This window comes from Callithrix jacchus, chromosome 2 (assembly GCF_049354715.1).
Source record: "Callithrix jacchus isolate 240 chromosome 2, calJac240_pri, whole genome shotgun sequence".
NCBI classification, from domain to species: Eukaryota; Metazoa; Chordata; class Mammalia; order Primates; family Cebidae; genus Callithrix; species Callithrix jacchus.
In genome coordinates this window covers 144,927,098-145,071,276 of record NC_133503.1, presented here as the reverse complement: position 1 = coordinate 145,071,276, position 144,179 = coordinate 144,927,098, and the positions used below count along the sequence as shown (strand labels likewise).

The following is a 144,179-nucleotide window of genomic DNA, read 5'->3' as shown; positions in this document are numbered from 1 at the left end:
AAAAATCAGCTGGCCGCGGTGACTCAAGCCTGTAATCCCAGCACTTTGGGAGGCCGAGGTGGGTGGATCACGAGGTCAAGAGATTGAGACCATCCTGGTCAACATGGTGAAACCCCGTCTCTACTAAAAATACAAAAAATTAGCTGGGCATGGTGGCACGTGCCTGTAATCCCAGCTACTCAGGAGGCTGAAGCAGGAGAATTGCCTGATCCCAGGAGGCGGAGGTTGCAGTGAGCCGAGATCGTGCCATTGCACTCCAGCCTGGGTAACAAGAGCGAAATTCTGTCTCAAAAAAAAAAAATCAATAAATCCAGGAGCTGGTTTTTTGAAAAGATCAACAAACTAGATAGACTGCTAGCAAAACTAATAAAAAAGAAGAGAGAGAAGAATCAAATAGATCCAATAAAAAATGATAAAGGGGTTATCACCACCAATTCCACAGAAATACACAGCACCAACAGATTACTACAAACAACTCTATGAACATAAACTAGTAAATCAAGAAAAAATGGATAAATTACTGGACATTTACACCCTCCCAAGACTAAACTAGGAAGAAGTTGAATCCCTGAATAGACCAATAACAAGGTCTAAAATTGAGGCAGAAATTAACAGCCTACCAACCAAAAAAAGTCCAGAGCTAGATGGGTTCACAGCCAAATTCTACCAGAGGTACAAATTCCTTCTAAAATTATTTCAAACAATAGAAAAAAGAGGGAATCCTCCCTAACTCATCTTATGAGACCAACATCATCCTGATACCAAAACCTGGCAGAGACACAACTAAAAAAAAAATTTCAGACCAATATCCATGATGAACATTGATGTGAAAATCCTCAATAAAATACTGGCAAACCAAATCCAACAGCACATCAAAAAGCTTATTCATCATAATCAAGTTGGCTTCATCCCTGGGATACAAGGTTCAACATATGCAAATCTATAAACAGAACCAGACAAAAACCACATGATTATCTCAATAGATGCAGAGAAGGCCTTCAACAAAATTCAACAGCCTTTTATGCTAAAAACTCTCAATAAACTAGATATCGATGGAACATATCTCAAAATAATAAGAGCTATTTATGACAAACCCACAGGCAATATCATACTGAATGGGCAAAAACTGAAAGCATTCCCTTTGAAAACTGGCACAAGACAAGGATATTGTCTCTCACCGCTCCTATTCAAAATACTATTGGAAGTTCTGGCCAGGGAAATCAGGCAAGAAAAAGAAATAAAGGGCATTTAATTAGAAAAAGAGGAAGTCAAATTTGCAGAAGACATAATTTCATATTTAGAAGACCCCACCATCTCAGCCCAAAATTTCCTGAAGTTAATAAGCAACTTCAGCAAAGTCTCAGGATACAAAATCAATGTGCAAAAATCACAAGAATTCCCGTACACCAATAACAGACAAACAGGAAAATCATGAGTGAACTCCTATTAATAATTGCTACAGAAAGAATTAAATACCTAGGAATACAATTAACAAGGGATGTGAAGGACCTCTTCAAGGAGAACTACAAACCACTGTTCAAGGAAATAAGAGAGGACACAAACAGATGGAAACACATTCCATGCTCATGGTTAAGAAGAATCAATATCATGAAAATGGCCATACTGCCCAAAGTAATTTGTAGATTCAATGCTATCCCATCAAACTACCAATGACTTTGTTCACAGAATTGGATAAAACCACCTTATACTTCATATGGAACCAAATAAGAGCCCACATAGCCAAGACAATCCTAAGGAAAACAAAACAAAAAACAATGCAGGAGGCATCACACTACCTGACTTCAAACTATACTACAAGGCTACAGTAATCAAAACGGCATGCTACTGGTACCAAAAATGAGATATAGACCAATGGGATAGAACAGAGGCCTCAGAAATAACACCACACATCTATAACCATCTGATCTTTGACAAACCTCACAAAAACAAGAAATAGGGAAAGGATTCCCTGTTAATAAACGGTGTTGAAAAAACTGGCTAGCCATATGCAGAAACTGAAACTGTATCCCTTCCATGCACCTTATACAAAAATTAACTCCAGATGGATTAAAGATTTAGACATAAGACCTAACACCATAAAAACCCTAGGAGAACACCTGGGCAATTCCATTCAGGACATAGGCATAGGCAAGGACTTCATAACTAAAACAGCAATGGCAACAAAAGCCAAAATTGCCAAATGAGATCTAATTAAACTAAAGAGCTTCTGCACAGCAAAAGAAACTATCATTAGAGTGCACTGGCAAGCAACAGAATGGGAGAACATTTTTTACAATCTACCCATCTGACAAAGGGCTAATATTCAGAATCTGTGAATAACCTAAAAAATGTACAAGAAAAAAACAAACAACCACATCAAAAAGCGGGCCAAGGATATGAACAGACACTTCTCAAAAGGAGACATTTATGCAGCCAACAAGCTGCATAAAAACTCATCATCACTGGTCATTAAAGAAATACAAATCAAAACCACATCGAGATACCATCTCACGTCAGTTAGAATGGCAATCATTAAAAAATCAGGAGACCACAGATGCTGGAGAGGATGTGGAGAAAAAGGAACACTTTCACACTGTTGGTGGGAGTTAAATTAGTTCAACCATTGTGGAAGACAGTGTAGCTCACCAGCTACCCCAGAACCATTGGATGAATAAACAGTCTTTTCCTTCTTGTTTAATTTTGTTGACTCCATCAAAGATTATGTGGCTGTAGGTGTGTGGCTTTATTTTTGGATTCTCTATTCTGTTCAGTTGATCTACATGTCTGTTTTGGTAGCAGTGCCATGCTGTTTTGATTATTGTAGCCTTGTATTATAGTTTGAAGTTAGGTACTTTTTTCTTAGGATTGCTCTGGCTGTTTGGGTTCTTTGTGTGTGTGTGTGTTGTTCCATGTGAACGTTATAATAGTTTTTTCCAATTCTGTGAAAAATGACATTCGTTTTGATAGGAATAGCGTTGAATCAATCTATAGGTTGCTCTGGGCAGTATAGCCATTTTAACAATATTGATTCTTTCAATCCATGATCAGAGAATGTGTTCAATTTGTTTGTCCAAGGTTGACCTTGGACAGTCTGGTGACCATATGCCTTGGTAATGTTTGTTTTCTATAGTATCTTACAGATGTACAGGAAGAGTAGGGAAGTTTTTTTGAATTATTTCCTCAAGTACAACTTTCAGTTTCTTCTCCTTCTCTCTCATGAATGTCAATAATTCACACATTTGGTTGCTTTATATAATCATGTATTTATTGGAGACTTTAGACATTTTTCTAATTTTTTTTCTTCCCGGGTACAGTGGCTCATGCCTGTAACCCACTCTGGGAGGCCAAAGTAGGTGGATCACCTGAAGCCAGGCATTTGAGACCAGCCTGGACAATATGGTGAAACCCCATCTCTACTAAATATACGAAAATCTGCTGGGTGTGGTGGCACACACCTGTAATCTCAGCTACTCAGGAGCCTGAGGCAGCAGAATAACTTGAACCTGGGAGGAAGAGGTTGCAGTGAGCTGAGATTGTGCCATTGGACTCCCGCCTGGGTGACAATTGCAAAACTCCATCTCAAATAAATAAATACCTTTTTTCTTTAGCTTTGTGAGATTGGGTTAGTTCAAGAGAGTAGTCTTCAAGCTCTGAAACTCATTCTTCTACTTGGTCCAGTCCATTGACAAAGCTTTTAATTGTATTTTGAAATCCCCTAAGTGAGTGTTTCAATTTCAGCAGCTGCAGTTGATATTTTTAAAGATGTTTATCTCTTTCTTCATTTCCTGGATTGCTTTAGAAGTTTCTTTGTGTTGGTTTTCAAGCTTGTCTTGGATCTCAATGAGCTTCCTTGCAATCCGTGCTTTGAATGCTTTATCTGTCATTTCTGAATTTTCATTTTGGTTAGGGATCATTGCTGGAGAGCTAGTGAAATCCTTTGGTGGTGTCACTACATCCAGATATTTCATGGTGCCAGAATTCTTGCATTGATTCCTTCTCTTCTGAAGAAGTTGACACTTCTGATTTTTGTAATTATTTTTATGTGGGTAGGATTTTTTTCTTTTTCTTTTCTTTCCTGTTTTCAGTAGGGCACTGTCATGGGAGCTGTTTGCTAGTGTTCTCTTCTCCAGAGTTTTGGGTGTCCTTCATGCTTCAGTAGATTCTCATTTTCTTTTCCTTTTTTTTTAAATTAAAGTTCAGAGAGTTGGGCTTTCTGTACTAACTTACTGTTTCCAAGTGGCTGAGGCTACCAATGCTGAAAGCCTCCAATCCACCATCTTGGAAAAAAACTTTGTTTCTATATAAACATTTAAGGCTCTAAATCACCCTATAGTTATTACTTTAGATGCATCAAACAAATTTTGATATATATTTTTTATATCACTCAAATGGAAATATTTTTGAATTTCTATTATGAGTTATTTGAGACATTAGCTATTAGAAATGTATGTTTTTTAAATTTCTAAGCATATGGAATTTTCTAATTATCTCTTGTTTGTGATTTATAACCTAACTGCATTGTAGTCAAAGAATGAAGTCTATATGCTTTTTTTTGAAAATTGTTGAGAATTGCTTTGTGACTCAGCATAGGGCTGGTATTCCTAAATGTACACATTCTAAAGTTGCATATCCTGGGCATATGTCAATTTATTGTTCTATTCAGATTTTCCCTCTTACTGAAATTTTTAACAGTTTGATTTCTGAATTATTGAGAAAAATATATTTAAAATCTTTTATTATGATTATGGGTCCTTCTCCTTTAAATTGTCAGTTTTTTGCTTTACATATTTTGAGGTTTTGTTATTATATAGCTTCCTAGTAAATCAAAGCTTTTACCACTGTGGATTGACTCCATTATTGCACATTAATGCTTTTTATTTTAAGATCTATTTTGCCTGGTGTTAATATACCTATTAATTTTCTTTTGGTTATTATTTGCAGGCAATATATTTTCTCATTCTTTAATGTTCAACTTTTCTTTATCTTTATATTTAGATAGCAAATTCTTTCACTTTTTGTAAAAGAATTTTACAAAATTCTGTTGTACACATTCTCCTGGAGCATGATTTTGAAGTAATTATAGAGTCACAGCTAGTCAAAAACATCTTACAGAGAGATTCTGTGTACCTTCACACCATGTCCCCCAGTGCTTACATCTTATAAAACCATAGTTTAGCAAAACCAGGAACCTGACATTGGTATAATGTGTGGGTATAATTCTATATCATCCTATCACATGTGAAGTTTTGTGTAACTACCACTGCAATCAAGATACAAACATCTAAACAGCCAGTGAACAAGATGACAGCCAGTTGACATTAAGCAGCCTTTGTCAGTGCCCTTTCCTTCCCTCCTCTCTAGCCCTCTAATGTGGCTTGATGGCATATAAATAAATACTCATGTTGGCAAACATGCAGTAGAACTAAATTCAGAAATGTCTGGTTCTAGGAATTTAAATGATGGCATTGGGACCCTGTGTGGGCTTCATTGTGAGGCAGGCTTCCTTTATATTGTGGGAAAGAGGCTACAGAAAGTTTCTGGCTTCCACCCCCTGCATAATGAGTCTGGAGAAAAGAGTTAGGTCTCTTTGGACCAGTCACTATATCTAGGGAACAGGTGCTTTGATTATCAATACTGAACTGCAGGCCTTTTATGGTGTGGATAGTGGAATCCCATAACCTTAGCTCCCCCATCTCCCCACAGAATCATATGGAGAGGAAGAAAACGAAAATAATTGATTGTTATCAGAAGAGGGAAGGCAGGCAGAAGCAATAGCTGCTCACTGCACCAGTGATTATGATACACAGGCTGGGTTGGAATCGCTGTTGTACACATTCTCCTGGAGCATGATTTATCAAATTAAGGGTTTAAACTTTTACTTCTACCAGAAAAATTGTCAGACATGTATCTTTGCCCCTAATCTGTTCACTGAATTTTAGATGTGGCATGTATAATTAGCTGCAGGACTCTTTCCCTAAGAAACCTCATTATTACCCAAATTTAGCACAACTACATCCCACAAACCAGCTTCCCCTCTGACTTTTGGTGTTTCAGACAATGATTCTACCATTATTGAGTCTCCTAAATATAAAACCCTGGAGACATTCTTCATACCTCCCTTTCCCATCATTCCCAGTTCTATCCAGTCTTCCTTCGTAATGTCTTTCACAACTCCCCCTTTCCTTTCCCACTGCTGTTTTTAAATTCCAGGCTCCATTATTTTACAGCAATAATCTTTCTCATTCTAATCTCTATTCATTCTATACACTAATGCCACATTAATCTTCTCAAAACATTGCTAGACTTTCACTTTCAAAATAAAAAATGAAATCAATTTTCTCTGTAATTTATAGGATGAAGTCCAAAATACTTAGCCTAGTATTTCAAGATCTGTTATAATCTGGCTCCAATCCACTTTTCTAATCTTCTTGATTATTTGCTTACATATATCTGCTGATCCAGCCAAACTATTATACTTGTCATTCCCCATGCATAGTATGTATATTTGAACTCTCCTCTTGTGCATACTGATTCTCCTGCCTTGAATGCTTTCCCCATCCTTTTCTCCTTATCTAAAGTCCCATCTCTTTTCTTCCAGAGTGACATCAAATGTTATCTCTCCCTGAAACCTTTCTTTACAACTTCAGCAATATGTTGGCTCTCTCCACTAAACTTTTGCAGCACTCTGGCCCACTACTCATTTTAGTAACAAAATGTGAGTCCTTTCCTTCCCCAGCCATGGTCAAATACTGTGTATACCCAAGCCAATTCATCTCTCTCTACTCCCAGCTTCCCAGACACTCCTGTCTAATGCAGGTAGGGCACAAGAAAACCCCACACCAAAAACTAGTCTTGTTGCCAAAGGTAAGAAGCCTGGTGTGAATAAGTTTGTGTACCAATGAGGTCATTGAAATATTCTCTGCTCCCAGGAGTGTTGGCATTGTTCATATTACTGAACTTCTGCTTCAGATTTTTCTTCAGGTTCTTCAGTTTCTTCTAAAAAATTGAGCCCAGCTTGAAATCTCAGTCAACTTCTCTGTGACCTCAGAACCTTAGTAAGCTCTTGTTAGCTTGATTCCCTATTCCCTGTGTGCTGGGAGACTTACTCCCAACAAACTTCTCTCACAGATGTGTCTGACACACTATATATATTGCTTGCCATTTCTGCTTCTGTTACAGTTAGCTCCTCTTAGGCAAGAACCTATCTTGTTTGTCTTTGTGTCCCCAGAAACTAGCACATGGTAGGTATATAAGTCATGCTTTTCAAAATAAACTTTTAAGTTTTGAATAAGTATAGATTTATGAAAATGTTGAAAAAATAGCAGAGAGTTTCTGTAATCCCTTTTCCCAGCTTTCTTCAATGCTAACTTCTTATGTAACTATGAAACACACTTATCAAAACTAAAAAATTAATATTGGTACAGTACTTTTAACAAATGGTATGGACTCCAGATTTTACATATTATCCACAAATATCCCTTTTCTGATCTAAGATCCAATCAAGGATACCACATTGAATGTAATCATCTTGTCTGCTTGGTTTTCTCCAATCTTTGATAGTAAATCAAAATAATCTTTCCTTGTTTTCAATGACCATGACTTTTGTGAAGAGCATTAGTCATGATTTTAGGGAATTTTCCTTAACTTTAGTTTTCTCTGATGTTTCCTTTTGCTAATTTATTTGTTTTTCTTAAATGATAAATAAAAATTGCATATATTTATCGTGTAAAACAGGATGTTTTGAAATATGTATACATTGTAGAAAGCCTAAATCAAGCTAATTAGCAAATGTAATATCTTGCACACTTACCATTTTTGTGGTGAAAACACTTAAAATCTACTCTCAGTGATTTTCAAGGATATAATGCATTATTAACTATAGTCAACACATTGTATAATAGAACTCCTGAAATTCTTCTTCCTATCTAACTGTAATTTTGTACCCTTTGACCAACATCTTCCCAAAACCCCTTCCCCAACACACAGGCCCTGGTAACCATATGAGTCATATTTTTTGAACCAAAGAAATCTCTGCTAAGTTAGACCTCTTTAGATATTTGTACAGTAGACCTCTTTAGATATTTGTGCTAATATGAATCATGCCAATTTTGTCCAATCCCTTTGAACATGGCAAAATGGACAGTTAGTTCCCCATCAAGGGTAAGTTCTTCTTGTCCCAGTTCTGTCTAGACTCTGTTCCTCCTTTTCCTTGTAAAGTCTCACAGTCAGACATGAATTATGACATTTTTTCCCTTAGATTCATGTCAATTTGTGTGGCTCTAAAGGTGGAAATGTGTTATCTAATTTCTTAGGCTCCCTATTGTATAGCCTAATGCACTGAGTACATCAGACATTCAATAAAGTTTTGTTGATGTTGCTCTGAGTTAGTTGTATGTCTTAGGCTATTTTGCATTGCTATAAAAGAATGTCTGATACTGAATCATTTATAAAGAAAAGAGATTTATTTAGCTCATTTTTCTGTAGCCTGAGAAGTTGAAATGCATGGCCCTGGTTTCTGGTAAGGGGTTTTATGCTATATCACACATGGCAGAGAAGATAAAAATGGAATTGAACATGTGAAAAGAAGGGAAAACCTGAGGAACATTCTGACTTTGTAACAACCCACTCTTGTAGGAACTAGCTCATTCTCAAGATAACTGATTCAATATCCAGAGAGTGAGAACTCATTCACTACTGCTAGAACAGCACCAAGCCATTCAGGAGGGAGCCACCCTCAAAGCCCAAACACCTCCCACTGGGTCTCATCTCCCAGCATCACCACACTAGGGATCATTTTAACACAGGCTTTGGTGGGGGCAAACAAACCATATCTAAACCACCATAGCATTGTATAGCACAAAAATACATTTTAACATAGTAATGAATGCATTATAATCAATTGTCTTTTAGCCTTGTAATAAAGAATTATCTATCCATCAATCCTTCAATTCCTCATTTCTGATTCCTCAGTACATTCCTCAGTATCTAGACTGATAGATTCAGATACTTCCCCTAGATGTCTAGTATTTCCCAATCTACTTATCCAATAACTTTTCCATAATTTTTATTGCAGTTATAACTTTGGAGTAATAAGAAAGATTTGATTTATGAAAAGAAGTTATTAGCTCTTTTAAATGCACACCAAAAAAATTAAGTGATGATAAAGCTCTTTCCTTTTGAAATTTCTGTATTAATCAATTTTTATTTCTGTCTTATCTATTTATATCTCTTTTTAGGCCAGGTCTAAAAGCTTATTTTAGAAGGAGTCAAGATGATCAACTAGATGCAGCTAGGAGGAATATCTCCCAGTGAAAGAGTGGGACATTGGGAAGACTGGAACACTTTGAGGAGATCTTCAGAGAAAAGGCATTGAGAGTGGATGGAGGGAGAACACAGATGCTAAACCAAAAAGAGAGAAATCTGGGAACCCTGCATGGGGCTGCTGAGCACCAGGATCCACCCCTGGCCCCCAGAAACTCCTGGGGAAGGGGTAAGTGGAACAGTTAAGGAGTGGCCCACTGTCATTATGGACCTCCGGAATCCTAGCTGCAGAAGATCCCACAACCACCACTTGAGCTGGTAAGCAAAGCTGCTTAGAGTGGTGGCAGGCACAGAACTCCAGCTTGTGTGGAGCCCAGAGGGTGTGGCAAGGGAATGGCTGCAGTGGAACGCAGCCAGGGATGCCCCTTCCCCAAGGCTTGCCAAGATCTTGTAGGTGGCTTTAGCCTTTGGATTACTGTCAGACCTGGACAGAGCAGGGCAGCCTTGCCTATGAGACAGGGCCAGTCTGATCTGAGCAACTCCCTGTCTGCCAGCCTCTTCTAGGTTCCCAGCCTGGCCATGCCCACTTGCAGTGTAGCCTCAGATGCCCAATCACAGTGCTTCCTGGGGGCCTGCATCATAGCTCCTTTTTCAGGAGACCACACCTAACCATTAGAGACCTCCAGCAGATGGGCTCCTGCTGACAAACACAGCCTACCCTCAGCCTCACCCCACTGCAGCCTCCCCAGCCATGTTCTGGCCCATAGGGCATGCACTGTATTAGTCTGTTCTCATGCTGCTAATAAAGACATACCCAAGACTGAGTAATTTATAAAGGAAAGGGGTTTAATAGACTCACAGTTCCACATGGCTGGGGAGGCCTCACTATCATGGTGGAAGGCAAAGGAGGAGCAAAGTCTTATCTTACATGGGGACAGGCAAGAGAGCTTGTGCAGGGTAACTCCCATTTTCAAAACCATCAGATCTCATGAGACTTATTCACTACCATGAGAACAGCATGTGGGAAACCAGCCCCATGATTAAATTATCACCACCTGGACCTGCTCCTAACACATGGGGATTATTACAATTCAAGATGAGATTTGGGTAAGGATACCACTAAACCATATCACTACCACTTTGCCAGCATGTGCACAGGAGTACCTTGCCTCCACTCTCCAAAAAGTAAATGTGTGCACAAGCAACCCACCTCCCCACTGCCATCAGAGTAAGCACACCCCACCACCCTGGCCACCCTTCCAGTGCCCCACCCCCACTGAGGCATGGGCAGCCCTTCATGCCACTGCCACTGCTGATGGCACTAGTGCAAGCACAGATGCTTAAACCCTGTCCCTGCTGGCACCACACCACTGCCACAGGCACAAACGCACATAGGCACCACTGCCTTGCTTCTGCTGGCCCCCTACCCCAGCCAATGTGTGTGCACCCCACCACATGGCTGTAGGGGCTGGCATTCATGAGCAAGCATGGATTTTGCTGCCACTGACCCTACAAAATGCTTTGGCCAGCATCCCTCATTAGAGTGTTGTGGTCAGTGGAAGAGAACACCTCAGTCCTGCCAGAAAAACAGGTTCCTAACTTTAAGGTGCTAGAGATCAAAGCTGGGGGCCTGGTACCAGACCCCTAGGCTTAGAGCATGAAACCCAGTAATGCTGAACTTAGCTTTGGACCCCTGAAGTCTTTCAGGATCAAAGTCAGTTGACTGAACCCGCCTTACACCAATCAAACCCCTAAGGACGTTAAAGAAGATAGAAACAAAAACACCCATCCAAAAGACAAGAACTTCAAGACTAAAGGAATATCAGCCCACATGGATGAGAAAGAACCAGTGCAAGAACTCTAGCAACTCAAAGAGACAGACTGTGTTCTTACCTCCAAACAATCACAGCAATGATTCATAAGCAGGCTAAAATGGCTGAAATGACAGACACAAAATTTAGAATATGCATAGGAACAAATATCAAATATCAAGACTCAGGAAAAAATGGAAACCCAATCCAAGAAATCTACGGAATATAATCAATTGATACAGGAGCATAAAGATGAAATAGCCACTTTAAAAAAAGAGCCACACTTATCTGATAGAGCTGAAAAACACTACAAGAATTTCATAGTACAGTCAAAAGTATTAACAGGAGAAAAGACCATGCTGATGAAAGCATCTCAGAGCTTGAAGACTGGTCCTCCACGTTAACTTAATCAGACAAAAACTTTTAAGAAAAGAATAACAAAATCTTAATGAAATAGGGATTTGTAAAGAGATCAAATATACAACTCACTGGGGTCCTTGAAAGAGAGGGAGAGAAAGCAAGCAACTCGGAAATCATATTTGAGGATATCAGCCACAAAAATTTCCATAGACTCGCTAGAGAGACCAACATTCAAATTCAGGAGATGCAAAGAAACCCTTGAGATATCATACAAGATGACCAACCCCAAGACATATAGTCATCATATTCTTCAAGGTTAACATGAAAGAAAAAATACTAAAAGCAGCTATAGAGAAGGGGCAGGTCACCTACAAAGGCAACCCCATCAGGCTAACAGCAGACCTTTCAGCAGAAACCCTACAAGCCAGAAGAGGTTGGGGGGTCAGTATTCACATTCTTAAAGAAAAGAAACTTCAAGAGTTTCATATCCAGCCAAACTAAGTTTCATAAGTGAATGAGAGATAAGATCCTTTTCAGACAAGCAATTGCTAAGGGAATTTATTACCACAAGACCTACCTGACAAGAGAGATCCTCAAGGGAGTGCTAAATATGTAAACAAAAACTTTACCTGTCACCACAAAAAAACCACTTAAGTACATAGACCATTGACACTATAATGCAACTACACAACCAAGTCTGCTTAATAACCAGCTAACAACACAATGACAGAACCAAATTTGCACATATCAATATTAACCTTAGACAACCTACTGAATGGGAGAAAATATTTGCATATGGCAATGCAAATATTGTTCTGGATATTAGACCTTTGTCAAACTATGCATCTGACAAAGGTCTAATATCCAGAACCTATAAGGAACTTAAAAAGCAGAAAACCCAAACAATCCTAAATAAAAAGTGGGCAAAGGACATGAACACTACTCAAAAGAAGACATACATGCAGCCAACAAGCATATGAAGAAACATTCAATAACATTAATTATTAGGAAAATGCAAACCAAACCACAATAAGATACCATCTCCTACCAGGCAGAATGGTTATTATTATAAAGTCAAAAAATAGCAGATGTCAGCAAAGTTGTGAAGAAAAGGGAATGCTTATATGCTGTTGGTGGGAGTGTAAATTAGTTCAGCAACTATGGAAAACAGTTTGGTGATATCTCAAAGAACGTAAAACAGAACCAACATTCAACCTAGCAATCTCATCATTAGGTATATACCCAAAGGAGTACAAATTGTTCTGCCATAAAGACACATGCACACATATGTTTATTGTAGCACTATTCACATGTAGCAAAGACATGGAATCAACCTAAATGCCCATCAATGGTAGACTGAATAAAGAAAATGTGATACATATATGCCATAGAATACTCTGCAGCCATAGAAAGGAAAAAGATCATGTCCTTAGCAGCAACATGGATGAGGCTGGAGGCCATTATCTTAAGTGAACTAACGTGGGAACAGACCAAATACTGCATGTTCTCACTTAGAAATGGGAGCTTAACATTGAATATACATGGACACAAAGAAAAGAACAATGGACACTTGGCTTGACTTGAGGGTAAAGGTGGAGAGGAAAGTGAAGATTAAGAAAAAGAACTACCTACTTATTAGCTGGGTAATGAAATAATCTATGCCCCAAACCCCCATGACATGCAATTTACCTACATAACAGATGTGCATGTGTACCCCTGAAACTAAAATAAAAGTTAGGAAAAAATACATAACTGAATATGAAACATTTAAATTATACATTCTCTGAAGTCACATCCTATGTCTCTCATATAAGCCTGCCATAAATCTAAGCACATAGTAAAGGCACTATTTATTTTTATTTTTTTATTTTTACTTTTGGAGATGGAGTCTCACTCTGTAGCCCAGGCTGGCATGCAGTGGCATGATCTAGGCTCACTGCAACCACTGCCTCCTGGGTTCCAGCAATTCTCCTGCCTCAGTCTCCCAAGTAGCTGGGACTGCAGACGCCCACCACCACGCCCGGCTAATTTTTTGCATTTTTACAAAATACAACAGAAATTTCTTGGAGAACTTAAGACAGAACCGGAATTCAACCCAGCAATCTCAGTAGAGATGGGGTTTCACCATGTTAGCCAGGATGGCCTCAATCTCCTGACTTCATGATCCACCTGCCTTGGCCTTCCAAAGGGCTGAGATTACAGCTGTGAGCCACCACGCCCAGCCATGACTTTTTAAATGAGCAAAAACTTAATAAAAACCAACATCGAATAATATTATATGATTCCACTTATATGAGGTACCTATAGTGGGCAAATTCATAATAACACAAAGTAGAAGGGTTACCAGGGCTAGGGGAGGAAGGAATGAGGAGTTATTTAATGGGTACAGAGTGTCTACTTGGAACGATAGAAATGTTCTGGAAATGGATAGTGCTGATGGGTGCACAACATTTTGAATGTAGCTAATGCCACTGAATTGTACACCTTAAAATAGTTAAGATGGTAAATTTTGTCATGTATATTTTACTGCCATAAAAATTTAAATAAAAATAACAAATACTGAACTCTAGTTAATAATATGCATTCTGAAATATTTAAGGGGATATGTACTGACATATGTATGTAATTTAAAGTGTATAAAAAAACTCAAGATGGATTGATGGATGGTTAGATGGATAGGTATGTGATAAAGAAATTAAACTATTAAGGATAGAATCTGTACAAGTACTTACTATAAAATTTTTTCAACTTTTTTGTATACCCCAAACTTTTTATTATAACATTAGAAAGAAACTAAAAATCAGATCAGCAAACTTTAACTGAGAAATATTTTTAAAAGAATGAGTGGAAAGACAATTATATTTAGCTGAAGAGATTATATAGTGCCAGAATTTTAGTCCCACATTAATTCATACATTTTACACAGTTTGGAATTTTGATTTTAAAAGCGATTCTAAATTCCATTAGAGAAATCAAGCATTGCCCCCTCCCAACAGAAGTACATTATTATAATGTATTTGACATATGTAGTACTATAGTTAAAACATTATAGCATTATATAGCAATTAAAATATCATGGAATAGAAGAGACAATCTTAAGTTACATGCTAGAATACCTACGAGCTTAATAGAAGATAAAACAAATGCTAATTCTTTGGAAAGGGATGGATTTTTAAATGAATGTTGAAAAAAATCAAATAAGAACTTTACCTCACATCATATCCCAAATTATAAATGGGTTGAAGAGTTTATTTTTTAAAATATAGGCAGTTACTGCTTTAGGCAGTTATGATATATGCAAATTTTACTTAATACAGCATTGTGAAAAGTTTGAATGCCAGTATGAAAAACTCGAATAATGTATAATAAACAGTTAATTTATTTTCAGATGAAAACCATACTACTAAGATCAAAGAAACCTAAAAAATAAGAATAGTATATTTAGCTACTGGCTAATTTCTATGTTTTCAAAAATGTTATAAACAACAGAAAAGAAAAATGTCAAAACTGGAAAACTACTTACAATATATTTGGCAGAAGCGTTACTATCCTTAATAGAGGCTTGATATCCTTAATATTGATCTTGTAAATCAATACATAAAAAAGTAAACCAAAGCAAAAGGCCATAAGACTTACAAATATAAGTTATCGAAGCGTCAAAAGACCATACGTTCATAAAAAACTCTCTCTCATTACTATGGAAAACTTTAAAAATGAGATATGGCTGGGAATGGTGGTACATGTCTATAATTCCAGCACTTTAGGAAGCCAAGGAGAGCAGATCACTGGAGCCCAGGAGTTCGAGACCAGCCTGGGCAACATGGCAAAACCCCATCTCTAAAAAAAATACAAAAATAGCAGGATGTGGTGGCCTGTGCCTTTAGTCCCAGCTACTCAGAAGCCTGAGGTGGGAGAGTCACTTGAACACAGGAGATGAAGGCTGCAGTGAGCCATGATGGTGGCACTACACTCCAGCCTAGGCAATGGAATGAGATCCCATTTCAAAAGAAAAAGACTTTTACTTTTTTATACTCTTCTTGTTTACGTTCGTAAAGATTTTTTAAAATACCTTCTCTGAGATAGTTTTGTTAAATGTGTTTCTCTTGTTTTGCCATTGGGGTGATGCTGTTGTGTGCATCCTCATACATCTTGCATACCTCTGATTATTTTCTCAGGATAATTATTCACATTGATGCTGTTTTCTTCTATTGATGCCTTATTCCTTATGTTGATTGGTAAACATTTAACAGTTTGTTACATATATGTCTTTTAAGATGTCAAAAATAATATTGGATAAATTAAAAGGTTTCAGAATGCAAAAAACAGAAAATGCATTAAAATATACATAGTGACTATCAACTGCATGATATTTTAGATAATGTCTCTTTTCTTCCTTATAGTTTTTCTTCATTTTCTAAAACTTGAAGAATCATTTACAAAATGAAAGAGATACTCAGTTTACAGATTTGACCTGGATTTTATGTTAGCACCTGCTATAGTGCCTGGCTATATCAAGTATATGGTTGATACACACTTATTAAAACAGCTTTATTGAGATAGAATTTACATATCTTACAATTCGTCCATTTAAAATGTACAATTCAGTGGTTTTTAGTGTATTCACAGATATGTTCAGTTGTCTTCACAGTCAACTTCAGAACATATTCTTCACCTCAAAAGGAAATTCCCCTTTGGCTATCATTCCCTTATCCCCCATCTTCCCCAGCCCTAAGTAAACACTAATCTACTTTTTGTCTCTACAGATTTGCCTATTCTGGTCATTACATTTAAATAGAATTATATAATATGTGATATTTTGTGTCTGGCTTCTTTCACTTACCTTAATGTTTTCAACATCCATCCATGTTGTAGCAGATATCAATATTTAATTCTTTCTTGTGGCTAAATTTTATTCTGTTGTATGGTTATACCACATGTTATCTATTTAACATCAGATTATTTATATTTGGGTCTTTTCTACCTTTCGTATACTATGAACAATTCTGCCATAAACATTTGAGTAAAAGTTAAAAAATAAAAATATATAAAAATGAAAGCTCATTTTAAATCATTTCTTTTGCTGGTATTGTCATATAAAGAATTGTGTCTGTCATTTAGACCTCAAAGTTAATACAGATTATTAGCTTGGCTGTTTAACTTTAGAAGAAGTAGTTGGAGCCCCAATGTATTAATTAGACATAATATGATACATTAAAGTTACTTTTACTTCAATCAGGTTATTATTAGAGATCTTATTTTAGAGGCTGGTTTCAGTTACTTTGAAATAACTAAAATGATTGTGTACATCTTTCAAGAAGGGTGAAGGAATTAAATTACTTTTGCCTGGAAGGAAAAAACCTGAAAGGTGACCTGGATATGAATCTGAAGGATACAAGAGTTAATGTAAAGAGGATAGTGGCCTCATTTTACCTATGGTCATGTAACAAATCAGTAGAGGTTGTGGTGGACTCTGCATTTGCAGTTTTGAATTAGCCAGGGTACTGCAGCTGCATTTGCTGCCAAAGTGGAATTCAGACACACTCTACTTCTGCCAGACTACCAGAACAGAGACAATCAGATAAGTCCTTCCAACTTCCACAGAAATGGAGATAGGACAGAATGAGCCAAAGAGAAGGGACTGGTATCCATCATAATCTGATGCTAAAACTTCCATCTGTCTGCCCTCTTATTCTCCAATTCCCTTTGGGAGGAGAAACCCTAGATTCTCCACACCTTGGAGTTATTCTCTCTCCAACCTAGTTCTCTGTCCATTTCTATCAGGGGTAAAAACTTATCTACCCCATCATTTTGAAAACACAATTTTTATTTTTTAGTTATCTGTCTTACTTGAAGTCTGAAAACACATGCTATTTATTTCCCATATTCACTAAGAAAATGGAATTAAATTGCTCCAAGGAGAAACTTGAAATATATATAAATATGAATGTCCTGACTTGTTGGATGCTAGAACAGGTTATTGAGAGGAACTGTAGAATGTTCTTTTAGGACCAACCTCAGAAAAAACACAAACTCCTTAGCAGAAGATTGAATTTCCCTTATCACCCTCTAATGCATCGAAGTTTCAAAAATTAGAAAACTCAAGAGTTCTAACGCCTCAATCCGCAATGCCAGCTGATGCTGTTATTTTGTAGCCCTTGTTTGTTCAACTGATTATTTTATTATTAACGTATTCTAAGGACCTAGACACTTTAAACCTAGATTTTATTGTCGGTGTTAAACTGAGACCAACAGCACTGAATTCCTACTAGTGTCTCCTGGGAAGACTCGCCTCATTTGCAAAGAGAAAAAAAATCAGTAGATTTCCATTCATTTGTACATTAGACCATTTCTTTCTTTTCTCAGCTGACACTGTATTTACTATAACTATGCCTTATTAAAGCAATGTCTATCTTTGCTTATCTACTGGTTATTTCCTTCTTTTTCAAACACGTCCTTTTCAAAAATATACATGCACTGATCAGAACCTGCCATTTGTGGGTATCTGTTTGTCTCCTTCTTGCCTTTGTACTTGTGATCTTTGCCTGCTTCCACTTTGCATACTCATTGCTCACTTCTAATTTGGGTCTTGTTTTTTTTTATTATAAATACACAACTTTCCACAATGACCTCTTCTTTCCAAAAGACATTTTTCTCAATCCTCTTTTCCTTGATAGCTCTGGGGCAAATACAGCTCACTCCTTGAAAGTGACTCTGCCCTTTGCTTCTGGGTCACTGTATTCAGTGGATTCTTCCTGTCTTTCTGGCAGTCCCCTCACCAGGTCTCCGCAGACTCGTTATCTCATTCTACCGCTTATCTGTTGACATGCCTCAGGACTTTATCCTCACCTTTTTTCCTCTCTGTACTACTCCTTCCTGGAAACACATTCATGTTTAAGATGTACTTGATTTTTTTTTTTTTTAAAGACGGGTTTCACCATGTTGGTCAGGCTGGTCTTGAACTCCCGACCTCAGGTGATCTGCCTGCCTTGGCCTCCAAAGTGCTTGGATTACAGGCGTGAGCCACCACGCAAAAATAAGAATAAAAATAAAAAAGACGTACTTGAACACTTTTTGTTTCTGACTTCTCAATTTACATTGCCAGCCTCAACCTGTCACCTAATCTAATATTTTCAGTTGTCCAATTCTGTCAGGGAAAGCTCCATTTTTGTAATTTCTCAGATTAGGAAATTCAAATTCATCTTTTACTCTTTCAGCAGTGGGTTCCATCCACTCAAGGTTACTGATGTGAGCAGGAGTTTGAGAGCCATAGTGGGTGGGAGGGTAATGTATGAGTGTGGGGGTAGGTTGGAGGGAGGTGGATGGAAGCATTATCAAGTGTGATCCCGTAGAGATTCTCTGCTAAATCAAAATCAATGAAAGCCTGTGAAGAGGAATTAGAAGGTTGAGAGATAAGAATATGGCATTGAAATAGAAAAAGCAAGTTGGAACAAATTCAAAAGCTTAATGATGTTAAACTGGCCTTTCAACTGGCCAGTGTGTGGAAAAAAAGGTACTTTCATAAATAGCCAGCACACATGTAATCTGATACAACCATATTGGAAAGAAATTTCAGAGTGCTTCTTAAAAATGTAAATGCACATACTCTATGACCCAGCAATTTCACTTCTTTACATACACTTATGATATTCTCATATGAAGAAAAGAGCATGCTACAAACCAAGTGCTTCCATTATTCATGTTGTGAATAAAAAAAGAACAGAGTATGCTTAAGAATTTCATTGCAGTCTTGTTAATAATACTAAAACATTGAAAATCTCAATGTCCCAACTTGGGAATGATTTAGTAAGCTATGATATATCTATTATTCTAGAATATCATTCAGAAGTACAGGATTGAGGTAGATGTCTACTAATATAGAAGCGTCTCCAAAGACTTAGTGTTAAGTAGAAAGAAAAAATGTCTGGTGACTGTGGCTCACACCTGTAATCCCTGCACTTTGGGAGACTGAGGCAGACAGATCACTTGAGCTCAGGAGTTCAAGACCAGCTTGGGCAACATGGTGAAACCCAATCTCTACCAAAAATACAAAAAAATTAGCCAAGCATGGTGGCATGCACCATGGTCCCAGCTACTGAAAAGGTTGAGGTGGGAGAATCACTTGAGCCTGGGAGATAAAGTGTGTGGTGAACCATGATTACACCACTGCATTCCAGCCTGAATGAGAGAATGAGACCCTGTCTCAAAAGAAAAAAAAAAAAACGTATTGTAGAAAGACATACAATGTATGATTTCTTTAAAAACACACACATGCATAAACAATACCAAAAACACTACATGTTTTTTCAGGAAGTTATACATATACAATTACATAATGGAAAATCTACACAGAAAACCTATAAGAAAGATTATTTTAGGGGAGGCAGGAGAGTACTAGGGCTGGATTGGTGCTCAAGAAGGACTTCATCCTTATCTGCAATTCAGTTGTTTTAAAATAAGGAAAATACATACATGCATTAATTGTGTGGTTATGAGAGAGAGAGAGAGAGAGAAAGCGCAAAGAAGACACAGAGAATAAAGCAGACGTAGAAAGAACATGGAATGGCCAGAAATGAGCCAGGGCACAGATGCGTCAAAGGAAAGTTAAGGAACTGGTTCTGCAGACACATCTTGTCCACTGCAGTGTTCCTTCAACGTGTGTTTCAGCATACTTGGCAGGCCCAGAAGTGTCCTTAAAGGAACCAAGTTTTATTGGAAAAGTAGCCACTGCAGACAGAGTTGATGAGGCCAGCAGAAGGAAACAGGGTCAGAGAAGCAGGGGCTGACTAGCGTCTGGATATAGGTATAGTGCAGGTTAGGTTTAGGCCAGAGCTGTGGTTGGCTAGAAAGAGGTCTAGTCAAATGGGTTAGAGGTCTCAGTAGAACTCACAGACAAAGTAGGCTGGCGGATTTGACTGATGGGTATACATCCTGGGTACATATCAGGAAAGACTCTATGGAGCCAGGACTAAATGCAAATTTCAGGGACAATTGTCAATGAGTTTTGTTATTTCCATTGGAAATTAAAATACCTGTTGCTTTTTACCTTAGATAGTTTAGACTTTTTTCTAGTCGGTCCTGTGTTGAGATAATGCTCTGACCCTAAAACCATCTGAAATTTCTCCCTGATTCTGACTCTCCTCCCAGCACAGTCAGGTTCCTCTTCCACTTGGATTATTATAATAGTTCAGTAGATGGATTCACTCTCTTCATTCCAATGCATTGTACATATCACTGCCAAAGCAGTTTTCTTAAAACATCACTTGCTCATTAGTTCACTTAAGAAATGGCAATGGTCCTCTTCTGCCAATGTTCTATCCCAAACCAGCATCAGAATCAAACTGTTCTGTTTGGCTCTAAAAGCTCTAAGTAATGTTAACCATGCTCTTGTTAGCTACCATTAACTTCCACTCTACCCATAACTTGCATCAACATTTTCTCACTACACTGGAGTTTAGCCTCCAAGTTCACTTCTGCAAAGCTGCAGGAAGTCAATAGTAGACATCAGATAAGTCCTGTGGGTGCATGTACTCCCAATGCAGTCTCAAATCATGTACGTTATTGTCACCCAGAGAAAACTGTTAGGCTTTCTCTGCTGCTAATGTACTGTCTTTCTTTCTTTCCTAAGCCAAAGGAACGAGATCATTTTTTCTACGTCTGTGGCCTCACCCACAACACTTTCACAATGGCCTCTCCTCCTTGTGTTCAATTCAGGTCCAACTCTTGATGCTCTCCACACTTTTCTACTTTACTCCTGCTCTTAGTCAACCACTGAAAAGCTGTCCCACACTCTTACATCTATCCTGATCCTACATACATATACATTAATACCTATCTCAGGTTCCATCTCTATCATGTAGCCTTTTCTAATGACCTCAGCATACAGAGCTTCATCCCATCTCTAAATTCCTGCAGTATTTATATATAGCAGAAAGTAACACTATTGCATATTTTATTGCTCTTAGTGGTTTCTTGTCTGTATATTTTATCTCCCAAGTGTAAGTGCCTTAAAAAGAAGAATCATATCTTTACTCTTATTATATTTCTCTTGTCATTAATGTAGTACCTTGCTCATAGTAAACATTTAATAAGTATTAGATGTATTGATTTGATGTATCCTATACTTTTTCACAATTATTCTTTACACATTATTTTAATCAAGACTCTTTTGGTTGTAAGTGATAGTAATCCAAATAAAACTGATTTAATTTGAAAGGAAATTTTTTGGTCCACCTAACTGATATTGCCCATGTAGTTTGACTTAAGGCAGGAATGGATCTACAAACTCAAATAATATAATTAAGAATCAATATCTCTCCATCTCTCCATTCTGATCCTTGAGATTAGATCTCAGGCAGTGTGTTAACCAGGAATGGCAAAAGTAGCCACCAGAAACTCCAGCTTGCATCTTACCAACCTACCAACCCAACGGAAAGAAAAAAAAAACTAAATATTAGGTTGAAACATATAAAATTGCTATTTATGTAGGTCAAAATGGTTGAATCATGGCAGTTTCATATCTTTCAACCTAACAGTTCCAGCAAAAGTCCCAATGCTAAAGTTCATTGGTCCAGCTTAGATTTCATAACCATTATTAAACCAGTCATTGTGGCCACTGAGATGCACTATTGGTATTGGTCAGTCTTGAATCATATGCCCACACACTGAGCCATGTGGACAAAAAGCAAAAGAGGACTGATTTCTCATAGGAAATTTAAGGTGCTATCATTAGAAAAGGGAGAATAAAAACTAAGCAAGCAAAACACTAGATGCCCATTATGCATACAAGAAACACTCCAAGGTTGAAATTTACCGTGAATTTAATGAAGCCTAAACTTCAGGGAACCTCACTTGCATAAGCTCCTTCTAAGACGATGTATCTCATTTTTGTATTTAAATTTTTGTGTTCCTTTTCTTAAAGAAGGGTTCCCAAGTTGTATAAGCTTCAAGACCAACACAACCTGGATCTGCCCCTCCTAAAAATACTCAAAAACATTTGTAAAATTAATAAATAAATGTTCTCAACATATTGCACCCTCTCCTGCTTTTAGCAGAAAGAAACCATCTGTTAGTTTATTCACTAAATTATTCACAATAACTTAATCTCTTATCTTTTGACCTGAACAAAAAAATAACTTGATTGTGCCCTTCAGATCTCCCTAGCTTCTGGAACTCAGAATCTTAATGTATTTTTCTCTGCCTCTATCATAGACTCGCTCAGATAAGGCCCCCCAACTTTTTTTTCACTTCTCTGAACTTTAGTTCCAGATGAAACCTGCCTCCTAAGATCACCTTTCATAAGAGGCCAATCAATCCATTATGAGGTGTTCATTTCTGGGTCCCACTTTGGTTCTCTACAGAACGAATTTGAAGAAACTCAGCAATTGCTGGTATTTATTCTAAACTGATATTCTTTTTTTTTTAATTCCAAATCAAAATGAATTCTCTAAACTATCACAGAGAGAACACAAAATGTAAGATATATCTTATATTGGAGTGAATCTAGGATGTGACTCTTGGCAAAGCCACATACCTATAGGGGACCAAAGATCAGAGATGTCCCAAAATCAGATCTCGGTAACCAGAAAATGTGCCCGTTGTTGAGATTTCCAACTACACTTTACCCTTCTACTTGGCAGTCAGACAGCCTCAGGAATGTAAATTCATGCAGTTTTGAATGTGGGGGAAGGTTAGGAAACTAAGCCTGCCTGCTGCTATTCTGATTACAGCATTTGTCGCTGGCTGGGAGAGACAGCTCTGAGATTGATGCTATTTTTCTCCCTTCTCAGGAAAATGACTTGGGCTGTGTATCAAGGAAGGCCAAGGGGCACCTATGAGTGACAATTTCCGCTTAATCCCCCAGCAGGTTCCTAAGTCAATAGTCCTTCAGATGTGGCATTGCATTTGACCTATTTATTCCATCCCCTGCTCCCTGCCCCCCAGCTCCTGCAAGAAATATGGCATAGAAACAGGGCAGTGCAATTATATTGCCTTTTTTCTTTTAATTTGTTAAAATTGTTTCTAGGCAGAAGAAGTGAGGTGGGGGTTAGAAACCAGATGGTTGTAACTAGAGTAGAAACCTACTACTCAGTAGCTTTGAGATGCTCAAATCTGGTAGAAGTGGCTATTTCCAAGAAGGAAAAGGGGAAGAAGTAACAGAGCCATGGAAAAAGATTTCCAGCAGATTGATCTCTAGTGTCTTATCCTTTCTAACCCATGTTCACACACATGTAAAAGGTAGCCTCTTTTCCCTTCATTCTCCAAAGCACCACCAACAATGGGTTATAGCAGACTTTTCCTGAAAGTTGTGGGGAAGGTGCAAGGGTAAGCTGTTGATAATGAAAGGGGTTTATAACACAGGACTTAAATCATCTACAAATGAATATTATCCATCCTTCTTTAAAGCCCCTCAGCCTCTCTGTTATATTCCTCCTCATCATCCCAAGCATCCTCACCCCTCACAAACCCCCAGGCACCTGATGTATTTCTCTGGTTCTCTCTTTACACACATGAAGTAAAAAGAAAACTGGGGCCAGGCCTGGTGGCTCATGCCTGTAATCCCAGCACTTTGGGAGGCTGAGGCAGGTAGATCACCTGAGGTCAGGAGTTTCAGACCAGCCTGGCCAACATTGTGAAACCCCATCTCTACTAAAAATGCAAAAGTTAGCCAGGCATGGTAGCACAGGCCTATGGTCCGCTCAGCTCAGATTGCAGGAAGGGGTGTCTACAACCTCCTTCTCAGATTTGATAATTCACTAGAATAACACAGCACTCAGGAAAGAGATTTACTTACTATTACCAGTCTATTGTAAAGAATACTGCTCAGGGGCAGCCAACTAAAGTATGTCTGTGGAGCTACTCAGAAGGCTGCACTCCAGCCTGGGAAACAGAGTAAGAGTCTGTAAAATGAACAAATGAACAAAAGAAAGAGACTGAGAGGAAGGAAGGAAGGAAGGAAGGAAGGAAGGAAGGAAGGAAGGAATGAATTTGACACTGACACTGAAGGAGAGAAAAAGAGTCAGGTAGCTGACTAACCACTAACCTGTTATTTTCTTATATTTGGGGAGATTCAGCCAGCAGAAGAGCCCTTTCTCTTGGTCTCTGGGCCAACTAAACACCTGAAGGATAGCAGCACACACAGGTCTAGGGGTAAGGGCTGATGCCTCCTTCCTCTAGTCTTTGATAGAGAAAACTGACTCTCAAGCTCCTGTGAAGTTCTGGTCAGGTGTAGTGGCTCACACCTGCAGTCCCAGCACTTTGGGAAGTATGGATCACTTGAACTCAGCCCATGTTGCTAGCCTGGGCAACATGGTGAAACTCTGTCTTTACAAAATATTAGCTGGGTGTGGTGACATGTGCCTATACTCCCAACTACTTGGGAGGCTGAAGTGGGAGGATCACTGGATCCCGGGAAGTTGAGGCTGCAGTGAGCTGTGATGGTGCCACTAAATTCCAAACTGGGTGACGGAGCAAGACCGTGTCTCAGGAAAAAAAAAATGCAGCCAAATATCCACTCGGTTATCCACCTGTTAGAGTTTTTTCCTCACCCCAAAAAACGATGTCTTTTCCAAAAGCACTTCTCCATCTCTCTGACACCAATTAGGTGGCCTTCAATTCATTTCTGGCACTAACTACCCAGAATTAGCACCAGATTGACAGCCTTAAGGGCTCAGAGGCCTTAAGGGCAAGACTGCCCTCACCTCAGAGGCCAGTTACAAGTTCAGGGGTTCCTACAACCTCCTTCTCAGGTTTGGTAATTCACTAGCCTGACTCACAACACTCAGTAAAGAGCTTTACCCTCTATTACCAGTCTATTCTAAAGGAGCCAACTCAGGAGCAGCCAACTGAAAGAGAAACATAGGGCAAGGTATGGGAAAGGGACATGGGACTTCCATGCTCTCTCCTGGTGTACCACCCTTCCAGCACCTAGACGTCTTCCACAACCCAGAAGCTCCCCAAACTCTATTGTGACTTAGGAGTTTTACAGAGGTTTCTTTACGTAGGCATGATTGATTAAATAATTGGCCATTGTCACTAGCTCTTCTCCTTTCCCCTGTGATTGGGGATGAGGGTGAAAGTTGCAAGCATCTAATCAAGCCTTGGTCTTTCTGGTGACAAGATGACTTATCCTAATAACTAAAGGCAATTTCCAAGGGTTTTAGGAGTTCTGCACCAGGAACTGAGGACAAAGACCAAATAATTCTCTTATTATAGCACCTAATTGTGTTTACTTGTCTTGTAAAGAAAAAGGGTGTATAGCCACCCTCCTTAGGATATTAGCATTCCTGGCTATTTCTCTTTCTATATGCTCTCCATATCCCTTTAACAGACTGACCAGGAACCTCCAATCTGTACTTATTAGACTTACTAATACATAGCTAGTTTTTCCTGTGGCAGACCCCTTTATCTCCCTCTCCAAACAAATCATTCAGGAGAACAAGCATCCTTAAAGCATTAGAGTTGAATGCCCACAACACTCTTTCTTCCTCCCAGAAGAACCTTAGGCGGATGTCAGTGGGAAGGGTGAGCTTAAATGGCTGAGGGCCTCGCCCCCACTCCTTTTCATGCAGGCATCATCCCCACTTTTCTGGGCCACCTCTGTTGGCCTCTGAGTTACTGATATCCCATAAAGGAGAAGAAGATCATTTTGAGTGTCCAGGGAGACATCTTGGCTCTTATTTGTTCAAGTCTCTGGAAAGAACTCTAGGAGCTGGGTCCTGAGACCCTGGAATTCAAGACCAAGAGCTTTACTAGTTGAAATGGGGTGGAGACGAGGGCCAATCTGAGTGAATGCCTCTGTGCGTTCTGCCTCACTGGCTTTCCTCCTTCCCCCTCCATGAACAAAGACAAAATAAAAACAAAAACAACTCAGGGAAACAAAGCTTTCCTTTTAGGTTATCAAGAGATCTTCCAGTTGGAGCAAAACCTCACTCTTTCCTGCGACCCCAGACAGTCTCAATCTCAGATGGTGAGGGCCTCAAGCCCAAACTGGTTTATTTGAAATCCATGTTTAGGTCCCAGCATGTGGCATGTGCTCCACTCTGATGACACTTTTAGTTTCTAATAATAGAGCAGATGAAGTAATATTGCAATTGATGTTCCCGGGGATTTGATTGGATAAGTGCATAAAGTGTGGAGGGGGAAGGGGGTTGCATGGACAGATCACATTAGTATTCCCGTCCTATCAATGTGCGGGCCCGTGAACAACGTCAGCCGGACCGATTCTCTGCGTCTGCCAGTCCCGCCACAGATTCATCTGGGATCTTCAAACAGACCAGCCCTTAGAGACGAGGGATCAAGGCAGCCGATTAGAGCCAATTGCTTGCTTTGGGGACGGCCAGTCCTTCCAGGCCTGGCGACAGTAGAGGGAGGGGAAAGACGAACCGAGCGCCGCTGCGGGAAGACACTGAAGCAAGAGCGACACCCCTTTCCGCCCCCCACCTTGCAGCGCAGGCTTTGAAAGCTGCTCCCCCACCTGAATGGAAACTCAGAACCGCCTGGCGGCGCGTTCCTTCTCGCCCAGCCTTGCAATCCATGCCGAGAGGAAGGCAGAGCGAGCCCGCGCCAGCGCCCAGCTCCCGGGACAGGGTCGGCAATGCTGCTGAGCAGAACTTGATCGCGCCCCTTCCTCGCTGCTAGTGGAAGCGATGCTGCAAGGCACAGCCAACGCTTCCCCGGCTCTCCTTCAAGCTGAAGGTTACCGACCCGCGCAGCCAGCCCCAGCACTGTGAGCTGCGCGCCTCAGGTCCGGGCTCCGGGTGCTTGGCGGCGGCGCGCAGGGCAACGACCGGGCCGCCCGCGCCGGGGCGCACTGCACCAGCGGCTTCGGCTTGGTGGATGTGTATGCATGAGTTCTGCACCGAATGGGCGCAAAAAGCGCCCCAGCCGGTCCACCCGCTCCTCGATCTTCCAGATCAGCAAGCCCCCGCTGCAGAGCGGAGATTGGGAGCGCAGGGGCAGCGGCTCCGAGAGCGCCCACAAAACCCAACGAGCCCTGGACGACTGCAAAATGGTGGGTGAAAACTGCCCTTCTTTCTTTTTTTTTTTTTTTTGAGAGGGGGTGGGGGGAGTCCTGTATGTTAATCATTTGCTTGAGTGCCAGCCACTCCCCCACCCTCAGCTCCTCAATGACGATCACGTGGCACATGCACTATTTTTAAATCTGCAGTCCCCCAAATTCGGGGTGACACCCCGGTCGTAAGGGCCCTACAGAGAGAGTCACAGCAAGGGTCTTGGGAATCAGCGGCTATGGGCTGTGCCTCTACCCCCTCGAAGAATGGTGGATGGATGCGAAAGACACAGTTAACTGGCTCGCTCACATGGGGAGGGAGGGATGAGGAGGTGGGGATTCTGCTTTCTGGGGAGAGAGTAGCAAACACCCAAATACAGCGCACAGGGCGCTGCGGAGGGGTCGAAGGTTCCAGCGCAGAGCCTGTAGCTGGTCTTCCCGTCAGGCTGTCTGGCCGAGAGGTTCAGTGGCTCAGCAAGAGGTGGTTTGCCTATTACACCCTACCTGTGGTCTACCCCGCCCCTCCCGCCGTGCAACTTAAAAGCCACATCCTAGCAGTAGCGGAGGGGAGCATCTATGCCAGAGTCCCCAGCATCTTTCTCTGTTGACTTGGGAGTGGCACAGTAGCGCTCCAAATATGCTCTCTTGCTCTTCAGAAACTGAGTCTGAAGGGTGAGGGCAAGTAGGTCTGGAAATAGAGCTTCCATGGCCAGGCTTGCCGATGAAAATAAACACTTGCCTTTGACAAAGAGACTTACCATCTGGTTTAAACAATTCCTAGGCTCCTTAGCTGGAGATCTGGGGAGCTGACTCAGGGGTCTGTGAAGGTCCCTGCTTATGTACTCCGAAATAGGAAACTTTCTTATGAGAAATGTTTGGTTAAAAAAAAAAAAAAAACTCACTTCTTTTCCAGCTTGTCCAAGAGTTCAACACACAAGTGGCCCTGTACCGAGAACTGGTCATTTCTATTGGGGATGTCTCCGTCAGCTGCCCCTCACTCCGGGCGGAAATGCACAAGACAAGAACCAAAGGCTGTGAAATGGCCCGTCAGGCACACCAAAAACTGGCTGCCATCTCAGGGTAGGAGACTCGGCATTATTTGGTAATTCATATACATGATGCATGGATGCTGACAGAATTTTACGGTAGCCAAGTCCTCAGAGATGATCTCCACATATTTGAGATTTTAACCTTGAGATCAGAATTCTCTAGAATTTCTACAGAGCTATACACAAACTATAGGCCAAACTATAATTTGAAGGCTGAGTGATTCTTGTATATATGTATATATATTTAGAAGATATGGATCAAGTGATTTTTTTAAAAACTTAATTTTCAATATGCTGGCCACATATTGGAATTTGGAGCATAAGATTTGGGGTGGACGGTTGGGTATCAAACTGAAGTTAAATCATCATGCCTCAAGATTATTTTGTCATCTGCTACTGAACAAAAGGCCTGTGCTGTAGAGAAAAATCTTTCCTAAATCCCAGATTTACTAAACTATTTATACCATGAGATAAATTCCTATGATACGGCCTAAAATAAAATTCCTAAAATAAGGTCTTGGATATAAATTACTCTCTTCACTGTGGTGATTTGAAGGGGTAAGTTTTAGCATAAGAACAGTTTTTAAAGATTAGGGAAATTCACAAATCTCAGTAAACCTAAGCTGACATTGTACCCCAAATTTTTATTTATTTTCATCAGATTAATGTTTTTTCAAGCTTGTATTAGGAGATAATTCAGTATGTGAAAACTTCTCTCTTGGGACCCTACCTATTCCTTCTTTCATCTCTTAATATTGGGGGGAAAAGTTAGCCATGGCTTTTGTTAACAGTTCCTATTTTCAAGATAAGTACTTAGATCAAAGAAACACAGGAATCCTTATACAAATACATTGATACATTAATTTAAGTGCTTGATTCAGTCTAGAGATAGCCTTTATCTATTTATCTATGTGAGTATAACTTTATCAGAGTAGAAGTTCAAATCAGTCACTCACCTGACAATGTTACAAATTGATCACCTGTAGGAATTATATCTAATTTACCTATTTGAAAGAATCACTCTTTGCCATCTTTAATTCCAATAATATGTATAGTGACTATTATATGTTGCCTCTCTTAATAATTAGTTTACATTTGACCACAGGCATTTTATATCATGAAAAATGATACACTATAATCATCTCCTTGAAGAGAGGGATAAACAAAGTATGTTATAACCCTATTTTATTTGGTAAAAATATTGAGAGGTTATCCTTTCCTGTTTTAACTCTTTTACTATTCTTAACAAGAAGAATCTGCAAAAATCTGAACCACTTAATTCTCCAAAAAGGAGGGGAATTAAGTGGTTCAGGAGTTTGGGGAAGAAATGTAACTGTGTTAAATCCCAGACAAGGAGAGAGGGTGGGGGGAAATTAGAAATGTGAAGGAACACTGGTAAATTTAAAGGTACAGAGAAACAATAATTCAGAAGGAAAAGCAGATTTCGGACAGGAAATTCTCTCTCTAGCAGCTCTGTAAACTTTACGTCCTGCAGTATAGGATGGGATTGCATTTAGGATCCCTTTGAGTTGGGGCTCAAAATGAGAACATGTTCTAATCAGAGAAGGTGGGCTGGAGAAATGAACAAGGGGTTCGATTCAGTCTATTTTGCTACACACAAGAAATTCAAGGTCTTCTAAAGATTCAGGAAAGAAAGGGTCTGAAACTATTGGCTAAGAGTTGAGTTTGGAGGATTTCCAGTGGATTTTTTTTTCTTTGAGAGGTGTGCTAGCTCTGTTACCCTGGCTGTCTTAAACCCTTGTACTCGAGCATTCCGCCTGCCTCAGCCTCCAGAGTAGCTGGGACTGCGAGAATGCACCATGGCATCTGGCTTCCGGTGGATGTTATTTACTCTGGTGTTTTTAGCTCTTTGCTACTTGCTTACATGTTATCCACGGATTGATGTTAATGGGGGCAGTTTTATAAGAATTAGTGGGAAAATAAGGTGTTACTAGATTGTTGCAAAAGGAAAGTCGACTCCGTAAAATATTCTAGGATAGAATTTGACACCTTTCCCTCCTTACAATAATAATTAAATGCAATTTAACATTCTTTATAAAAAATGACAGCAATATAATTGAAGGAAATCCCTTTAGTTCCTCACCATCTGGGCTCCATTAATGAAGGATGTGATTCCCTTTGGCGGAATCCATTTCTGATATGGCTTGTTATGTGGGCTCTTGTTTCAAGCTTGACGTGGAGGCTGGGAGGGAGGCTGTAGGAGTCAATTTAAAGTTTGAAGCAGGGATGAGAAAAAGCAAAGGTTTTTGGCAAAATTTAGAGAGAAGAATTGGATTTCTTGAGCGCCCACTATTTGCCATCACAATCCAGCTATTTCCTTTCAGCTGAGAAAGGGATTATTATTCTTAGTCGACAGATAGGTCTAGAGAGATTGAGGAACTTGCCCAAAGTCACACAGCTAAGAAGTGACACAGCTTTGATTCTACCCCATGTTTGCATGCTTCTCATATTCATGCTTTTTCCTCTATATAATGCTGCCATTCAAAAGGTATTATGTAAAAAGGATACATGTTAAAATATGAATGAACTTTAAAAAAAGTATGCTAACTGAAAGAAGCCAGTCACAAAATACCACATATCATATGATTCTGTTCAGGTGAAATGCCCAGAAAAAGAGACAGAAAGTAGATTTAATGGTTACCTCGGACTGGAGGTGAGAGCAGGTAGAGACTACAGATGAGCTCGAGGAATCTTTTTGGGATGATGGAAATGTTCCAGAATTAGACTGTGGTGATAGTTGTACAACACTGCATATTTACTAAAAGTCATTGAATTGTTTACTAATAATGAGTAAATCTTATGGCATATAAAGTATAACTGAATAATTGTTTTTTTAGAAACGTATTATCACCATCACCTTGATTAACACTTGTGTTTTTTTTTTTTTTGTCGACTTTATTATTTTCTACATATGTAGCTTTTAATGAAGGGGTATGAGCTATAGGGTGAGAGAAAGTCACACTTGGCTTCCCATGCATTTATCAAGACACCTGCCTCATGTCTATTGTTTAAGCACCAATGCTTTGCTCTGTGTAGGAATACAAGTGTGGGAAAGGCAGGACTTGAAGGAATAAGTGAATTTATTTATTTTTTACCAATACAGACCCTCACTTCCTGGTCTGCCAGCTGGCTTTGGGGCCACAGGCGGTAGACAGTATTGCAGGTGGACAGGGTAAAAATAAGATGAGGCAAGATAGAGAGGAAGAAGGAAAACAAGGAGTTTGTGTCAAACAAGCAACTAATGCTACATACCTTTCATGCCTGACCAACTGAAGCCCTTAAGGAATGGGGGAGCTCACAAGAGAGGAAAACAGATGTTTTTTCTAACTGGCCCTGTATCAGAAGGCCATCTTCACAAATGCAATCAACACACTTTCTCAAATTACGGTTATATCAGCAGAGTTCAGTCACAGCCTTTTCTTTCAAAGGCATCAGATATCTGCATTCTGGACGACCCTGTCAGATGAACACAAAGTCTCCTCTGACTGGCTTGATTTACTAAAGTTATGATACCTTTACAACTCTGATCCTCTCCCAGGCTTTAAAGCTAAGAGGGGCCTTAAAGATCATTTGCAAGAATGGGCCTCAAAGTCTTTAACAGTAAATCCTCCCCTCAATCTAAATATATAAGGCCACATTTATAAAGACGGCCACAGTGCCATTATCCTGCACTGCTTGGGGTGTGTGTGTGTGCCCACGTACATATAAGGAGTAGGCCAGGTCCTGCCTTTTGGACTTCCTACCCAAAGTGACTTCTGAGACACTTCAAAGAATCCCTAGGGCTCCATGGTACTTTATATTTAAGGAGTCTGAGATTCAGAGGATTTAAGTGACTTTCAAGGGAACTTGACAAAGAATACGTGAAGATTTTAGAGTCAGACAGACCTGGACTGAGTATCACCTTTTATGACCTTGATAGAATACTTAACTCTCTGAGTCACAATTCCTTCATCTGTAAACTAGTGTCATGCCCACTCACGGGGCAGTTGAGAGAGTTGAGCTAGGTACGTGAAGCAGGGACCACATGTCCAGCCTGTCAATGGCACTGCCAGTCAGAGGCTGCTCTAAGACTGTAACCTGGGTCTCCTCTTCCCTGGTCTAGTACCTATTCCATCAACCACACCTGAGAATGAGAAGAGACAAGCACGGTCTACAAGGTACGAGTGGCCCCAGGAGCCAACATCCTCCAGCACACCTCGGGAGTTACTGCTATGGCAGTAACCAGGGGGGCTGGTGGTCAGGATTCCCTTTCTGCTTCTGTGGTGTCTGTGTTGGACTCAATCTTTCTCACACTGCTGCTTTTGGTTAATGGCTGCTCAAGATAATCAAAATGTAGAAGGATTTACTCCAGATCTTAAGTTTAAGTATGACAATGTGAGAGACAGTAGAGTGTGATGGGAAAGAGCACTGATTCTAAATCAGATTAGACCACTTGCTAAGGACATGTGTGAATTTGTAGGCAGATTGATTCACAGAGTGGTTAGTGGCACTCTGGTATAGTGGTTAAGTACATAGACTTTGGGGCCAGACTGGCAGTCTGATGGTGCTGCTATTCACATGTAGTATAAAGTCGGGCAAAGATACTGTCGCTTCCTCTCTGCCTCAGTTTCCTCAACAGCAAAATGGAGTTAATGAATAATGAGACCAGAATATATGGCATGGTGAGGATCAAGTACTTAGGAGACTGCAAGCATACAGTAAATGCTATTAAGCACAAGTTAGTGTTAATATAATAAGATATTTAAAAATAAAAATTAAGATACATTTATATAAAAAATGTTAATCCATCAAATATCTTCCAAATAAATACTTTGACTGGAATAAATCTTTGTTTACCTTGGTTTCTTATATTCTGAGACATTTTCTATGTTGAAGTTTCCCAGATGGCTCTCAGAAAGCCTGTTCAGGGATACCATAAAATTTACATGGAGATGTGAAGCTTCAAAAGTAGCTCTCTTTAGAAATTTTTTGTATAAATCAGCCTAGATTCTTCATATATAAACTAATATTTACAAAACCTTTTGGCCTAGTTTTAGTGTAGGCTATATGACATTGGATAAGTCTGTTAAATTCCCTGCACGTCAAAATTATAGTCTTAAATTAAAGGACTTCTGAATCTCCCGGCTTCCTCATTCCATTATTCTACATTAATTCATAGAGAATCATGTGGACCTTGTTTACAGAACTGAGCTATGAAAAAATAAATATCATGCAGGAAATTTGATGATTGAATTCCAGAAATAATTTGTTGAGATCCAAACATAGTACATTCACAAGAAGAATCTTAATTTCCTGTTGGCTTTCTAGGGCAATGTAATGACCATCCTAGAGGTCCATAATCACAGATTTCAGGTTTTTCCCTCCAGCAATGATTTTCCTGACCAACCAGACCTATGTTTCTCTCCTTTTCTCCTTCTCTTTCCTCATGTTCTTTCCTTCTCCTCTCGCCTTTTTTCGGGGGTAGGTAGAGTCTGTTTTTATTTTTATCTGTATTAATTTTTTTTGCCCTGTGTTTTTTCAGTTGCACTTCTAGTTGGTTTCGTTTTCCTACCCTTGTTCTGTTGACTAGGAAATTGGGAGGTGAGAGAGTGAGGTAAGGAGGAATAAAGAATTGCAGCTTAGTGATAGTCCTTTCAGCACTTCGGCTGAGCCAGCAGCAATGATATGTAGTGATAGAGTATGGAAGAGCTTGGTGACCATGGAAGCAGCTCTCAGCTTTCTGTGATCCGCGCAGTGGAGGAGGCCTTATGTGGGCAGTGACAGCCTCTGCCGTTAGTAAAAGGAACCTGTGGTTGGCAGGCATGCCAGGCCACCTACTCTGTCTTTTCTTTTCTCTTCCTATTAAAGGTGTTTTGCTTTAAAATGTTTAGCTCTCACTGGTCAAATAGTGAAAGGCAAGTTATGTCTCTACCAAAAGAATATACTATCCATAAAGATAACGATGGAAGAACAATTCAGTATTAGTTTGCTAAGGCTGTCATAACAAAGTGCCACAAATGGAGTGGCTTAAACAAAAGAAATTTATTGTCTCACAGTTCTGGAGGCTGGAAGTTTAAGGTCAAGGTGTCGGCAAGGTTGGTTCCCTCTGAGGGCTGAGAGGAAGTATCTACTCCATGCTTCTCCCCTGCCTTCTGCTGGCTTGCTGACCGTCTTTCGCAGTCTTTGGTTTGATGAAGCATCTCTGCCTTCAGCTTCACAGGGCATTTTCCTTGTGTGTGCAACCCATGTTCAAATTTCCCCTTTCTTACAAGGACACCAGTCATATTGAATTAGGGGCCAATTCTACCCCAGTATGACCTCATCCTAACTTAATTATTTACAACTGCAATGACCCTAGCTCCAAAAAAGGTCACATACTCAAGTACTGAAGGGTTAGGACTTCAACATGTGAATTTAGTGGTGGAAAGGGGGACATAATTTAACCCAAAACAAATTTTCTTGACCTATCTGCACCTAAATACACACTTTGGGTTGTTTTGCCCAGACTGGGGTTGGGGTTTTGCCTAGGGCTTTCTATATAATCTCTCTATACTTTCATATAAAGGCATCCTCAGGCCCAATGTTTAATCATCTGCAAGATCATAACTCTTATAAGGGGAGAGTTTGTGACCATGGAATCGAATGTTTTCTGTATGAAATGGATTGTTCACAAAGATACTGAGTCTCTAATACAGTTAGCACTTTTCTCTAACCGATTTAATTATATTATAAAGGTGAACCAAAGCCCAGCTATAAGAGAGAATACTAGGGAGAACTGGTGAGGCATCTGACAACCCATACCCACACAGGGGGTATTCACTTTCCCTAGTGTGCATGAGAGAATTGAGCAGGTGGTAGCCCCTCAATGGTGCTAATACTGTTGCTTAAGGACCGTAAGCATACTTTGGAGCAAGTGACAAGGTTCTGACTCACACCAGATTAAAGAAGAGTGCTATTATTAGCAACTCAACTAAATGTGATATGGTGTCTAGACAAGTGTTCTCCCATTGCCTATTGAAGTTTAGCCTTTCTATGTTTCAAACAGCTTTAATGACTTTCACCTTGTTAGTCTTCTTAATAGATATTCCAATTAGAGAGAAAAATTAAATCTAAAACTAACTTTGGAAGAATTCATTGTCACTTTATTATGTATACCCTGAACTGCAAGAGAGCAAGGCTGTTTCATTCATCTTTGAACCCTGAGTGGTAAGCTCAGTGATGATATATATTTGTCTTCCCTGTTCATTAAGTTTACTTGGTATTTTAAAATCTATTCTAAAAGAAAGTGTGTCTTGGTACAGACTTTAGTAAGAATTGAGAGATTAGATTAGTTTACATCTTTTACATTTCTATTACATTTAACTATTTTTTTTTTCTGTTTTGTAACTCCAAAACCAACATGTTGGTTTTTAAATAACAGAGGACTTGAAGAGCATACCTAAGAGCAATTTCTGAGGCATAGGTGTTCATTATTACAACAAATCAGCAGGCAATGTGTATCTTAGAATTACTCATAAAGTAATTATGTTTAATTTAGGTTACTTGATAAAGTATTACCATAACATCTCTCTGCTTAGTGGCCTTATGTTGAATAGTTAAGTAATCATTAACCATTGAGATCACCTTTTCAAATTGTTCTTTTAACTTCTAGGCCTTGAGAGTTTAGTTGTGTCTTATCCCAGAAAGATACCTATACAAAGCACAGCTCCAGAGCTGTATCTATGCTGCCTGTTCATTTATTTCCTTTGCTTTACAAGACATGACATTAAAAAGGTAAAACGTCATGAAAAATATTTAATTACTTGCCTATATGCATACATGTATATACATATATAATACACACACAGAATAAACTTATTTGTGAGATTGACTCTTGTTAGGTTAAAGTATCTGAGCCTTTAAATAGAAGTGATTTAGCAAGTTATTATTATTTATTTTTAGAGATGGGGTCTCACTCTGTTGCCTAGGCTGGTCTTGAACTGGGCTCAAGCAATCCTCATGCCTCAGCCTCCTAAGTAGCTGGGACTATAGGCATGCACCACCTGACACAGCTACTTTTTAAAAAAAAAATTATTATAGAGACTGAAGTCTTCCTACGTTGACAAAGCTAGTCCTGAACTCCTGGCCTCAAGCAACACTCCCACCTCAGCCTCCCAAAGTGCTGGGATTATAGGTGTGACTCACGGTTCTCGACCTAAACAAATGTTTTCAACTTAATGGAAGACTCTAGATACAAAAAATTGTTGTTGTAAAAGTCAATTTTACATTTACAGCTGTAGATACATAGCAAACTAATAATCTATACCGATCTGAGTTTGAGCACTAGGGGGAAATATATACTAACCCAGAAGAAGCCAAAGCCTTCCAGTATTCTTCAGTTACTGAGAATATCTTGAAGAGCTCCCCCACCACCCCGCCGCCAATCTCATAAGTTACCAAATCCTGTAGTGGTTTATCTTTTTCAGTGTCTATTGTGTCCCTTCTTTTTTTCCCATTTCTCTGGCCACCTCTTAATTCACAAATGTATCCCTGCAGGCCATCAGCTGTTGTAGTACCTCCCAATCGGTCTCCTTGAGTTCAATCTCTTACCTCTTCTCTTCAATTTATTCACTAGATCCAGGTTAATCCTCCTCCTAAAACACTCCTCTGATCTTGTCACTTCTTTGCTTTAAAACTTCCAAAAATATCCTATTGCCTAAAGCAGCATTTCTTCAAATTTGATCCCTAGCTTTCTTATGTCAGAATCACCTGGGTGGGATGTCCTCAGACCTGAAGAATCAAAACCTCTAGGGAGGTAAGGACAGGAAATACAAATTTTAAACAAGCACCACTGCATCCCCCAGGAGATTGTTGAACATGCAACATATGAGATCTATCTGCCTAGAACAGCGATTCTCAACAGGAGCTGCACGTGGGAATCACCTAGGAAGCTTTAAAAATTTGCTGATGCTGGAATTCCATCCCTAGAGTTTGTGGTTTAATTGGTCTGGGATGCTGCCTGGGCATTGGGGTATTTTTAAAAGCTTCCCAAGTGAGCATCTGTGTCAAAAAGATTATACTTGGCTATATTTAATAGAAAATTCAAAGTAGCAATTGCTTAAAGACACCAGGGCTTATTCTCACCCAGAAAAAAAAAAGTCCTATGTTGGGCAATTTGAAACTGGTACAGTGGCTCCACCAAATCATATGGTTCTGCTGCCCATTCTTTGTTTATGGCTTCTATCCCCAACCTCACTTTAAGAGGCAGGAGGAGCACAGAAGCCCAGCCATCAGTTCATGTTCCAGCATAGAATAAGGAAGAAAAGAGGAAGGGCAAAAAGGTCATGTCTAAACAGGTCATCTCGCCTTAATCAGTTTCAAACAAAACTTCCAGAACTGTACCATATGGTTACACCTAATTGCAAGAGAGACTGGGAAATACAGTCTTTTTTCATTGCCACCTTAAATAAAAAGGCCTTCATTACTAACGAAAAGGGGAAGAATGGATATTGGGAAACAACTAACGATTTCTCTCACTGTATCCAACCTATATTTCTGGAATTTTTACCCCCTAACTTTTAAACATTCCACTTCCTCAAACTGGTCTACGTTTTATTCCTGAATTGTGTGTAACAGAGTGATCCTATCCTAGTAGTCTACATATATGGTTTCTATATGTAAATCCATTCTCCTTAGCCAGGAAAAGAAAAAATTCACTGCCCTGCATGTCAAGGTCTTACCTGTACTCTCATTATAGTTCACCATGCTCCTCACACTGAAAACCAGAACAGAGGAAAGGGTCCAGAAAGGATTGAGAAAAGGATTTTGCTGCTTTTAAATGAACTCGTGAAAAAGATCTGAAGTTTAGAAACCACTGAGAGGGCAGGATGTTAGGCGAGGTGCCTTTGAAAGGACTTAAGTATAATTTTCACAAGTCAGGATGTGAAATGGGATAGAGCTTTCAAGGAGTATTGGTAGTGGCACTCAAGAAATCAATTTTTAAAAAATCTACCTGAGATTGAGTGGGACTCTTTAAAAACAAATTTTAAACCTCCTATAAATAAATTAAAGAAAAAAATATCATGAAGGAGTTAAAATCTGACAGACTGTTATGAATAAAAGGTGAGAAGCAGCTAGACAACTCAAGGAAGCAGGAAGGGTTTTCTGGAGATGGGAATAAACTGCAAAATGATCTATGGTCATGATCATAATGAGCTCATTAAGGGAAATTGGACTTGGAACTCATTATCCCATATCAACGATGTTATACATAGTACTTAGGTCATAAACAGTATTTAACCCACAATTTCCTAAATTATAAACCTTTTCATCAAATATAACAGTATTTTCTATGGGAAAATAACACTCATGTCAAACTCCAGAAGTCATCTTTCCTTCTGGGAATCTACTCATAGTACTCTTCTAGGTGTGGTAGATACAACAGCTTTGAACAAAATAAAGTCCTTGTATTCATGGTGTGTGTGGTGGTGGCAGCGGGGGTGGGGTGGTGATTGAGAAGAAACAAACAAAAGAGAGCATTTCAGGTAGTGACAAATGCCATGTGGAAATAAAACAAGATGATATTGTTAAGGAATGATACACGCTGTGTGGGTAGTTATCTTCTGATAGGGTGGTCAGAAAGGCACCTCTGCGAAGGTAACATTCTAACTGGATGACTGACTTTGAGAAGGGACCAGTCCTATGATAATTTTAGAGAAAAGCATTTCAGGCATAGCAACAGCAAGGATAAAGCTCCTTGAAGACTGCATTATCAGTTTGGAATTGTCTTCAGCTACCAGTAACATAGGCCAGACATCAGTAACTTAAATATATAAAGGTGGCTTTTTCCCATATAATTAAACACCCAAAGGGGTAGGGATGGCAAATATTGGTTCATGATTGAAGAACATCATAACTGAGATTTCTGTAGTTCTCTGGGGCTTTTCCTGAAGATCCCAAAATGGATGTTGCTGCTCCAGAAACTGTATCCATGTTCCAGAGAAGTAGAAAGGTCAGAGAGCACAGACATAAGCCAATTAAATGTGGCCCTTCCTAAAAGAGTTTCTCAGAAACCTCACACAGCAACTTCCATGAATTTCTCCGTGGCCAGGGCTGTGTCATGTAACTTCCCTACCTGCAAGTTTCATGATCTGATTTGCATACATCTCTCTCCATACCAGCTGCCTGCTGAGAACACAAATTTCCTAATCTATAAGCCAAAGTCATGCTTCCTGAGGCTAGGGGCAGGATCTCTAGCAAGACTGGGGAGATAGGAAGAGTAAGGAGCTTGGATGTGAGAAGTGAGGGAAGGGGTGCTGGAGTGGGAGAAAGAAGTAAAAGTCGATTCCTCAGCAACGACCTCTCCTTCCTGCTCATTTTCCTCTTAGTTTATTTATTCTTTTCATTAAACATTGAACACATATTATGGGCCAGACATTGTGCGAGCCTCCAGAAACATAAAGATGAATCAACATGGCCCTTGCCCCTGAGGAACTTATCACTCAGCATCTGTATAGAGATAGACATTAAGCAAATAATTGCAGAACAACGGAATCAATGTTGCAATAGAAATAGACAGAGGATACAGTAGAGGAAGAGTCATCAGCTCTGCCTGACTGGGTGTAGGCAGGGAAAATGACTTCATAAACAGAATGATGTCACTTGGGCTGAACTTTGAAGAGCAAATAGCAGTGTCCTTTCTCTTTTATTTATGCAGCCATAGGCCTCCTGCCATATTGGTAAACCTCAGGAGACAATATTTGTCTGTTTTGAACCATAAGGAAACAGAACTAGGAGTTTAAATGTGCTAAGAGCCTACTGTGTGCTGTTCCCTTTGCACGTATGATTTATGATTAAATCGTATTCATGATGAAATGAGTTCATCTGAAATAATATTTACCTACAACCTGGGAATATACTGTTTTTAAAGGCTGGTGTGTTGACTGGGAAGCACATGTACCTGCAAATAACAGACCAACCTGTTCACAGAGTGGCCTCATAGAGCCAATGGTGTAGGTTGCTGGAAGCTGAGACTATTTCACCAACTCAAGAATGTCAGAACTGAGATCCTTGTGATTCTTTTGACTTTTCCCCGTTGTTCCAAGATGTTGGTCCTGTCCAGGGCAAATAAGGCTCCAGAGCTGTCTCTGGATTTTAGGTGAGACTCATTCGGAAGCTTTCTAGAGAACCCAAAATGCTAGGTATTTTTTAAGTCCTCATTTAGTAGTGAACTGGGGTTCTGAAAGGTTGAGATGTTTGGTCAAGATCTTTGGTGGCGCTGGAGTTTGAACACTCGTCTACCTGGTGCCAGAGTCTTTATTCTTGCCACCATATTGGGCTGTTTCCTGACAGACCCTTCTTTCTCTGACTGGCCACAGGATTGCTTTCCTTCTTTTCTACTGCCACAAACTATTATTTCCACTCAGAGCCTCTCTTCCCCTGGACACACTTCAGAACAAGGATCTCTTCAGCCAGCAATCAGCCGATTTGAGGGTTTTTAAGGTTTCCTCAGCTACTAAGAGGAGGAAAACAGGCGGAAAGGAAAAAAATAACAAAATTATGGCCTTACTGCAGCCGCCAGTGGAATGTAAATGGATCTTGGCTCTGCATTCCTGAGGCCTCAGCACTTTTCTCTCGACCCCAAATTTTTCAGACTTTCTTTTCCTATACTAGGTTTACTCACATCTCTTCATCTGGGGGCACCTTCTTTCCTGGTTTTTTGAGTGTGCAAGTCCTAGACATGACCCTATGGGATCGGACTCTGACTCAGGTCTGGGTGGACTGAATTCTGGGTCTTTCAAGAATCGACCTACTTTTTCCCAGGGGAGGACATGTTAGCAGGGCAGGACACCCCATCACCACAGTGGAATTGGCCACCCAACTCCACTGCAGGTTACCAAAAAGCATGGGGGGTGAGGGTGGGGAATGGTAGTAAGTGTGGAGGGTTTGAGGGAGATACAGCCTCCCACTGGGGTGACAGGAACACTCCTAAGAAAGTAACATTGAGGGAGGCTGGGAGAAAAGATGGGAAGAACTCATAGGAAATGAGATTGGGGAGAGATTATCAGATCAATCTCAAAAACACTACTTCTTAAAATACTGAAATCCCTTGTCAATAAATCCACAAGAGCTCCTGTTCTCCCACAAATGGCATTTAAAATCATCACGGTAATTATCTAAATTGTCTCCCTGGTGAGATTTCTAGTTTCTAGTCGAAACGACTGATTGTTAGGGCTTCAGGCTCTGAAGTTTAGACTCTCATTCCCTTAGTGGGTCTAATTTTGAAGTGTTCCATTTTGGCATGGATTTCTTATTTCCAGTCTTGCCATCCACTCACTAAACTGAGAAAATCTGTAAATTTGATGGGTTTTTCTCTCTTTTATTTATTTTTTTGAGATGGGGTCTTGCTCTGTCACCCAGTCTGGAGTGCAGTGGTGTGACCTTGGCTCACTGCAACCTCCATCTCCCAGGTTCAAGGAGTCTCCTGCCTCAGCCTCCTGCATAGCTGGGACCACAGCCGTGTACTACCACGCCCAGCTAATTTTTGTATTTTTAGTAGAGATGGGGTTTCACCATGTTGGCCAAGCTGGTCTTGAACTCCTGACCCTGGCCTCCCAAAGTGCTGGGATTACAGATGTGAGCCACTGTGCCCACCCTGTTTTCCCTTTTGGATATTGTCAGTAAACAGATATTTTCTGATTTTTCATCTTTTATATTATATTCCTGTTTTTTCATTACCATGAACAGTCCTATTTATCTTAGAATTAAAGAATAAATCATCTTCCCTTACCCTCACCAAAATATTGCTGAGGTAGGAAAAATTTAGGTAGAAATAGAAATTTGTTGCTAAAATTGTCCTTGATATACAATAAGCACATAATGCTTCTCGAAGTGTGCATCACAAACATTTTGGGTTTCGTGTATCCTTTTTTCTAATAAATGATTCTACTCCATTCTGTCCTATCCTGATGTAACAAAAAGGAGGTGGGAGGAAATGGATACATTTCCACAGAGTAAAAAGTAACTGGAAAGCAAGTCAATGACAATCACCTTCAGACTCTTGCTCCTGTTCTTACAAGCATTTTATTAACTTTGACAAAAATCTATTTGTTTTGGAGTTGTGATAATCCTTATCTGGGTCCTGCTCAAAAACAGTGGCCAGTGTAGAAAGACCTTCCCTGTGAGGACTACAACAGATTCTCTATCCTCAAGTAAGCTAGGTGAGGCAAATATAAATGGTCAGAATCTTTTTGTGGCCATAATTTGGCAGTATCTAGTTCCAACGAGTATAGCTGTCCCCTGCCTGAAAGAGAAATACTAGCCCTGCTGAAGGCTGAATGGAAGGTCTTTTCCCAGCTGAGTCAGTTCCGTTGACCATAGCAGATGACCAAAGGTCCCAGTTTTCATCATTTGGAAAGAGTGTAGCTGTGGGGTGGTCAACTGTGGACATTTGAGAAACCTTCTGTGTGTGTGCACAGAGAGACAGCCCCTGCCAGTCAGCAGAGTCAGGAATCAGAACATAACTCAGCCCTCACCAAAGAGTGAGGGAAGAATGCAATTTGAAGGAGATTGCTGTCTCTTCCAAATTGGGTGACTCCCATGAATGTCTTTCCACCATAAGTCACATTTTCTTACTATCTGAAGTTTGAGCTCGAATGGCTGCATCTGTTCGAGTACTGTACCGTCATTGAATAATGAGGATTATTTTAGGCCACAGCATGCACCATAATGCAAAATCACTTGGCAAATGTTCCTTCCATAAAACAAGCCATATCAACTGTTTCTATATTCATGGATTCAATCTTTTGTTTTCTGAGGATGAAATATGTTTTAAGCTACCAAATCTGTTCAGACTCAGAGTGGTTGGTTCTCTAAATTTTAGTATTAGTTATTGCACAGCGCCATTGCAGATCTAATGTGAAAATGTGAGGTGAGTTCAGATATCTATTTAGATGTAATCTTTCCAAAAGATATATGCGATCACACAGTTCATTCCGGGAAAGTCTTGCCCCACGTGTCAGCATTATAAAGGCATTCTCCATCTTCAGAGAAGGAAATTCTGTGGGAGTGAGGGGGAAAGAGGCAGGGAAGGAGAATGATTCAGCTGGAAAAGAAAAGAGAAAATGGGGAAGGAGGGCCGAACCAGTTCTTTGGGAACTATGCTGACTAAGGAGTGGGTACTGCCAGGAGATAAAGGAATGTAGTTGAAGGAAAATAAAGGGACTACCCAGTTGCAGGGTTAGTGATTGGAGAGAGTGTGCAATTCAAGGTCTCCAAACCCAGGTTCAGTAGGGCCCTGAGTAGGTGAAGTGAAAAAGTGAAGTGGACAAGGAGGGGTGGTGCTGTTGGGGCAGCACATGCTCCTGGATTGGAAGCAGGCAGCTGCCGCCCAGGCTTCACTGTTTGCTGATTTCCATGGGGAAATATTGGCCCAGTGTGCCATTGTTTTTTGTGGCTTCTTTTTTAAGAGAATCTATGAATTCAAGTTTATGTCTGAAACGTCACGATTTTTGTATGTTGGCCCACAGAACAAGTCTGCTGACTAAAAGTGGTTCTCAGCCATTAGTGTCTACCTCTGTTAATTATCACCTGCTTGTTTGTTCAGAATATTTGTGGATTGTCGGATGTGAACAATTAAAGAAACGCCTGAGTGTTTTATCACATTGAGTTTATATTAGTAACTGTGACCTTTATCACCTTCTTTCTTTGTTGCTTTCAGAATGGTACATTGTTGAGTGCTAAAACTTGTCAATACTTGTCACATAATTAAAATAAAAATAATATACCAAATATTGAGAAAAAAGGAAATATAATTTGGCTTTGAATTAGTTAATGAAGATCAAATCTTTTTAATTAGCCTCAGGAACATGTTAAACCTTTCTGGAATCGAACATAAATTATAATATTTGTTAATTTGTTCTGAAGTCAAATTGCTTGGAAGACCCTCTCTTTTGCCAAGATGACAAATGCAAATTATCATATGGCTCACATATTACTCTCTTGTATCAAACAGGAGCCGTCAACCTTATTATAATTAAGATCAAGACAAATAGCCTGTCAGGTATATAAGTCTGAGGTCGGCATGTGTGCTAAATATTGGGCATACATATTTAATTTTACCTAAATGAGACCCTAAGGGGAAAAAAACTTCTTAACCTACTTTCTTCTTATTTATATGATTTAGTAGCTGGTAGGATTTAACTGCAAGAGAAAACTGTATAGGAAACATCGACAAATGCCAATCTACACAAAAGAGTTATGGCCATTTCTACACAGCTATTTCTGAATTCCCAGCACAGTGTTCTATGATCGGCTTTTCCTGCTTACAAGTGTGGAAGCTACATCAAACATTTCCTTTCCAAAACTTAATTTGTCCCTATTCTAAGACTCAAAATTTAATGTAGCCCATCCATTTTTCTCCTGCCTTTTCCTCTCCCTCCTCCAATAAAGTAGTCAAGTGAAATGGAATTAAGGTGAAGGAGATTAGGGATCCAGAAGCACAGGTATTACCTGTGGAGTGATGTTTAGGGAAGAAATGTGTGCATTTGAAGGGAAGCTGGATCATATGACTAACTCAGAAGTTCATTAAAACTCTAAGATCTGGATTTCTATGATAATTTAATTTTAATTTTTTCCTCAGTAGTATCTTCTAGTTACAGATTCAGCATCAACATTTTAAACATCACTATTATATTGCAAATGCAATTGCATTTTCTGGGGCTTTTGAGGACAATTGAGTCCCTAACTCCTACACTTTCTTGTTCTTTAAAAATTTTATTTTTCAGCTGGGCGCAATGCTCAAACCTGTAATCCCAGCACTTTGAGAGGCCAAGGCAGGTGGATCATGAGGTTAGGCATTCGAGACCAGAGATGGTGAAACCCCGGCTCTACTAAAACTACAAAAATTAGCCAGGAGTTGTGGCACACATCTGTAATCCCTTTACTCAGGAGGCTAAGGCAGAAGAATTGCTTGAACCTGGGAGGCAGAGGTGGCAGTGAGCCAAGATTGTGCCACTGCACTCCAGCCTGGGTGACAGACTCCATCTCAATAAAAAGCTATTGTTATTATTGTATTAATCCCCAGAGACATAACTCTGTCTCAAAAAAATTATTTTTATTATTGTATTAGTCCCCAAAGAGATAGTGCACATGAGCCCACCACTCAGTCTGCAACCATAGGCATGGCACAGCAACTTTAACCCTGCTCTCCTGCTCCTGCTTCAGCTGTCCTTTGTCCATGCCCACTGCCCACAAGGCTCCTTGGCACAACTTTCTTGACATCATTTGAAAAATCCAGGTGAGAGGTGCTCTGAAAGCTCACAGTCCCCAGAGTGGGTGGGTTATATACTGAAATGTGAGTTGGCCTCCCCACCAATTCTATGCCATACCCAGTGGCCTGGGGCTTGAGAGAGCACCACTCATAAATTGTTCATGTATTTCTTTTCACTTCTGCCTCTACTCCATCTCTTCGAGGTTTGAGTTTATTCTAGGCTCTAGGCGATAAACATACCACTCAACCCACCATCATCCTCTACCTTTCTCCAGGTCTCTTTCCCACCCAATTTAACTTCCTCCTTCCTCCAGAGTTAAACAGAGATGCCCCCAAGCATATCCATATATGTAAATACTGGTGATGGAGGTGGAGATGGAAAAGAGCAAGTGATATAGGAGGTGTTCTTGATGTGGGAACATCTTCATCCTAGCTCAGCAGTCCAAGCCAAGGAACAATGAAAAGAACAGCTATTGGTACTGTATTCCTTCCTAGGTGGCTCATGAAATCCCTTAGAGTTTTTGTTGTTGTTGTTGTTGTTATTGTTGTTGTTTAGACTTCAACTTTGGAGCTAAGGGGGTGCCGTATCCTAGTCATTGATATCTTGGAGCCTGAGAGACCTCTGAGAGGCACTCTTACCCTTTACTGAATAGGTGGACCCCACTATCACTGTGGATATTCTACGGCTTTACAAGACATAATATGCTTCCACCAATATTATGTCATTTAATCCTTTCTACACCTCTATGTGGTGGGAATTATTGTCCTCATTTTACATATGAGGATAATATCAATATGAGGAAACTAAAGCCCTGAAAGGTGAGGTAACTCACCTCAGTCACACAACTTGTGGGTGATTGAGTTGGAATGAGCAGCCAGGTTTCCTGACTTCTAGCCCCTGAGCTTGCCTACTACCCACAGGTGTCCCTCTCTAGCCATCCTGTTATTTATCATTAAGGAATTTCTGAGTAACCAGAGCTAGGACCAAGCAGATTCTTCTATCACTTGTAAATGGACACCCATCTCCTCCATTTTTATCATTTATCTTCAATTGGTATCCTGATGTATTATATAGTCCTGAAGCATCGAGACCACAGGAGGGAAAGCAGGAAGTCTGCAGGAGCAAATCCACCATAAGGGAGAAGGGAATTTAGCATTTTGCTGTGGTTTCTAATGTTACTGAACACCAAGGGTCCAGAATAGGTCCTGTTGCTCACTGCACAGAAAGCCAATCACTGAGACGATGAGTATTGACAAGGGAAGAAGGCTTCATTATATTACGGGTGGCATCAACCAGAGAAACGGGAGCCAGATCTCCAACCCATTCCTGACTAAAATTAAGCATTTATATAGCTGGAAAGGAAAACAAGAGGGGCAAGGAAAAGGAGTTGGTCAACAGGCAGCAGCTATGTTTCATTGTACAAATGTAAGTTTGCTTCAATTCTATTGGAATCTGGCTTGTTGGAAAATTGGGCCAGTTTCACTGAGAGAGTGGTGCTCTGGGTATATCATGGCCCCAAACTCTTCTCAGCTCAGGCCCTAAGCGGGAACCTGTGGGTATGAACTGAACTGCTGAATCGCTAAATCCTAGAGCTTTGCGGGCCAGTTCATTTTGCCTCCTGACCCTTGTCTAAATAACTGGAAAACACAGAAGGCAGTCTTTTCCTAACTCGCAATCTTTGGCCTGAAAACATGGTGAGTGAGCACCATTTCCCCTACCCTCAGCTTATAACCTGTTTCCAATTTCACTGCAACCAAAAGGCACAATGAATGGCAGCGATGGCCAAGTGCTAGTCCGATTGATATTTCTGTAGGAGAGTTAGGGCCTGAGGCTGCAGATGCTCAGGCCAGCTTACCATGCCGGTGAGCAACTAATGGAATCATTTAGACACATACCAGTATTTTACAGAAATTCAACCCTGGGGTTCCTGGAGATGCCTGAAGAGGCTAGCTGCAGCCAAGCAGGTGGGGGCTCAGAGCCATGGAGATCTGTGTGTGAGCTAATGCTAAAGGGCTCTGTGGCTGGGAGTACAAATGGGAAAAGCCTGAGATACTCCAGTCTCCCTCAAGCTGCAGCTCCTCATTTGCTCTCCAGCCCTTCCCCTGTACCAGCTGTAAAGCAAACATCAAAGCTCTCTTAAAACCTGAGCAGTTACATGAAGCAGCACTTCTCTTCCAATATATTCTCCTGAATACACACTTGAAATTTCTCTTTCAAGACCAAATGCCCCAGGAAAATGGACCAAGAAGTTACCAGAGTAACATATTCGGGTCTGGTTAGCTCAAGAAATAATAATTATAGGATGTTTTGAGAGGCTCTATTATACCATTCCCTCTTTAACTTGCGGAAGCTAATGCTGGGAGTGTTCCAGGACAGCTCTCTGTGAAGTCTTGATTCCAGCAGCTGCTTGGTGTAGAGCAGTGGCTCCTAATCCTGCAGCACATTAGAACCCCTGTGGAGTTTTTTTTTTTTAAAGTACTGCTACCTAGGCTCCACCCTAGATCAATTAATTCAGAATGTCTGGAGGTGAAGTGAGGACATGATATATTTTTAAATCTCAGCAGGTGATTTGAGAACCTGCAGTAGGGATTGAGAACTACTCGGATGGAGGAAAGAGGTTAGGACTGATAAATCAGAAGACCCCACTTAGAGATTCTGCCAAGCTTTTCAGCTGGGTAATTTTGGTCAATTCCCTGAACACTCTTGGTTGTGGTTTTTGTATCAGTTCTAAGTTTTCTTTAGGCTGCAAAAATTTGTAGGTACATTATAGCATTGCTTCTAATAGTTAAAAAAAAATGAGGAGTGTCCTAAATATCCAATAGAGGATAAATTAAATAACACATACTCAGGAGCTAGATTACGTGCAAACCTTTAAACAACATTAAGTGAAACAGCAGATTATAAAAGTTTTATTCTATGACCTCATTTTTGACACCAAATGAAAAAAATATATAGATATGTATATAATTAGGATATACACCAAAATCTTTAGCTTTTTCTTTCCTGACAACTTTCATTTTGTTCTTTTTACATGTCTGTGTTTTCTAGTCTGTGGTCGATATTAAAAGAGAGAAAAAAATCTATGACACATGTCAAACCTTGAATATCAGTCTTAAATATAGTTGTAGAAAATCTCAAAAATAATTATATCTCTATAGGTAGAGCTTTAGCTTTTATATTTATTAGGAAAATATTCACAAAAATTGGCGAATTTACTTGTCCTCTAGGTTACCTACAAAAACGTACTAACCTTAAACTTGTTCATCTTCCTGATTTGAAGACCGAAGATCTAAGGGCAAGATGGAAAAGGCCTTTCTCCTGCAGTATTTGCTCTGGGTCCTGGCGGGACTGCCCTCATTTCATTGGAGAGAATAATGAGAAAGGAAGCAGAAGTGAGAAAGTCAGGAGGCCAGGGAGCCAGGAGAGAGGGCTCTTGATCTGTTTTTCTTCCCTAGAGCATCCTGTGATATTTTTGCCTGCTGTATTGGTGGTTATGAAGATAAAATAAGAGACATCAGTGAAAAAGATTAGGTCACATTTAAGCACACAATTGTTCAATAAATTTTCATTCATTCACATACGACATAACAGCTACTTAACAAACATGTGACTTCAGAGAATTAGCCCCTGTGAGCCTGAGTTTTCACCCCTAAAAAAGGGAGGTTAATAATGGCACCAATTTCGCTGGATTGCAGTGAGAATTAAATGATATGATACAGGTAAAACACTAAGCAAAACGTAAAGCACATAAGAAGTATTCAATACAGGCCAACTATTATTACAAGTATTCCAGTATTCCTTAACCAAAAATACTTCCGGCATTGATAACACTTTTATTGTGATCCAGAAAAAGATAATTATAAAAATGTATAGATTATAGCTTTAATAATTTGAGATGAGATGATAAAAATAGTTTGGGAGATTATATTTTGATTAGAAAAAATGTACTTTTCGCCATTTTAATACCAAAAAAAAAGAATTATTTCAAGTGTTTAAATATAGTCCCTGTAAGGTCTGACACCAAAAATAGAATATTGCATTTCAGAAAGAATGCCTTAGAGAAGTGATGAGCTGCCAATAACGGAAATTACGCTAGAAATGACTTTGGGCTTAAGGCAAGTATTTTTCTATTGTAAAAGTGATTAGGCCTTTAGAAATGTTTTCAAAATGATATAGTATACTCACCTCGTGTAAGGAATGTATCTTGACTTTTTGTCAGGCTCAAGATTCAAGAGAACCAGGAGTGAGTACAGGAATTGGGGAAAAGGAACTCTAAAATATTGTTGGTTTCAGATCAAAGGCTTTACTGAAATAAATAGCTTATGAAAGCAATATGAACCAGTGGTTTCCAAGCTTGTGATGCCTGTTGGAATCACCTGGGGAACCTAAAAAAATGCCAGTGTCTGGATGGCCCCCCCAGAGATTCTAATTTACTTGGTCTGTGGCATGGCCTGGGTTCCAGAATTTTTAAAATACCTCCAGGTGGTTCTGATATGCAGACAAGTTTGAGAACCACTGGCATAGATAAGGGATCTATTTGAACAAGTATAGCCTCCAAGAAGGTCTGTCTCCCTTCCTCTTTCAACAAGACCAGTGAGCAGATTCTGGATCCTTGCTGTGCTAGTGTCATGTCATCTCCCATTCTCTGCATCTCTGCTTCAGTTTTCACAACCTTCCTTAATTGTGTTCCTGCATCACATGGCCAGAAAACTTTCATTTGTGGCTACTTACAAACCTCCATGCGCAGGACTTCCATATCAATTCTATTGCTCTATATTTCAGGACTTTGATAAGAATTATGTACCAGGTGACATCAATAAACCCAGAAAATATATACCACATTACTTTTTGGTAGAAGCCAAAGTGTTCAGATGGTGTCTTTGAAGGATCACCAGGCCAAGGAACTGTGGTCTGAACTGCTCTGTGTGCATGCACCTGTCACTAGGAAAGTGAGATAGTTGGATCAAATGTAAATGTAGCTTTCAAATTGAGAAAAAAGAGTTATCTACTCATCTTTACAACATAGTTTAACTGTATTGCTCACATTGGAAGTAATGACATAAGGTCATTTTAAAAACTAGAATTTGAAGCCAGAAGTATTTCATCTCTCAGGTTTAACTGAAAAAGAAACTAGGAAATATATAATAAATGTAGATTGCATACAAAATGAGATTATATAGAAGAGAGATATTATTGGCCTAGCATGGCAAGAATAGCTTCAAGATTTAAAAGTGCTTTCATGATAAAAATAATCTCACGTTGTCCGTGGAACATACCTGTGTGATATTTTTATTCTTGTGTAATAGATGGGGAAATGAAGGCTTACAAAGATTAAATGTCTTGCTCTAGGTCACATAGGCAATAAGTGCTAGTGTCATTGCTTGAACTTACATCCCCCTGATTTCCCACTCTGCCATGACTGGAAGTACAAATCGTATCTAATGTAGTTCAAATTTATTAGGTAATTTATAATTTTTGCTTTTCCCTTCATTTTGCTTATAACTGCCAAGAATAGACTTAGTTCTGTTATTAATCAGTAACTGAGGAGATGTATCAATAGGTTTTTTTTTTTTGCAAGCAAGAGCAGGTGGCTCTAGATATATTCATTAAGTAGAATAATTCATTGGAAAGTTATGAATCATTGCAATCAAATGGAGAAACCAGAGGAAAGGGATTGGAAAATGGACACAAACCAAGGAGAATACACAAGCTACATAGCTGAGACAGGCTGGCCAGGATGTTGCCCTAGCCAACACCACTGATGGATGCTCCTGCCCTAAATGAATCCTAACCATCCCTTCCTCTTGGGTCAAACACTCCAGCTTCCAAGCTCTGGTAGGAACACCCAATTGGTCCATGTGCAGCATCCTGGTTGCAGGGAGTAGGAGGAGAAAGACTGTACCCATGGAAAGACACTTCTAGAGTGTCTTTCTAGAGTGTGCACCCTCACTACCATCAGTAATGGGGAATCCCTCAATAGGAAGAAGGGTTAAATGTAAGACACCAAAAAAGTCTCCTGCAGAACAGTGGTTTAAAACTATATGTCCATATCCTTCTATTTCTCTGCAGTATTAGAAAATCTTATAAGAGAGGCTTCCAAGGAAACTTACAAGCTATTTTAAAAAGAAGAATACTGTATTCACTCTCAATTTAAAAAATCTGTGGTAAATAACAACGTCATTGGAGACATCAATCAGTTTGCACACTAAGGAAAAAAAAATTGCACCTGGGGAGTTTATTTGACATCTTCCAAATTAGTAAGTCTGTTGGATTACACTCATTCATTTTCTTTTTCTTTTTTTCTTTTTGAGATGGAGTCTTGCTCTGTTGCCTAGGCTAGAGTGCAATGGCCCGATCTCAGATCACTGCAACCTCCACGTCCCGGGTTCAAGTGATTCTCCTGCCTCAGCCTCCCAAGTAGCTGGGACCACAGGCGCGTGCCATGACACCTCACTAATTTTTTGTATTTTTAGTAGAGATGGGTTTCACTGTGTTAGCTAGGATGGTCTCAATCTCCTGAACTCACAATCTGCTCACCTCGGCCTCTCAAAATGCTGGGATTATAGGCATGAGCCAGTTCGCCCAGCCTACTCATTCATTTTCTAATCCAGCTCCAGTCCATGAGGAAGTCACCCCATGCAATAAGGTCACAGCCATTCTAGGGCAGAGTGTGGAAACATGCTCCTTGTTTGTTTATTCATTCATTCATTCACTCGTTCAGCCTACATTTAGTATGCATTTTTCTGTGTCTTGGCACTGAGGTTTCCAGCACCTGCTTCTGGGAAAATGAAGATAAAAATCCATAGATCCTGAAAAAAAATCTTGTTTGTGCACATTTATGGTAGGCTTGTTCTCACATGATTTTGAGTGTATGTTTTTATGCAAGAATTAGAGATAATTTAATTTTTAAAACAACATAGGGTATTTAGGTAATTTAGAGAACTCCTTTATTAATCATGTTGGAGTAGCAGATTTGCTAATATGTTTAAACAATGCTAAAATTTGTCATCATTTTGGAAATTCCCCTCTTGCTCTATCCTTTAGTTTCCTACCTGCTAGGGTTTTTTTTTTTTTTTTCTTTTTCTTTCCTCTCTCTCTTGCTATGTGCATGCAAGCACAAGTAAAGAATAAAAATTGTTCATTGCTTATCGGGAAGTGCTATTTTTAGAGAGAATCTTAGGTCTTGAAAGATTTTGTTTCATAAGTCTTTTTGGCATGCTTACTGTCTTTCAGAAAATGAAAAAGAAAGAGCTCACCAAAGACAGATTTATACTTAAAGTTGGACTAATTTGGGTGATAAAAACTGAACTGGAGTCGTATATGGGAAGAGCTAAACAATGACTTGATGTTATCATTGTTTAAATCTTTTTCTAAACAGTGCAAGCACCACCACAATTTGTTGTAACATCTTTTTTTTTTTTTTTTTTTTTTTTTCCTGGAGCAGTACCTGGGTTGTATCAGCTCAGTATGTGTTTCATAAACCCAAACAGAAGAGCGCCGCAGAACAAGGCTTAATCTGCAAAGCATAGAGAGGCAGAATGGGCTTTAGAAAGAGCATTGATTCTTAGGAGAAATTGTGTAAATACCATTTCAAGTGACAAAATAATAACCTTTTGTTTTTGGAAGTTGAATGTACAAGCACCCATATGTGCTTTCTTAGTTATTTGGCAAGCCATTTCCATTTAAAACAATAAGTCAAAAGAATGATGATATCGTTTTCTACTTCCCAGTGAAAGTAAAAGCATCAGCTGCTCAAAACTCTCTATAAATAATGAAACAACAGTTTCTCTAAATTCTTCAGTTCCTGGAAGCTACCCTTACCTTCAGTACCCAAGTAAAATGACTTACTTGAGCCCCCCCTCTCATATTATGTGTGGAGTCTGTTGCCCCCATACACCCCAACCTCCTTTTCAGGCCATTCTTCTCTAGTGAATTTGGGTAGCACGGACCTGTCCCACATTTACTGCTGAGTCAGCCCATGCTGCAGCCGAAAGGTTACCACACTGCCCCTCCAAGATTGCTTGCAGCTGTGTCTCTGGCCCACTTACCTCACAGCCTCATCAATATACATGTACTGATTGGAATCTGGACCACCACTCTCGTGCCTTCATTTCCCAGGGCACTGCTCACCCTAGGCTGTTGTTACCAGTCCATCTACCGCCTAACAAACAGCTCCTGGACACCATGCCTGAAAACTCTTCCCTCTCCCTATGGCCCAGGTGATGACCATACCAGCTTCTCAGTTGAATCACCTGGGTAGTCCCTTCAGTTCTTTCCTCTTGAGTGGACCTTCATCCTCCACGTGCATTCAGAAATTCTCTTCTCATTGCTCCTGAAACGTCTAGAGCTGAGAAAGACTGATGTGATTGGTGATACTCAAACTCAGCCAGAATGAGTTAGGCCCTTTCAATCCTGTCTATGTGAAAGAATAAGACACTTTGGAGACACTAATACTAGATTTTCAGGTAAATGGATCTATTTCCCAGACTCCATGAGCTTTGGAAAGCATATTTCATGAGTTCCATAAATATCTCCTAGAACAGGAGTTCTCAAGTCTGGGTTGCATATTAAAATCACCTGTAAAGCTTTAAAACTCCTGATGCTCAGGCCACAACCCACATCAATTGGAATCACCCAAGCCCTGCCCCTAAGGTGATCCCAATGGATGACTAAAGTTGAGAACCACTGCCCTAGAAAGTGGCAGGATAAGGAATTAAACATAAAGATCATCGTCTCATATTTTTCTTCCGTAAATAAAGTACATACAAGAGACCCAGATTTTAACAATTTTACATACATTCAAAGCTTTATGCCTCTTTGCATTTTGACACAGTGAAGTAAAACTCTGTTAGAAGTTTAGAGGTTATGCCAACCTTCTCCCTCCCCACCTCATGTCTATTTCTAAGCTACAACTATTTATTCTACAATTATTCATTCTACAAAGATGTACTGAACACCTACTATGTACCAGGCACTGGGGATACCCCAGGAAATAAAGCAGACATGACTTACACTTATGGAATTTATGTTTGCCAGAGGGGACATATGATAAATAAGAAAGCAAATAAACAAGATCATTACAAAAAGGTAATATGAGAGCAAGTGTGCTGCATCTGTGAGCGGAGAAAAAGAGCAGCTGATTCAGGTACCCAGTAAGTCCTTTTTGGGAAGATGACATTTGAGGTGAGATCTGAATGGTAAAGGAGCCAGCCATGCGAAGATCTGGGGCAGAGCATGCCAGGCAGAAGGAGGAGTGAATGCGAAGACCCTGAGGCAGGGACGAACTTGGCTAGTTCCAGAAGCTGACAGACTGGAGTGTGGTGAGAGGCGGGAGAGCAGGACAAGGCAAGGTCAGGAAGAAGTTAGCAACCAGCCTGGCAGGGCCTCGCTAGGTCACAAGAAAGAGTGGATTTGATTTAAATTGCAGTGAAAAGCCATTGGAGGATGAGATTCATATTTTTAAGATGTGTTAGAAAAGATTGTGCAGGGCAACAGAGGAATCCGTCCCTCAGGTAATAGTAGCTTATTTTAGAGGTAAGCAACTATTAGGTGTAAGACCAGCAGAATTTGCAAGTGGTTTGCAGGTTGTAGGGGCAGTGAGGAGGATGGGGGAAGGGGGAGAATCAGAAACAAGTGTTTGGTCTGAGTAACTGATTTGATGGTGGTGCTACACCATAAAACACGGAGGTCTAGGTGAGGTGCCCTTTGGGAGATGAGAGAGCAAAAAATCAAAAGCTGTGTTTGAACATAATAACTTGGCGATTCCTTTCAGCATCCATTAATATCCATTAAAAGATAATGTCCATTAGGACAAATCTGGAGCTCAAAAGAAAGGTCAGGGCTGTAAATTTAAATTTGGAAGGCACTGGCATGGAGGTGGTATTTAAAACTTTGGGACTGAATGAGTTCATTTACGGAGATAATGTAGATAGAAAACAAAGGAGAGCTAAAGACTGGGCACTGAGGTGCTCTTAAAGTCTAGGAAGAAGAGGAAGATCCAGCAAAGGAGACTGAGGAGGGGCCAGGGATTTAGGGTGTTAGGGCCCTGGGTGTCAAGAGAAAAACCGTCTCACATGGAAGGTGTGACAGTTTTGCCCATGCTGCTAAAATTTCCAATAAGATAAGGACAGAGGGACCAGTGGATTTTGTGAGAGAGGTTCTTGGTGCAGCCAGAGGAGCACTGGGAACAGAATTCTGGATTGGAACGCTGACGAGAAAGTGAGACGTGAGGAAGTGGAGGCAGTGGCTATTGGCCCACCTACCAAGATGTTTTGTTCTTCATAGAAACATGTACTTATTCCCTATCCTGATCTTGACCTCTGAATATACAGATCTATTAAAATGTACACATTTTTCTTCTTAAAGAACGAGTGTATACACTAGATGCCTGATCTCAGCTTAAATATACTCAGTGCATTCCCCGATTGACATAATGGCTACAAGAAACTTGAAACTTTAATGAATGCTAACGGGAGGATTAGCTCTACTCTCACCCCATGCAGGAATAACTTCTGGAAAGATGTGACTTCTTCAGCTAACCATCATAATCAAAGAGCAAAATATATGATCCCCTTGAAATGGCTATAAAGAAAGAAAGATTGATTCTTAATTGACAGGAAAGGCTATCCAACATAGGGAGCTTCAATTTTAAGTAGCACAAAGTTGGACTTTCTCACATTCCTATTCATTTCAACTTAAAAACCTGAATAAATTCACATAGCTTTTAGCTGAACTAGATTTTCACTCTCCTTCCATAGCAAACAGGAAGACATACATCCTCCTTTATGGAGATGAAAGGGTCCTGCCAGTATCTTTTAGATTATGACCTCAAGAAGCCACAGAATGTTTGGCCAGTGATTGTCAAACGAGCAGCTTATCAGCTTTGAAAAAGGCAAAAATCTACTCTCTTGGAAGAGAGTCTTGGGAATCAAAATGGATAACACAAAAAGTCTTGAAAAGACTTAGTTATCTGGGGTGTCTACACCCCAAGGGGTGTATACAAGCCTTAGTGATGGAAATAAATTATAGGTGCCAATTTAAGTCTGTATTTTTCAGAGAAGGCTAATTTGTAACTGAAAGTCAAAATACAGTAGTTTTGCCCTATGTAGCAGGGCTTTCAGAGCTGAAGTCCAGAAGTCTCTTTGGGTTGGTAATAACCTCATTAAACAACAAGGAACAGTCAAAAAGTAGCTTACGATATTGGGGCAGGACCGAATTTGAAGACAGAAGCCCATAGCCATAACAGTAAAGGGAAGGTATTTCTGATTTCAGCAGGCAAACTTCAACTGGGGGCAAGAGGTTGTGAATACAGTGAGGAAGTGGAGAACATATAGGTAATTCTGAGAGGGACTATGTGAGAAATCCAACGAGCATCACATATCTCAGGTTGGGGGAACATGGAGAAAAAGAAATTATGTTAACTAGGGTGATTATGTTCCTTATGGTGTTAATTGCCATACACATTCACAATTAAAAATCCAAATACCTTTAGTAACAGTAGTAGTTATAGGATGAAAATCTTCATCTTATTTACATGTATCCCTGCCATTCAGTGTGTGAATCTCACACTTTACTTTCAAAACAAAATGTATCAATAACACAGAATACATACATTTCAGCATTTCAGGTGCAATAGGTATTCTTTTTTTTTTTTTTTTTTTTTTTTGAGATGGAGTTTCTCTCTTGTTACCCAGGCTGGAGTGCAATGGCGCAATTTCAGCTCACCGCAACCTCCGCCTCCTGGGTTCAGGCAATTCTCCTGCCTCAGCCTCCCAAGTAGCTGGGATTACAGGCACCCGCCACCATGCCCAGCTAATTTTTTGTATTTTTATTAGAGACGGGGGCAATAGGTATTCTTTTAACTGACCTTCACTTGCCTGAGTCACTGGATTAAGGGAAACTTTCCATTCCCTCTGTGAAACCTATTGACAAATGCCCTAGTTATCAAGCTGTTTCTAGTACCAGATATGGACTTGTGGCCCACCTGTTGAATTGTATGCTTATCAAAAGTTAGCTATGCTGGTTTCCAGACCTATTTTTGCCACATTTTGATTAGGTGATTTGAAAAAATAGGAGGGCAAAAAGCTGTTAACGTAAAAATTAATTTGATGAACTAGCAAGAAGAAAAATACTATCAAATTTGGTGTGGCCAAGATAACTATAAAAGGCTATGATGAATAATTATAAAATTGTGATTCTGCACTGGGTGTGTATCACAAGTATCTTCAAGTATTTGCTGGACTTTAAAGAAATTGAAACTATAAATTGCAGATGATGTTTTATTTGTCTCTTCTCAGTCTTTTGGCTAAGATCAAGTGGAGATGATATATAATGAGTACAGTTTTTTCCAGATGAAGAACTCCAATCAATGGATTCATATTCAAAGAGAAGACCTTAGTCCAGGGGTGTCCAATCTCTTGGCTTTCCTGGGCCACAGTGGAAGAAGAATTGTCTTGGGCCACACATAAAATACTAACATTAACAATAGCTGATGAACTAAAAATAAACATTGCAAAAATAAATCTCATAATGTTTTATGAAAGTTTACAGATTTGTGTTGGGCCCCATTCAGAGCTGTCCTGGGCCACATGTAGCCCTTGGGCCATAGTTACAAGCTTGCTTTAGGCTGTTACCAGAAAACTGGTATATCAATGTACAATTATGTATCTCAATTTAAAATAAGTTTAAGATATATAATTATAGTTGACTTTTTAATCACCCAATTACCAGTCTTGGTAAACTGGCTAGAAGAGTTTTTACGGTACCTGCTAGGGATGTTCATTTTGGGCTCTCCAAGCTTTACCTCTCCCAGAAGCTTGGCTAAAATCATGATATTGCAGAGAAAGAGCCTAGAAATATGAATTTCTCTAAGTTCTATAACTGGATCAAGACAGACCCCCCAGAAAGCTACATCATGGACCATTTTGCTTTGGATTATGATAGAAATTCCTTCACAGATAATCTGATTTTAGTGTTAGACTCCTGACTTTCATTGATGATCCAGGAAAGAGTCTGTCATATCTCTGCCTGCTCTGCTACACTGCTAAAAGCATTCCATTATGCCATTCAAAGCCTGATATATGAATATCCACATGACAGACTTCTCTTGATGCTAAAAATCTGCAGGCAGCCACAGGGAAGAGTTGGAAGAGTGGAAAAGACAGGAAAGAAAGAGGAGAGAATGCATAACCCTAGAGCTATTGTCTAACCTAAGGCTATAACTAATGTTTCAACCCAGTAAATATAAAGCTCTTTTTTTTTAACCTTTTCTTTAACTTGTTTTCTTATGGATTTATAAATTTTAAAGTTGATAAAACTAATAAATATGCATTATTTTACCTACTTAGCCAAAACCATATAATAGATAATTTAATCAATATTATTACCAAAGATTTGAATGCTTTTATAAAACTTAATTTTTACCTTTTTTCTCTCTACTTAATTTTTTAAATCTTTTAAAATTTGCTTAACCTACACTCAAAAATTCATTTTTTGTTGTACATTTCTATGAGTTTTGACAGATGTGTAGTGTTGTGTAACCACTACCAACATCAAGATACAGAAGAGTTCCATCATCCCCAAAACATTCTCTCATGCTGCCCCTTCATAATCAATCCCTTCTCCTTTGCACAGCCCTTGGCAAACTGATCTGTTCTTTGTCCCTACTATTTTGTCTTTGTCAAAATATCATCTAAGCTAAATTATATAGTGTATAACTGTTTTTTTTTCTTTTTTCTTTTTTTTTTGAGACAGAGTTTCACTCTTGTTACCCAGGCTGGAGTGTAATGGTGTGATCTCAGCTCACCACAACCTGGTTCAAGAGATTCTCCTGCCTCAGCCTCCCGAGTAGTTGGGATTACAGGCACCCGCCACCATGCCCAGCTAATTTTTGTATTTTTAGCAGAGGCGAGCTTTTGCCATGTTGGCCAGGCTGGTCTTGAACTCCTGACCTCAAGTGATTTACCCACCTTGGTTAGCCTTCCAAAGTGCTGGAATTACAGGTAACACGGAGCCTTTGAGTCTAGCTTCTTTCAGTAGCCTAATTCATTTAAGATTCCACTTGAGACTAATCCACATTATCGAATGCACATTCCTTTTTATTTGCTCTGTAGCATTCTGTTGTACAGTTGTGCCCCAGTTTGCTTAACCATTTATTATCAGCTATTTCCAGTTTTAATGATTATGAATGAAACTGCTGCAAACATTCACTTACAGGTCTTAGTGTGAACATAAGTTTTCATTTATTTTGGGTAAATATCTGGAAGTGGAATTGCTGGGTCATATAACAATTACATATTTGACTTTATAAGAAACAGCCAAGAGGTATTCCAAAAAACTTGTACTATTTTGTACTCTAACCAGTAATGTTACAAGAATTGTAATTTCTCTGCATCTTCTCCAGTACTAAGTATTATTAGCTTTTGTTTGCTTTGCCCATTTTAAAAGTGTAGAGAGATATCTCATGTTTTTAATTTGCATTCCCCTAATGACTCAAGATGTAAAGCATCTGCTCATGTGCTATTTGCCATTCATATACCTTCTTTAGTAAAGAGTCTGTTTAAGTCTTTGGCTTATTTTTTGTTGTTTGTTTGTTTTTTCTTACTACTGAGTTTTAAGAGTTCTTTATATATGAGTTCTTTATCAGATATGTAATTTAATATTTTTTCCCAGTCTGAGGTTTGTATTTTCATTTTCTTAACAGTGTTTTCCACGGAACAAATTTCTAAAAATTTTGATAAGCTAAAATTTACCAATTTTTGTCTCTTATGAATTGTGCTTTTGGTGTCTTATTTAAGACCACTTTGTCTAACCTAGGGCTACAAAAACTCTCTTATATTTTCTTTTAAAAGTTGTATAGTTTTAAACTATACAGGTGCAGTGGTGCTGGCCTGTAGTTCTAGCTACCCAGGAGGCTGAGACAGGAAGATTGCTTGAGCCCATTTCTGGGCTGTAGTTCACTATGCCTATCAGGTGTCTGTACTAAGTTTGGTATCAAGATGGTGACCTCCCAGGACCTGGGGACCACCAGGTTGTCTAAAAACCGGTGAAACAGCCTAGGTTGTAAATGGAGCAGGTCAGAACTCCTGCGCTGATCATTAGTGGGATCGCACCTGTGAACAGACACTGCATTCCCCTCTAGGCAACATAGTCAAACCCTGTTTTAAAAAACTTTTGAAGTTTATAGTTTTATGTTTTACATTTGGGTTTGTGAACCACTTTGAGCTAATTTTTGGACAAAGTGTGATGTATAGGTTGAGTTCATATTTTAAAATATGAATGTCCAATGTTTCAGTATTATTTGTTGTTGAGGTTATCTGTTCTTTATTCATTCAATTTGCACCATTATTTAAAAATTTGTAAAATCCAGTTTTAATGAAGATTCTTTTTGATTTTAGAAAATTTGAAAAATTAAAGAGAGTAAAGCAGAAAAAAATATCACTCATAATATTATCTCCCAAAGAAAAATCATTGATTATAGTTTGATATTTTCTGTAGTTGATTTTTAAATTCCTTTAAAGTTAAATAATATGCATTTTACTATAAAAATGATGTATCTATTGCAGAAAACTTAGAAATTACAGGGAAAAGCACAAAGAAGAAAATTAAAATTACATCCTTGAGTATATAATTTGTTCTTTTGTCTACATACATATTTTAATAAGATTGAGCTCATATTGTATGTACCACTTCTCATCTCTTTTTATTTAACAGTAAAAGTAATTTGCCATCTCTTTTTTCTTTTTTTTACCAACCAAACAAGCAGCAGTGAACTTTCCGTATCTTTAAACTTGATAGACCATGTGTAGTGTTTTATGGACTATAATAAAATATCCAATCATTTATCATTAATTTTCACTTTTTTCAATTATAAATATGTGTCAAATGATTCTACATAAAACTTTATAAATATTTCTGCTTTTTTCCTTAATAAAAATTTATAAAAGTGAAACACAAGTCAGAGGGTATTACTATATTGACCTTCAAAAACATGATACTAATCTATTTTCTTCAGTTCAAGTACTCTGGGAACCAGACACTGAGATGAAATTAGAAATGCAAGATTTTTATTGGGGGAGCTCTTGTGAAGGATGAAGGCTAGAGAAAGCAGTGGGAAGACAGGATGGTTTTCAGCAGGACTGACACTTGTGAAGGAAGAGGAGGAAGAAAAAAAGGAGGGCTACGAAGAGCCATACAGCATAAAAAAAGCCTCAAGCGGGAAGCCCCTGAGCAAAGAACACCTGCTAGAGGAGTCCTGCATTAAACGGAATGGCCCATTTCTAGTGGTCTCATCATGCTTATTCAGTGGCTAGTGATTCTAGAGAACTTGGCATTGGCATGAACACCTTGGTGGGTGTGTTAGTTCATTCTTGCATTGCTATAAAGAAATTCCTGAGACTGTAGGCCAGCTGTGGTGGCTCACACCTGTAATCCCAGCACTTTGGGAGGCTGAGGTGGATGGATCACAAGGTCAAGAGATTGAGGCCAGCCTGGCCAATATGGTGAAACCTCATCTCTACTAAAAGTATATAATTTAGCCATATGTGGTGGCACACACCTGCAGCCCCAGCTGCTCAGGAGGCTGAGGCAGGAGAATATCTTGAACCTGGGAGGTGGAGGTTACAGTGAGCCAAGATTGCACCACTGCACTCCAGCCTGGTTACAGAGTGAGATTCCCCTCCCCCCCCAAAAAAAGAAATACCTGAGAGTGGATAATTTATAAAGAAAAGAGGTTTAATTGGCGCATGGTTCTGCAACCGATATACGAAGCATGGTGCCTGCCTCTACTTCTGGTGAGGGCCTCAGGAAGCTCACAATCATGGCAGAAGGCAAAGGGGAGCCAGCATGCCGCATGGTGAGAGTGGGAACAAGAGAGAGAGCAGGAGGAGGTCCCAGGTGCTCTTTAACAACCAGATCTCATGGGAACTAACTGAGGGAGAATTCACTCATCACCAAAGGGACGCTGCTAAACCATTCATGAGGGATCCACTCCCATGATCCAGTCGCCTCCCACCAGACCCCACCTCCAATACTGGGAATAACATTTCAGCACGAGATTTGAAGGGACTAACATCCAAACCATATCAGTGAGTCCCAAAAATGCAGCAGCTGTAGGTGGTGAGCTCACGTACCCTGCACAGCAGGTTCTCTCCTCCATGGCTGCCACATTCCCTTTCTACCAGCAGTGGAGATGAGCACAACTGCATTCCAGGATCCTGGTTATTCCCATCATTTTTAAGGGTGGCCAATGTAATACACAGAAAATTGTATCTCGTTTTTTAACATTTCTTTTTGAGTTTTCTTAATTAGACTCATTATGCCATATTTATAATCTTTTTGAGCCATAAAAGCAGGCATATCTCCATCTTGAAAATGGCACAACATTGATAGTTCATATTTAAAGGTAATGCTTCAAATATATAGAATATATGCAGGAATAAATCTAAAAGAAAAATGATGGAGGAATCACTCTGAGGACACTCATAGGAGACTTATGTTAGAAAAGACCTCTACTGGTAAAATATGACCATATTATCTATATTTTGTGTATTGAGCCAGATTGTTGAATGTTGGGAGCTTACTTTTGGGAGTGTCAGGAAAGACAGACAAAAGTAGAACATTTCACTCTAAAGTAGACAAGATTCTTTTAGTTGCAAGTGACAGAAACTAATGCTGCACTGGCTTAGGCCAAAAAGAGAATTAATTGGCACAGAAACTCCATGAAAGTGTTGAAACTAAACGTGGGAAGGATACGCATATGGGTAACTTTCACAACTAACTGAATCCAGAGCTTAAACACCATGAGGATTATCTGTTTCTCATTTCTGTGGCAGTTCATGTCTCTCACTCAAGACAGCTCCCTCCACCTGGAGAAAAAAAGTTTTTGTAAAAAAATCCTGGAAAAGAAACAGATTTGTGCCCATCGCTGAACTAATCAGTTAGGGGCAGGGGACAGGTATCATGATTAATATAGCTTAAGTCCAGTGTCCAGCTGTAACCAATCACCTGTGGAGAGTGTATCATGAAAGAAAATGACGGGTTGCAGAAGTGGCATAAGTGGAACAGGGAGAACCATATTTCCAGGGGCTGCTGTGCCCCAACAAAAATGAAGGTTGAGTAGGGCAGGAGCACAGGTGTCCTCTCTATCTTCCCTATAAAGAATGAAAAGAAAAGGGAAGGGCAGAGGCCATTAAACTGTAGACTTCAATCACTAACTTTAGAGTCTGAGCTCCAGTTTCGGTGGCCAAAATAAAATCCCTGGCATCCCTATACAACAGGTAGACTTTCAGCAATTTTTATAACTTTTGAATGGGGTTCCCTTTCCAGAAATGCCAAAAAGATGATCCTTTAGACACCTTTTGATTTACTGATCTCTATTAACAGCAGAGTTACATGAAAGTGCGCTAATGATATTTGATGTATAGTACTTTAGAAATGGTTAACTTACTCTTCTTTCATTCAATAAATACTGAGCCAATGTGTCAGGCATTGTATTAAGCACTGGGGCACAAAAGTGAGCAAGACACAGTTCTTACCTTCATAAAGCTTACACTGCAGTGGGAGCAAAAGAAGCAAACAGGTGATGAAAATATAGTATGGCATGTATCATCCTAGGAGATGTACTGGGATCTCACAGGGATGATACTTCATGCTGGCTAGGGATTTTAAGTAGGATTTCCCAAAGAGAGTGATGTAGATATCAAAGATAAGACTTGAAGATGTATAGGAGGCCAGGCATTGTGGCTCCTGTCTATAATCCCTGCAAGTTGGGAGACTGAGGCAGGAGGATTGCTTGAGACCAGGAGTTTGAGACCAGCCTGGGCAACATAGTGAGACCCTGTCTCTGAAAAAAAAAAATAGCCAAGAGTGGTGGTGCATGCCTGTAGTCCTAGACACCCGGGAGGCTGAGGCAGGAGGGTCACTTGAGCCCAGGAGTTCAAAGTTTCAGAGAGCTTTGATTATGTGAATACACTCCAGCTTGGGCAACCAAGCGAGACCCTGTCTCTTAAGGAAAAAAAAAAAAAAGACTGTATATAGAGTTGGTAAGGAGAAAGGAGTTGAAAGAAGGCATGATGACTAGAAGAAGAGCATATATAAAGGCTCTGGGATGCAATAAATCATGGCACATTCTAGAACTTTAAGTATTTAAAATCTAAGACTATAGCAATCAATGAGCAGAAGAAAATGACTAGGCTGGAGAGGTAAGCAGGAACCATGTTGTAACATTAAAGAGTTGGCTTGTGGCCAGGCGCAGTGGCTCATGCCTGTAATCCCAGCACTTTGGGAGGCCCAGGTGGGTGGATCACCAGGTCAGGAGATCAAGACCATACTGGCCAACATGGTCAACTTGAAACCCCATCTCTACTTAAAATACAAAAATTAGCTGAGAGTGGTGGCATGTGCCTCTATTCCCAGCTACTCAGGGGGCTGAGGCAGGAGAATCATTTGAACCCAGGAGGTGGAGGTTGCAGTGAGCCAAGATCATACCACTGCATTCCAGCCTGGGCAACAGAGACAGACTCTGTCTCAAAAAAAAAAAAAAAAGAGTTGACTTTTATCCTGAATACGATAGAGAACCATTGGAGAGTTTTAAGCAAAGCAATAATATAATTAAATTTGCATCTTAGAAAGTTTACTCTAGCTATACTGCAGAGAATAAGTGGAAAGGTGGTAAAACTTAGGAGGATGCCAGCATAATTTATGTGGGCAGTGATGTGAACTTGAACTTCATTAGTTAGAATAGAAAGAAGTGGAGGAAATTAAGTATAATTCAAATGGTAGATTCAAGGTGATTAGTTGCATCTGAGAGGAGAAAGAAGGGAATAAATTAAGAATAACAGGATAACTCATAAAATTCCAGTTTGGTCACCTGAATAAATGGGAACACTATTCACTGAGCTAGGGCATATGAAAGGAGATTTGGGAGTGAGATAATAATATTGAATTTGGGGTACTTGTGAGAAATCAAAATGGAAATGCCTAATAGGCCGCTGGATAAATGGATCTGGACTTTGGTAAAGCACTCTGGATTGTAAATCAATGTTACAAGTATTTATGAAAGTAAAGGGGTTCAAGACCAGCCTAACCAATATGGTGAAATCCCATCTCTACTAAATGTACAAAAATTAGCTGGGTGTGGTGGCGTGCACCTGTAGTCCCAGCTACTCTGGAGGCTGAGACAGGAGAATTGCTTGAACCCTGGAGGGGGAGGTTGCAGTGAGCCAAGATTGCCACACTGCACTCCAGCCTGGGAGACAGAGTGAGACTTAGTCTCAAAAAAAAAAAAAAAGCCTGACCAATAAGGTGAAACCTCATCTCTACTAAAAGTACAAAAATTAGCCGAAAATAGATAAGGTGGTCAGGGAGAGTGTGTAATGTGAGATGAAGAGTGGTAGGGCAGAACCCTGAAGACCATGAAGAATAATAACAGAGATAAAGCACTGGAGACCAAGAAGCAGCACCCTGAGAGGTAGGAGTAAAACCAAGAAAGGCAGTGTCACAGAGACTTTGAAGGAGGAGCAAGATGGTCAACAGTGTGAAATGCTCCCAACAGATGATAAAATAACCGAAAATAGTCCTTTAGATTTAATAGCAAGGATATTAGGGACCCTGAAAAAGGACTATTTCAGGGGAGGGAATAGGACAGTGGTTGAAACAAGGCTGGGAGGTGGGAAACAAAGAAGGTGAACTCGGACATCTTTGAGAGAACTTTGTAAAGGGAAGGACAGAGACAGGCAGATACTGAGAAGGGACACAGTTTAAGAATTTTTTTTAAGATGGGAGAAACTTGAATGTATTTATTCCAACTTTCATGCTGTTAAAATCATCAGCAGTAGAATTTATTGTCTCTTATGAAATTAGCAGGATATATGTACAGTAAACCAAGTCAGTGGACTAATCTATGTGTATAGTTCATTTATTTTCTACATACATATACATCAGTGTATATGTAGAGTATTTCCAGCACCATAGAAAGTTCCCTCATGCCTCTTCCCATCAACCTCAACCCCAAGAGGTAAATAATCAGTATTCTGATTTCTATCACCATAGTTCTGCCAAGTCTTAAACTTCACGTAAAAGAAATTGTGAGATTCATCTACGTGTTGCAAGTAGAAATGTTTTTTTCTTTATTACTGTATTTCATTGTATATGTGTGTTACAATTTATCCATTTTTCTATTGAATGCCATTTGAGTTGTTTCCAGTTTGGAGCTGTTGTGCAATAAGCTGCTGTGAATAATCTTGTATATCTTTTGATGGGCAAAGATTTTCAATTATTTTGGGTAAATATCTAGAAGTAAAATTCTGGAGGATAGGGTTGGTATATATTCAACTTGAATAAATAAAGCTGAACAGTTTTTAAAGTGATAGAATCAATTGCACTTCCTAAAGCAGTGTATGGAAATTCTCACCAAAGCTTGGTGTTTTCTGTCTTTTTTATTTTAGCCTTTTGGTGAGTAGACATTTTGAAATTCAGGTTTTCTGACATTATAAACCACAGCTTCTCAGTTGATACTTATAGCAATTTCAAAGTTTCCTACCTTAAGCATTTCCCATCATTGGCTACCACCTTTCCAATAAAGCAAATCTAATATTAAAACATGTAAACATAATTCAGGATGTTTTATGAGAAATAAGTGATTTAATTATCTGTTACAGTTAGTTGACTATAACATAATGATCCAGAAAATTCTGTCAGAAATAGTCTCACCCATAATTAGAATATGCAGGAAATATTATTATCTAACATATTAGAAAGAAGGAAGTGGCTTCTATGATGTTGGAAGTTTCTCATTGATGAGTCTATTCCAATTTCCATTCTGCATAAGTAGTAAGTTTAGAGGTAATGGTTCTGTTTGCTCTTCTCATTTTCATTTTAATGCTATATTTGAAGTCAATTCACTATAATCAGAAGTATAGACTTATTTTGAAGAATGCCAATAGATCTTTTGGGGAAAAAACAATAAAATAAACTACTGACATAAAACTGAATACTGATTCTCCTATATTTTAACTCACAGTCTTTTCCTCTTTGATGTAGTTTCTGTTTGATGCAATATCTGAAACCTGACAAAGGAAATAAATATATGACAATTCAGATAACATTATCCATAATTATTTACTATAATAACATAACATTACTAACAATATAACTTATTGTTGCAGTAAATAAATATTTGTGTTAATATTATATGCAATATTGCTTGTCAATACTATCATCTAATAATTTATTCAATTCTCACAAGTATCATGGCAAACATATTTAGAAATCTGTTTAAACATTTCACCAAAATAAGATAGGTTACAGATTTAAGTGTAAACTCTGAAGTAATAAAGTACTAGAAAATAATAGAGATACATATTTGTACAATTGAGTCAGAAAGGCCTTTATAAAAACTGACACTGAAACCAGTGGCCTTAAAGAAAATGTTTGACACGTTTGCCAATATAATAATTTAAATTTTCTGTACCCAAGTTAAATTATACCACATAGAAACATAATTCCAGGCCGGGTGCGGTGGCTCACACCTATAATCCCAGCACTTTGGGAGACCGAGGCGGGTGGATCACGAGGTCAAGAGATCGAGACCATCCTGGTCAACAAGGTGAAACCCTGTCTCTACTAAAAATACAAAAATTAGCTGGGCATGGTGGTGCGCGCCTGTAGTCCCAGCTACTCGGGAGGCTGAGGCAGGAGAATTGCTTGAACCCAAAAGGCGGTGGTTGCGGTGAGCCGAGATCGTGCCATTGCACTCCAATCTGGGTAACAACAGTGAAACTCCATCTCAAAAAAAAAAAAAGAAAAGAAAAGAAACATAAATTCCAGATTTAAAATATTTTACTGGACAACTGACCTGTTGTCTTCTTTATGTTTTTTATTTTTTGAGATGGAGTCTCGCTCTATGGCCCAGGCTGGAGTGCAGTGGTGTGATCGCGGCTCACTACAACCTGTCTCTCAGTTTCAAGTGATTCTCTGCCTCAGCCTCCTGAGCAGCTGTGATTACAGGCACCCACCACATCTGGCTAATTTTTGGATTTTTAGTAGAGGCAGGGTTTCACCATGTTGGCCAGGCTGGTCTTGAACTTCTGAACTCAAGTGATCTTCTCACCTCAGCCTCCAAAGGTGCTGAGATTACAAGCGTGAGCCACCATGCCTGACCTTGTTCCTGTTTTTTTTTTTTTATTAAAAAGGCAAAGTCAAAAGCCCTTTACTTTTTTTTTTTTTTTTAACTAAGTACCCTAATTACTTCCCAAAGACCTCATCACCAAATACCATCACACTGTGGGTTAGGACTTCAACATATAAATTTGTGGGGCGGCTGTGGGAGACATAGCTTTCAGTCACAAACGTTCCATTTTTGGCCTTCCAAAATGTGTGTACTTGTCTTATGCAAAATACATTTCATCCCAAGAGCAAAGTCTTAACTCATTCTAGTATCACCTCTAAATTTTAAATTCCAAGGTCTCATCTAAATAACATCTAAATCAGATATGAATGAGAGTTGAGGTATAATTCATCCTGAGGCAGAATTCCCCACCAGATATATATCTGTGAAAACAGACAAGTTATGTCTTCTTGTCTTCCAAATGCACGTCTTCCAAAATACAATGATGGGGCAGACACAGGATAGAAATTCCCATCGCCAAAGGGAGAGATAAATAGGAAAGAAGGAAGGGGTGACAGGTCCGAATCAAGTCCAAAGTTTAGCAAAACAAATTCCTTTAGCTCTTAAGGCTTGGGAATAATCCTCTCTGGTTCAATGCTCTGTCCTCCAGGTCAACTGGGTGGCAGAGTCAGCCTCACCACTCCAGGTGGGGGTCTTGCCCCTGTGGCTCTGCCAAGCAGTTCTGCCCTCAAGGCTTCAGGCACAGGTCATCTGGCCTGTTGATACTGAGGCAGTGGCCTTGAAATTTCAGAATCACCTTCAGGGTCATTTTTTTCTTCTTCTTGAAGAATATCACACATGGCTGAATAGCTTTATCATTCCTTTCTGTCAAGTCTGAAAAGTCTGACAGCTTTCCTTCATTTTGTCCTGGCTCCATCCCCTTTCTGTTCAAACTGGCAGTGTTTCTGCTCATAATCTCATAAGCTCTTTAACAAGTGATGGGCCAGCCACACCCTTGGTGTTCTCTTCAGAACAAGCTTTCCCGTTTTGTTTTGTTTTTTTAACAATATGGGTAGGCTGAGAATTTTCCAAATCCTCAAGTTCTGGTTTCTTTTTGCTGAACAATTCCTTCTTCAATTCATCTCTCTTCTTTTACATTTTACTGTAAGCACTCAGAGGAGCCAAGTCTGTCCTTCAACACTTAGAACTCTCAGCTAAATACCCAATGTCATCCCTTAGTGGTCCTACCTTCCACAAAACATGAGAACACAGTTCAGCCAAGTTTTTATTACTCTATAACAAGAATCATCTTTCCTGCAGTTTCCAAAATATGTTCCTCATTTCTGTTTGATACCTTGCTAGAATCACCCTTAACCTCCATATTTCTGGCTTGTATATTGAAACTCTTCCAGCCTCTACTCATTATCCAGTTCCAAAGCCACTTCCACATGTTTAGGTATTTGTTAAAGCAGTCTGCTCTGACTGCCATAACAAAATACCACAGACCAGGTGGCTTAAACAACAGACACTGATTTTCTCACAGTTATGAGAGCTGAACATTCAAAATCAGGATGCCAGCGTAGTTGAGAGCCAGGGCTCTTTTCCTGGCTTGCAGATGGCCACATTCTCACTGTATTCTCACTTGGCAGGGTGAAAGAGTGAACAAGCTTTCTGGTGTCCCTTTTTATAAAGGCACTAACCCCTCAGACCAGGGCCCCACCCTTATGACCTCATCTAACCCTCATCTAAATACTCCACCTCCAAATACCATCATCACATTGAGGGTTACAGCTTCAACATATGAATTGGGTGACAGGAGATACATTTAGTCCATAATGTAGAATATTTCTCATTTTATAAAATGAAATACATTTTAAAATATATTAAAAATGAAGTATTTGGAATTATATAAATATTATTTCCAAAGCCTTTAAACAGAATACAATCATAGCAGCAATTACTCAGACTGAAAGCTGGCTGAACTAAGGTTTTATTTTCTTGAAACACAAGTCATTTCTACCTACTCTCTGTATTGGGTTTTCTGCTTATTTGTCACCCATATGCAAGAATGTTCCCCCTTCTGCCAACACAGTATTAAAGCAGACCAAGATTACTGACTATAGAAGCATTCTGTGTCTTAAGGATTTTTTTTTTTTTTTTTTTGAGACAGGATCTCACTCTGTTTCCCAGGCTGGAGTGCAGTGGTGCAATCTTGGCTCACTGCAACCTCTGCCTCCCGGGTTCAAGCAATTCTCCTACCTCAGCCTTCTGAGTAGCTGAGATTACAGGTGTGTGCATGATGCCTGGCCAATTTTTGTATTTTTAGTAGAGACAGGGTTTCACCCTGTTGGCCTGGTTGGTCTCGAACTCCTGACCTCAAGTCATCCACTTGCCTTGGCCTCCCAAAGTGTGTGTCTTAAGGATTTTTATGAGAGTCAGCCTATATCAAGACTATAGAGTATGCTTCAATTCATCTTTAGATATCAAGTATTTAGGAAAAAATATTTCAAATCAGCACTTGACTATTAAGACCAAAAGTATTATTCTATACAGCTTCTGGTCTTTTTTAGGTCAGGAAAATACAATATGTTTATCTGCATTTTGTCAAAAATTATTTTCTCTATTATGTGTTAAGCAGTTATTAATTAGATTATATATTAGTATTCTATTCTTTAGAGCTAATCGAAAATCTTTTACTTTTCAAATTTTAAGATCATTTTTAATTGTTCCAATTACATATCATCTGGTTCATATAAAGTTTCCTCTAAAAATATATTTGTTCAGCTGACATCCTTACAGTAAGTTCTTCAGTATCCTAAAAACAGAACCAGGTTAGCTTGCCAACTGCATGTTTGATACCTTATAAACTTGATTAGAATTTGGATTAGAAGCTGGATATGTGCCTTTATCAAATATTTTTAAAAATAATGCATCTCTTTACTTTTTATCTGCAGAATTAATTTTCCTTATTTTCAAGGTATATTTTAAACCATATTCCCCTCAACATTCAGTAAAATATGTCTTTTGATGATCACAATTGATGATATATGGTCTAATATAAATAGTCTAGAAAAATTTATCACCTAAATACTATCTCATAAAATGGTATTTTAAAATGTATATATTAGAAAATATTTTGTTCTTATTTTTTGAATGGTTGCTCTTTTTTCTTCTCCCAATTCTGATTATTTTTTCCAAAGTCAGTAATATTTTCTAAATAGCTTTCCAAAACATATTAAGTTTTTAGACTATCTTAACTACTTCTGACATTGCCTTAATTATTTAACTTGTGGAGTAGAATGTATCTAATTGCATTTGAGGGAATACTCTTTTCTTTTTCTTGTTTTCTTTCATCTTTTTACTAATTTCTCAACAAAGCAGAACTATAATTGACTCGACATACCTAACATATCTTCATTTGAATTGCCTCTATACATGAAATAAGTGTTTGTCCTGATTTGACATAATCTGTAATGAGAATTTCCTCTCTGCATCATCAACTTTTATCACATGGGTTTGAATTTAGATTGGGGCTTTCTGGACTTTTAAATGTTGCTGTTTTCTTTCCAAGGTATCTATTGACTATTTTGTCAATGTAGAGGCATTTGATTCTATTATGTTTTGTTTTGTTTTATTTGAGACAGGGTCTTGCTATGTTCCCAGGGCTGGTCTCAAACTCTTGGGCTTAAGGGACCCTCCTGCCTCAGCAAGTAGTTGATTCTATTTTGAAGTAACATAATACAGTCACAAAAGCCCAGATAATTTGAAATAAGGATGTTTTTGTTTCAGAGTCTTATGCTGTCCAAAAGAAAATAAGTTATCAGGACTTACTTTTCTTCCTCCCTTAATAATAGCTTCCATGGGAGAATCAATGTCAGGTTTGTATCTACAACCTATAATACTTTAATGTCAGTCCTTATTAATGAATCTCTAGTATTGTTGTTTTTTAGTCTATTTGTCTTTTATTTTTGGAGTATCTTTCAGACAACTTGGTATTATTTGAATCTGTAGGACTTCCTTCTTTTCTTGTTTGTTTTGTTTCGTTTTTTGTTTTTTTGAGATGGATTCTCATTCTGTCACCCAGGATGGAGTGTAGTGGCGCAATCTCGGGGCTCACTGCAACCGCTGTCTTCCAGCTTCAAACAATTCTCCTGCCTCAGCTTCCCAAGTAGCTGGGATTATAGGCATGTGCCACCACACTCAGCTAATTTTTGTAAAGACGGGGTTTCACCATGTTGGCCAGGCTGTTCTTGAACTCCTGACCTCAGGTGATTCACCTGCCTCAGTCTCCTAAAGTACTGGAATTATAGGCGTGAGCCACTGCGCCCTGCCCCTTCCTTTCTTCCTTTATTCTTTTCTACCTTCTTTCTTTCTTTTCTTTCAAAGTGACACTTTTTTTCCCCCAAAATGCCGGACACCATTCTGATAGCATGCTTGCACCCAATGTTCAGTGTAGTAGAAAGAGCTTTGGGGTTAGAGTACCAATCCTAGGTTTCCTAGATCTATGACCCCTGAGAATTAGCCCAGTTTCCTCATCTTTAAAATATTAATAATATCTACATCATAAGGTCTGTGTTAGATTGAGTGAGATCATGTATTTCTGGCATGACATTAATTAGATAACCCTAAAACAAACAAGATAGTTAAGTTGTATAACGTATACAAACACCCTTTTAGATATATAACTAACCTCACAGGAAAGTAAGAGAAATCGTCAGGGTCAAAAAAGAATAGGGAATAAAAAGTGAGGTGAAAGGTGAAAGTCGTCTGATACTATGGCTTCCCTGAGGGAGTTTGTTGATTCCATTAACAAAGGGCTTGCAGTTGGAAGATCCTATGAAGGCAGGAATTAGAACTGATATACGTACATAAAGTCATTTGCTGAATGTCTGCTCTTTGGCCCTCCAGCTCCACTCTTTGCCCTTCTCAAACCTATATCATCCTACTCCCTTATCCTCTGGATTTCACTTGGGCTTAATCAATCAGGAAACCTGGCAAGACATTGGAGGGAAGGAGAAGAGTGAAGCCAGGGAATTTATTCTCCTGTTTCCCTCTCTGTAAGATTATTTTGAACTATCTGTCTCCCCTAACTTCAGGTCACTGTTCTACATAAGGAGCCCAGCACTATAAAACTCTTTCTCCTTTCAGGTGCCGAGAACCTCTTCCTCCTCTCATTCTTAGTGGTGACAGCACCATACAGCCAACCTCAAATTCCTTGTGGTTTCAGTTTGCCACCCATACCTTTGTAATTACTCCTGTATACAGAGATGCTCTTCCAATCATCATTTGTTTCCTGTTATAATTGTGATTCAAACCAGGATCTTTAAAGGACTACATGCTTAATGAAGAGGTAGGGAAAATTTACCATCAGCCCAAGAAGATAACTAGGATGTTTGCTTGACTTAACTCATTATAGTCCAAGAGCAATACATCTCAGGAATCTACAGATAAAGTCTGCTGAATATGAGATCACAAGTTAAACAGTAAAGCACACAGGAGAGGATTTGCTGGCAAGATATAGGAAGAGCTCTAGTCTGCAGCTCCCAGCAAGATGAACACAGATGGTGGGTGATTCCTGTATTTTCAGGGTGAGGTACCTGGTTTATCTCACTGGGACTGGTTGGACAGTAGGTGCAGCCCACAAAGGGTGAACCAAAGCAGAGTGGGGTGTTGCCTCACCTGTAAGCAAAAGAGCTGGGGGGATCTCCCTTTCTTAGCCAAGGAAAGCCACAAGAGACTGTACCAGGAGAAATGGTGCATTCGGTCCAGATACTGCACTTATCCCTCAATCTTTGCAACAGGCAGACCAGGAGATTCTCTTTGGTTCCTGGCTTGGCGGGTCCAACCCCCACAAAGCCCTGCAAGCTAAGATCCACTGGGTTGAAATTCTCACTGCTAGCATAGCAGTCTGAGGTCAACGTGGGATGCCAGCTTGGTGGGGGAAGGGGCATCCACCATTGCTGAGGCTTGAGTAGGCAGTTTCACCTAACAGAGTAAACAAAGACACCAGGAAGTACAAACTGGGCAGAGCCCACTGTAGCTCTCTGGGTCAGAGCACCTGGGGGAATGGGCAACAGTGGGTGCAGCTTCAGCAGACTTAAACATCCCTGCTTGACAGCTCTGAAGAGAGCAGCAGAATATACATTCTTCTCAGCACCACATTACACTTATTCTAAACTTGACCATATAATTGGAAGTAAAACACTCCTCAGCTATTGCAAAAGAATGGAAGTCGTAACAGTCTCTCAGACTACAGTACAATCAAACTAGACCTCAGGATTAAGAAACTCACTCAAAACTGCACAACTACATGGAACTGAACAATTTGCTCCTGAATGACTACTGGGTAAATAACAAAATTAGGTAGAAAAAAATAAGTTTTTTGAAACCAATGAGAATAAAGACACAACATACCAGAATCTCTGGGACACATTTAAAGCAGTGTATAGAAGGAAACTTCTAGCACTAAATGCCCAAAAGAGAAAGCAGGAAAGATCTAAAATTGACAGCCTAGCAACACAATTAAAGAACTAGAGACACAAGAGCAAACAAATTCAAAAGCTAACAGAAGACAAGAAATAACTAAGATCCAAGCAGAACTGAAGGAGACAGAGACATGAAAAACCCTTAAAATAATCAGTGGATCCAGGAGCTGCTTTTTTGAAAAGATAAACAAAATAGATAGATTTCTTGCCAGCTTAATAAAGAAGAAAAGAGAGAATAATTAAGTAGACATAATAAAAAATGATAAAGGGGATATCACCACAGATTTCACAGAAATACAAGCTACTAGCACAGAATACTATAAACATCTCTATGTAAATAAATTAGAAAATCTAGAAGAAATGGATAAATTCCTGGACACATACACCCTCACAAGACTAAATCAGGAAGAAGTTGAATCCCTGAATAGACCAATAACAGGTCTGAAATTCAGGCAGCAATTAATAGCCTACCAACTAAAAAAAAGTCCAGGAGTAGACGGGTTTGAAGCCAAATTCTACTAGAGGTACAAAGAGGAGCTGGTACCATTCCTTCTGAAACTATTCCAAACAATAGAAAAAGAGGGAATCCTCCCTAACTCATTTTATGAGGCCAGCATCATCCAAAACCTGGCAGGGACACAATAAAAAAAAGAAAATTTTAGTCCAATATCCTTGATGAACATACATGTGAAAATCCTCAATAAAATACCAGCAAACCAAATCCAGCAGCTCTTCAAAATCTTGTCCACCACAATCAAGTCTGCTTCATCCCTGGGATGCAAGGCTGGTTCAACATATGCAAATCAATAAACATAATCCATTACATAAACAGAACCAATGACACAAACCACATCCTTATATCAATAGATGAAAAAAGGCTTTTGACAAAATTCAGCAGCAAAAAACTCTCAATACACTAGGTATTGAGGGAACATATGTCAAAATAATAAGAGTTATTTATGATAAACCCACAGGCAATATCATACTGAATGGGCAAAAACTGGAAGCATTCCCTGTGAAAACCAGCACAAGACAAGGATGCCCTCTCTTAACATTCCTATTCAACATAGTATTGGAAGTTCTGGCCAGGGCAGTCAGGCAAGAAAAAGAAATAAAGGGTATTTAAATTTAAAAAGAGGAAGTCAAATTGTCTCTGTTTGCAGATGACATGATGGTATATTTAGAAAACTCCATCATCTCAGACCAAATCTCCTTAAGCTGATAAGCAACTTCAGCAAAGTCTCAGGATACAAAATCAATGTGCAAATTCACAAGCATTCCTATACACCAATAACAGACAAACAGAGAACTAAATCATGAATGAACTCCCATTCACAATTGCTACGAAGGGAAAAAAGTACCAACTTACAAGGAATGTGAAGGACCTCTTCAAAGAGAACTACAAGCCACTGCTCAAGGAATGGAGAGGACACAAACAAATGGAAAAACATTATTTGCTCATGGATAGGAAAATCAATATTGAAAAATGGCCATACTGCCCAAAGTAATTTATAGATGCAATGCTATTCCCATCAAACTACTATTGACTTTCTTCACAGAATTGGAAAAAAACTGTTTTAAATTTTACATGGAACCAAAAAGGAGCCTGCATAGCCCAGATAATCCTAAGCAAAAAGAACAAAGCTGGAGGCATCACACTACCTGACTTCAAACTATATTACAAGGCTATAGTAACCAAAAGAGCATGGTACTGGTACCACAACAGACATATAGACCAACAGAACAGAACAAGACCTCAGAAATAACACCACACACCTACAATGATCTGATCTTTGAGAAACCTGACAAAAACAAGCAATGGGGAAAGAATTCTCTATTTAATAAATGGTAATGGGAAAATTGGCTAGCTACATTTAGAAAGCTAAAACTGGATCCCTTCCTTACACCTTATACAAAAATTAACTCAAGATGGATTAAAGACTTAAACATAAGACCTAAAAAACCATAGAAACCCTAGAAGAAAACCTAGGCAATACTATTCAGGACATAGGCATGGACAAAGACTTGATGACTAAAACATGAAAAGCAATGTCAACAAAAGCCAAAATTGACAAATGGGATCTAATTAAACTAAAGAGCTTCTGCACAGCAAAAGAAACTATCATCAGAGTGAACAGGCAACCTACACAATGCGAGAAAAAATTTGCAATCTATCCATCTGACAAGGGCTAATATCTAGAATCTACAAAGAATTTACACAAATTTACAAGAAACCCCCCCATCAAAAAGTGTACAAAGGATATGAACAGACGCTTCTCAAAAGAAGACACTTATGCAGCCAACAAACATATGAAGAAAGCTCATCATCACTGGTCATTAGAGAAATGCAAATCAAAACCACAATGAGATATCATCTCACACCAGTTAGAAGGATGATCATTAAAAAGTCAGGAAATAACAGATGCTGGAGAGGATGTGGAGAAATAGGAACACTTTACACTGTTTGTGGTAGTGTAAATTAGTTCAACCATTGTGGAAGACAGTATGGCAATTCCTCAAGGATCTAGAAATAGAAATACCATTTGCCCCTGCAATTCCATTACTGGGTATATACCCAAAGGATTATAAATTACTCTACTATAAAGACACATGCACACATATGTTTATTGCAGCACTGTTCACAACAGCAAAGACTTGAAACCAACCCAAATGCCCATCAATGATAGACTGGATAAAGAAAATATGGCATATATACATCACAGAATACTATGCAGCCATAAAAAAAGGATGCTTCCATGTCTTTTCAGGCACATGGATGAAGCTGGAAACCTTCATTATCAGCAAACTAACACAAGAACAGAAAACCAAACACCACACATTCTCACTTATAGGTGGGAGTTGAACAGTGAGAACACCTGGACACAGGGAGGGGAACATCACACACCAGGGCCTATTGGGGAGTGGGGATCTGGGAGAGGGATAGCATTAGTAGAAATAGCTAATGTAGATGACCAGTTGATGGGTGCAGCAAACCACCATGGCACATGTATACGGTGTAACAAACCTGCATCTTCTGCATGTGTACTCTGGAACTTAAGGTATAATAAAAAAAACAAACATACAAACAAATAAAAAGGCATAAGGAAAGAATATAGCAAAGGTGAGAGTTAACTTGCAAAATAAACAGCAGGATTTAGTTCTTCAAGTTCTTTAGCTAATACCATTACCTGTTAATGACGTAGAATAAATATGTCAGATTATTAAAGACAAAAGAGAAGAACTGAAAACATGAGACAAAAGAGTATGTAAAAAGACCATGCATACTTGGAAAATAATTCAAATAAATTCTAAAAATAAAAAATATATAATATATAATTATTTAAATTAAAACCTAATGGCTATATTATATACAGCTTTTAAAAAAGCAAACTGGAAGGTGGATCTGAAGAAAATGCAACAGAGAAATGTAAAAATGTAGAAAATATAAAAAGGGATTAAGAAGATATGAAGACCAGAATGAGAAGATCCCACATATTTGTAATAAGAGTTTCAGAAAGAGAAAATAGACAATGGAATGATACTACAAAATACCAAGGACAAAGAAAGTTCTTAAAAGTAACAAGAGAGAAAAGACATTACCTACAGAGAAACTACCATACTACAATACAATTAAACTTGAAGTGAGTCTCTCCGCAATAAAAATAGAAGCTAGATGCAACAGAATAAAATGTTTAGCAGATTACAGGCAATGAACACCTTGCTACACTTCACAATTGACTGTTTTCTTATAAACTAAAGGAGTTCATCACATTTTAGACAAACATATTTGTCTGTTTTACTGAATGCGTTTTTTTTTTTTTTGTCTCAGTGGTAGTTTATTTTTTACGTAATTGAACCTGTTGATCTTAACTAAAGTTGTTTTAACCTTCAAGCAAGGAACTTTAAGCAAAAATGTTTTAATGCTTACTGAAAAATACAGTGGAGAAAACTGCACTGAATTTCTAGGAGATATAAATCAGAAAGAAATTAAGGAGTATATAAAATTAGTAGGAACTATTGCCAGAGAAAAAGATAGCAAGGACTTGAGCTGAAAATGGACAAAGGGTTTGAACAGACAATTGAAATAAATAAACACAAGGAAAAATATTCAACTGTGTTAATAGTTGAAAAAGCACATGGTAAAACAAGAAATTGAATTTCACACATTGTAAATTAGCAAAATGTCAAAATTTAAAAACATTCAGTTCTGGTAATTCTGTGGTAAAATTGGTACACATATGCTACACAATGCTAGAAACATTGAAGTTTAAATTTACATAATTAAAATTTGAAATTTAGTTCCTTAGTCCACCAGCCCATTTTAAGTGTTCCTTAGCCACATGACGCTAGTGGCTACCACATTGCTCAGCACAGGAAGATATTTCCATCATTGCAGGAAATTCTGTTGAATTTTGCTGCTCTAGAGTATAGACATAGGAGTAGAATTGATGGGTTGCTGATATGCACAACTTCCATTCTACCTGATACTTTAAATTGTTCCTCAATGGTTGTATCAATTTACTCTCCCATCAATTGGTGCATTGCTTCATCTCCTCTTAAACACTTGCTATTTTTATGTTTTATTTTTCTGATCTAATGGGTATCAAATGATATATCTCACTGAATTAAATTTGCACGTCATGATTATTAATGAGGCTGAATATTTTCATGTAGTTATTAATGTTTCATATTTCCTTTTCTGTGAGTTTCCTATTTATGTTTTTTCCACATGAGTTGAAATGACTTAAAGTGGAAATGATTTACAGTGAAAAAATGTTTATCATATAGTGATAAGTAAACGAAAAAAAAAAAACCCCGCCACACACACAAAGTGTGTAATGGAGTAAAAGAAAATGTCTAGATGGTTAAAGTTTGGAAAATTTGTTACAACTGTTAACTTAGATATATTAAGGTAGTGATACTTGGGGAAATTTACTTTTTATCTAAAAATGACTTTAATATTGCCCTAATACTATTTTCTCATCTTCAAAGAGCAAAACAAATATAATTTTGCTTGAGATTTGGGAAAATTGCCCTACAACTTCTTATCTTTGCTTTTTAAGTCTTTCTCCTGGCTCCATGTAGACTGGGCGATTATTTTTCTTTATCCCTGCTATTATTTTTATTTGACAGTACTTCTTCCTGGTAGAACACTGTGTGCTTGACCTAAAAAAAAAAAATCTGTGTGTATGCCTCTATGTGTGTGTAAAAGAAAGAATAGAGTGCTGAGAGAAGAAAGACATTTCAAGATTTTTATCTTTAGACAACATGTTTAAATTGTAAAGGAGACTGCTTTTCATAATTCTTAGTAGAGGAAAATGAATTTGTGCACATCACTTGGAGACTTCACTTATTCATATTTTGGAAATGTAACTGAAGTACACACTGGTACTTGTATTTCTAAGTAGTCAACTTGGAAAAGAAATGCCATTCTTAAAAAGTAGAACTGCACTGCTTAAAACAACAAACAAACAAAACAGAAATTGTAATGTTAAAACTAAAAAGAAATTACTTCCTGCCCACCTAAATGCTTGGGAAAGAATGGGCTTTATTCTATAAGATGTTTCACTAACTACAATGCTAGCAGCCAGCATGTGTAAACTTACACTGGAGAAATGTAGTTACGCTCCCCCACATACCCAAGCAGATTTGTCCTGATGGGTCCTTTCTTTCTGTTGTATTGTCAGCCAGTTTTCTTGGTATTACGCTTTCATTTTCTGTCTGGACCAACTTTTCTAATTTCCCTCCTACTCTCTAATGAATGATGTTTTCCATCCTGGTACAAGTTCTCTGCAGAAAGTTCAGACGGCACAGCCACGATAACAAAGACAGACAGGAGCTGTCTTTCTACTTTTTGCTGAGACTTCAGGCCTCAGCAGAGGCTGCAGCCTGACATCCTTCAAGCACTTTTTATCAGCTGTAGGCATATTGGATATCTGTTATGAATCTCTGGAATCTTAGTGATGTGAGCAGGAATGTGACTTTGTGTATCCTCTGCCTTCCCCAGTTGCTTTTAAATGAACACCTCTGTAAGTGATGTATTTAGGACAGGAGGCAGAAAGCCTCTGGGTTTATCGTTTTTGACTTTGCCCTTGCCCTTGCCTAGAAACATTGCCCCTTTTTGGTCATCTAACGATTTGGGACTCTTTGTTAACTCATATGCTAATTTGTAAAGTGGGTGTTGCTGCATTTCCTTTGATTCGTAATATAATGTCAGTTCATATTAAGACTCCTGTGACATGAGTTCAAGGACAAGAAATGAAAGAAGGCCAAAATGAAGCAAGACTTTTTAAACAAGACATTTTTAAATTAGGATAAAACCTTGAGCAGTAAAACCTGGAGTGCAAACCAAATAGGATTTGCAATCTGAATGCACACACTCCAGGAGGCCTCCCGGAATAATCTGCCAAGCAATGCTTGGCTTCTCAGGGGTGCCTGTTGTGGGATGCCATATCACTGTGGGCCTGCAGCCTCCCATGGTCTTCCATCTGCTTAACTTTGAGCTAAGGTGTGTGTTTGGATCTACTAAGATTTCACTAGTGTGTATCCTGAAGAGCATCTGAAAACATTTTTCTCTCCATGTGTGGTCTTGGAATGTGGGTGGACGTTTACTGATGCTACTCTTTTGGTTCATGGAATTAGCTCTATGGCTGTATGTTATGTTTGGGGGAACTCTACTGGGTTGCCTGCTTTAAATATCAGCCTTACCACTGGCATGTCAACATTATTCTTTCCTTTGGATGCTGGGGCGCTGGGTGCCTTCTCATCTTCAATAATTATTTTCTCAAATGTAAATATCTCTGCTGGCAAGTTGTATTTCAGCCTAACACTTTAGCCAATGTTGTGGACAGAAATAAAAGCAGAACAGGACCCAGGAATAATGGAAGCGATCAGAGGAAGGAGGACTATAAGAAAATTAGGAAGACAAGGGAGACAGGAAATGTAACTTCCAGCAGTTACATTTTATTGTAATACTGTGTCGTTCCCTTGACATTTATGTGCATTTATTTGGTATTTACAAAATCAAACGTAGATGTGGGATTTAAAAAAAAAAAAAAACTTGTCCACTAAAAATATAATGAAAGGCCCTCCTCAAACTAGTTGGGCAAAAGCCTGGAAAAACACTCATTTTAGAGAAGCACTGAATGGATAAAAGTTTACTTTTCACGGTATGGTTCCTGGATCAACTAGGAATTTAATATAAATCAGATGATCAGGCCCCACCCTGACCCACTGAATTGGAAACTCCAGGGATAGAGCCCTGCAGTCTTGAAATGTCTTTCTTCTCTCAGCACTCTGTTTTTTCTTTTACACACACGTAGAGGCGTATACACACAGATTTTTTTTTTTTTTAGGTCAAGCACACAGGGTTCTACCAGGGAGGAATACTGTCAAATAAAAATAATAGCAGGGATAAAGAAAAACAATCACCCAGTCTACATGGAGCCAGGAGAAAGACTTTAAAAACAAAGAATAAGAAGTGGTTTCAGAAATCATTGTTTGAGATCCTGAATTCTAGTCTGTCTAAATTAAGTCATATTATATAACATGTTCATCATTTAATAAGGCCCTACATATATCACACTGGCTGTTTCATGCAAACAACTCATACCATGAAATTCCTACTTAATAACATCAAAATTTAGCCTGACGGTTGGTACTTTCTCCATATCCAGCATTTAAAAACAAAATTGTTTTAACATGTTTACAGAGGTATGGTTGTAACAGGCTAACCCAGTTGTTTTGAAGGTATGGTTCCTGGATCAACTAGGAATTTAATACAAATCAAATGATCAGGCCCCAGCATGACCCACTGAAATGGAAACTCCAGGGATAGGGCCCCGCATTCTGTAGTTTAACCCCTCCAAGTGATTCTGATGCACATTAAAATTTGAGAACCTCCAAGCTGAGTCTGTGAACTCAGGCTTCAAAGGGAAGTTGTGCAAGATGACCTGAGAGAAACTTTCTTATTGCATACTCCTTTCCTAATGTCTATTTTTATGTGTTTAAAAATATGTCCAATAGTTAATATCATTTTGTGTGCATATATACATCAAGTACATATTGTACACTAGAAGTGCATGCTTAATTTTTTACTCATAGAAATGCATGATATACAAAGTTTGAAGACCATTTGTCTCAGCATAATATTTGAAAGCTCTTATTTTGTAAATCCAGCTGAGCCATTAGCCACTAACAATGTCATATATTTGCATTAATAATCTTCTCACTTCTAAAATGCTTTGCCAATAATTTTCAGTACTCATTTCTCCTCTTATGCAGAGAAGTCTCACATTCCCAGTGAAAAAATAAGAAGGGGATGCTGCATTACATCCTGACTTTTGTCACTCCTTGGGAAAAAGAGAGAATAATGACAGTCCATGAACATCATTGATGCCACCTTTCCACTTTTCCCTCAATGCATTCATTTTTGTGTGTGCAGAAAAGAGCACAAAAAGCTAGGGAGAGTTATCTGCCTGGTTCTTGCCATATCCTTTTCCCATTCTCATTGCTCTGCTTAGAGGCAGGGACCCCTGGGGGGCAGGAGCACCCTGTTCTTTTTGGCGGTTTTCCCCATACCCTACATACACTAGCTTGCACTAGCCTGGTGGTCCTCCTATGCTAGACATGGATGCCCCTTTCTGTTATGTGTTCCTCCAAGCTAGGCAGAAAATAACATTGTATACTTATTATAGGAAAATTTGAAGAACTAGGATTAGGGCCAACTTTTAAGCCACAATAATTTAGGGACTCAAAAAAGAAAAAATAAAATGATTATTTCATTCCTAGCACAATATTTTACAAAATGTATGCTCTCAATAGCTATGCCTGGGATGAATAAACAAACATATAAATATACTTCCATTCCTGCTGAGTACTCTGTACTGGTAATGGTATGCAACAGCTAAAATCATAAATGTGGGTTTGAGTCCTACCACTGTGTTTACTCTTTGGGTGACCTTCAGCAACTTTTATAACCTCTCTTAAGATTCATTTCCCTCAACCTGTAAATTGAGGATAGGGATAGAAACTACCTCATAGAGTCCTTATAATAATTAAATGGGATGTAAGTGCTTAGCATGGTGTCTGGCACACAGTAAACTCCCAATAAATGTTATTATATTTTGCTAATGCTGAACTGAGTGCCAAGAAATAATAAAAGCATGTTCCTAACCTCAAGTTTTTAGTGAAGCTCACCAACCTTTTTTCCCCTTGCTAAAATGATCTTACATAATTTATGCCACTTTGAAAATCAAAAGTAATGTCTCTATTGGAGAGACTGACCTAAACGTTTGCTACTCACTGTCTCCTGCTGCCCATATGTCTGTCTGTCTGCCTGAAGAGCTATTTCCGCTCTTGAGCTAACCATTGGCAGAGGTGCAGAGTACTTTCATTCTGTTTCACCTAATTATACTTCAACATTAAAGAAAGAAAAAATTACATGTAGATCTCCACAGTGAAAACATTTAGTTGAAAACTTGTTGGCAATAAAATGATACTACATCAAGGAAGGAATAAAGGACTGTAAGTTTTTTATCACTATTAAGAAAAATCAATTTGTGTTAGAGGAGACTGCAATGTTACCATCAAATAAAAACACCATAGGATAATAATGGGAGTCTTCATGAACTCTTAGGAAAGGACTCCAGAAAATGTAATGCTTTTCTTTTTTTCCCCCCAATTTCATCCTGTTTTGAATAGCAGGGACTCAATAAATAGTATTTGAATCAATAAGTAAGAAAAAAGCCTATAACAAAGATATAAGGTTATCTAGGCATAATGTAAAGAATTGCCTCCCTGGAACACATCCTCCATTCATTTCTGCTTGTTATGACCTTAAGTTTTCTGTATATTATTTCACTTAAATCTTTTTGATAAGCTATGAAGTGTTATTATACTGATTTGAGGTCCTGAGAGATTAAGAAAATTGCTCAAAGTCACACAGTTGTAAGTAATGAAATTAAGATAGAAACCCAGGGCTTTCTGACTCAAGCATTTATGCTTCATGTTGAGCTAGAAGGTGGCCTTGATGTTAATATTCTTTCCTCTTTTTGAGGAAGCCTGATCTCCCACAATCAAGTAGACTCTCCTTCCCCAGGACCATTGCTTTCTTTCACCAACTTGAACACTGAAGTTACTAGCCTTGTCCCTTTGAAAGTGCTACGCGCACCACACAGACCCATATCCATGGTCCATCCAGCACAACACCGTTTCGAACAGTGAAACCAGGGGAGCTGCTGGGTAAGCAGGACTGGGTATCTTCCACAATATCAGCCTTGTAAGTTCAGTTTAATCTGTTTCAACAAACATGGATGGAGAGCCTTTAATGAGACAAGCAGTAAGCTAGGTGCTGGGGAAACCGAGATAATGAGTAAAACTCACTGTTCCTAGGGATATTGTAATCTAAGGATCTGTATCTGACAGAACACACATTTTCTAAGGATGTTGCGCCACCTCCTCACACTCCCTTCCTGTCTCCCCAGCTGCTCCTTTTTCCTGCTTGCACCCTCTCCCTGGATCCTGACGAAAAGTTACTTTGGAAGTCTGGCACTGGCACACCTGTGATTTTAAATCTAGGACAATAAATTCTTTGATTACTTTAAAGGGTAGAAAAGGAAAGTAGGGTTAACTACTCAAGACCCTATTGTATTATCGATAAAGAGCTCTCATTTATTAATTAATCTGTGAACCCATTTATACTTTGAGCCTGGACAATCTGGTAGTGTTTCTTAAATTCATCAACTGCATTTTCAAACAGCAATGTTATTAATTGAATTGTATGTACCCCAAATTCATATGTTGAAGTCTTAACCCTTATCTGGAATGTGTCCTTATTTGGAAATAAGGTCATTGCTGATGGAATTTAAGATAAAATCTTACTGGAGTAGTGTGGGCCTTTAATCCATTATGACTGATATACTTATCAAAATGGGAAATGTGGACAGGCACACACAGGAAGCTGTGCACAGGTGAAAGCAGAGGTTGGGATGATACTTTTATAAGCCGGAGAACTTCAGCGATTGCCAGAAAAGTACGATGTTGGTAGAAGCACGGAGCATTTTCTTCCCCACAGCCCTCAATAGGAGCCAACCCTGCTGACACCTTCATCTTGAACTTCCAACCTCCAGAGCTGTGAGACAATATATAACCCACCTAGTTTGTGGGAATTTGTTGCAGCAACCCTAGCAAACTCATATACAATACCTTTACTTTCTTCTACATGTGTTTATTTTGAACCTAAAATGAATTTTTGGAGTTTCAAAAATAAGTCTGTGGTGCTTCTTTGACATCCTTCAAGATGATATTAACTTTGATTACAGGGCTTCACAGCCTGTGTCTTTTTAGTCTGAATATTTCTGCACTTGTTTTATTTGTAATTGTGTGTTTGTCTCCCATTTTTTCCTTCACAGAGAAGTCTACCAATGCCCGTCACCTGAAGGGTATTAAACATCAACTTCAGTGTTGAGTTAGTGTTACCATCACTCTCTAGTCAAGAGACTCCCTATCTCTCAACATTGAATTGGAGAATTCAGTTAGCCAAGATTAAAGTGGCATTTTAAAATGAATGACCTAGAAAAATTATCAGTCATCTAGTCTACAATGCTACCATACTCTTAATACAGCCCCATATGCCACCCTGCCATTGGTCATGTTTTGCCTCAGTCTACCCACAAACACTGCAGTTCATTCAGTAACTGCCAATGTGGAAGTATTTCCAAAGTTCCTAATTGTAGAGCAACTGAAGCCAACTATACAACTATACAGTTTCAAGGATCTTTGCTGATTGTCTTTAATACACTTCTTGGTTAAGTGATAAACTGAATTTTTGCTTCTTGGAATAAGATCAGAAGGCTTATTTTGTAATATTTCAAATATGTGGCTTATTTCATGATTTGGGATCTTGTTTGTTCAAGAGCTTTTGAAGCTTTTTAATAATTATTTTTAAGTTATGATTTATAATTTATTAGAAGGGTATAGATTGTGATGAACTTTTTATATATCCTTAAATAATAACCAAGTCTTAATTTCCAATTTTATGTTTCATATCAAAGAAAGCATTTTTATCAAGGAAATTCTACTCCACTGATATTGATGCAAGCATTTGCTGCCTGCAGACTTACCTCCGAAAATGTGGTTGCTTGGTAAGGTCACTTTGCAGACTGTTGTATATCCTAATTCATTGCTCTCTAAACCAGCACTAGCAAATCTAGATGCAGCAGGAGCCACACTGATACAGTCAGTATGTGAAGCAGTCTGGGCAGGGATTTCTGGAGAACTGGGGAGCTTCTGCTTGTGTGAAAGGGTGGCTATTCCTTAGCCCCAGTTAAGTGCTACCATTCCAGAGCAGGCCTGGTGCCATCATCTTCTGACATTAAGAAACATGGGAAATCAAGATTGTTGTGTGAATTCATGAACAAAAGGTTGACTACTGCAAGCCAAATGAAACAAGTTTGTGGGTATGTTTAGACCACACGCCACCAGTATGCAATCTCTGCATCAAACTATTACAAGTAAAGAAGAAACTCGGACAAGCATCCGAATGCATTCATCTTTTTCCATGCATAACCATCCCGGAGACTTTATGATGAATAATTTCATTCATTACAACAAGACTCTCAGATAGGCACTGTTATCCTCAATTTATAGACAAGAAAACTGAGACTCAGAGAAGCTAATTTACTTAGAAAGGCTAAACTAATAGGTGGTATGTTGTTAGGTAAAAATGTGAATTCCAATGTAATATATATATATTATATGCTGTTCACTTGCTAACCCCCCCTCTCTCTCTCTATATATATATATACATATACACACACACACATATATATATTTGCCTGTGGCATATGCATATTTATATACTTATTTTTTTAATCTGCAAGGAAATATACCAAAATGTTAGGATGGTTACTTCCGGTATAAGTCATCTTTTCCTTTTTTAGATTTAAAATCACAAGTGTGCCAGTGCTAGACTTCCAAAGTGACTTTCTTGCATAAAAGGAATTATGTTTATATGTATTATTTTTTATAAAATAGTTTAAAAAAAAAAAAGAAGGCTTCAGGAAAAGAAACCCTCAAGAACCCAATCTCTAGTGGTGAAATGGAACAGATGAGGCAGACACAGCACTGTAACCCCACCCTTCCAACTTCTCACACCACATAGGCACTACTTTTTAAGCTACCCCGGAATTGTTTTATTTTGTATGCACCAGACAATATGTTAAGGGTTGGGAATTACAGAGATACATAAGATAAACTTTTTTTTAACTCAAAGAGTTTACAGTCCAGTGAAGAAACTCATAATGGAATGATATTTTCAATGTATATAGATACTGGCCTTCTCTGTTTGCATAAAGCATGTGCCTTTTTGTAGAAAATAGCTCGTGCATCTGTCTGGATATATACATTTTCATTTTGGCATGAAGTGTCATTTTTGACAATTATGCAAAAAAGTGGAAATTATCATTGCATGCCAATGAAAAGACAATAACACTCCAAAATCCAATTAGATATAATGTGTACAGAACCCCTAGTGTTGGGTAGGAGTCTGAAGCTGAAAAAGACTACAAAATCCTGGGGAAGAAAGCTCTAACTCTCCTCTAAAGTTGTCATATCAACTAACGCATGAAACAGAGAGCTAAGCTGGCAGCCCTGGGCCTCTGGCACATAGTAGAACTCTCTGTTTTTGCTCTTATTATTATTAATATGATAAACAGATGCCAATTTTCTTCCCTCTTCCTAAACCCTCCCCAAAGAGCTGTTGACAGCTGATGTGATACCTTGGTTCTTGTTTTCTTCATTTAAAATAATTTAAACAAGGGATACACAGAAAAGGAAATGCAGCATAATTTATTGCAAAAGAAGAATATCTTGTAATTCAGGTTCAGAATAGACAGTATACCCTGAGAGAGAGAATTCGGGGCAGCCTGCTTGTAAAAGCAAAACAGCAAAAACCAGCACTAGGGAGCCTCCTTTATGGGAGTCTTACATGATTATTCATAAGGAGGTGGGAAGAGGTGTTACTGGTAAGCATGTACTGGGTGGTCCTCTGGGTGCACTTGCACAGTGGCTATACAAGCTTGTTCATATATTGCATGCCTCGTTAGCATCTTAAATTTCCAGCCAGGGGAGGTTTTCTTTACTATTAAAATGAGCAAAGGTCAGTTTGAGAACAGGTACAATTAAAGTGTACATGCTCTCAGTAGGGGAAATTCCCTACTGAAGATAGCTTTGCTTGAATGATCTCGATTACAGTGGGAATGCTAGGATTTATTGTGCAGACTGTATGGTCACCACAGTTGCTGGGTTCTGAGAACATAGTTACTTCCTTTACTACCTATCCTGCCTCAGAGCCTTTCAAGCTTAATCCTTTTGTGAGTCTAAAAAATTGGATTTCAGGCCTGTGTGGTCCATATTTGGGGACCCTTACGGTCTTTCTGTCACTCTGTGGGCCATTGCTTTAGATAAACTGTCTCTTGCATGGAAGAGGAGGCCATTTGGTACTGGCAAACAATGGATTCAACAATCGGGTATTCTATAACTATATAACTTATTTGTCATAATTAGTATTGATCAACATTTTGTGCTGTTACAGTTAAATGAGATGATATAATGTCTTCTTTAAATCGAAATCTCTCTTTTGTAAATCCCCAGTCATCAAGCAAATACCCACTCCCTAGATTATACGATTAATATTTTTACAATACTTGCTTTATTATATATCTACCTGTTTGTTTATCCCTCTATCCAACCAACAATCCATATTATTTTTCTGAAGTTCCAAACATCAGCATTAATTGAATAATTTAAACATAGTCAACCCATTTGCCTCTGGTTGTTTTAAAGCTGTGTCATTGTTTTTGGCAATACTGATAGAGTAAAATCTATAGCTTTCCTGAAGAGAAATACAGTATCACTAACTTAAAGCCATAATTAAGAATAAAAAGCTAGATACTATTTAAATAAGCCAAAAGATTAATGTATTGACCCTTAAAATTCCAGTGGATAAAAGTAGAAATTAACTGCATACTGCAATGAATGACTCAGACTTTGGATATAATGAAAATAAACAAGTTGATTTCTTTCCAGTGTAATGCATGATAATTGAATGATAACCTTTGAAGATCATTGATATCAGATTAAAACAGTAAGCATTAGAGGTTGAAAATCTTGATTTTAGATGCAAAAATATTCTGCAGATTAAAATTTGGAAACATGTATGTTTCTTTAATTCAAGTATATATAGCTCTCTTTTAAAATAATATATAGATATAAATATTTTTAAAGATATAAATATTTATGTATAAATATATACCTTGTATATAAATATATATTTATATCGTATATAAATAAATATATACAAATATATATTGTTAAATATAAATATCATATATAAATATATATCTTTAAATATAAATATACTTAAATATATACCTTTAAAAATAAACTAATGCTAGCTATATTCAGGGGGAAAGGGCTATATTCTAGCCATGTAATCCATGGTACTGATTTTCATCCTAGCAGATATTGAAGAATTCAGCACTCAGATTCTATCAGTCACAGGGCTTTCTCTGCTAGCCCTAAGAATCACAGGACCTTATAAGATGAAGACCTAAAGAGCTGTTTGCCCAACCGAAAACTATGAAGAGGACAATGTTAAGAGAATCAAAGGGAAAAATAGAGAGGCCAAGAGACTCTCAAGCCAAAAAGGGTAGGAAGGTGGAAGATGAGGCCAAGACAGAATAAGAAAGACATTTTATTTTAAAGATTAAAGAAATGTTGCCTTGTACATGTTAGTTTTCTCCTTGCTAATAAAAATGACTTTTAGGAGTGATACTCCTGTCCCAAAAACATGAAGTCATGATGTTATCAACCATTAACTCCTGCAACCTCCAATGCCCTGAGAAATGCCTAGATTGCCCCTTCAGAATTGCCCTAAACGTCATCACTTATTCCAGACTTTTCCCAGAATTGCATCAAACGGTTACATTTAAGATGAATAAAAGATGACTTACGATTTAATAGTAATATTTTTAGTCTTATTTCATTATAAGCATTGAAGGCCAGGGAACTGATGATTATTGATTTTTTTTTTTTTTTTTGGTGTTTAAATGTTTATAGTTTTTTCTTTTTAAATGAAAAAAAGTGAATAAAGTGCTTAATAATGCTGCCCATTATATATCAGCTCTCCCTATTGGGTCATGGGGAATGGGCAAAGGTGCTGGCAGAGGGCAAGCAAGGGACAACAGGGAGATGGACACCAGAATATCACTAGAAACCATAAAAGGTGCTGGCCCCTCTAAGGCCTGTTGCTTTACAAATAGGTCCCCAAAGTAACCACCAAAAGAAAATTTTGTTGCACTTCAAGATCCCCTGTACAGTTAAAAGTCAAGTTTTATTTCTGACTGAACCTGAATAGCTCCAGGGCAGAGTTTGATCCCAGCTCATGTTCAGCGGTGAGGAAGTCACAGAGCCAGCCATATGTTCCCATGAAACAACATGCTGTGAAGTGAGGGGAATTGCTGCAATTATTCTTCAAAGGCTCCTGGTGGAAACACACTTGCTAAGGCTCTCTATGAAAAAAAAAAAATACAGGTTTCCACCTAAAGCACAAATTTCATAAAAACTCACTGGAGCAAGATTATGAGAAAAATGGAGATAAGACTCAACTACACTATGTATAGGTGCCTTGAAAAATGTCTTATTTCTATTCTTCTGATTAATTGGGCTTTTTTTATCCTAGTGCTTATTTTGGTATGAAATAGTGTAGCTGTTCAGCAGGTATCTGGCATCTATTCTGTATTTATGAGAATTTGTAATTACCTTTAGGAACCTGAAACCAAAATTAATAACTGGGTTTACACACACATTTGTGTCTTCTCTGCCTCCAACTCTCCAATGATTACACAGACGTATGGGACCACATTGAGAAATCTCCCTCACAGAAGCCATATGAAGACTAAGCTCTGAAGCTATCACTGAAGTTGGCACTCAATAGGGTGTATCCTTTTAAATGGAATCCATTTGAGAGGAACCAGTGGGGATATCTGAAGAGAAATCCTGGAGCTCACTCTCCTTGGAGAAGTCATTTAATCCCTTTTCTTCCTATTTGCTCTAAAAAGAAAGCAAATGATACCATCCCCTTCCCTCATCCTGTTTTGGCTTCCTGAGTCTTTCCTTGCCACTTGGCGTAATAGCCAACAACAATTGATTCCGAAAAGAGAAACTTGGATATGTTTTCTGTGACAGGAGTTCTGTTTCCATTTCTGCTAGCTGACAAACCCCGAGTGTTTATCTGTCATCACTAAATTCTGTAAAATGCTGAGTGGTTGTCAATGAGGTCACGACTTTTTTCCTTAGCCTAATGGCATATTTATTTAAGTAAAGTCCATATTAGGGAACTGTAAAGCAAATAAAGACTTTTATAGAATAGTAGATAATTTTCATTACTAAAGACTTTATTCAAGCAGAAGGCTAAGTAGACACAAGTTTGATGTGCTAAAAGGGATTGTAGCCAACTTCTTACCATCCTTTGCCTTTTATACTTGTTTTCCCACACATGATTTCATTTGATCCTTGCAGCAACCTTGAGATACTTCATATAGGTGTTATTCCAATTTCACAGCTAAGAAAACTGAGTCTCAGAGAAGTTAAAGTAGTTTTCTGAAGATGACAATTCTAAGGGGCAAACGTATATTTAAATCTAAGTTTTCTGACTCCAGTACTCATTTTCCTTTCATTATGTCTTACTCCATTCAACTAAATACATAAATCATTACATTAGGGACAGACCATTAAAACAACAAACAGTTTGCTGTTTTTTTAAAAGCTATTAGCAGCTACATAGGCCTCTAAAGTCTGGCAACCTCAGCAAAAGAGCAGACAGATGCAGAGCCAAGACATTTCGTAACTAAAATCTCCAGTGTCTTAACTCCTGAACTTGACCCTTCCAATTATAAAGCCTCGCAGTTGTTTTGATTAATTTATCTCATATAATTATTTAGGGAAATGTAAATCCTCAGTCATCAAGTAAATATCCACTCCCTAGATTCTATAATTAACATTTTATGATACTTGCTTTACTACATATCTACCTGTGTTATCTCTCTGTCCAACCAGCAATCCATATTATTTTCCTAAACCTGCAAACATCAGTAAACTTTTCTTGTAAACAATTCAGCATATATAATATTAACTGAGTTCAATATTGGCTTTTCTTTCTTTTTTAAGTAAAATTTGCATGTAATCAAATGCAAATCTTAAGTGTACCATTCAATACATTTTGCCAAATGTATACACCCATGTAACTAAACCTCCACCTAGATATAGAATATCACCCTTACCCCAGAATGTTTACTTATGCTCCTTCTCAGCCAATTCCCCACCACTGTTCTAATATTTACCATCTGTTTTACCTGTTCTAGAGCCTCATATGAATGAAATAATGCAGTATTTATTCTTTTGTGTAAGGATTTTCTCATTCAAGATAATGCTTTTGTGATTAATCTATGTTGTTTTGAGGATCAAGAGTTAGCTTCGTTTAATTATTAAGTATTATTTTATTGTACAAATTACTAATTTCTTTAACCATTTTTCTCAGTTTGTGATTAATCTAAATAAAATACAATGAATATTCTTGTAGAATTCTATTTGTGGATATGTTTCTATTTCTCTTGGCCAAATACCTAGAAGTGGAAATGCAAGGTCATAGGATGGGTGTATGTTTAGCTTTATAAGAAACTTCCAGAACTTTTTTCAAAGGTGTTGTAGACCATTTAATTCCCACCAAAAATGTATGAGCATTTCTGTTGCTCCACGTCACCACCAACATTGGGCATTATGAGTCTTTTTACAGTTACCCATTCTGGCAGGCCTTTATCATATTAATTTTTGAACTACAAAATAAGAATATTAACAATAGAGAGGGTTTCCACTATCAAGAGGCAACTTAGGCAAAGTCCGTATTCATGTCATCCTCCTACAGCAGTTCAGGTTTCCTAAGCCATATGATTTAGTCATTAAATCCTGATCTGTGAGGAGTTGGTTGAAAGCAGATTTATAATTTGGTCATTATTTTAAAGGGTTTTGGATTCAACTTGAGCTCTAAAGCACTGAAATTTTGTTAAATTTAATCTTAGCGTTTTTTCTGTTAATACTAAGGCTTTGAAATTAATCAAAATGATTAGCTTAGCTCTTGACTTACACTCAATAAAAAAATAAATAATCGCAATCTAATCACTAATTCATAAAACATATTTGACTGAATTAAATGCCTAACCCTCAGGGGTGACTCTCATAGACCTAAACTCCGATTCACTAGAGTGAATTGTGTTAGACTAAACATAAGTCACTTACATGTGGTAAAGTTGCCTCTAAGTTAAGTTGCTTCCAGTTCCTGTAGGAATTACACAGGTCCAATTTCATTTTAATGTAAATATTTCCTTAGGTCTTGTAATTTATTCCTAGGAAGTCTCAAGCTTTTATTGCTATTTTCTTAGCTCTTCTTTCACTCTCAATGATTCAACTCTTACTCATTTGTTATTAAAATAACACAAATGCTCTTAATATTTCTCGAAAATGTATTTCAGTCACTGCTTATAACATCAGAAGTATTATAACTCGTTTGACAAATTGAGTTTCAATGAACTTTCAGTAATCACTAATGGTGATAAATATTAAAGCTCTAAAGAGGGATAAATAAATTGTACAAGGCCTGAGGTTAATGTAACTTGGTCTAGGCATCATGAAACTCTAACATAAAAGATACCTTAGCTTTTTCACTCTTCTTTAAATACTCCCTTTCTTTTGCTATATTGCAGTTTCCCTAGGCATTAAAGGATAACATATGAATGTGTATACGACTTTGTTACCCAGAAAATTTATGATGCAACTTTATCATCAATTAATTTTTTTTTAGGCAGGTTGGATTTCTGGTGGCACCTATTCAGTTCCTTCTTGTAACATTTTTGAGGGGCCCAGTTTCCAGAATCTCTGTGGGTTAGAGGCATTTGGGATATGGCACCCAAATAAATGTTTTGAATTAGGCATTTTAACCTGTTTTGACTTGCCTTTTCTCAGAAGCACCTAAAACATGCTTTACCTCTCTTTTTCTAGCTGTAAAATAATAAAATATATTGGTTCTTAAAATATGTTAATATGGTAGTCATTTGTTTAAATTACATAAAATGTCATCCATATATGAAGTTTGCATATTTTTGAAACTAAGCCACTAGGCACATATTTTACACTTCTGAAAATAAGAACGTTCCATGGCTTGGATGCCACTGTACTGGCTAATTGTCCCACTCATAAAATGTGCAATACATACAACAGATTTTTTTTAATCAGCATATGAGTGTTCAGCATCATATACACTAAAATTGAAATGATACAGAAAAGATTACCATGGCCCCTAAGCAAGGATGACATGCAAATTCGTGCAGCATTTTATATTCTTCAAAGTTACAGTTAGATAAAAGGAATAACTTTGGTGTTCTATTGCACAGTAAGTAGGGTGACTATAGTTAACCATAATGTATTTTATATTTCAAAATAGCTAGCAGAGAGTATCTTGAATGTTCTCACCACAAAGAAATGATAAATATTTGAGGTAATGGATCTGACAACTACTCTGATTTGATCATTACACAATATACACGTGTATCAAAACCTCACATTATATACCATAGTATGTACAATTATTATGTATCCATTAAAAATAAAATAAAATAAAATAAAAATCTGCCTGTGAACCACCAAGGCCAATGTTATCTGTAGGTGAAAATAGGCAGCTGATATTGGGATGATGAACCAACATAGAAAAGACCTGTCTGCCTTAAAATATTTTCCCTTTGCCCTTCTTGTAGATTAAGACATTATCTTCAGATTCTGCTCTGAAAATCAATGTATTAGTAGATAATATACAAGGATCAATTTTTATTACATGAACCATTAATGCCCATTATCTGTTCAGAATCTAGCAGGTCCATGAGGGAATAGGACACAGTCAGAGACATTTTGACAGGCTGAAGATGATATGAAATAATCTGAGGGGTGTGTGTGTGTGTGTGTGTGTGTGTGTGTGTGTGTGTGTTTCTGGGTATGTCTGAATGGGGTGGTATGAGAGAAACTCCAGGTGGTAGGAGGACAGCTTGAGGGTGGAAGGCAACTATGGGAGGATACTCTGAAAAAAAAACCCGATACTTTCCCCAGAAATACATTTGCTTCCAATGTTGGCCTAGGGTATTTGTGACCCATAAGACAAAAATGAAAAAATTACATCTTTTAATTTTCAGATAAAGCCAAATTTTGCATGAAAGCTCTTTTGAGATACTTTATTCTGTCTGACACAGGAAAGACATGTGCAGGCATCACTGATGCTGAGGCTAAGAATTTTGCATTTTCTTGTGTTATATAAGCCATATGGTTAGATCGACTCTTGCTCATCTATTGAAAATGAAAACTAATTATCATTGTAAAGTGCTGTGCACACACAAATTCTCTTCACTGTGATTCCAGAACTTGAATCCACTATTTTTATCTGATAATTACCTCTTGATATTTTGCCACTGACCCACATTACAAAGAAATCAAATACAATTGCTATATTTAAAAATCAGATTTCATTGCATTTTAAATTAATAGGGACAGCAGTAAACTTAACTCATTAAGACATTTGATAGAGTTCACTTTTAGTTTTTCTTTTATTTCTAATCTCTCTCTAAACCTTATCCCTTTTATTTGATTTACTTTATTCAACAAGTTAGTCTCATAAAATAGAGTATTATTTTATCAACAACTAATTTTTCTCTCCTTAAACAAAAACAAAAGTGACTGCTTCCTGTTTTATCATATTCACATTTATATATGTTTTATCATATTTAACAGAAAGACACAAGGACTTTAGGATAAATTTTAGACCATAAGTTCAGTGTATATAGCTTTAGATTGTTAAGTATACTTAACAGAATTTTATTACTTTTCTTTTTTCATAAAATTTTGATTTTTTGATTAAAAAACATTTGGTCTTTCATAAGTTAGCCATAGCAAACAATAAAGGAAGATCCTTTAAACTGAGACAAAAAATCTTGATAAAAATAATTTGTAAATTGCTCTCTAATCATATTGTACTAGGGCCCTAATATCAAAGAGCTGACTTACAGCTGGTAATTGAATTGCTCTTGTCAGTTTCTCTAAAAACAAGTCTTTTTAATCTCTTCTTGCAGGCTAGGAGATTCTTATGGTTTAAATATATTTTGGAATTTGTTCCAACAGCTAAATTGAAGATGTCTGATATTTTCAATTATGTAAAGCATTTATGATTTTAAGCTCCCAGCAGAACTCTGCTGCTGAAAGGGGAAAAAAATTAAGAACTGTTAGTCAGAAAGACGCTTATATAAGAACTGTCACATTGGTCATTGGTTTGAAAGCAGGAAGTCCCATATTTTAGGATCAAGGCTTTAAGGAATCTTTATTGAGCATTGTTCCCTCTCGGAGCTGAGACAAATGGCTGATGAGTGAAATCTGAGAATGTTCACAGCTTTTCTCTTTCATTCTCTTGCAGCCCAGAAGATGGTGAGATCCATCCAGAAATCTGTCGGCTTTACATCCAGCTGCAGTGCTGCTTAGAAATGTATACCACAGAGATGCTAAAATCCATATGTCTGCTGGGGTCTCTTCAGTTTCATCGAAAAGGTATCTATATTTAATACTGCCAAAAACACTGAGGAATGTTGAACAAAAGCTAATCTTTGACAAAGTGCCCATATATACCATATGCCTACCTATATGCAATTAGAATGAATTTAAATGTTCAGGAAATGTTTGCTATATAAATTAATAAGAAGTCTATATCAGTACTATGTAAGTGTATAAGAACACTAATTGTTTTGAGCAAAAATTAGGGTAGCAACAGTTCTCAAATTTATTGCCTTAGCTGTTGTGAACATGACTTGTGTTAGATTCAGCATAAACAGCAAAATATGTACTGATTTTACTGGGGGAGATAATGCTATCCAAGAGTGCTATTTTTCTAAATGAATTAAGTTGCAAGAAGATGAATTACATAGTGTCCCAAAGATTTAAAAATAGAGGGAACTCCATAAATACCAGGGAGATTAGTAATAAATAACCTCATTTTCTGGCTTAAACCATAAAGGAAATATATTGGCTCAAGGGAATGTACCCTCCAGAGGTAGTCATGGCTTCAGCATGATTTCACCAGACTTCCAACTCCCATTCTAAATGATGCTCTGCCTTCTGGATGTTGGCTTTATCCTCAAGCTGGCTTCCCTCACATTAGCTAACTGCAACAATTGTAGTCATCACATCTGCACCTCACGCTGTCCACTATGAGAGAGAACTTCTCCCGACTACAGAGCAAAAGTTCTGAGCTTCATTCTGAATGGACCAGGCCTATGCCTAAACCAATCACTGTAGATAGAGGGGAGGAATTCCACTGACTGGTTAAGGCAGTCAAGGCCTATTCCTGGAGCGAGAGGGTGGAGTCATCCCCACCAACCAGTGGATATTCTGTGATGGAAAAGGGTGGAATGGGAAGGATGCCAGGCAGGAAGCCAAAAGTATCCATCACCAGAGGATTCAACCTGTATTTTCTTTATTAATTCATTGAACAATAATTTACTGGGAACTTCTAGAATACAGTGTTTTTGTGCCTGAGCTCAGGAGAATGGTAGAGGGTGAGCTGTGCACAGAAGATAATCCTTGCCTATGATTTAAATTCAGAGATAGAAAAAGCCAGAGAACTTAGAAATACTCAGGGAAAATCTTAGGGTTCTGAAGCTAGGGTTCAGTTAGGGAAGGAAAAAGAAAGATATTTCATATGAAAAAAGAAGCATTTAAAGGAAAGATTTGAAATCAAATGAACATTTCCGTTTGGAGGGAACTAAAGGACATGAAGTAGTTGTAAAAACCAAACCTTGTATATACATATATGTATGCACACAGGTGGACTAAAAACAAGACTCAGCTACATTGCTCCAGAGACAGGAGAACATTTTTCCCAATATGTGCATATTATGTCTTTATCTTTTTACCTTCTGAAGGCTGATCTTGCAAGGGTTTCTATCTTTACTTCTGTTATTAATATAAGAGAGATTAGCTCCTTAATATTCCTAATGCCTGATCAGAAAATTGAATACTCAGACACACTCATGACATCCAAACTGATGTCATTGGCCCGATGTCTCTCTCTCTCTGTCTCTCTCTCTCTCTCTGACACACACACTCACACACACACACACACACAAGCATGTACATGCATTCACATATAAACACACATACAGAGTAGTATTTTCATTCTTTTTAATGACTGAATAGACAACAAATAGGTAGTTTATTCCCAGGTCTGCATTGGCTGCACCTGCAGTATTTTATGCCCTGTTGCCACTGGAATCTTCCTTGCGGATGGCATGTCCTAACACCCAGTGATCTCTACTCCCACTCCTGCTCTAGCTCCCCAATTTGCCACCTGGTCTCCTTTTGCCATCCACTCCTTCTTTTTGTCTTTTCACAATTGATTTTTTAAAAAGCAACAATTCTCTGCTAGCTCTTTCTTTATAACTAAAAGGGATTTCTCCATCCAGACTGCTTCCTCATTGCATTTGGTCATTTCACACAAATGAAAAGCAGTCGCCTCTTAACTGAGAGCTCGTTTGGTCTTCATTGCCTCCTGTCTTCACTGTCAGCTTCTGCTCTGCTTCCTTCTCTGCCTATTTTAAAAAATAATTAGATAAACTGTTGCCCCCTGCTCTAGTGCCTAAACTTCCTTGTACAACTCGTAAAAAGAAAATACCTGATAGTATGTTTGATTTCTCACCCATGTAGGATTAAGTGTCCACTTGGATTTCTATCTTCTAAAATCATTATTAAAGTGTAATCCTTAGAAAATCTGCTTCAAATTTAACCAGGATGCTGGATAAACATGCAGATGTCTGGATCCTATCCAAGGACCTACTGAATTCAAATCTCTGAGGGCACACCAAGTGATTCTGAAACACAATGAGGATTAAGAACTGCTCCTGTACCCTTTAAGACCAAAAAAAACCGTAAATCACACCCCACCCTGCATATGAATAAAAGGAAAAACTTCCAAGCCCTTACCATGCCATTCTGCTTTGCTACCGTCTACTCCCCTAATTGTACACTTTCATTGTGGCTTTATACATTCTTCTTTCTCCCCCATGCTGATGAAAAGCAAATACAAAAGGGATCGGTGCCTCAGATGAGTGTGAGCTGTGTGATGGCTCATACAGTGCGCTGTCTCCAGGAACTGGGGATGAAACCACTGAAATAGGCAGTGGTTCTCAAAGCGCAGCCCCTGAACTAAGAGCATCAGTGTCCAAATCATTTGTTAGAATTGCAAATTCTTAGTCCTCACCCCAGACGTACTGAATCAGAAATGCCTCTAAACATACTTTTTTAACTGCTGGCAAAAAATAAAAGAACAAGTCACTGGGATATTTCTTCAACTGAATATGTGTGTAACCCCCTGATCATATCTGTAGCCAAGAAACCATAATTCTTTACTCTTTTTGGAAGTATCCGTGTACCCTACACTCCTGGCAAGTCTCTTGTGTTTCCAGAATGCAAGCCTAAGAACTGGCTGTCCTATAGACTGTTACCTTTCTCTTGGTACCAGCAGAGTTAAAGCAATGAGGAGGAGGAGACTGCTTTATTGGTGAGAAATTCTTAATTAATTTAGGAGTAAAGAAAATAGCAACATGTAGGCTTATGAAATATATTGAAGGTGGAGATAAGTCACTAGCAGTAAGCATGAAGGAAAATATCATTAAACCAGAGAAAATAAAGCACTCACAAACATATGAATGAAAATATATACTAGACAATTTTCCTGAAAAAATCTAGAATGACAAAACATTAGCTTTTGGGGAGGGATGATTACATTAAAGAAATCGTTTTTAAATTTTTTAGTTACATATTTGTATGATACAGCCTTTCTATTTCTTTATTCTCACCATTAATTTATTTATTACGACTAAGAGATTAACACTATGTTAATATTTTGGACTTCTGGTTTGCTTCTATCATGTGCTAATTCATATTTCTGCCATCAAGATAGCATAGAAAATGTCAGCTGATGTCACTAGGTTTTGTTCTTTCTTTGATATCATTGGAAACTATAGAGCAACCTGTCTGCCCAGGAACCTGTAGTTAGTGCAGAAGTATATGACTCTTAGGAGGCCGTGGTTAAAAGAATAAGAATACTTGGCTCCAGTGACCATGAATAGCCAGAAATGAGTTGAGGAAGAGATAGGTCCATAGACCACAACCCAAGAGTGTTAAACTACAACGGAAGAGTTAGACAAATTAAGAGACTTAACATATGTCTTGCAACCCTTGAAGCTTGGAGCCCCGACCCATAAAAGTAGACAGAGAAGCTAGGGGCATTGGCTCACACCTGTAATCCTAGCACTGTGGGAGGCCGAGGTGGGTGGATTGCCTGAGCTCAGGAGTTCAAGACCAGCCTGGGGAACACGGAGAAACCCCGTCTCTACTAAAAATACAGAAAGTTAGCCAGGCAAGACAGCATGTGCCTGTAATCCCAGCTATGCGGGAAGCTGAGACAGGAGAATTGCTTGAACCCGGGAGCCAGAGATTGTAGTGAGCTGAGATGGCACCATTGCACTCTGGCCTAGGTGACAGAGTGAGACTCTGTCTCAAAAAAATAAAAAAAAGTAGGCAGAGAGGAATCAGGAAGCCTTACTACCATTGAAGAGAAAGGCAGACAAATGCTTCATGCTTCATCTTCATAAAAACAAGAAATGGGGAAGGAAGGCTATGCTAATGTGACTCAAGGCCTTGAGTCAAAATGCATGATTCAGGAAAAGTATGTATAGACGTGGAATGAGCAGTCGATTAAGAATTGAAATGTAGGTGATTCCAAATTTCAGGCAAGGTGGTGGAGGTAGCAGCAGAAAGCATGGATCAAGAAATTAGTCTCCTTTCCCCAGAATTGATATAAATTCATATAAATATATGGGCATATAAAATATAAATATACATATATTTATTTAATTTCATGTCATATTTTAGCAAAAAGGACCATTTATTCAATACAGAGAGGTCTGCTTCCTGAGATTTAAGATGCCAGACTAGTTTTTACATGATAATATACTCCTAACCAAACAGTGGCACCTCTGGTGAGGCCTCAGGCTGGGGATTGAGCCTGTATGGATGACCTCACTAAATGCCTTCCTTTGAGAAATCAAATAGTTCCCAGAGTCTTAGGGGAATTATGGCTCACATTCTAATCTGTAACACTTGAAATCTCTTTCTGCATAGAATCTGTCTGGTTTACTTCTTTTAATGCTATAATAAAAACTGGAGGCCAGGCACAGGGGATCATACCTGCAATTCTAGCACTGTGGGAATCTGAGGCAGGAGGATCACTTGACCCCAGGAATTTGAGACCAGCCTGGGCAACATGATGAGAGCCTGTTTCTACAAAAAATACAAAAATCAGCCAGGTGTGGTGATGTGTACCTGTAGTCCCAGCTGCTTGGGAGGCTGAAGTAGTAGGATTGCTTGAGGTGGGATGCAGAGGCTGTAGTGAGCCAAGATCACGCCACTGCCCTCCAGACTGGGTGACACAACAAGACCCCGTCTCAAAATATAAATAAAATAAAATAAAAACTGGTCTTTTAATCCTTTGTGCAAGTTACACTCTTTTCCCTCTGTGTGAGTGCTAAAAGTTTGCCATTCCCCTCTTCTTCAGCATTTCTTTTCCATCAAGGAAAAAAAAAGGGATTGCAACTGAGTCACTAAATTTGGCTCTATATGAGAGACTCTAGTCAATTTTTCATTAGGATGAGATACTGAAAACAAACTGTTTCACATTTACCTATACATTTAATTTGTTTTTATCTCTATCCACCTCCATGGCTGCCATCAGAAGTTCAGATAGAATTGTGTATCTCACTTAGTTTTACTATTGTATTGAGTAGTCATGACATGAGTTTACTCTTTGGAGAGAGACGGCACACAACATCACTGCAGGGGTTAAGAATATAGTTTCTTTCTGGGGAAAAACAAGCCTCAAATAACTCTAAAGCCCCTGCAGTAATCTTGAATTTAGTAATGAAGATTTTCCTTCTCTCCCAATTAAGCAACTTATAACTCTCTTTTTAGTCCTTAACAATACCTTCAGTGGATTTTCATGTTTATATCATGCACCATGCTTCTGAATTTGTGCTGTCTCATACATCTGATTGGTACAATCTACTTCAAAATCCTTTACACTTTGCAAGATCATTCTATTGCCAAAGAAATGAAGAAAAATAATACTAAAGTGATTTTCTTTCTTCACAGCCAACAAAATGAAAACAAATTACAGTAAAGTGAGGTAAAATCCACATATAATAAAGGCTACTGAGTTATATCAGGTAGAGTGGCTCTGAAAAATTGTGTTTGTTTTAAGAAGGTGACAGATGGGAATAATTTTAGTCATCTTGTAGTTTTATATTCTAACACTTTAAGTTGTAGATTGAAGAATCACTTGACAAAGTCTAATTTCTATGTTTATGGTGAAAAACAGTTGTTCTCACTTCTTCACAGTTAGTTAGGTAGGAAATCTTTTCCCATTACTGAGTCCGTGTATCACATTGACCATTAATGCCTGTTTCCTGCCACCAGATGAAAAGTGATTTCGTTCACTTTGTTGGCAGAAAGTGGAGCCAGGTTTCTAAGGGAATTGAATGATCCTGCCATTTTGACCATGGCTTTTCTCTCCCTTGCTTTCTTTCCCCATTCAAACAGTTACGGCAACAGCCCCATTCTGAAAAGAGCAGAGATGACAAAAAACTCCAGTCCAGCTCCCCTTCACATGTGAACTTGCCCTTTCCATCTTTGTTCTCATTGCCAGTGGTCCCCTCTCATTCTGCTTGTCCTTTCTGCCATAGCTTACAGCAAAATTGTCCCCAGGTCCTCTGAGGGTATCCCATCCTCCCTTCTTCCCCCTAAGATAAGATGGATTCTTCCCTAAAATGTGCCATCATGGTAAATACAGAGATAAAAATCTGTAGAGGAGATTTAATCACAAAAGGAACAAAATAGAGAAATGTTAAAAGTCAAAAAATCTTAATTCAGAATCTGCCGGGAACTAAGAGCTCAAGATGCACTAATGAGAAATTAATGAACCATCTTCTAGCAAAATACAGGATGAACTCAAGACAAAGGATAAAATAGGAGAGGTAAAAACTCCAGTGTATTCAGCATCATATTAAGAAATGTAAAGGAGGTGATCCACACCAATAAAAGAAGCCGGCAACGTGAAGACAGAAATAGAATATAGCTGCCTTATCTCCTAATGTAATGAGGCAGTTGATACTAAAATAGAACAATGGATTAGAAGAAATAAAGCAGAATAAATCTTAGACTATGATTCAATTCTAAGTGGAAACATGGAGTCATTCTTTGAAGAAATATTTATTGAGTATCTGTCATATGTAAGGCACTGTTCTGGGTGTTGAGAGACTGCAATGATTAAGACTGAAGAGGTGGGCCAGGCGCAGTGGCTCATGCCTGTAATCCCAGTACTTTGTAAGGCTGAGGCAGGCAGATCTCTTGTAGTCAGGAGTTCCAGAACAGCCTGGCTGACACGGTGAAACCCCATCTCTAGCAAAAAAAAAAAAAAAAAAAAAAAAAAAATTAGCTGGGTGTGGTGGTAGGCACGTGTAATCCCAGCTACTCAGGATGCTGAGGCAGGAGAACTGCTTGAACCCAGGAGGAGGAGGTTGCAGTGAACAGAGATTGTGCCACTGCACTTCAGCCTGGGTGACAGAGCAAGACACTATCTCCCCAAAAAAGAAAAAGACTGAAGAGGTTTTGTTTCTTTTGAAATACATATTTAATGCAGAGGGAGAGAGGAGAGAGAGAAACAGAGCAGAGGTAGCAGGAGGGAGAAGAAAGAGAGGAGGGGGAAAGAAAGAATAGAAATAAACTTTTCTAAAAGTCCCAAATACTAATAAGTGCAATGCAAATAATTGAAATAGAATGTATGATGATGTAATAGAAAGTGACTGGGTGGCTACTTTGGAAGTGGCAGTCAAAGTTCTCTAAGGAGATAAATTTAATCTGAGACTTGAACAACAAGAAGGAAACAATTTCATGAACATTGATATTACCAATGACCAGAACATACATGTAGTGTTTGAAGAATACAAAAATAACCAACTTCTGAAACCCAAGTATAATCTAAAGCCTTCTTCTACTCTATCTCCATGTCTTCATATACCAGTGAGTGAGACACTATTTGTCACCTTTAGTCAACGAAGATGTTGGCTGAAGAACAGGATAATAGCAGGCCGGGTGGGATGGCTCACACCTGTCATCCCAGCACTTTGGGAGGCCGAGGCGGGTGGATCACCTGAGGTCAGGAGTTTGAGACCAGGCTGATCAACATGGCAAAACTCCTTTCTCTAGTAAAAATACAAAAATTAGCCAGGCATGGTGGTACACACCTATAATCCTAGCTTCTCGGGAGGCTGAGGCAGAAGAATCATTTGAACCCAGGAGGTGGAGGTTGCAGTGAGCCAAGATTGTGCCATTACACTGCAGCCTGGGCAATGAGAGTGAAACTCTGTCTCAAAAAAAAAAAAAAAAAAGAATAGGATAACAGCAATAGCAATGATAGTAGCTTCCACTTACTGTGTACCTTGTACTTGCCAGATGCATTATACATATGATCTCATTTTATCCTCAAGTGTATTTTCCCCATTTTACACATGAGGAACCCACAGCTCACTGAGGTAAGTTGCCCAACGTCATGGCACATCGGTCCCACTACAAAGTTTGCGGTTATTCCCCCACATTAGACCGTTCTTACTAAGCTATGTTGGAGAAGGGCAGGAGAACATATCAAATGGAGAAATAAAGGATAGTAGCACAATTAGCTGAATTTATCTTATTTAATTATCAGTGAGCATATTTCAAAACCCTGCTTAATAGCTAAAATCCATTGTATATTTAGTTTCTTACCAAAATAACTCTAAGTTCTGAGAGCTACTTTCAAGGCTAGAGAGAATTTAAACTCCATAGATCATCTTATTCACAAAATATTTTATATTGAGCAAAAGAGTTTAATTCTAAGAAACTATTACATACAGTAAAGTTAAATAAATAAAACGAAATATTCATGTGATCCAAAAGGCACGAGTTAACCATGACATCCAGTATGAAAAAGTCTGAATTAATTAACTCTAGAGTAAACACATCTTGTACATTGTGCTGCTCTATGTTAGGGGCTGGAAAGGGAGCAATCAGAGCCCCATAGGACATCCTTTGAATGTATCTTCTATTGCTCGCTCTTCTCTTGTGTTCCAAGGGGGTTCTGTGCTTCTTACACAGCTACTTGGCACTACCATGAAGGCTGCTACTCTGGGGCTGTGATGGGACAGCAGTGCCACAAGGAGCCCAGAGGCCATAGGACAGTAGGGGAAGGGGATAGTTTTCTATCTCTTCTGAATTGGAAAATGTTTACTTCCCAGTGCATGGGAAGAATGGAGCTCTGGGTGTGGTGTAATTATTATTTTTTGCCATGTGTTTTACGGCCCTAAGAATATCTTCTTAGCATCGTGTGGAAAAACTTTTGAAACTATTTTTTTTTTTTTTGAGACGGAGTTTCGCTCTTGTTACCCAGACTAGAGTGCAATGGCATGATCTCGGCTCACCGCAACCTCTGCCTCCTGGGTTCAGGCAATTCTCCTGCCTCAGCCTCCTGAGTAGCTGGGATTACAGGTACACACCACCATGCCCAGCTAGTTTTTGTATTTTTAGTAGAGATGGGGTTTCACCTTGTTGACCAGAATGGTCTCGATCTCTTGACCTCATGATCCACCCGCCTCGGCCTCCCAAAGTGCTGGGATTACAGGCTTGAGCCACCACCCCCGGCCCTGAAACTACTTTTTAATAGAGGTAAATGACTAACTGAATTAATGTAATTTATTTCTAGTTAAGTTACATACTTTTTAGAAACATGAGAGAGTGAAAGTGGATTACTTAAAAAAAACTGCCTGCATTTCCCTGGTCCTTTTCACAGTGATGGAGTTAAAAAGCACCTAGCAATTATGAAAATGCATAAGAGTCAGTATAACTGTTGGGATAAGCACCCATGAATCTGACGTAAGCCATGTTCATTTTGTTGTTCACATTCAGTCAGCATGAAAACTATCCTGAAAGCCTGTTCTGTGCATAGTATCATAGCAGGTAATGTGTCAAGAGCACAAAAGATGTAGGAAATTTACTCCTGCCACCAAGAAAGTGATAGGGCAGTGATACAGTACCATCACAGAGAAGATTGGTTTATTTTGTTTTGATTCCTGGAGAAATTTACTCAAATGGATAAATTGACTCTCCTGGACACTTGAGACCAAACTAAGGATGTCCAAAAAGACACTATCTATGGCAGTGCCTCCCATTGTCAGTCGCAGGCCGAAGACAGCCAGGAAAGCAAGAAGGAATGGAAAGGGAAGAGAAAAAGAAAAGTAGAATGGGGGAAACACAACTGGACGAAAATGGATGGGAGAAATAAGAGATGAGAAGGAAAGAGGTCTCTAGAGTGGGTGCGATAAAAGACTCCCAGCCCATTCCTCTGGTGCCTGTGCTGAGGACTTCTGAAACTGAGAGTGCTCTATTGCACCCCTGAGACTGCCCCTTAGTCAGATGTGTTTTTGTTTCTCCTGAATGACCAGCAATTTCTCACGAATGTAAGAATAACCAGCCTTCCAATTTGTTATGTGCTTCATGGGTGGTTTCCCTTAAATTTTCCTCAAACATGCCTATTATATTATCCATAAACAAACTAAAAATACATGGAAATCCCCAAGGAGCTGAAGGCTAAAAGCTTTGCAAGACTCTAAGGAAAGTGGCCAAGTTTTTGATGTCCTAGTTCTAAACAGTGTTTCAACCAGCATGGTATGATTTTAAGGTGCTCTAAGGGTTCTCTTCCTCCCCTACCCCCATGCCCTCCTGAGAAAATATTTGTTCACTGAGGCCTGAAATTGATTTTTCAGGGGATGAAGTTTTTCATTTCATAATAAGAAATGATTTCAAATGTACATCAACTCCCTTGGGCAAAGCCAAACATTGACTTGAAGTCACCATTTGGAAGCACATGTTGACCTCTTTTCCAAGAAGAGGGCAGAGAGCCGATATGATATGCAAGAACAAGTGCTCTGTTCTGAGGATAACCTGTCAAAGGTGGGGATGCTGGGGATAAAGAATTCAAATTGGCCACTTTCCAGGTTTAGATGACTCTACTGCCTCCTTAAGTGGCTCAGAAGAATATCTATGAACTGACCCTGCGAATCTCTTCAGTCTCATATCTCCCCAGTAATCCCCACCTCACCTACCCTTATACCCTGCCCTACCCAACTCGAGCCATCTTGAACTACTTTGAAGAACATCAACTTGCAGGTTCCTTCCAGTTTTTTCCTCTGCCTAGGACGTATGACCCATCCTACCTCACCCTACCCCTGTCCCTTTCACTTGGCCCATCCCTATACTTTTTTGGGGTCATAACTTAGATAACTTATGAAAGTCATAACTTTCTTCTGATTTTCCTCACCCTCCAAGCCTGGGCCAATGCCCACTTAATATGTCCCTCAAGAATTTCCATGATGCTAATAATGGCACACATTACATTGAGAGGTGGCTGCCTGGTTCCTTACCTGTTGTCCTCTCTAGACTTTGATCACCATGAGTTTGTTCACCGTTGTATCCCCAGCACCTAGCAGAGTGCCTGGAGCAGAGTAAAGTTTCAATTAATAGTTATTGAATAAGTGAATGAATTGCTTTCATTCTGTATCTATTGTCAAAAGTAAGAGAGTATAATTAGAGGAAAAGTTTATCCAGAGATGTTGGACTGAACTTATGCATGTATTTTCCTTCCTGGTGAAAATCCACTGAAATAAAGAAAAAACATAAAATAAAAGGAATAAATCCATATTAGTTAGTTCCTGTATTTGTCAGGATAGGGTAACTACTGTATGAAATAACACCAAATCTCAATGGATTAGAACAATAAAATTCATTATTCACTAATGGCACAGTCCGATGCCAGAGTGAGGTAGAGTGGGCAGTGTTGCTCTTTCCATTCTCTGCATTAATCAAATGGTCAATGGGCGGGGGGACAAGGAAATCCTGGGGATCCTATAGGAGGACTTTTAGGGGCCAGTGTGGAAGAGGCGCACATCATTCCTACTTGGAGTCCATGGACCATAGCTCTGTCACACAGCCATTTCTAGTAGTAAGAGTAAAAGAAAATAGATGATAACAAACACAAAACAGTCTCCCACAATCTTGAAAAACAAGAAAGGATGACTTCAACAAACTAGAAATGTTAAGAAGTCTGTCAAAGCTAGAAAGCAATTGGGATTAGATTGGTGAAAAGAAATGAACTGAGGAAACCCTAGCAGATAAGAAACTCAAGAAGAAATTCAAGCAGGAGAAATTTTCTGTGAAAATGAGATCAATTCCAGAGATTCTTCAAACTCAGAGTCAACAAATGCAAATCATGGGAAAGATTGCTGGAACTGCTGTCAGGAAAATTCATGTTTGAAATTGTATTAAGGAAAAGCTGGGCTACCCCACACTGAGCAGCAGAGACTATCAGTGCTTGGCCCAGGAGGACACCTAGGGTGAGTGTCAGGACTGGGCAGCAAAGCAGACAAGAGTATAAAATAAATCTGAGCCTCCACAAGGACAGCTGCAGAAGAAAAAGAAAGTGAGCACATGACTACAGTGCTTTTTCCAGACTAAATTGCTCAATATATTTCACTGGAGATGGAGTTGTAAACAGGAAACTTAGATCAGGCACAGGGCCAAAACCAGGCAGGATACCCAGGTACCCTCATTGGAGATGGGAAACTCTCGCACCCAGAAGAAATGCTTTACACACATATCATCCAGCCACACACTTTGCCCCTCCTCCATCATCACCAAAGAAGGACATTGTTATAATAATGGGCAGACAGAGGTCCTGAAAAACAGATTTGAATAGACATTCAGGAATGACATGATTTTTAAGAAAAGCAAACACTATAAAAAGAAAATAAAATACAACAAATGACTAATACTTGAACAAATTTTAAAAGCAATAAAAATTTAAAATATATGTGGTCAATATATGCAGAGATTTATGAGTGCAAATTCATAAAACAATTTTTGTCTTTAACATAAAGGAAGCAAGCCAGATTTGTTGGAAGTAAAAATGTTATCAATCAAATAAAAATGGATGGGTTAATTAGTGTTGGGAGACAATTCTCCATTGGTCTCTCACATTCTGCACATCTTGCAAAATAAGGCACTGACTGTCCTTTGTTTTACCCTATCTTTTCAAGGATGTTTATTTAGGAAATGCCTTGGAAAACAGAGACAGTGTTTCTTCCAGAGCAAGGAATGCTTACTATTCAGTACAATGAAAATGTTTCCCTCTTCAGCAAAGGGCAGACATTTTTATAAAAGACACAGCATCCCTAAGCTCAGGGTTCTCCCCCTCTGTCACACAGCCCAGTGTGTGTGCAGGCAGTTTGGCCCTTTTGCTCCTCACTGTGGGAATTAGGACTCAAAAAACCAGCACAAATGCTGATCCTCTGGCTATTGCTGTTCTGTGAGTAATAAACAACCTTTGTATCTGACCCAGAAATCTCATGTCTTCTTCCAGCATCCATGAAACTACAATAGCCTAATTTGCAAGTAAAGTGAAATCTCAAGGAGTTCAAGGCTGCAGTGAGCTATCATCACTGCACTTAAGCCTGGGAGACACAGTGAGACCCTGTCTCAAAAAAAAAAAAAAAAAAAAAGAGTAAATGCAGTGCATAATCCTTAAATGGATCCCTCATTTTAAAAGAAATGAAAAAGTATTTTATTGAAACCACTGGGGAAATTTAAATATATAGTATAGAATCAAATTGTATTGAACCATATTTAATCAAAGTTTAAAAAAAAAATTGGTGCATCCCTAAGTATAGATAAGAGAAGAGAACAATGTCGTACTAGTTATTAGAAAAACTTAGTTTGAAAATGAATTTATATACCCAGCCAATTAGAATCTAAGTGTGAGCACCAAGGGAGAGAGAGAGAGCAAAAGGAGAAAATGTATTTTTGGTCATGTTAAAACTAAGAAATTTTGCATTCCACAGGTCTCTTCTGAAGTAATTAGTCAAGGATATGTTTCCAAAAATAAAAACTGAATTAGAGAAAGAGGAAGAAATGTTTAAAATCCAAGAAAAGGTGATATACAAAGAAATCAGGAGCCATAAATAAACAGCATTAGGGTATGAAACAGTTACAAGGGAAAACCGTATTCAACTTTCTGCTATTAAAAATGTTGTCAGTAGATGGTTTTCTAGGACGAATGAATTATCAAAATTAACTTATGAAGAAAAAACCTTTTCAATAAATCATTAAACCTAGACAACACTTAAAAAGTAATCAATGATTCATGCTTTAATAAAGATCAAAGTCTCACATGATAGTAATTTATAGTTTTATTTGTGGTAGATTCAAAAAGTTCAGTGGAAAAAGTACACTGAGGGAGAACTTTCTCTACAAAATACTAAAAACATAATTAAAATGTCATGGAATTGACACAGGATAAACAAATAAATAAATAATAAAATAAAATAGCATATCCAGAAATAAACACACATTTATGTGGGCACTTAATAAATTCGAAAGAGCAAAGTCAATAGAAAAGTCAGTAGATGCTGTTGGGGCAAATTGGCTCTTCATTTGAACTAAAAATTTACATTCTTATGTCATACCATACATAAAAGTAAATTACAGATGAATTATAGAACTGAACATTTCAAAGCTGTGCAAGTATTAGAAGAAAATATAGACAAGACATAACACCAAAAGACATAAAAGAATAGATGAACCGCTTTGACTATACAAATTTAACTTTTGACAAAATACATTGCAAACAAAATTAAAAGACATAATGGAGTAAGAGATATAAACAGTATATATAGCAAACGATTAGTACCCATTATATGGAGAGAACCCCTACAAATCAATAAGAAAGGCAACCCATTGTTTAAATGGGCAAGTGATATAAATAGAAAATGTAAAGAAGAAACAAAGGCGTCCATTAAACATAGGGAAATAAATTTTTACCTATGTGACAAACCTGAACCTGTACCCCTGAACTTAAATTATTTTAAAAAACAAAGTAGAAAACAAAAACAAAAAGAAGTTTAACCTCAGTAGAAATAAAGTAAATGAAAAATAAAAGTGCAATGAGATTCTATTTCCCCCCGATTAGGTCAGCAAAAATTAAATGTTGATAATATGAAGTGCTGGGAAAGAGGTGGGGAAATGGGCCCTCTGGTTTGTCACTGGTGGACGTAAAGTATAAATTAGCATAGCCTTTTCAGAACCCAATTTGGCAATATATATTAAAACATAAAATGTGCATACGTATACCCTGTCTCAGTATTCTGCCTCAAAAAATCTGTTTTATATAAATATTGACATATTGTGGAAAAAGAGAAAAGTTACAACCTAAATTCCTTATTATGGAATATTGTCCATCCATTAGAAAGCATTCCATAAATTAAAATGCACTAACATGAAAATATCTCTAAGCCAAACTACAGTAGCAAAGCAGATTGTATAATATATATAGTATAATTACATTTTTTTAATGCTGTATGTCTATTGAGATCCTACTGTGTGTAAGTCTTGGTCTTTGGTAGTAGACTTACGGATTTGAAGAAGACAGATATAATTATTGACTTTACAGAGTTTATCTACAAAGTTTGAAGATGAGAGATGAATGTGGGGCTAGGGATGGCAAACAATAAACTAGTAACCAAGTACATAAGCAAGATAATTTCTGATGAGGACCTTTCTATGAAGGCAATTATCAGGTAATGTGGTGAAAAGGGATCCTAGCATAAAGTCCGGTACTATTGGTAAATGAGAGCAATTAGACTTCACTTGCAGAGTAAACATGACACCACATACATTCTGGAATTGAAAACCTTCTAAATCCATATTGATCTTTTCTATCTTTTAAGGCATGTTAGCTAAGAAGATACCATATCAAACTTCTGCAGAGATTTTGTCAGCTCATAGAAACCCCTAAACTGAGGGCCAACATTCATGGTTTCCATTCTGGTTCAGCTACTTTAGCAGAGTTAGAGCTAAACGTCACTGAAAATAGGAAAAGTAGGTTATTACCTCCCTTTACAAGCCCATAGGGCTGTTTCAGGATCTTTGAAATCTTTAAACTGATGCTTTACTTTGAAAAAGTATGGAAAGGCATTTGTCTTATAAGTAGCAGAATAATCACAGGTATTAAGTATAATCAAAAGTGTTGTCAACTAGATTCCATTTATGGCTTTGCATGTAAAAGGTATAATATGAGGGAGGTGGAGAGAAGACTCCAACCAGGAATATCACATCTCCCACTGTCCTCCCTTGTCCCCATTGGGATTAAAGATTCAGGCTCTATAGTTTGGACCACAGGGCAGGGAATAATATGGCCCCAAAGCCCATGAACCAGAGAATTCTGGTGAATCTTCTTCCCCTCCTCCTCTTTGATGCCCAAACCATACTCCATTCCCCAAGGCATTTCCAACCCACAGGAGTGTAATAGAAGCCTTCAGGTTTTGAAAAGCAGAGGACTGTTTTAGGGAGCCCTCTTTTTGCCCCCTCCCCTTAGCTACCCCTGCTCAGACTCATCCTAAGGCTGATCCTGCCTAGAGATACGTGGCTGGTAGACTCATTGCAGTTGCCACACTCTGCCAGGAGGCAAAATGCAAATGCTTTTAAGAGGTCAATGCCCTCCAACTGTGAAATGGTAATGTGCTAAATTATGTGCTTAATTAACATCCCCCCAAGAGCCTACCATAAAATTGGAAAAACAATTCCTCAGGCAAGTCCCATCATCCAGGATCAATGTGCATAAAGCACACAAGAAAGGATCAAAATTTCTCATCAGTAAACTTGTACGTGTGCTCTAGCTGAATGTTCAGAGGTTGATTTCTAATATAGGTTGGTGAAAGGCATACAACCGATTAATTTCTTCGCTCTTTCTCTTTGTGCTATTACCACATGGGTTAGAAACTGCAGGATGAGATTTTTGCTACTTCCCTCCAGCAGGAATCCAAGGAAAAAACTTCCTGTTAGATTTTACCGTGAGCAGCCATCCTCTTCACAAGTTTGTAGGTTTCATTTTTTTGTTAGTTTTCTTGTTAATGCAAAACAATCACACCAGGATTAGGAAAACTGAGCTAAGAGGTAAGGTGATATAGCCACCACCTCAAGAATATTCAATGATACGGGCTGTAAGAGTTGCTTAACAACTAGTCTGGAGTTATATCTACATGATAAAAATAAAATTGGATAAAGGAAGAAAAAACTATATATAATAGTTATCCTTTTTCCAGACTACATAATGTTATACATCAGCTTTGTAATTATTTATATAATGATTTTGTTGTTTAACTCCAGCACAGTAAGCTCCTGAAACACTTTCTTTCACCTCTTATCTCTAGCATCAATCCCAGTGCTAGTAGCTGACATCAAGATATATTTGTAAATAAATGAATGACTGAGTGAGTGAATGAACAAATGAATAAGCCAGGTTTAAAATTCAGTTCTCGGGCCTCATTGACCATTTCCATGGTACTAGGATACCCCCTGTGAATGCAAAGATTTTCAAGAAAGAATAAAAGACATTCAGAGATTATGCCTAGGCCGTAGACCACAACTTTCTACGTAATTTCCTATAAATTTATGGCTGAACCAGTTTGAAAATTTGTTTCTAGAAAGTACTGATTTATTCACTTGAGGTCAATCATGGTCAATACAAGTCTTAATAGGTACGCAGTGCATTGCTGTGGACTACCTAGTACATGGTGTTCACACTTGAGTTGATGGTGCTTTATGGTCTCGGCAGTGTAAGGCTGAATCAGGGTCGGGCTCTCTTCTCATAGAAGGATGTGCTGAAGGAGATTGGAGGGCCAAGGAATTGGAAAGCAGCTGCATGATCCCTGCTACAAGCTGAGAGGACCAGTGTTTAGAATCAGAGAAAACAGCAGGGGCTCTCATTCTTTCTGCTGGGTGTCACCTGCTCCTGGCCCTTTTACCTGCCCCGGCATCTAAGCACTAAAAGCCATTAGGTTTCACAAGCTAATTTCCTCCTCCTGAGCTAACTTAATCTAATTCACTAAGAATGGGATATAAAACACTAATACTCTATCAAAGACAGAGGCCTTAATTTTATCTTGATCTTTAGGTTGCACTGACCTCAAGCTGTCTTTCTAGAATGTTGTGAAGACATGCCATACACACACACAAACACACACACTTATACATGTATATATAATTATATTATTACTCAGAAAGCTGTTAGGGCTAATGGAGCATTTAACTCAAAGCATAGCCAACCTTTGCACTGACATCCTGTGTGTAGAACCTGCATTTATGATTTCTTATTCCTCTTCTCTTTACCAACACCCTCCCTCTCTTAGGAAAGGAACCTGGTGGGGGAACCAAGAGTTTGGATTGCAAAATTGAGGAGAGTGCTGAAACACCTGCCCTAGAAGACTCCTCATCATCCCCCGTAGATAGTCAGCAACATTCCTGGCAGGTTTCCACAGACATTGAGAACACTGAAAGGTAAGTGGGAAGTTACCCTGAATAGACTGCCAATCCTCCTCCTGCTAATGCTCTTAGGAGCCACAGAGAGACAAGGTTTTCTAGTTCAGACTCAGAAACAGTGCTTTCTCGTGTGCTAGAGGAGCAGAGTGCTGGCAGGGACCCTGAAGACTGCCTAATCTGCAGACAAGAAAACTGAGACAAGAGAGGGTAAGCAGTCCAAATCCTGCAGAGGAACACTAGCAGCACCCACATTAGGCGCAGGCTCCCAGGCCTCTGCTTCTCCCACTCCGACACATTGTATCTCCGAGGAAAATGAGAACAGTGTGCTGCCTTGGAGGGGAGAAAGTCTACATGCTGTCACAGTTCACCTACTGGGCTGGTGCCCAAAATTCCCATTTGTTTAAGGGAGAAAATCCAAAATTACATAAAGATGCCTCCAGTAGAGTCTCAGATTTCAGGTATATGGAACAGCCTGCTTAGCTGCCATTCAGCGGCTAACCATTCTGTCCATTTCACAAAGGGCTTTTCCCAGGGCCCCCTTCTCTTACTCTCCATAAGGTGGCTGGTGGCCCCTCAGTGGTCAAAGCAAGTTAATGCATTGTCTGAACTTGAGTAGCTCACTTCTAGAGAGCAGTTTCTTTCCTGAAAAGAAGAGACTCTACAGTAATTTTGTTTTATTTCGGAAAATAGAGTAATAATAATATCATAATAAATACCTTGTCCCATCTAGATGCTAAAAATGACATTCTGTGAAGCAGTAAGATAAGGCTCTTATTTGCCTTTACACTGGTATCTGTGCACTTTGCTACTAATGTCCCCAGAGCTGGCACCAAGCAGCTAAATGAATACTGGGCAGTTCCACTGAGTGTTCTGTGTGTATGAGGTTGAGTCACTGACAAGATAATGAACATTTTATTTTTTTTATTTTTAGAAATATAACACACAATGGCATTTATAGCCATTGTGGTTCTACTTTCAGATCGTAATATAATTCTAAAGCTAATTACCAAATTTCTATGTTTATAGAAAATTGGAGCATGTGGTAATTATGTGCTATTAATAAAACTTGGATTTTATATAAGCTTGGAATGCAACAATTCAAACAATAAAGCTGTTTGGCACAGTTTGATTGCACTATAGACAAATGATGAGGGAGTGATTTATCTTAATTTATAAAATAGAAAATTCTTAGCTCTGTTCCCAGGGAAAAAAAAAATATCTGCTGAAATGCCATATCAGGGCATAAACCATCAGTGAAGCCATTTTCCTTTGCAGACCTTGGACAGCAGCTGTATCTAAGCCTTATAAGCTTATAAGAAGGGATGGTGGTAAGAGTAGGATAGTTATGGGCCGGGTGCAGTGGCTCACGCCTGTAATCCCAGCACTTTGGGAGGCCGAGGCGGGTGGATCACAAGGTCAAGAGATCGAGACCATCCTGGTCAACATGGTGAAACCCCATCTCTACTAAAAATACAAAAATTTAGCTGGGCATGGTGGCATGTGCCTGTAATCCCAGCTGCTCAGGAGGCTGAGGCAGGAGAATTGCCTGAACCCAGGAGGCGGAGGTTGTGGCGAGCCGAGATCGTGCCATTGCACTCCAGCCTTGGGTAACAAGAGCAAAACTCCGTCTCAAAAAAAAAAGAGTAGGATAGTTATAGCCCACAGTGTTGGCAATGGTTCAGTTCAGCCTAAAAGCCCAGATTCTGGTCAAAGGAGATGGAAGTAGGCACAGTGGACCTGGTCTGGGATGTGGCTAATTCAGTTCTCTTTGGCTCTCTGCCTTGAGAGATCATGGGTCTCAAACCGGGCTATGCAGTTAAGTCATCATGAGGGAATGTTTAAAATACTGATCGCTCAGTGCCACTATAAGCCAACTGAATCAGACTCTGTTGGGATGGGACCTGGGCTTAAGGTGATTCTCCTGTGCACAGCCAAGGTGGAAAATAGGTGCTTTATTAGAGGAGACCTTGCCTCAATCCCCCATGTTGCATTCCTAGCCCTTTCTCACCCATTCCATCTGCCCTTGAAATCTTAAATGGAAACAGACTGTGCTTTGCATTTGTGGACGTGGGGCCCTGCTTCCTTTCTCCTGCCCTCCTCTCTCACCTGATCAGCATGCAGCCCATAGACACTCCTCACACCTCACACCCATGGAAGTGGATTTGGAATGGTTTGGGTTTTTTTTTTTGAGATGGACTCTCACGTTGTCATCCAGGCTGTAGTGCAGTGGCACGATCTTGGCTCACTGCCATCTCATGGGTTCAAGCAATTCTCCTGCCTCAGCCTCCCGAGTAGCTGGGACTACAGGCATGCACCACCATGCCCAGCTAATTTTTTTTTTTGTATTTTTAGTAGGGACGGGAGTTCACCATGTTGGCCAGGATGGTCTCAATCTCCTGACCTCATGATCCACTCACCTCGGGCTCCCAAAGTGCTGGGATTACACGGCGTGAGCCAGCGCACCCAGCCGGAATGTTTTTACAGGTATATTTCTGCAGATCCTCAAGACTGCTTTCCCTTTTTTTTTTTCCAATCACCTGTTACTGAGACTTGAGTTACTCTTCACATATCAGTCAATACTTGAAAAGGAGCTCCCATGAGGTCTCCAGAATTACCCTAAGAAAGTGGTCCTCAAACCATGCTCAACAGAACAGTAGTGTTTTGTGAAGTGGACTGAGGGGTTTCATACCTAAAATTAAATGGTGACTGTCTTTCCTCAAATGCTGGAGAAAAATAAATGAGTACAATTTCTTCAACTTTAGGATGATCTTCCCCACAAAATTTTCCTAAACCCATGGTACCTGCCAATGCTTACCTATCCTCAGTTAATTAAAAGATGGATCTGCTTTTTGTACCAAATTATGTTCCTGGCTGTTTTAAATGAAATCTGCCACTGTGTCCTGTGGTTTCAAGAGTACTGTCTTCAATGTACAACTACCTGGACATGGGTAGGAACCATTGTGCCAAGGGTTTCAAAAGGTCAGTTCTCCCCTACGTTAGACTAGAAGCCTCCTGAGATGGCTTCCTGCTTTACAGTTCGGGAGTTTTGCGACCACATATGCTCTGAGATGAGGGAAGGTATTGGATGTGTGCAGTGGCACTGCATGCTGTGAGCTGAAGTCAGGAAGTGTGGAGGGACGGGTGCCTACTAGAGGAAGGCCCAGCTGTCCCCAGGTTGGGTGGCTTTCCCCTCTCTTTCCCATACTGCACCCCTTTCTGTTTCAGCCGTTATAAGGAGTTCTTCTCTGGAGGTTTTAGAATTTGTTACTCTTTCATTATTCCAAGTCAATTTAATAAGTGTTGGCCCTGGTGAATGCTTAATACCTGAGTTGCGCTGAATTCTAATCATGGTAACAAGAGACTATTAAAACCAAGCAGAAGATGGAATTGGAGCCCATTGTCTTCAGTGAAGCAACTTAGAAAACCAAATAGCACATGTTCTCACTTATAAGTGGAAGCTAAATGGTGGGTACACATGGACATAGGGTATGGAATGACAGACATCAGAGACTCAGAAGGGTGATAAGGTGTGGGTGATGAGAAAATACTCAGTGGGTAAAATGCACATTATTGGGGTGATGGATGCACTAAAAACAAAAACTTCACCACTATGCAATATGTCAAAGTTACAAAACTACAGTTGCACCCCTTAAATTTATACAAATTTTGAAAAACAAGCAAATAACAGCAAGTGAATATACACAGCCACTACAGTCCTCTGACCATAAAGCCTTGATACCACCATCACCCATTCCTCAAGTTTGCCCTGTTGCTCCAGTTGTACATCCTTGGCCTCTCTTTATAAATCTAAAGCACTGTCCTCGTGACCAATGGCTCTTCTCTGATCTCAGCCAGGTCAGACTAGAGGCAGAGATGAGGGCTCCTACAGGAGAATGCCTTGTAGAAATGTTTGGCATAGTAGCTCTCATTTTTTCCTGAGCCAACCCTCTCAGATATTTTTTTTCTTGTTAAAGCAAAATAAATTCAATATTTGCCTAGTGGAAACTAGAGCTAGTACAATTAGACACAGACTCTCATCCTTCAGTTGTCTCATAGAACAGATTGTTTGAGATTTCGTTTTGAAAATTTACAGCTGATTATTCTGTCTTTTTATCAATTTTACAGAGACATGCGAGAAATGAAAAACCTTTTAAGCAAACTCAGGGAAACTATGCCTTTACCACTGAAAAATCAAGGTGAGTCTTGTCATTTATCTTTGAGGCAGAGGATGTTTTTAATGGGATAACCTTGGGAATTGTTTCTTGGAAATTAAAGCAAGTGTCTTACACAAACAGTAAAAGGCATTGAGCATTCATTTGTCTTTCCTCAAATAGATATCAAAATGAGGCTAGAGACTCTGGTGAACACAGCTTGCTCTGAGGGGGGCCCGAGATACATTCTGACCTTAAAACAAACTCTTCCTCCACTGGTCCTGTTACTCACTGTGGAAAGCACCATTGCAGGCACAGCAAGAGACTTAAGAACACTTTCAAAGGAAGATCTCTGACACCCACTTGTGTAATTATCTTTAAAAAGTAATCCAAAAAATTAACATATATTGAGAACTTACAGCATGCCACTATTCAAAATACATGCAAAGTATTTTGAATAGTGGCATGCTGTAAGTTCTCAGTATATGTTAATATTTCTCAATATATGTATTAACTTATTTAATTCTAAACAACTTTGAGGGAAATGCTATTAGTGTTTCCCAATTTACTAGAAACTGGTGCACAGAAAGGTTAGCTAACTTGGCCAAGGTCACACAGGCTGTAAGTAGAAAAGCTGGGATGTGAATTCAGGCAGTCTGTCTCCAGAACTATCCTGTGGGAGTGTATGCCCTAACACAGAAATGAGAGGGCTAGAATGAGGGAAAGTCCTCTGCATGCCTTTGAAACTATTGTATCCTCAGTATCTGGAGCATGGGACGCAGTAGAACAACATCTGTCACAAACAATGGATGTTTGTTAAATCTACACCTACCTTGCAGCCCCAGAGATTGACAGGACCAATAATAAGCACTTACATTAAGTATACATGGCTGGAGCAGCCATAGGTTAAGTATCAACTTCAGAGAGCGGTACAAGAGGTGAAGAAAGGCTTCTAGGAGGCAAGAAAGAAACTCCTCTTGTTTTCACTGAGCAAAGCCTGATGGGAGGGAAGACAGGGTGCCACTTGCCTTGAAGCGAGGAGGAGGAGGGGGTGGATTTGGCAGTGGAGCTGGAGGCTCCTCTTGGCTCCAGGAGCAGCTCAGCAGAAGGTGGAGGGGTGGAAGTGAGAACACCAGATGAAGAGGCTGAGGAGTAGTGTGGCCTGAGCTGCACAGGGGTGGAGGTCAGAAAACAAGCAAGGGCTACAGCACATCAAATAACTCAGAACATCCCCTGAAGGGGCTGGTCACCAAGGCCAACCGGCTTGAGCTGTGTAATATTTTAAGAAAGTGGAAAACATGCTGTAGTGATGAGCGACTGCTCTGCCCACTACCTAGACAATTGCTGCCAGAAATAGGCACAGTGTTTAGAACCAAGGGCTTTGAATTAAGGCTAGCCCTGGGTTCAAATGCTGTCTCTGCCACCTTGCAGCTTTGTACCCGGGAACAAACTGTTTAACTTCTGCAAATGTATTTCCTCATCCTGCAAAGAGGATAACAGTATCACCTCTCTTCAGAAGTTTCTGGTGGGGATTAAATGAAGCAATGTGTCATATGCCTACTACCAAACTTAGAGAGCAAACACTTGACACATGCTTTGTTATTATTGTTGTCACTCTTATTATTATTATTTGCAAGCTGGTCAACCCAACTTTGCTCAAGAGAACCCCAAATCATCATCAAATAAAGGAATCTATGCTGCCACTCACTCTGCAACAGACCATGTGTAGTGTACATGTGAGGCTGGTCTTGAGCCTGCAATTCAAAGCATTGGCCCTGGGACTTTTAGATCTGCAGCTCATGTCTGAAACTGTCCTCAGCGTCTTCATAGGTTTGGCAAGCCTCCTTCAACAGCTGTACCCTGGCCTCTCGCCCTCCTTTACATTCAGCTTTCCAGGAGGATGGCTGCCCAGGGCCCCCCAGTCTGAATTTCTGTAGGATCTTATTGTCAAAACATGATTCTAACGGGATGAAAACCATTATATTTTAAATCACATCATCCTAAACATTCCCTCCCCATTTAGTGATCATTCATCCAGCAGTTTTTGACTGTTTGTTAATAGAAAGACAGAAATTTTGTTTTATTTAGTTAGGTAATTTCTAATCATAAAGAATATCATATAAATATTTTATGTGACTTTGTATCACCTTTACACACACAGAAAAAAATAATTAGAATTGTAGTTGCATTTTAAAACATAATAATAATTATTGAAGGTTGATATTGTGAGTGAAAACATGACTGAAAAGGGAATAGTCATCAAAATAAATTATACGCAGGACTTGAACCTTGGATCTATCTGGGAAATAAAAAGGAAAATGCTAGAAAGGATATGCAAGAACTTATTCAGAAGGAAGTGGTGCCGTAGGATTTTAATAATCAGAAATAACTGAAGTAAAGGATTATGGGAAATTTGAGTTTCTTCCCTGAGGGCAGAAATGGGAACCCTTCACATGCAGCAATACATCTCTGTTCTATATGTGTTTAATGTGACCTCACAGCCTACTGAGCTGACCACAGGAAGGGGACTGTGTCTGAACTGGAGGATCCAGAGGGGACCTGACGAGTCTCTCTGGGAACATTTTGACAGATGCACCTTTCATGAACAAATCATAGATTCTTCTTTCTACGTAGACTGAGATAGACCATAGAGGCTTCCCCAGTTCCTTCCTGGAATTCTTTTCAGGTGGTTTATTTATTATACAGGTCTAGGTTAATATGTGCAGGAAATGGTGCAGGGTAAAATGTGGAGAAAAGTATTCCAGTTCTTTTCTGCAGGACCTTATTGTCAAAACATAATTCTAATGGGATGAAAACCATTATAGAAAGCCATCTGTTTTCTGACTGCTTATTTCTTTTCTCTTTTTATTCTATTTACATGGGTCTTTAAATCAGAAAAAAGATAAAAGATACCACTCCTGGTCCCCATTTTTCCCATCTCAACCCCTAACCTGTAAAAATGCTGCTGACTGAGTCCCCTATTCTCCAGGCTCTTTCTCAGCCCTCAGCTCCAAAACTGTTCCATGTTTATTTCAGCATTCAAAGATTTAATCCTACCTTCTCCTCTTTCTACTACAGTCAAAACTTGATTCGACAGCAGTTTATTTTAAATCAACTTTCAGTGGACCCAACAACAGTTTACTTTAAATCAACTTTCTTATGTAAGAAAGGAAGGTGGCCAAGGGCAGGAATTTTAATGGTTGGTGATTATGCCTTCATTTTTAGACAGAGCCTTTTCTTTCCCATCCATCCAGTCTAAGACTGGAGGCAAAGAGATGCACAAAAGAGCGAGCCACTCTTGCGCTGCTGAGTTCCACCGCGGGCTGCAGACAAGGTCCAGATCTCCTGGCTCTCAGCCCACTGTTCTTTCCACTGCTTCAGACGCCCCTCCTGTCCTACATTCTAGGTCACTGGCAGTGCTGTAGGGAGCTTCATTAATTATGATAGTCTTGCTGTGTCAAATGGATTACAAATGGAACCACCTGTGGGGAGCCTGCAAGGTTATTGACAAAGGCTAAAAGGAGATTGGAAAGTGAAGGACAAGCATCTTCTAAATGCATGCTGTTATCAAACAAAACAAATCAACAGAAATAAATTAAGCCTGAAAGACAGTTTCACCTTTTCCAAAATTCTGACTCGATGAATGCTGTGGGAGGTGTTGGTATGTTCACTCTTGCATAGAATTTTGTCATTGATGCCACACACAAGAAGCAGTCTGGAAGTTGGTAAGTCAGGAACTGACCCGGGCTAAAATGAGTCCCCTCCTGTGAACAATACTACTCCAGACTAAACTGAGCCTAGAAATAGTTCTCCCAAACTCACAGCATGCTCCTCCAATCAAGAACCCCATATCCAGAATCAAACCTGGCTGTGTCAGGCAGAAGAGTTCTCAGATATCTGGCTGAAGAGCACTGGGCAGTTATGCCACCATCTAGCATAGAGATGACCTTTTAGGTCCTTTTCCCAAGAGCCTCATAAAGACTTTCTGTGTTTCTAGCTGCTGTCTGAAAGTCATTCTGAGCAGTTTTACTGGTAGCCCCATATCCTTTGCAATTTCTGCAATCTCTTGTCCAGGATTCAGTGTGACATATATAAACCAATCTAATTTCTAAATGTATTACTCTATTATGTTGAGCTCCTACTCATAAATGTGAAATGTCTACTCATGATATCTACTGAAGGAAAAACAGACCTCTCACTCCAGCAGCCTTTGTCGCCATCATTATCAAACATATAATGGTCACTAATGATGTGTCAAGTTCTGTGCTAGGTGCTGGGAATGTCTCTCCCCCACTAAAACCTGCCCCTCACAACAGGGAAAAATTGGATGGGAATCACCTGGGAAACCTTTCCAAATGCCACATGCCTCCTCTCACACAGGTTCTGGTAAAGCCTTCAGGGTTGGGCTGAAAACAACTAGTATATATGCAGACATACACACACACACACACACACACACACACACACATACACACACACACACACACACACAGACACAATTGGAAAGACACAGAAATTTGTGCTCACAATATAAAATGCCATAATGGTCAGACATGGGTTGCTACAAGGCATATTAGATTCTCATCTAGCCCAGGCTTGAATTGAAAATGGGGAATTATTAGGGATTGCTTTTTAGAAGGTATCTGTGCTGAGAATTTTTAGGACGAGTAGCAGTTAGCCAAAGAAAGAGATACAAAAAAGATAGTCTAGGCAGAAGATTCTGGATGTGTGAAGGCATACGGGGAGATGATAAAGGAGGGATGTTAATAAACTACAAGCCCTAAAGTAGTTGGGAAAGTCTCTAGACAAGAGGCTTAAGAGAGAGAGAAGAGAGGTAGGTGGACTGTATCACTAAGGCCCATGTATCACTTAGGCCATGTTAAGAGGATTGGGAGCTACTGGAAGGATTTCATGAGGAGGCAGGTGCAGTAATCCAGGTGAGAAATGCTTAAGATCTTACCTAAAGTCAGGGGATTGGAGAGGAGGACAGAGAGAATTGGATGTGGTATATAAGGAGCAGCAGAATCAAGGAAAAAACCCAAGTTCAGACTTGGAAAATGGAGTAGATGATGTTGGTCATCAAGTTAGAAAGAACACAGAATCAGTAATAAAGGCAGAGAATAACATTTGGACATGAGGGAACCATCCGGAGCAGTGCTCAGTGGTTAATAGTGCTGAAGTGAGACATGTGGTCTGAGAGGACTGAAACACAGATTTGAGCATCATCAGCATAGTGGGAATTGAAGCCCTACCAAAAGTGTGTGCAGAGACAAGAGTCCCAGAATACCAAAACGTAAGGTTTGAGAGGAAAGAAGAGCAGTGTACAAAGGGGACTGAGATGAAAACTACAAGAGCATTATGAAATAAATCAAAGATGATTGCAAAGAAGGAATGGCCGGTGGTTAAGCTAAATATGAACTGAAAGTGTCCACAGGATTTAACAAGGTAGTCATTTGTGATGTTGGCAAAAGCAGCTTTCTTGGAATTTTGGGTATGGAAGCCTGGCTAAGGAGGAGGGGAAGTGAATGGCAGATGATAGCTGGGGCAACCAGGGTAAATTCATCAAGGCTTTTATAAAGAGTTGCTTGAAGAGTGGTGGGAAGATGGGATTGGATGCAGATGATGTGCCAAGAGCTGTAGCAATTGTTTATAGAAGCAATGGAATGTGAAGGAATGCAGCAGCATGTAGCGTCAGAAAAGACTGCGGGGGGGAAATGTTTAATCTTTGAAGGAGGGCTTGCCATTTGTCTAAGGAGGCAGGACTTTTCTGAAAAGAGAAGTGGCAAATGCAAATGCAGCAGCCAAAAGAAACTACAGGCATAGTTAGGGAATTCTAAGTAGTTCTGTGTGGGATTATCGCCTCCTTCATAAGCCCTTCATTCTAGTCAGACTGGACTGTTCACTTGGACCCAAATATAGGCTGTCCTTGCTCACTTCTCTTTACTCACACTGTTCCCTCCATTCAGAATGCCTATCCCCTGCCACTTCCACCAAATGTCCATGTTCTCATTCCTCATGGCCCAGCATGTACACCACGGCCTCCATGAATCTTCCACAAACATCTTCTTCCTTCTCCTACAAATGGGAAGAATCTCCCCACTTCCACTGCCTGGAAATTTTACAGCAATGTATTCAGATCTCTCTTATGGTATTTTTCATAAAGCCTCATAGTTACTCAAGGAAAGGTCCTTGAGGCTAGGGACCATCTTTCTATTAGGACCCATCTTGGTATTATCCTCAGTACCCAATGTAGAGCCTTGTACTTGTCAGGCCTTCTGTTAATTCAGTGGTTCTCAAAGTGTGCTCTTAGGACCAGCAGCAATGTCTGAGAACTTGTAAGAAATGCTGATTCTCTAGCCCCAACCCAGAGCCACTGACTCAGAAATTCTGGAGGTGGGGTCAGTAATCTGTGCTTTAACAAGCCCTCAGATGATGCTGATGCAGCTAATGTTTGAGAACCACTGGGTTACCTGAGGGTCTCTTTTTTCCCCTGGAATAGAAATGTGTAACTGCAGTGTATTGGAAGCATTTCTCATCACTTGTTAAAGTAATATTTTATTAGCAAAATAAATTTGAGCAATGGAGAAGTGGTTTGGAGGAATTGCAGTGTCCCTGGATTTAGCAGCATTCAAGAATTAAACATTGAGGCCAGGCATGGTGGCTCACTCCTATAATCCTAGCACTTTTGGAGGCTGAGGTGGGAGGATTGCTTGAGGCCAAGAGTCCAAGACCAGGCTGGGCAACATAGTAAAACCCTGTCTCTCCAAAAATAAAAATTTTTTAAATAATGTAAAAGAATTCAACATTGAATGACTGAGGTTTGAACTTACTGGTGGCCAAATTTCCTACTATACTTTTTTTTTTTTTAACTTTCTCCTATGCTTTACTCACTCTGCTTCCCTTTCCACCTTTCATTTTCACATTTAAATCTGTCTTAGGTTATAGTTTTCTGAGAGTGCGTACTTTGGAGAAAAGATGCTAGAAAATTTTTAATTATAAGCCACCTCTAAACAAACATTTGCAATAAAAATCAAAGGTTTTCCGATAAGTTCAAGTAGAATGAGTGGGAAACATTCCCTTTTGCTTACATTCTTGCAGCCCCTGTTTATTCAGTGGTTCTGTAAGTGTGGTTTTAGGACTAGCGGCAGTATCTGAGAACTTGTAAGAAATGCTGATTCTCTGGCCTTACCCCGGAGCTACTGAGATAGGCCTTCAGAGACAGGATTTTAATCAATGTGGAGAGACACCTTTCCTTGGAGCTAGATGCACTTCAGACCATCCCAGGCATCATTACTGGTTGGTAAATTTCAACATTTACTGCAAGTGTCAGCTCCCCATAGTATAGAAAACTGCTCTGAATTTCTGCCAAGAATTTCTGAGCTTTTCTATCACCTCAGCCTTAGGTGATGGTCAGACAAGCTCTAAGCAAGGCAAAGGTGTCACAAATGTGCAACAAAGATGCCCCAAACCAGCAGTTGTCCTTAATTGGCAGCCTGCCCTTTGCTTGACGTCTGAGCACTTTCTCATCAATCCTAACAATTCTGTTCACTTGTGAGAGAGACATATAGTACACAGACATACATATGTATATTATGGATGTATGTGTACATAATGTGTATACACATAGATGTATATCTGGTTACATACACACACACACATATATATATGTGTGTATATATATATAAAGAAAGCTGAGCAAGGAGAATTTCAATAGCACAAAAGGCTCTGCTATTGAAAGGCTTTGGGTTTTTTTTTTAATCCACTGTAGTAAATACACAGATATAAGGGTCAATCTTGATAAAAATTTTATATCTGTCTATAATACCTACTTGCTTTTAATATATACAAAAACAAGACAGTGGAACTAAACATACAACCACAACATACACATACACATTTTCCTTTGTAAATATAACCTTGCAGTAGACATTTGCTCATTTCATAGGAGCAAAACACATCAGAGTTGCCTTCTGTAACATATGAAGACCTCTTAAGTCCCTCCACAAATCAGATAAGTGTTTGGGAAAGGGAAGGAGATACCAGAACTTAGAAAATAGATGTTCCAAGTCTTAAATAAAGAGCACTATGAAGATCTTTCCTTCTCATAAATATCGTCATAGTTTTGGTGACTCTGTTTTAGGGAAGCATTGAATTCCAGGTGCATTTGAGTTTCAGAAAGGGTAGTCAGAGTCCAAGGAGATACTGAAAGTTAAAATTCTGTACCCTTCAGAGTTTGCTATATCTTTGCCATATCCAACCAGGTTAAATATATTGATCAATTCATGGTTAAAGAAGTAAGAGTCCTAAAAATGATGAGAAAAGTAGTTATTTCTTTCTGCTCCAAATACTTCATGGTTTATCTCTGAAAGTTTCTCCTGAAAAGTGAAGCTAATGCTTAGTATCTAACATTGTTTTCAGTGTCTTAACTGTTTGCGGGCTAGTTAACTTTAAAAGAAAGATATCCTCTTTTTCACTCTCAAAATGTTGACATCCAGATTATAGTAAATTATTTTCCCTATGGAAAGGACAATTACAGTCCTATTTTTCTCTGTGTTAACAGAATATGAGCTTTAAGAGAGGATTTTAATCTCTGGAGACTGGGAGGGTAGACTGTGTTTGATTCATTCGATATGCCCAGCGGGGGTGCCTGTTTTCTTCTCTGGCTTGGACTTGCTACTCTAGTTCTATCTAAATATATAACATAGTGCAACATTCTAAGGAACACTGTCAACCTTGGTGGGTGATACTAATTTACAAGTAAGTGTGACACATTAGAGCCTTTGGGAAGGGGAGGAGAAGCCCAGGCACTTAGATGAAACTTTATGTAACAAGACTGGAAAGCCAGGATCTATTTTTGTTCTCAGCAGTTTCCTGAGCATTGTAAACCAAAAAGTATCTGAGACAAGTCTCAATCAATTTAGAAATGTTTTTTGCCAAGCTTAAGCCTCAGGAGGTCCTGAGAACATGTGCCCATGGTGGTCAAACTACAACTTGGTATTATACCTTTAGGAAGATATTAGACATCAATCAATACAAATAAGATGTATGTTGCTTTGGTCTGGAAGGGCAGGACTCCTGGAATTGGGGCTTCCAAGTCATAGGCAGATTCAAAGATTTTCTGATTGGCAGTTGGTTGAGTTATTATCTAAAGATCTGGAATCAATAGAAAGAAACGTCTAGGTTATTATGATAAGGGGTTGTGGACATCAAGGTTTTATCATGTAGATGAGACTTCCAGGTAGCAGTCTTCAGAAAAAATAAATTATAAATATTTCTTATCAGACTTAAAGAGTCTGTTCTATCAGTCTTAAGGTCTCTGTGTGATGTTAACTCCAGTCAGCTTTGTCTGAATCCCAAATGGGAGGAGAGCATAATGAAGAAAGTTCAACTGCCTCTTCCCAACATGGCTTGAACTAGTTTTTCAAGTTAACCTTGGAATGCAGTCAGCTGAGAGGAGGGGTCCATTCAGGTGGTTGGGGAGGCCTCAAAATTTTGTTTTTGGTTTACAGCATCTAGGCTCAGTAATCAAGGAAAACAAGCCCTCTTCTACAAATCAGTTCTATTGAGTGGGGCATATTCTTCACTTTAGCTATCTCTTCATCTAACTTCTGCTTCTGTGCCCTTAGCCAAGCCTCCATCCCCTTTAAGATTAGGATGAGGAAAGGAGGGAACTCTTCACCCCACTCTGAAAGGAAAGTGCAACTAGTCTTGGCAAAGCTTAGGTACATAGCAGTCACCAATGCCAATCAACCGTTTTGTTGACCTTAGCTCCAGTCTGACCACATCCTAGCACTGCCCTGGTTGGAAAATTCTAGATTATCCTTTTGTAGTCCTTTGTGTCTTGAACCCACATCAGCCAGTTCTGCTTCAACAGGATATTTCTACCCAACTTCTCTTTCGGATTGCACTTTTAAAAAAAAAAAACACAACTCTTTAAACCAGATTAGGTTTACTGGTTTATTTCTTCCTCTACTCAGCATCATCCTAAAAATCTCAAACCAAAACATATTAATTCAACAGCTGGCAGTCTTCTCTAAATGCCCTTGTATACCGAAATCTATAGGAAGTGCTGAGAAAAGACTCAATAGGAAATAATTGAAACATGAAGAGACATGAATTTGGTGAATGAAGGCACAATAATGATCCAACATAAAGGAAAATAGTTAATAATAGCTATTTTAACTAAATGCTTCCTCTATGCTAGACACTAAGCTACCCACCATAGCTAAATGTTTTTCATAGATTATTTCATCTAATCCTCACCTGGGCTAAGTTTTATTAAATCCTATTTTACAGACAGCAAGCTTCAGTTACATGTTCAAAGTCACAGAACTGGCAAATAGCAGAGGCAGGTTTAGAAAAGAAGCCAGACTTACTCATAAGCATGGGTTCTTTCAAATAAGGTATATATGTCTCCCAACTGAAAGATTGCTTCTAAGCAGTTTCAGTTCAATTTTAAGCAGTAGCCCTCAGCCTTGAGCTATTTTGCCTCTCCTTCAGGAAACATTTGGTCATAACTAGGGACATTTTTGGTTGTCACAAATTGTCATAAGTGCTACTGGCATCTGATGAGTTGAGGGATGCTGCTAACCATCCCGCAGGGCTCAGGACTGTCCCCCACAACCAAGAATTATCTGGTCCAAAATGCCAACTGTGCTGAGGTTGACAAATCCTGATTAGGAGGATAGTGGATTTTTTAAGCCACTTCCTAAAAAGCAGGTTGTTGTGTCTATACCTCACTCATGTGCACATTTTGTCTCATCACAGATGACAGCAGCCTTCTGAATCTAACTCCGTATCCCCTGGTGAGAAGACGGAAGAGAAGGTTCTTTGGGCTGTGTTGTCTCGTCTCAAGCTAGGTGGCTCCTCCTGGAAACCCACTGAGAACATCTGAAAAAAAATCACAAAACCGAGGACCTCCAGACAGCTGAACCACACAGTTATTGGTTTTTGACTATGTTTTCTATGCTTCCTTATTACTTTTATCCTCCTCCCCCTGCCCTTTTAAATGATTTTACACTTGAAAGCAGCTGCCATCAAGAAAAAAAAAAAGAACAGATTCAAAAAGCAGGCTGTTTTTAAAAGGAAATTTTAAAGCTGACATTGTGCATGTCTGCTCCAAACCATGCCATGACAGATGCAAGATTTATGATTTTTAAATTATTTAAAGGTTTTTTTAAATGTATTATACAGAGGAAAAATATTTCACATATAATAGTATATCTATAGCTCTTGCTGATCTCATGTTAAAATTTATTATATATAAAAGAAGTCTTTAAACATAGAAATCTATTTAAAACTGAAAAACTGTGTTCAGAAAACCAATCTACCAATATCATTAGAAATAATATTATAAGCAAACATATACCACCTCACCTATTGCTTTCTCTGCACTCATTTACATTTAGTCTTCCATTCTGTCAGAATCTAAGAGCTTCACCATGAAAGTATCTCAATTTATAATGCAACAAAAACCACATACAAAAAGTACTTAAATTTTGTAAATACACAATGATCCTAATACCTTCATACAAATGCATATGGGCAACTAATTTCTTTTTGATCCAATGGTGTCTTTTTCAGCTTCTCGGAGAATGAAGTAATCCAGTTAGGAAATGGTGTAGTAACATATACAATTACCCTCAAATGTAAAATCAAATATCATTACATTTTGTTCTAATTGAAATCTGAAGCATGGTGTCTGCACATCAGCATAGTGTTAAATCTTATAGGGCATGCTGGAATTAGCTCAGATCGTAACAATATTTAACATTTTACATTGTTAATGAAGTTTTTTAGTTAAGCTAAGCTTGTCTCATTTTAGATGACTATGCAGATAAGACTTTTTCAATGTGTACTTGGTGTCTTGTCTTACACTTAGACTCTTGAAAGCAGGACACATTAAGCAATACTACATTTTAGAAAGGAGGAAGCCACATGCTTTGTTTTTCTGCTCACAGCTTTGTTGTGATCTTTCTTCACTAAACTTATAACATGGTACAAATTCTGTTATACTTTCCCCTGTTCTTCCTTTGGCCCATTTCTCAGACAAAATTTCCCTTGGGTTAAGAGATTAAGTCTTTGCACTTCTTTTCTTGTTTTCCATGGTCTGAAAAATCTTCAAGTCAGAACGGCGGCACCAGTGTCTAGTACAATAGAAGGATAAGCTAGTGCCTATAAGTGGTTTATCTAAGAGACATCTTTAATCCCAACCCTATACTTTTCTCAATACTTATATGCACAGGCATTTATATGTATACCAATATTTTGACCTAAAAACTAAATATATTAAGGCCTTTAGCTTTAGTGAAGATGAAGAAAGATATGGATGAACACTACTGTAATAATTGTTGTATTAGGTTGAATTATATGAAATTTCCTATGTTTGACTGTTTTGACCTACAAAATGGCAATTTCATATAGCTCATCCTGATATCTGATGTGAAAATTATACTTGGAATTGTCTTCTAGCTCTTTTAATTGAAAGTGAAGGAATTAAAGGGTTGGAAGAGAATGTTACACAGGTCTCTATTTAGATCATACCCGCTGGTTTTTGGCCTTATTCTTTGAATCTAGAGTTGTGTTCTAATGAACTAGTAACTAATGCATGGTTATAGGCATACCTGGCTTCAAAAAAAAGAACTAGCCATGGAAAGCTATATGAGAAAATCACAATTTTCTGAATCAAATATTCGTAAAACTATTTGGCTATTTAAAGACTCTTAGGGTGAATACTCCCTGGCAAAACAAGCAAGCCAGAATTACCTGGTCTGAAAACCCTGATTTAAGTGTCATATCTTTTCCTGAATCTAATTCATTTTCATCCCCTAAGGTTATTTCATTTTAGATCCCTTGTTTTTGAGAGTTTGATGTAGCCCAGTTTGGTAGCTCTCAGCACCTGCCTCAGCCCTCTCCCATACTTCTATGAACTTTAGCTTCAATCTAGTTTCTACTAATCCATGCAGTTATTAACTGATAAGCCCAATCTTGCTGTTCAGCATGTTCCTCTAAATGCCTGACCTAAATAACTTCCACTTGGTTAACTTGTGTTCACACTCACCTTAGTCTCAGTGTGAAAGTAACACTTACCTTCTGTGCAATTGTCCTTTGTACAGCTGAAGACTGTTAATAAATTCAGGTTTCACCTCCATGTCTGAAAAGCCTGCAGTAGCTATTCATGGAGATAGGAATTTGTCTAATTACCTAGCCAGACTTTGCTATTTAAGGTAATAAATTCAGCTACCATATCTTTTATTCATAGTGCCTGTTTTCCAGCCTTTGATCAGTTTTGTAGCTCCCGCAGATAACTCCAAGATTTATAGATCCTCTTTCAGTAGCATATCCTAAAATTAAGTTTAGTGCTCAAAATCTTGATAACCTATACTGGCCCATGGTTACATAGTAGGTAATTCACCATCGCCCCTTAGATAGCCAATGCATCCCTTAGAAGCTGCCCCACTCTCCTCTCACCTACCAAAGGATTTTTTCTCAGGTGTGGTTCCAAGTGATAAAGTTCTACTGTCTCTGCTTCCTGCTGGTAATTCACTTTCAGATTAGCAATAACACTGAGCTGATCTCTAGGGGTAAGAAGAGAGCACTGAACTCATTTTGTCGCATGTACCACATGCTTGAAACAGAAAAGGATGTAAACTTCTGTGGCATACATTCACCCATTTTCCCACTATATCTTTAATATCCTGTGTTGATTTTTTTTTCAGATTACAAAGACAATACACGTTCTTTGTGGGAAATCTGAAAAATACTACCAAATAGAAAGAAAGTAAAAATCACCTGAATTCCACCATGACCACATTGTTTAAAACCACATTTGTGGGCTTTAAATCAGTCAGGGGCTGGGCCCAAAGGCACTTTTGTGTAAGATAAGTAAAGAAATGCCCACAAGGCCAAGATGTCACTTTATAAAAAAAATCTGTCCAATAATGTTTTGCATGCATCTAGGAGCCGACTCACTGCAAACCACTGGTTATGCCATTATTCAAGGGTACATAGAAAGCTTTAGAAGTAGCATAGTCCTGACGCCTCCTCTAATCAATTAAAGCTCTTGGGGTAAATTCTAAAATTGCCAGACCATTTTGTTTCTCTATGCTTCTGTAAAACCAGTCAGGAAACAGTGTTTGGCAATACTGCCACCTACTGAAAACTGAGCTTCAGAGTAACACAAAAGACTGTAAAACCATCTACTTTGTTATAAACAGCAAACAAATGGACAAATTAACAATGAGCCCATCTGGAATTTAAAACTCTGACAGTGTCAACATTGAAAGGATTAAGATATCAACCAGTCAAACCTCCCACACTACCCACACACACCCAAGCAATGTCTATCATTTCTTTGTCTTAGGAATGTCACCAAATACAAAATGCTGAACTTTCAGGTAACCATTAGGTAGGATGCGAAAAAGCTGTGATAAATCATTAGATAAAAGCTCAGGATAAATCATTAGAATTAAATATATAGACTGTAATAAACCTAATAATATAAAATAATTGAGTATATTATAAAGATGACATTCCAGATAGATGAAAAATGTTCAGATTATTAATTTATATTGAGATAACCGGTTAGCCATTTCTTGAGAGAAATATGTATACCTCATAATTATTAATAGAATAAATTCCAGACAAAATAAGGATTTACATATTCAAGCACATAAATAAACATACAAGACTAGCAGGCAAAGTGGGTGGGTATTTATCGAATTTAGTGTGAAAAAAGCCTTTCTTTGAGTGACACCAAAAGAAAAAAACAGAAAAAATGGATGGATGGGATTTGACTAATTAAAAATGCAAAACCCTTATGTAGTAAAAAGTAATAAAACAAACAGAGAAAACAATATATGCAACGAAAAGTATAGATCTCAAATACATATCAAGAGCTTAAACATCACTACTTTTGGGACATTTCCATGACTATGACCCCCTTCTCAACCAACTGTTTTCATTTCATTCTTTCCCTATTGAACATTTTCATTATTGCTTGTTTAATTGCCTGTTTATCCCTATTAAATTGAAGGAATAAGAAGGCAGGAACCATGTCTATTTTGCTTATTATTGTATCCATACACCTAACACAATGCTAGACACAAAGCAAATGCTGAAAACATACTTACTGAAAGAGTGGATAATGAATGAATGAATAAATGACATTTTATGACTCAAGGAGAATCAAATTTTTCAACAGAAAATGGGATCAAGGACACAAACTGGCAATGCACAGTAAAGTAAAATAATCTACTAATAATGAATATGAAAGTGTTTTAATATACTAGTAATAAAAAATGCAAGTTAATACTATATACTCCTTTTTACAAATCAGAAAGGCAAAGAGCATGAAGAATTAAAGTTCCCAGGGACAAAAAGGAAGTATGGAAATAACATCATCTTACAGAGTCAACAGGAATATAAATTGATTCCACCATTCTGAAAAAATATTTTGGTAATATATTTTTCCTGCATGCCTAGTAATTCCACTTTAGGGAAAGTCTGCTTTAAATGGGTCAGAAAATAAAATGAGCTAAAATGCATTTATTCATTATTCAAATGGATATTCAAGAAAGGATGTTTAGAGCAGCATTATTTGGAGAAATGGAAAAATGTAAATAAGCCTACTTTATAGGGTTGGTTAAATATGGTACATCCTTTCAATGGAATATTGTGCACCAATTAAGAATAAACACCATATGTGTATTAATTGAAATGTAAAAGCTATATTGTTCGATGAAAAAGGAAGTTATAGAGGAATATTTATAGTATGATCCCTTTTTAAAAATATATGTATGCATGTGTGCATTAAAGAGTCTGAAAGGATACTTGCCAAAGTGTTAACAGCATTTATCTCTGGGAGGTGAGATTTGGAGCAATTATATTTTCTTTTTGCATATCTGTAACTTCTAATTTTTCCACAATGAGCATGTAGTATCTGTATAATTTTTCAGGGAATAAACAATGATGTTCACAATATATATTAAATGAAAATATGTTATAAAACAGTATGTATAGTATGAAATAATATTTGTAAAAAGAAAATTATATATAAATATATCTATGTATGTATATATATGCATAAGAAAGCTAGGAGGACACATACTAAAATGTTAATAGTAGTTATCTATGGGTAGTGGGATTATGGGTGATTATTTTTTCTTTTTGCTTTTCTGTGTTTTCTAATTTTTCTACAATGAACATGTATTACTTGTGTAATAAAAACTAATAATAAAAGTTTTAAAAAATGAATATGTGAGAGGGACATTTTTGACTCACCACTTGTCTTCATCCTCTTTTCCCACCCCATTCCATCCCCTGCTTGGCTTATTCTTTGTCAAAATATGGGCAGTGGGGATATGGAGAGGAAACAACAGGGCACCAGAGCTTTTGAGAATGGAAGACACAGAGCGACACAGAGTGGTGAGAAGGAAAGAGAAAGGAAGGAAGAAAGAGTCTGGGAAAGAAGGCAGGAGAGAAAGAAAGAAACTGCTAAGTTTCTTTCTTAAGGAGGAAGGCGGAAAACAGGTTTAGAAACTTTTTCACTAATAATAGCAATGGCTTTAAATTTAGCTCAGGTTTCCTGATAGCTACAGCAAGAAAAAGAAATACATTAAGTTAAATAATTTTGTTTTCAAATAAAAGGACACACACACACACACACACACACACACATACACACACACACCCTGCTACACTCCTGGAGAGATATCTAGAAATAAAATTCTGACAGGAACATATCCCAAGAAGTTTTTCGAAGGTCAAACGGTTGTGATCCAGCTAGGTGCCAAGGGCTGTACAGTACAGCTTGGAGTTCGCAGACTTTGGTTTGAATCTCAGATGTCCTGCAACCAAGTACATGCCTTTGGCTAGCAGTTCCAGTATCCATTCTCTCCTTTTTCTCCTTGGTAATAGAGAACTCAAAGACACCACTAGTCACCTAAAGACTCCATTTCCTGGGCTCTTCTGGATGTCAGTATTGCTGTATAACTGAATTTGGCCAAAAGTATATGAGTGGAAGTGTACAATTTCCAGGTAATATTCATTAAATAAATGGCATGCATTTTTATGCTCTTCTTTTCTTCCCTCTGCAATGAGAACATGAGCGTGGGAACCAAAGCAACCATCCTGAATCCAGAAATAGACATCAACTGAGGATGGCAGAAGTTCCCTACGTCGACCTAAAATAATCAAAATCTAACTTAAAGAGAGTTTCTTCAAGCTCAAGTGGGAAGACAGACCACCCAGAAACACCATCTCCAAAAGAATAGAGTCAGCATTCCAAAGTAAGGCAGTTAAGGTTTTATTTCTATAGGCAGAGACAAAGGAGATTTTAGCAGAATTACATTATTCATACAAGGTTGGCACATGTAGCAATTTGCTTATAGGCAGTATTCTTTCTGGGAATGGTACACTTAACACATTCTTACATAGGATGTAATAACCAAGAGTTTTCTGTCATCTGGTCTAGGCAAAGCAAGACAACAAAGGAGAAATTAATCTATAATAAGGGTCATTAATTAAGAAGGCAGGAGGTTTTGTCCCTGATATTTAATTATCTCTAGCCATTGAACTGAACAAGAAAAAGGATAAAGCAAGTTAATTTTTAATCTAAGAGCAGAGACTATAATCATATTTGGCTCAGATCACAGTCACATCTCTCTCAAGGCTTAAAGTGTCTGTGGAATTCCAATAAATTTTAAATTTCATTTATTTTTATATCTAGCAGCCCTGGACCACCTACCTCCATCCTATTTCCTACAAAAAATAAATAAATAAAATAATGTCTATCTTGTTTAAGGCATTAATGAGGTGAATCTTTGTTCAGAAGAACCTGTTCATTAAATGAATTTCTGCATGCCTCAGTTTCCTCATAGCAAAATGGGGATAATAATACCAACATCATAAGAGGTTCAACCAAATAACTGTCGAATTACTTACTTAGAACCAAAACTCATTTACAGAGAAAAACCAAACAAACAAAACATTGAATGATACTGTGTTGGAGAACGCTGGGGAAAGGAAAATCTTTTTAAATAGTGTTTTTTAATAATATTGATTTCCATATAGAAAAAATGTAAACTCAACTACTGCCTCATGCCATACACACAAAATCAAGTCCAAATTGATTACCTATATGAAGTTGAAAAGTAAAACTTACAGATAATGTAGGAGAATATCTTCACACCCGCAGAGTTGTGAAACAGTGCCTAACAGGACACAAACCACTTTGGAAAACTGTTTAACATTATCGATTATCTACTGTCGGACCTAATAATTTCACTCCTTGATAGAAACTCAATGGAAATATATGTATGTGTATTCAGACAGGTAAAAGAATATCCATAGCAAGATTATTTGCAATAACCAAAAACTGTAAACAATTCAAAGCTCCATCAATAGAAGCATGGAATGAGCAAATTGAATGCTAAACAGCAGCAAAAACAAATGAACTACATTATAGCTATTTACATCCTTATGAAAGAATATACCTGTAACAATGATGAATGGACAAAAGCTAAGCGCAAAGAATGCATACTGCTACAGCAGCCAACATTCACAGCAGCTGAGAGACAATGCTATGCCCCTGTGACACAAATCTGGGCAGGCACCACAGCATTTATGACAGTTTTCCCCCTGCACTGCTCAGGTCCATTGCTTCTCACATTAAATTTGTTCCATTCAGATACAGTTTCTTCTGAATTCTGTTGTCACAATTCCTGGAGCCATAAATAAAAAGAGGGATAGTGGGACAAACCACAGCCCGCACTTACACATTTGGTCCCAAGACTGTATAGCTGATTCTCATCATCTCCTTACTCTACCACCCAATCCTTGAACCCTTCATCCTAGGCTGGCCCTTCTGGGTTGCCTCGTAGAATGACCAGACCCTCACTGAGGGGTATAAGGTCCTGAGGGTTACCATGCCCTTATTGAGCTGTGTTTGCTGTACTTTTCAACCTGGGTATGAGAAAACCAAGAGTGATCCATCAGGTCACCTGAGTGCCAAATATTTATCTGCATCATGATTATTTTATAGAAGCCGTCTCTCACCATCATGATCAGGGCCAGTTATCCCTATCTGTATGGTAACCCTTTCATTTGCCTACAAGTTAACTGGCATAAGGAATCTAAAATAACTTGGTAGCAGCTGTAGCTTAAAGTTTAGTGGGACTCATTTGCTCCCCTCTAGGACCCAGGATCTCTAGACCCACAGACTCTAAAGTTGTAGAAATGGGAAGCATACAATGGATTACTGAGGCCACTCCTACTTTTAGCCCTTGATTTTTGGACCCATATATTCTATCTATTAGAGACACAACCACATAGTGACCATTGATTTAAGGAGAATAGTGCATCCTGGATGATGCACACCAATGTTGCAAGGTGTCCTCTCCTTTAAGAGAACATGTCATCACTCCACCAGGATGGAGCTTCTGTAGGGTGGAGTATGTGACAGGAACAGTGAATCCCGTAGTCATGTTTTCATTGATAACCTTTCCTATTAAATGGGACCCTTGGTCGGAAGCAGTGTTATGCAGTATCTTATTTCAGTGGATCACACACTTGTGAGTCCACCGAGAATGGTGCTGGATGAAACCCTGCAGACAGTTAAGGCAAATCTACATTCAGAAAACAGGTTAATCCTAGTCAGGTAGATGCAGTCAACTTGCCATCAAGTGGCCAGTAATTCCTATCAAGAAATGACATTGTATCATGTGCACAGTGTTAATCTCTGTTAACAACAGGTTGGACATTCGGCAGGCTCAAATGTCTCTAAGCCTTAGTGAGAAAGGCTTGTATTAGTTTCCTATTTTTGCTGTAACAAATTGCCACATACTTTGTAGCTAAAAACAATACAAATTTATCAACTGACCATTCTGAAGTCAGAAATCAGTTTCATTGTTCTAAAATGCAGGGACTGCCAGCCTGTATTCCTTCCTGAGGCTCTAAAGAAGGATCTATTTTCTTTCCTTTATAGATTCTAGAGGTCTCCTGCATTTCTTGGTCATGGCCCCTTTCTCCATCTCTAAGCCAGCAGTGTAGCATTTTCAATTCTCCTCCCTCTCTGCTTATAACCCCTGCTTCTATCATCACTTCACCTTTCTTGACTAGGCCCGTCTGCCTCCCTCTTATAAAGGCTCTTGTCATTACATCAGGCTTATCCAGATAATCCATGATAATTTTCCCATCTCAAGATCCTTAACGTAATCACATCTAAAGTTCCTTCTGGCATGTAAAATAACCCATTTATAGGTTTCAGGGGTTAGGATGTGAACATCTTTGGAGGAGTCATTTTTCCGTCTACCACAAACCAATGCTGTTGGGCCCAATCATGGCCTCATCCCTCCCAGGAGCTGTCTTTTGAGTGGTTTAGAATTCTCTGCTGCAGATTGCATGGCCTTGCTTCAAAACCCTAAGGGTTTCTGCTGTGACTCTCTTATAGGAGTTTGCAAGAGTCTCCATTAGCATCCTCAAATACCCAGATACCTCTAGTACCATGGCCTCTGCCAAATATGACCTAAGTGACAAAGCTGCTAATCCTGCACCCTAAAACTGCTGCAGAGCCCATCCTTGCTCTGGGACCCACTTAAAACTAACATCATCTAATACATGGATCAGAGCTCTATCCCTCAGGGAGATAATAAGATTCAGCTATATCTGGATCACAAGGTCAGGAGTTCAAGATGAGCCTGGCCAAGATGGTGAAACCCCAACTCTACTAAAAATACAAAAATCAGCCAGGTACGGTGGCAGGCGCCTGTAATCCCAGTTACACAGGAGGCTGAGGCAGATAATTGCTTGAACCTGGAAGGTGGAGTTTGCAGTGAACCCAGATCATACCACTGCACTCCAGCCTGGGCAACAGAGCAAGACTCTGTCTCAAAAAAAAAAAAAAAAAAAGCTATATTCTCTTGGGACAAACTGCATCCCAAGTGGAAATATGCTCCCTTCAAATCCTGAAAAGGCTAACCAAGCTTCATAGTTCTTTCTTAATAATAGGAAATACAAGGCACAATAACTTGTTTTTATTGTGGAAGGGATGTCCCAGCATCCCCAAGACCATGGAACCCCTAAAAACATCACTGATGTATTAGGTCCCTTAATCTTTGCAAGGTGTATCTCCCATCCCCTGGAGTTCATGTGTTTTACCAAGGCATTCACAGTACTTCATGGTCAACAAGCCCAGTTAACATGATGCCATCAACTTAGTGGAGAGAGGCGACATTCTCTACAAAGAACTCTTAAATCAACAGGCTTAGACTGTGTTGTCATGAAGCATGGTAAGGTCTTCTACAGATAGAAAAGCCTGATTCCAAAAGGTCATCTGAGGACATGGAGTTATGCTATATTCCAGGTACCCAACCACTCAGTGATTAAAAAGTACGTTATGAAGACATAGAGTGCTGTGGAAATGTGAAGTCTACTGGAGATAGATAAGCTGGGTTCCAACAGGTCTTCTGAGGACATGGAGTTGGGCTATGTGTACCCCAGGTACACATCTGCTGACTAATAATATTATACAAGGAGAACATGGAGTGCTTTTTTCATTGTTAGATAAAAGCCCATAACATTGTGGCATAATTTGTAATAGTGCACATGTACTTTCCTGTTGATAAAACTTAGCCTGGGCTTTTAAAGTTTCCCTCCCCATCTCTTCCCTGAAAACCTCTGCTAGTGACACTTAAAGATAGTTGATTTGTTGCAGGGAAGATAACATTAGCAACTCTTATTGGGAACATAACATCTCTAGAATCCTGATCCTCTTAAAACTTCTTGCAACTTTTTCTGTAATAATTTTTATTATATTTACAACTAGTAGATATCTTTGGAATTGTCTTAAGATCTCACAATAAACATACCTGTGGGTGTATTAACCAGTTATAGTAAAGATACCACTTTCAGCAAAGCAGCTACTATTGGAGCCTCTTGGGTAAGCTCGTGACAGTCTACTCACCGCATCTGCTATTGTTTGTTCAGTTTGCAAAGGAGCAAAACTGGTGAGTTAAATGGGGACATGATAAGACTCACCATCCATGAACTTCTTCCACTATCCTTAATATATAATAATGTTCTTGATTAACTATCTTGATGAGGCTGGAAGGGTTGAGGGACTTCCACTAGGCCTTTTCTACTATAACAGCTCTTCCTCTATAGAAATTGCCAATTGCTAAGTATATTCATTCCAATTATATATTTCAGAATAGGAGAAATAATTACTAGGTGGGTCCATGGATGCCGCTGACCCACTGTGAGGCCCATCTGGGTCAGGACTCCATTTGTTCTTCCTCTAACAGATGTTGGGCCCCTGGATATCAGTGTGAGCTCAGAACCTTCATGCAAAGTCCTTGAAAGAGTTGAGTATTCCCCTTTTCCCCTTGTTTGGTGTCCTGAATAAATGGTCATGGGGCCATCTGGGGAAGGACTAGGGAAATCATTACTGCATAAATTATGCAAGTCATGCAGAGACCATCTTAATGGCCATGTAGCCCACAATCAGTAGATGAGGGGAGAAAACTGGTTCATATCTGGACACTGGATAAGAGATTGATTTCATCTTTCTGCTCATCCATTTTTGCTCCCTTCAAATATATTTTAAGTAATAGCTTTTCCATTTATCTTACTTATAGAAATACCTGATAACTATTATTAGCCATCTCCAAAGATCCCTGCAGATTCACCTCTCCTGCTGGTATTCTGATCCTGCTGCCCATTACAGTAATTATGCCCACCTTGCTTCTGATGATTAGCTGATTCCGCCTGGCTTTGTTATTCCAGGATCCTGCCATCGCTATTGCTAATAGGATTCCAGTTCAATAACAGCCTCTTCTACCATCAGCCCAGGATAGACATCACAGAACTCCTTATTAATATTGCTACTCCCTCACTAGGACAGTCCTTATTGTCTTGGAAAATAGTGTCCTCTGCATCCTCCCAAGGAACAGAGTCAGCTGGTGGGTTTTCCATTCTCATAGTGGATCTATGCCAACATGCTCACTTCTCTGAGTCTTCTAATTTCTTCCTCTATATTCTGCATGGTCATTCTTGTATCACAACTTTATTTAGTATGGCCCATCATTTTTATCAAGCTTCCAAGTACCATAACTGCTGTTTAAACCATCTTCCAGGCCCTTACCAAAGTGTTAAATTTTATGTCACAGAAGAGTGTTTCTATATTCAGCTTTATATTTTGTCACCCCGTGATCCAGCACCCTTAGGATCCATGTTCTTCTGCTTTCTGCTGGTACAATGAGTCAGCTCCTTTGGTGTATAATTCATCACCTCCTTTCACAAGCCTAGCATATGTCAGATGTACGATTGTAGATCTGACCTTAGTTATTTGTCTGGCAGCCAGAAACGGAAACAGAGGCAGATCCTGTTTCCTTCCAATGAGGAAGACCTGCATTGTCTTGTAAGGCCCCAGTATCATTTGAGGTGTCTGCATGATCTTCAGAATGAAGGGTAGTGGCTCCATCTTCCACAAGGTGGAGTGAGCCATTTCTGCAGGCTTGGAGGGTTCTGGAGAATCTGTGCAATTTAATGGGCTCAGGGGGAAATACTTAGAAGTTCCCTTTCCAGAGCTTCATCTCTATGGGAACCCTAACTTCAGTATTACGAATTCAGACTGCTCTGAAACTCTGACCCTCTTTTTTTTTTTTTCAGATGGAGTTTTGCTTTTGTCGCCCAGCTGGAATGCAATGGCATGCTCTCAGCTCGCTGCAACCTCTGCCTCCTGGGTTCAAGTGATTCTCCTGCCTCAGCACCCTGAGTAGCTGGGATTACAAGCGCCTGCCACCATGCCAGGCTAACTTTTGTATTTTTAGTAGAGACAGGGTTTCACCATGTTGGCCAGGCTGGTCTCAAACTGCTGACCTCAGGTGATCCACCTGCCTCGGCCTCCCAAAGTGCTGGGATTACAGGCATGAACCACCACACCCAGCCAACTCTGCTCCTCTTAAAACTAAGTATGGTGTGTCTAGTCTTCTGGTATGTCTGCCCTCCAGTTACAGAATATAAGTGTCTCTTTATGTTCTTCCCAAAAGGCCCAC

General features: G+C 38.8%; 1 protein-coding gene and 1 non-coding gene across 3 annotated transcripts; both read left to right on the top strand.

Annotated features, from left to right (window-relative positions):
• The first annotated feature begins 26,666 nt into the window (after positions 1-26,666).
• On the top strand, positions 26,667-136,380 carry RGS7BP (regulator of G protein signaling 7 binding protein). Of its 2 annotated transcripts, XM_002744917.7 has the most exons (6): positions 26,667-27,441; positions 28,352-28,518; positions 97,887-98,017; positions 115,846-115,993; positions 120,101-120,171; positions 130,894-136,380. In XM_002744917.7, the coding sequence occupies exons 1-6, from the start codon at positions 27,277-27,279 to the stop codon at positions 130,983-130,985; spliced, it is 774 nt and encodes a 257-aa protein (XP_002744963.1). In that variant the 5' UTR covers positions 26,667-27,276; the 3' UTR covers positions 130,986-136,380. The 2 variants fall into 2 exon arrangements, with proteins under 2 accessions (XP_002744963.1, XP_054108206.1); XM_054252231.2 differs by lacking the exons at positions 120,101-120,171; positions 130,894-136,380 and adding an exon at positions 118,328-118,544.
• On the top strand, positions 95,675-95,780 carry LOC118151851 (U6 spliceosomal RNA). Its single transcript, XR_004740256.1, has one exon. It is a non-coding gene; the product is annotated as a U6 spliceosomal RNA (small nuclear RNA).
• Positions 136,381-144,179: the final 7,799 nt, after the last annotated feature.

Coding starts and splice junctions, on each gene's coding strand:
- RGS7BP (XM_054252231.2), top strand. CDS start 27,277: ATGAGTTCTGCACCGAATGGGCGCAAAAAGCGCCCCAGCCGGTCCACC. Junction 98,018..115,845: donor TCTTCAGTTTCATCGAAAAG/GTATCTATATTT, acceptor TCCCTCTCTTAG/GAAAGGAACCTGGTGGGGGA. Junction 115,994..118,327: donor GACATTGAGAACACTGAAAG/GTAAGTGGGAAG, acceptor TTGTATTTTTAG/TAGGGACGGGAGTTCACCAT.